This window comes from Sinohyriopsis cumingii, chromosome 9, assembly GCF_028554795.1.
Source record: "Sinohyriopsis cumingii isolate HCF-2022 chromosome 9, ASM2855479v2, whole genome shotgun sequence".
In the NCBI taxonomy this organism is placed as follows: Eukaryota; Metazoa; Mollusca; class Bivalvia; order Unionida; family Unionidae; genus Sinohyriopsis; species Sinohyriopsis cumingii.
The window spans coordinates 35,974,187-36,118,365 of record NC_142969.1 but is presented as its reverse complement, the minus strand read 5'-3'; the positions used below and the strand labels follow the sequence as shown (position 1 = coordinate 36,118,365).

The following is a 144,179-nucleotide window of genomic DNA, read 5'->3' as shown; positions in this document are numbered from 1 at the left end:
GTACCTGCTGATGATGAGTGGTCAATGAACTATCAAATTGTAGTTCCATAACCTTACAGACAGGAAATACTTAGTCTGGTCCTGGAAACTCCTTTGGCTGGTCATTTAGGGATCAATAAAACTTGTCACAAGATCTTGACTCACTTCTATTGGCCAAAAATCAAAATCGATGATGGTAAATATTGTATATCTTGTCATACCTGTAAAATGGTAGGAAAACTCAATGAGAAGATACTTAGGGCTCATTTACAACCTATTCCTGCCTTTGACGAACCATTTAGTAGAATTATGGTAGATTGTGTTGGTCCCTTACCTTAGACCAAGACAGTTAACCAATACCTGCTGACCATTATGTGCGGGTCAACAAGGTTTCCAGAGGCAATTACGTTGAGGAATATTAAAACTTCGATAAAGTCTTTTACTGTTTGGCCTTCCCAAATCTATGCAATAGGGGTAAGGGTCAAATTTTAGGTCTGGAACTTTCCATCATACTATGCGTGAATTTGGCATTCAGCAATTAAAGTCAAAAGTGAAAATACTATTTGACAGAACTATATTGGAGAGAACGTCTGAGTTTGGTAATAATGGCGTTCTGTTTCTCTTGCTTATTCACCAAAATTTTCTTCATATTAGATATTACGGCTCTTATAAAGTTAAGAAGAAAATGAATGAGTTTAATTATAACATTAGTACTCTCATGAACGAAATAAGTTACAGGAGTACCAGTATAATGAAACAGATAGCCAGGTTATACATACAATTGATTTAGTTGTACCTGTGAAGATTTAACTGAAGGAATATCATCGACTTATACTGATATTGCATTGGCAAATCTTCACAATTCAGAAATTATGAAAGATCTGGACCAGAAACTTTCACATTTGCAAGAGCAAGAAACAAATTAACTTAAACAGTTATTATGTGAATATGAGCACTTATTACTAGATATCCTACAAGAACGAACGACATTTTTCATGACGTTGAAATTGTAACTTCCAACCTTGTGAGACAACACGGGTACATGATGAACCCTCTCAAACAGGAATGCTTGAAAATAAGAAATGCAATACTTACTGGATAATGATTTTATAGAGCACAATAAAAGTAACTGGAGTTTACCATGCATACTTCGTTCTAAAACCAGACAAAATATTTTGTATGTGTACTGATTATAGGAAGGTGAATAGTGTGACAAAAACAGATTCATTCCCATTGCCAAGAATCGATAACTGTATTGATAAGATATGGAATGACAAGTATGTCACCAAATATGACCTTCTGAAAGGATTTTTGCAAATTCCACTAACGGAAAGAGCAACGAAAATTTAGGCATTCGTGACTCCAGATGGACTTTACCAATATAAAGTAATGCCCTTTGGGATGAGAGGGTGGGCAAGTACATTTCAACGTCATAAAATTATGATTACCTCTGGTCTATACAATTGTAGTGCCTACTTCGGTGAGATTATCATCTACAACGACTCCTGGAAAGAACAATAAGCAACAATTCTGAAATTCTTCGACAGACTCACAGATGCATGTTTGACAATATATCAGAAAGTGAGTTCTGCAGTGCCAATGTAACGTTTCTAGGACATATCGTCCAGTGTGGTATTTCTCTAAGAAATTAAATAAACACCAAACAAATTATTCAATAACCGAAAAGGAATGTTTGGCTTCGATATTGGCATTACAACATTTAGAAGTTTACCTTAATTCAGCTCCTTCTTCGATTATTGTGTTTAGTTACCACAAACTTCTTACTTTCATCGGCAAGATGAAAAATAAGTATCAGAGACTACAAAGATAGAGTTTGCTGTTACAGGAATATAATCTTAATAAGAGACATATCAAGTGAAAAGATTATTTAATAGCAGAGGCTATTCCCGTGTATAACAATGCATGATTTCACCGTGTGTAATTTATGAGTTCTTTTTAACCTCATGTATAATTAGTCTGTGGTTTAAAAAAATGTTTTATCATATAAATCTTTCTTTTCTTTATGGATGGATTGTTACGTATATTTGATTTAATTTGTATTTGACTTAATTTGCGTTTGATTTGATTGTTTTGGAGTTTTGGAATCTTTTAATTTTCTTTTTACTAGGAATTTGATATTTTCCAGAAATTTCAGTTTGACCTGAATCTTTCCATAAATACCTAATAATTGAAAAATTGTTTATATTTTTGAATTACTTCCTGGCCTTGATTCAGGGTCAAGTAAACAATTTTGTATCGGAGTGAAATGACTGGTTCTTTTCAAGGACATACAGGGGCTACGTGATTTTTATAAACATGTAAACATGATCACGTGATCCTCCATTTCGCAATTAGGTATTTTCAAAATTGCGAAATACTTAGTATTAGTAGTGATGTTTTGAGAGACAGACAGACAAACAAACAGACAGACAGAGACAGAGACAGAGAGACAGAGAGACAGAGATCAGAGTTTGGGGGCTTTTAAACACTTGATTTCAAGTTGTTTTCTTCTGTTGTGACCAGTATTGAATTATCGAGTTTTTTAGTTTTATTTAAATTTTTCGGATTCCAAAAGATTAACTTTATTTCTTGGAAAATACGTGTGCTAATACGAAATTCTTGAAAGAAGACAGTTTCTTGCAAATTTCATTTGGATTTCATTTGGATTTCCAAACTGGAGGAATAATTATTGTGTTTCTACAAGGAACTGTAGACTTCAACACAGTACAGGTTGCAGAATACGTCATCGCCTTCTATCTTGGATTCTTCGTCGGGACTCGAACTTGAATTCATTGAACATCTTATTATAAGGACTTCTAAAATATTATTCGTGGATTATTCTTGGATTATTTTTGGCTTGATTCTTGAAACCATAAGTAATTTTTCATTTCTGCTGCATTTTTCCAGGCAAGTAAATTATCATATTTTTCAAGGCTTGTTGTTTTCACTCTTACTTGTGTTACTGTTTATTCGAGCCTAAACACGTAACATAAGAAACTCGTATTATGGGATTATTCATGACCTTGGCTAGAGAAATGGTACTGGTTTGGTCATTGTGAGGAGGGACCATTCATCAGCCATTCGTCGGCAACTGTGTATCAGTTATATCGCCGGGAGGTCATGAGATCTACAATTTGTTGATCAACAATTCCTTGGTCATTTTTTGACAGCATATTACATAGATGAACATTTAAAAAGTTATTAAAAATATTCTATAAAATTGAGATATCCGAACATTACTAAACCTTACTGGAATAAGTACTAGACGCAATGAAAGCAAAGAGAATACAGTTATGATCACAAATCAGGTTTGATAAATTTTATAAAGGAATATTTTTTGAACATATATTGCATTATGACCTTTTCAATATATCAAAGGATTGTTTTATTTGCTATAGTTGAGATAATAAAAGAGGAATATATTTTTAGTAGCTTCGGATAGGGTAGTCATTACTATATGTTGAGGTTATGCTCTGGTTTCTTAACGCCACAAACAATGGTTACTAGTTACGAGGTTTGTTATGCTTTGACACGTTTCACTGAATGCACATTACACACAACGGATAAGAGAAGTATGCCAGTAAGCTAACAAATCAAGATTATATTGAACTTTTTAAGCTTGAAAATAGCATTTTTATTGCGTTTTAAGATTTACGCCATCACAATGCAGGATAGCAAACAAACTAAAACAAGTATTATGTTATTAAACAGTTAGAGAGGTAAGATATGGGCCTCCAACGCATTGAATACTAGTACAGAAGCTGTTTATTGAACAAAGAAAGAAATCTAGGATACCACTTGATTATTGACCACTGAACCCTTTTGCTCTCCCTCATGAGTTTAGATCTACAACTGCACTGGAAAAAAAGGATATGAAAAGACAAAACGATATAGCTAGGATTTAGATATTTTGCCCATTGTTCGGTAAATAAATTCCTGATACAAAGGCTAATTATGTGAATCTGAAAGTTTTCTTTTCCGACTATGTGTTAAGAGAATGAATTGTTGTCATGGCAGCGACTTAAAACAAGTGCGACATTTGATTGACCAAAAATGAGTTGAACTTGAGTCTTGAAACACTGTTAAATGAACAGAGAATCTGTCCCTGAAAATCATTTCATTTCACCAACAGAAATAAAACGATTTGTCTGGAAAATTTAATATATGATTTCATTCCCAGAGATATAAACTAAAGCGACAATTTACAAAAGCTGCTAAATATGTTTATTACGAGCAAAACAAACAACAACCAGCATTATGATTTACTAATACTTCATATGCAGATTCCCTTTCTTTTTGGCTCACGTGGTAATAGGTAGCATGGAACATGGGATACATTGGTTAATGTTTAACACTGAATAATAATGCAAACAAATAGACAAGAAAACATAGATGTGTACAAAAGACATATTTGTTGTTCGCGTAGTCATTCAGAACAAAGAGATACAATACACAATGTTGCATCTACATTTGTAAAATTTTGAAACATAACAGTTAAGATAAAAGACTTTTAACTTGGTGCAAGAGATACTAAACAAGTTGGAGCGAAGAAAAAAAAAACAGTTCAGTCTGGTTAGGGATGCATTTAAGTTACTTGCTAATTTAAATATAGTCAAGCAATTATTAACTTCCCATTCATGTTTGAGAAGATATTTCCGATGTATGAATTAGATTTATCCATAAAACCATTCAACATAACCAATCATCAATCATCGTAAAATGAACAAATTGATTCGAAATGGATTTCTTAGTTACATTAAAAATCACAGATTAAAATCGTAAAGATTGATATCACCTTCACGCCAGTTTGAGACAACATTTTTTCTTACTCCATAGAACACGTATATGTTATGTATGCACTACCTGAAACTGTATCTAAAAGAACACCATGACATGATTATACTTTTTATGATACTAAAAACAGTTTTGCCTGAACCTGAAAGCTATAACAAAAACTCTTAACTTTATCATCATCATCTTTCAGTATTTTATTTTGTACAGTAAGACCTGCAACATAAAATGACATTCTAGCGACGATATTTTTTACTGTAATAGATCCTGATTATTAATTGCAGGTAAATAATCAAAATTATTTATTGGCGCATACTAAGATACCAATGCTTTGCTACTGACAGACGATTATCCAAACTTGGAAAATTCAAAAGAGAAGGTAACCAACTAAAGCAAGCTAGCATTCAGTGGTTGACATTAGGGCCCGCCCATTTAATACGTACCCATGGAAGGGGAGAGGCATTAACCCAAATGCATACGCTTGAGTGGGGGTGGGGGGTCTGATAATAATAATGAGGACTTTGTATAGCGCCTAATCTTTAGAAGCTCCAAGCGCTTTACAACGTTAGACAACACCTATAAGATAAAAAAAACATATAATGATATGATTACAAAAACAAACACCATGAAATTAGAAAACATTAAAAAACATGATGAGAATATTTAAGGTAGGAAACATTATTAGGTTTTTAAGCTTGTTCTTGCAGTTGAAATAAGTGAGTTTTGAGAGCCCTCTTGAATGTGATCACTGTGTCTTTAAGTACAGTGAGCAATTAACTCCACGTTGCTGGGCCCTGGTATGCAAAATAACGCTGTCCATATGACTTTGCTTTCATAGTGGGAATAATGAGTATACAATTGTCAGAAGAGGAGCGTAAGTATCTTGCTGTTATATACACATGGGTGAGGTCGGATAGGTATGTTGGACTAGAGTCCTTCAGTGAAACGTAGCACAAAGAAAAAAATTGTGTTTGATTCTGGATCGAATGGATAGCCAGTGTAGGGTACAGAGCGGCGGGAGGTGTGCTCTGATCGTGGTACACTAAGTATGATCCGAGCAGCTGTGTTTTGAACTTTTGGAAGTTTTTGGAGTAGATATTGAGATGAACCAGACAGAATTAAGTTACAATAGTCCAGTCTTGAAAGTACTAATGAACACACTAGTGTATTGGTGGCATCAACTGCAAGATATTTGTGAATGGAGCTGATGCGTCTCAGCTCAAGATATGCAGCCTTCCATATGTTCATGACATGTTGGTGCAATGTGAGAGTACTGTCCAGAGTAACACCTAGGTTTCGTACTGATTGTGTGAATTTAATGTTGGTGTTGCTGATATTTATTGTTTGAAGTAAAGGATGTGAATGAGAAAGTCTTTGTGTTGTAATCAGAATTGCCTCAGTTTTATCATCATTCATCTGCAGCTTGTTACATGTCATCCATGATTTCACATCAGAAATGCATCTCCCTACACCTTGGATGGTGGCATCAACTTCAGTTGGGTGGCTAGATTTGTATATTTGGGTGTCATCAGCTTACAATTGGTGAGACACTGGATGATGATCTATGACACTTGAGAGCGGCTGAGTGTATAGAATGAAGAGAACAGGTTCAAGAACAGACCCCTGAGGAACACCACAACATAGATCAACTGGGCTGGAGTGTATTCCCATTTGCAGACACAATTTGTGTCCTGTTGACCAAGTAGGACTTGAACCACAGTAAGGCTGTATCATGAATGTCAAATACATGCTGGAGACGGTGAAGTAATATATCATGGTCTATTGTGTCAAATGCTGCAGACAAATCAAGGAGGGTGAGGACTGTAATAATTCCGCAATCCAAAGCAGAGAGAATGTCATTAACTAATTTTATTAGAGTAGTTTCAGTGCTGTGGCAAGGGCGATATGCAGACTGTACATTGCTTAAAAGACTGTTTGAATTTAGATGAGATACAAGCTGGGATAGAACAACCTTTTCTAAGATTTTTGATATGAATGGGAGATTAGAAACTGGGCGGTAGTGCTTTAAATCGTTATGGTCTAGTGTTGGTTTCTTCAGCAGAGGCTTTAAAATGGCAGTTTTTAAAACTTATGGGAATTCCCCTGATGAGAGAGAGGTATTAATAACATCAGTTAGTAAAGGCAATACTGGATCTAAGCACTCAAGCAGCAGTGATGTTGGAATTGGATCACGTTCACATGACTTTGATGCACTCTTCATCAGGATTGTACGTACGAAATCCATAGAGACAGGTTCAAATGCTGCTAATGGTTGCTGCTCAAATTCTGTATCCCAACTGTATGGTGACGACGAGTCAATTGAAATTGTGGTGTCAAGCTTATCTCTAACGGTTTGTACTTTGTCACGGAAGAAATTTGCAAACATGTCTGGAAGGTCGACTGGAGAGAAGATAGTTGGAAGTGGTGTACATTTGTTCCTTGACATTAGCTTGGTAGTAATCTCGAAGAGCTCTTTGCAGCTGGAACTTTCCATGATCTTAGTAGTGTAGTGGGCTGATTTCGCTGCATGGACTATATTTGTGACATTCTTCTTAGCGGCTTCATAGATTTGCTTATGAATAGTGAGTCTGGTGGAAAGCCAAAGCCTTTCAGCTTTACGGCGGTCTCTTTTAGCAGTGTGAAGCTGGTCCCTAATACTGCTATACCATGGAGAACACTTTTGAATTGATACTTTGCACTTGGTAGCTGGGGCATGTTTGTCGAGCAATGAACGCACGCAGTTATAGAGTTGTTCTGCTGTATGAGGTAAGCAAGTTGTTAGGTTTGCTTGGATGTCATGCATTAGTTGGTTCTGTTTATCATATGGAGGTTTCTCTTAGAAGCAGATGTGGGTGCAGGGTTAGGGACTGATACGTCAAGATGGCATATAATGCAGAGGTGATCTGATGCAAGTTCATGGGATACCAGGGAGGACCGTAGAATGTTATCATCAGGTCTATGAAGAATCCAGTCTAAAATGTGACCATGTTTATGGGTGGGTTAGTTAACTGACTTTTTGAGGTTGAAAACATTAATGGAATCTAGGAGTTTTCATGTGTTTGAGTTTCCGGGACAGTCAAAGTGAACGTTGAAATCTCCAAAATTAATCAGGTTGCCACCTATCGAATTTCCATACTCCAGGAGATTCGGAAACTGCTCCAAAAAGAAAGATTCAGCCAACTTGTTTTTTCTACTAGGAGGAGGGCGGTATAGGCAGAAAAAATGGACTGACCTTTGCTCCATTGTGAGTGTGGTTTAGGACTAGTTCAAACGATGTGTGGTCGAAAGTGAATTGAATGTTGTGGTGTGGTTAAGACATTTGATCATGGAGTTCTTTGTGACATCAATTCCACCTCCACGAGAGTTACGGGGGAACGACTTGATTGAGTAACCAGTGGGTGTTAGATCCGCACACTTGGGCTCATCGCCTGATGTTTTTAGCCATGTTTCTGTCAGGAAAAAGTCGTCAATATTCTGGTCATTGATAAAATTAACTATTTATGTGATCACATGAAGAAATGTATTGTGTACTCTGTGCCTGACCCTTCTTGATTGAAACATGTACACTCATGGGCTGCAAGCAAATCCAGCATGCTCAGCACTGTACCACACATGGAATGTGAATCCGGTATGACAAGCACTGTACCACACATGAAATGCAAATCCAGCATGACAAGCACTGTACCACACATGGAATGCGAATCCGGCATGTCAAACACTGTACCACACATGGAATGTGAATCCAGTATGCCAAGCACTGTACCACACATAGAATGTGAATCCGGCATGCCAAAAACTGTACCACAAGATCCATGATAAGATATTATAATTAGAATATTTTTAAAATCACAAATGACTAAGGTGTATGGATTTTATCAGATTATAAATTGACACTGAGGAAAATTGTAGACTCTTGCCTGTAGGTAAGGTACTTACGTTTACAGCTAGCTTTCAGTACACTGCTGTTGGTGTGAATCTACTATTACAAATGCAGTTTCCAGTTTGCATTTATAAATACATCCAAAACAGGCAGGTACTATATGCATGAATAATTTAAAATTTTTAAGTTGAAAAAATATTGTTAACAAGGTGTACTAAGACTAATATCCAACCAGCCAACTGTAATACAGGTTTGTTATGTAACTGATTAGATACCACACATCAAGCAATCTAAAGAGGCTGACAATAATGTCGGCAGGTTTACGGTTTTAAGATATGAAACTTTCAAAGGCAGTTACAATTTTATGACACGAGTTGGTGACCTTCACACATTTTACTGACTGATCACAAGTTTGTATCGAATGTTTGAACTGAGGCAATGATGCTACTGAAGAATGATGTCAAAATAAAAAAATTTGACCTAAACAATACAAACATTTTCTTCTATTTATAGTCTGACAACCATTACTGGACAAAATAAAAGACAGCCTGATTAATTAATATATAATTTATTCCAGATCACACTCAGGAGAATCATGGTATGGATTAATCCTACTGGGCCTGATCGGCCCACAAGTTGTATTCCATCATGAGATTACATACAAGAACAATGCTGCAAACGAATCATCTTTCTCTGGTAATGACAAGGAACTACCTACAGCTGGTGCAAAATAATCAGTGGAGACGGGTTCTATTGCTGTACAATACAATGTGAAGCATATCAGTGGAGACTGGTTCTATTGCTGTACAATATAATGTGAAGCATATCAGTGGAGACTGGTTCTATTGCTGTACAATATAATGTGAAGCATATCTGACGCCTCACAAGGTTTTATTGCAGCAACATGTGTGGAAGTGGAGACCGTGCTCTGTATTGTGGTAGTGTGTCTGTAACCATCAAAGGAACACAATGCCTTTCTTCACATTCATGTGGTCATCACTCAGTTACAGATTATGAACAGTACTATTGGTGCTATACAGAAGAGAAACAAAACTGGGAATATTGTTGTAACCCTTTAGACTTTTGCGGTAAAAGGATATAGTAATAATTAGTACTAAACCATTATGCCAATTCATTCAACAACGAGCTGGAATTACTGTACACCCCATGGTAGTAATACATGGCCAAGCATTACTGTTATTAATAGGGTACAAAATAAATAAGTTAAATACATATTTATACCTAAACTCTTTAAGTTACATTCAATACAAGTAATCAAGCATTAACCCGTATTTGATTACACACACAAACACACACACACACACACATATCTATATATATATATATATATATATATATATATATATATATATATATATATATATATATATATATATATATATGTATTTATATATACAACGATATATGTATGTGTGTATATATATTATATATATGTATGTATCTGTGTGTATATATATATATATATATATATATATATATATATATATATATATATATATATATATATATATATGCAACTGTTTCTTATATTATATCTTACTGTAAATTACTCCTAGTGATTCTAATATGTAGAAATCCAAAAGTTTTTCACAGATTTTGTGTTAACCCATTACTGCGCATCTGACTGGAGGTTTAACTTCCTGATTTACACAGGATTTATCCATTAATTCAGTAATTTAGCATCCATTTTGAGTTTACTTCTTGTGCAATGATAAACACCAGGTGTTAATCTAGATCCTGACCTTGATTCAAAATTAGTAGCAACCAAGCAAATAAGTTCTATTTTAATTTTAAAATGAATGGTTGTTGTCGAGGTCACGATGGGACTACATATTTAAGATGTAAACAATTTTTTTATTTCTTTGACTGGTTTTAGTCAGGACCACACTGGGTGGACGTGGTCTTTAACAAGTACCTAATTTCTACTGGCTTCAAAAACATGATCACATGACCCCCTTTTTACGTTTTAGAAGATGATATAACCTCTGTTTTGGAGAATTTTTCTCAGTTGCAGCTGGGCTTTCTCTTACACTGGAAGTTGTATGTTGTGATATTTGTAGTTATTTTAAATTGCTTGGATTCAAACGGATTAATACTTTTTCCTCGGAAATATGTGTGCTCATGTGAAATTGCTGAACAAGGACAGTTTTTTATCAAAATTTATTCACATTTCCAAAACCTGGGTTATCATTCTTATTTCTACAAGGAACTGTAGACTTCAACACTACAGGTTACAGCACACGTCATCGTCTTCCATCTTGGATTCTTCATCAGCATCCGAACTTGAAATCATTTTGTTATTAGGACTTCTAAAATTTTATTCTTGAATTTGCTTCTTAAAACCGTATGTTCATATTTTTTTCATTTTTACAAAATTTTCCAGGGAAATAAATTATTGTATTTTTCAAAGCTTGTTGTTTTCACTCTTTTTTGTGTTACTGTTTATTCGAACCTAAACAAGTAACATAAAAATATGAATTCAAAGATTGGAATCAAAATTATATTTTGGGTATAAACTAACTTGGCAATATTACAGTACTTTTTGCCAATGAGAATTAACTTTGAATTAGGTATTAGTATTATTCTACCAGGTGCAAAGAATATATTAGTAAATCTAATCTGGAGTTTATTTGGCAGCACGTGGTTTTTATATTCGTGTTTTGGAGAACATAATCAAATAAGTGTACTCTTTTGACTTTGGGATAATAGTAAGCCTTCAAAACAGACAGTTGTCCAAATAAAGAAAAATGAAATTGACTTGCTAAAACAAATATTTGCATTTCAAGAGCGGATATGTGTTTCAATATACCTGTGTGTGTGTGTGTGCCTATATATATATATATATATATATATATATATATATATATATATATATATATATATATACACACATACATACATTGGCAATGTAATGAGTCTTCATATAGCACACTAAAGTCATATAAATAAAGAAAATATGATCATAAAATCTCAGAAAGGTATGCGTAAGAGGCTGCTATTAAAAAACGTAGCACATTTTTGGACAAGGGTAATTTTTCAAACATCACAAAATGGGCATACTGGTACAAATATTTTTAAGTCAAGCAAATGGGAATACTGGTATAAGCATTTTTTTCGTTTTAAAAAAATCCACTTTTAGTCACATGCTATAATTCATTTAAGTAGTCTATATTGAATAAAACAGTAATACATGAAGATTAATGGAATATAGAAAGTTTTATGTATGTTTTTCATGATCTCGACAATGTGTTGGGAATGCAAGATTAAGGATTATTAACAATATAAACCGATCAGCTATATACAAGATTAAATTTAGATAATGTCGTCACAAACCATGAAATGTTTGAATCATACTACCCAAATGTAATGAAACGATGAAGATGGTACATTCATCATTGATTTGACAGCGTCATTTGCTGGAAAAGGAAGAAAATTAACACATGTAGTTATCCTATGATTAATCTGGCATACAAGATGTTTCACTTTTTGGGAATTGATGACCATTTTATTATGACAAAGCAAATTTTTTTGTTAATTATGTTTCTCCGAGAATACTTACCCGATCACATTAACGTTAGGGATATAAGCCTGCTACCTCTCGAATCCAGCCTTACTAAAATTCGAAAATTCATCTTTTCTGTCTATCTCATATAGACCAAAGGGCAATAACTCTTGCCCCTTACCTCCCCTTGCCACCGCCAGGTGTCACTAGTTTTTTAAGCTGAGCGATATATGTTATACGAGGATGCTCGCATAGCGGGGTGGTTGGGAGGGTTTTTAAGTAATGTGATTGGGTAAGTATTCTCGGAGAAACATAATTTCCTAAAAAATTTGCTTTCTCCTTCAAATAAGTTCCCCGATCACATTAACGTTAGGAGAATAGGTAATAGGAGGAGGGATTGCTGAGCATCCTACCTCCACCCTGGGTATCTTCTAGGGAATGATGGCTGGATTCCCCATTTGAACGATAACCCGTTCTCCTAATTTCATCAGCAACACAACCTAGGGTCCCGTGACATGTGACCCCTACATACGGTTAAGAAGATAGTTATTGAAATCTTACCTACGAAATTTCACTGGCGAATCCAGCGAAACTGATAGGCTGTGCTGATTGTTTTAAATGGGTCTGGTGGTCATCTGGGCTGCCTACACCGGACCTACCAGATTCAAGGCTTGCCTCTGCGAAACCAAATCTCTGAGATAAAAACTGGAGAAGGTTGACTCTGGATGCCAGCCGACAGCTTCTATTATATCTCAGATCGAAACAATGCGTTCGAGTGCAAGGCTCGCCGAGATTGCTCTAATCTCATAAGCTGTAATCTTCATGAGGCGACTCTGATCTTGTGAGACCTCAGAGTACGCTGAGCGTATAACCCACTCCAGCCATGAAGCAAGAGCTTGAGGGGTGATATCCCGTTTACCAGCTTTGACCGGAAGAAAGAGGTGCTTACGTGTGTCCCGACACGCCTCTGTGCGTTTTAAATAGTGCTTGAGTGCACGAACAGGATCTTGCATGGCTGTTGCTCTTGACTTATCTGTGGAAGAGAGCGAGCGAATGACGATTCTTTGATTGCCAATGGATGGTAACCTATTTTTGGCTACAAAGCCTGGTTGCGTCAGGAGGACCACCGAACCATCTGATCTGAACTGAAGAAAGTTCGGGTCACTGGAAAGGGCATGTAACTCGCTCACCCTGCATGCTGAAGCTAAGGCTATCAAGAAACATGTTTTGTATGATAGTAGCTTTAACGAAGTGTGGGCTAAAGGTTCAAATTTGTCTGAATTCAGCCGTGTTAAAACCCAGGACAGATTCCATTTTGGAAACAGGGTCAGGGATTTTGGTCGATTGAAATCAAAATTGGCTAAAAGATCTGATAGATCTTTGTTATACCCAATATCACATCTACCATGATGGCGGAATGTGTCTGATATAATGGAGCGGTAGCCTTTGATAGTAATTGGGGCCAACTATTTCTCCTCGAAAAGCCAGAGAAAAAAGTCGGCCAGTTGAGGGATTGAGACACTCAAAGGGACAATGTTTTTGATATGGCACCAGTCCCTGAAAACACACAACTTTCCCTCGTAAGCCTTCAGAGTGGAGGGCCTTCTTGCTCTTGAGATTCACTCCACAATCGAAGGTTTAAATTGTTTGTCTCGCAAGGCTGCCCGGACAAGAGCCAAGCGTGAAGAAGAAGACGGTCCTGGCAGGGGTGGAACACCCGTGACCGCGGTTGTTTGAGAAGATTTGGGCTGGTTGGAATCCTCCTGGGTACATCTATCGCTAGATCGAGTAGATCGGTAACCCAGGACTTGTTCCATTTGAGAGGGGCAATCAGAATCATCCGACAGTTCTGACCCCTTAACCTCTGGATTATTTTCGGTACCAAAACCGTGGGAGGGTAGGCGAATGCCCACAACTCTCCCAGCTGATTGACAGAGCGTCCACGGTCCAAGCCTCTGGGTCTGGAACCGGAGAGACGAAGATGGGCAACTTGCAATTCCACCTTGTCGCAAAAAGATCGATCATCGGACGCCCCCAAAGTGTGCAAATCCGAAGAAAGACTGATTGATGGCGTGACCATTCCGTGTGAATGACTTGACCTTTCCTGGACAGAGTGTCGGCCAAGACATTGAGTCTGCCGGGAATGTGTCTGATTTGTACGTTGATGTGGAGGTTGTCGCACCAACGTAGAAACTGCCAGATCAGAATGCACAGGTCTGGTGATTAGGTGCCCCCTTGTTTGAGAAGTTAAGTCACCACCACAGAGTTGTCTGACATAATGAGGACAGTTTTTCCTGAGAGTTGATCCTTCCAGAAATGAAAGGCATTGATGACAGTCCTCATTTCTAAAAGGTTGATGTGGACAGGCCTCTCCCCTGGCTCCCACGTGCCGCTGACTGTAGCGAAGTCCGGCAACAGGTGGGCACCCCAACCGTAGCTACTTGCGTCGGTACATACCGTTATCTCCACTTGCGGAATCTCCAGAGGAATCCCCGTGGACAGCCAACCGGGGTTGTGCCACTGACGCAGGAATGATCGTATCTCGGGCGTGATCATTATTGTTTGAATGAGGCGACTTGAAAAGGGGCGCCATTGTGCCAGTAACGTCATTTGTAAGGGACGCATATAAAGACGGCCAAGCGCGATCAAGTCCGCCGCCACATTGAATAATCTGAGGAGTTGCAAGAATTCTCTCGTTGAAATCCACGTCCTGTTGGAAACGGACTCGACGAGTTCGACGATCCGGATTACGCGAGCGCGAGGAAGCCGTACCAGATTCAGATCGGTGAGAAACTCCATACCCAGATGGACAAAACGCTGAGATGGACAGAGATCGGACTTTTTCCAGTTCACGAGAAAGCCTAGATGATCTAAAAGTGCTAAAAGATTGTTTCTGCCTTTGAGCAGAATAGAACTTACCATATGTTTCTGGAGGATGTCGTCCAAGTACACTGCCGTCCCTGTAGATGAAGTCGAGCGGGACAGGGTGACGACGCAATCCATAACCTTGGTAAAAGCCCAAGGGCTGATGTTGAGGCCAAAGGGTAGGACCTGGAACTGATAAACCGCGTCGCGGTAAGCAAATCGGAGAAATTTCCGTGAAGCGGGAAGGATAGGGACGTGAAAATATGCGTCGGTCATATCTAGACTGACGGCATACTCGTCCCGCCGTATGGAAAGACGGATTGATCTCGCCGTTTCCATCTTGAATTTCGGTGGTAAAATGTATTGGTTGAGGCGACTCAGGTCAATGATCGGCCTCACCTTGCCGTTTGCCTTCTGGATAAGAAACAGCATGGAATAAAACCCCGGCGATTGCGGTTTTTTCACAATCTCCACCGCCCGTTTTTCTATGAGCGACCGTATCTCCTGTTCTAGAAAGGTATCCTTCTCCCGATCGGACGGTACGTCCGTGAAGATGAGAGAGGAGGACAGGGGAGGGGGTTGAATAAATGAAATCCGAAGCCCCTCCGAAATGACCTGGATCACCCAATCGTTCTGAGGAAAAAAGGTGGTCCAGTGGTCCTGAAATTGCAGGAGGCGGCCGCCCATAGGTAGGCAGGCCGCGGGTGGTGGGGAGGCCCCGAGGGTATGTCAACTTTTAGAGTTAGAAGGCTTGAAGACGGAGAAACTTTGATTCTTACCGCCTCTGTATGGTTGCCTCCTAGCTTGATTAGACTGTTGTCTCCTGGCATTGGGTTGAGATCTATACTGCACATTTGATTGTAAGGATCCCTTGTCCCTGGTCCGCCAATCATCCCTCCGCTGTGGCAGGGGCTGATTTTTTCTAAACACCTGCGAGGGTTGGGCGGAGAGTTGAAGGGGCAGTTCCTGAGCTGCCTGCTTCCGAACTTCTTCAATTTTTCCTCCAAAGAGTAAAGACGACCCAAACTGAGTCATCCGTAAAGCCAGAGTATGATGGGGCTTGAGCGACCTGGACCGCAGACATGCGTCACGTCGTATCAGGTCTAAGTTGGCAGAAGCAGTCAACGCATTAGCCATGCAATGGTGAGCTGCCATGTTAAAAACTCTAGCAATCCGGGCCGTCGCTTCCCAAGCGTGGTCATTGTCGGATTTTTCTGCGAGTCGGAAAATGGCTAATGAAGTCAAGTCTAACATTGAAGACGTAGCGACTACGTTCCGGACTAGCTTTGATGTGGCATGGAACACATTTTTGTCCACTTTGTAAAACAGTGGAGCGGACATGTGAACTGCTGCCATATTTTTGTCCAGGGCCGGAAGATCCGTACTGAAGGCGTCTGAATGAGTTTTGTACCAGCGACACGAGAACGTCGCCGGTACTTGGCTTTCTGAAAGGAACGCCTTAGCATTCCCCGGATCACCTATTCGTCCGATAGACGATCACTGATCTCCTTAATTTTTGCCGACTAAGGAAGGAGCCGGAAGGACGGCGTCTCTTCCTCCTCGTCAAGATCTACAGACACCTTAACTTTGTAGTCTTGAGTGGCAGTAGGAGGTGTAGGGCATTCTGAAGTTGCCAACACCCTATAAATTTCTTCCACTGCCGCCTTGAAGCCAAACTCAGTCCGTTCCATGGTTGGATCTGTGTATGGATGATCTGCAGGCGTTTCGTCTCCCTCACTGTGTGCCGAGTCATGTTCTGGAATAGCTTGCATTTCTGTATAGAATATACCAGGTGGCATAGATGACACGATTCTATCATCCTTGACACTGTCACTAACTCTCCCATGTGGATAAGCCCTATCACTAAGATCCCCGTAAATCATATTTGGTCAGACCGTTTTAGCAATAGAGTCCCCATGCTGGAACAGCTGGACGGCCGGTGACGTAGAGGTTGTATAATGAAATGGATCCGATGGATCCGGTAAAAACCCCATGCGTCCTGACTTACAGGCCCGAAGGCCATGCTCGGACATGCGGGGGGACTTACGCCCACTGGACAGCCTAAAATTGGGGGAACATTCCCCCAAAGAGTCAGAAAAAGCTGTAGAAGCGAGCAAGGGAAATAAGAGTAATATCTGGCCTGATGTCAATAGCTGCGTCGTTGTTTCCTGGACCAAAGGACGCATCTGTTCAAAGGTGGACTGTTGTATCCTGTCAACATTATTTTCCTCCATTGCCGCTGATGTTACTGTGGCTGACGGTTGCAAACGATGAACTTTAGGTGGAGGGGGGGACCCCAACGTCCCCCACAAGACTTGCAATGGAGGCTGTCTTCGGATGTATACTGAGGACATCAATGCTATCTTTCTTCAACTTATTCCGTCTATCCCTCCCTTTTGCTGCCTTCTGGACTACATCAGCCCACATTTGCTCTGTCCAAGTATTACACACGTTGCATGGTATAGATGATGTACACTTGGTACATACAATACAAGAGTCATGGTTGTCTTCTTTTGCTTTGAACTTTTTGCATTTCCTGCATTTGGTTGACATTTCTACTGAAACAACACAAGAAAAGAAAACAAAGCACAAATTAGCAATTCAGCATGTTATTAATTCGCTAATACCACAACTGTTACTAACAGAGTATGCGAAGTTAGTCATTGTCGCGTTAACTCTTAATTGACAACACGAGTTCAGCGATAGCGTGTGTAACATGGTCTTCAGTAGACGAAATCCGTAAGGGTGACAAAGTCACTCAATTTTGAAAAAATTGTTAAAATAATGTATACAACCTGTAGAAGAATGATTGTCCAACGCAATAAATCCAAATCTAACTTCGGATGGTCCAATTTAATGCTAAGATGGCTTGGATTGTTTGGAGGTATAATGTACGTGCTATCAGTACAAGCGAAGCTTAAAAGCTAGTGACACCTGGCGGTGGCAAGGGGAGATAAGGGGCAAGAGTTATTGCCCTTTGGTCTATATGAGATAAACAGAAAAGACGAATGTTCGTCTTTTAGTAGGGCTGGATTCGAGAGGTAAGCAGGCTTATATCCCTAACGTTAATGTGATCGGGGAACGTATTTGAAGGAGAAACTATTAAACAGGATGAAGATCATAAATACTAAAACGTGGATGAACATCAGCAAACAATTTTCAGTCAAGATGAACATTAACTAAGATGAACAATATCGCAACTGGGGACAGTCAGTGGTAGTGGGATTATGACTCTGAGATCGTGACAAGGAGAACATACGTTACTAATATAAAAGCTACATCAAATGCATTCAGTTTGTAACTGTACCACTAACTTTGTGAACCTGTCCCATCATTGAAAAGGATGATGTTGAGATCATAACTGGACGTCTTTAAACAAGTATTTCATAAAATCTACAATACTGTCCCCAACAATTATACTTCACAGAAAACCGGCTTTTTTATGGTAAAAAGTAATGTAAATTCTGTCAAATTAAAGCTTGAATAAATAGGACATAATGATACCTGTATTTTAATATAACCACAATCATTAACCTTCTAAAATGAAGCCAAATAATGGGCAGGTAAATTTATGCTGTATTTGTCTAAAACTATTTAAATGATTATCAGGTATTAAGTGTCTCTTAGCATCTGTGACATATAAAAACATTACTTGAATCTCTTACCTTTCACTAAAATTTAAATTTCCTGACCATATTGTGTTATGCTTGCTGCCAAAATGATGTCTCTTCATTGCATAAACAATTCCAGTGTCTATTTCAATTCTCAAGCTTTCCAAATTGGATTGTTTAAAATGTTTTTTATTCTGTATTATGTACATTATTAAATTATATGTACTGTATTTTCTAAATCTAAAACCAGGCACGTCTGTTAAAATCATGAAACTGAAACCTAAGTGATGTGTCGTATATACCTCACTATATTTTTATATCCATTTGGTCATTGTTATTCTTCAGTTATTTAAAAACCAATATGAAATTAATTTATCCCTTCTCTGTATCCCTTATCAATGAAACATTTTATGATGATAACTTAGCTGTAAACTTCTATGAATGTTCTATGACGAAATTTTCAACATCGTAAAACCCACCACTCTACATTCTCCATCACAGAAGCAACTTGAAATGTGTTCTTAGGGGCAGTAATCATATTACTACTCATTAAAAAAGGTTTTTTGTCAACCCCTGGTGGGTATAGTGATTGGTGGCAATCGAGTATACAATCAACAATGATGTGCAAATTTAATGTAAGTAACGATTTTAATGGTTTTCGAAATACAAAGTGCAACATTCAATCATGACTGAGGAACATGCTAATGTATATCACGTTTCTTGTGAAATTCAAAAACATATTAACTATAATGACTTAAATTTGATATGTGACATTAAATAAAGATTAAAAGTAGTGAAATGGATTTCTTTAAGAGCAAATCCTAAATTTTAACGCCATAAATAAGCAATTAGTGGAGTTTATCAGAATTGGCCATGCCATGTGACTAATGGTTTCTCCTCCTTTCTAAAAATAGACAAGTAGTAGAGGACTTCATTTTATATTTTTTGTGCAGATTAGTACTGCAACTGGCAAGTAAATGCTATTTAAATATAGAAGATCCACATTTTTGATAAACCGGGGAGTTTGGTCATATCTCTGCTGAAATGACAGATATGAGCTTAACAAGTGAAAACCAAGCAGCAAGTTATTTTTAGCACTGAGCCTCATTCCAGTGTTTGAAGTTTGTTTTAATATTCCTCTTCTTTGGTGCAACCTTGATAACAATAATCTTGACCAGTTAAAAGAATGGCATATTCCCATGTATATTATTAAAAATCGTTGAAGTGTACAATTCAAAATTTCAAACACTTTCACACTGCAGCCGCGGGATGTAGAGCACATATACAAATGGCGGACAATCTGTAACGTACAACTGTCGAGTGAAGCTTTAACTGAGCAGCTGCTTTAATCATGCAAATAAATTTGATTTGGTTCATAATTATTTTCTAGATTCATCCTTGCAGCCGTATAAGTGATATTTATATGTACACAGACTTCGTTTTGGTAGTACTGGGTATCTTAATAGAGTCCGTCATGAAAGGCGTTATCATGCAGTAAAGGGTTAAGTATTTGTTTTGTATATGTTGTTTTTTTCATTCCCTGATGAAGAGCTTGTTTGGCCTGAAATGTTTGCAAACCTTTTTGACTTTGTGCTGTTATAAATTTTGTTGTAAATATACATTTGTTACTGTGCTCTTAAACGAAGACTGTGAATCCTGCGCAGTCCAAGATTTAGGTCATTGGTTGTTTGTGTGACTGTGTGATATGAATTTTTACTGTAGTTTAAAAAAAAAATTCATCCATATCACTACGATGTCTGCAGTGTGGTAGTTTATAGTGATGTCTAGCGCTGGGGCATCATCCTGCAGACATGAAGCATGATGTCCCACCCAGACACATTATCCTGACAACAGGCCGACCAGTCCTAACACTACCTCTTAACGCTGAGTGCCTAGCGAGGCAGCTGTTAGTAAAATAAATGTGTAACTCTTTAGTATGACTCGGCCAGGTTTCAAACCTGCAACCTCCCGCATCCAAGGCTGATGCTCTAACCACCAGGCCACCAAAATGGCATTGTATGTACTGGTGTCAATTCATAAAACTATTTTTATGTCACAACCTACATTGTCTGAAAGAATGTTTGGTGATAATCCAATTACGTATTTATAATAATGTCTGTCTACTCTTCCCTCTCTCATACTGTTGTTCTCATTTGTAAAATCTAAATATTTTCTTCTTTGTGTTCACCTTCTTCTCTCAGTAAAACAAAAGTAAGGGCTGAACATCATTTGGCCAATTAGGTTTAAAAAGTCACATTTCACACCCACATGTTGTGTGGGGGTAGATTTCTGCCTCTTTATATCAAACCAGGAAACTGGAGGCAGGTACTCTTGCGAGATACATCTTATATAACTTAGAGGCAGGAACCAAGAATGGAGATCACTCCAGTGGCCTAGTGGTTAGAGCGTCCACCTCGGATGTGGGTTCGAACATTTGCCGAGTCATACCAAAGACTTTTTTAAAAAATGGTACAAACAGCTGCCTTGCTAGGTGCTCAGCATTAAGAGGTTAGTGTTGGGACTGGTCGGCCTGGTGTCAGGATAATGTGACTGGGTGGGACATCCTGCTACATGTCTGCAGCATGATGCCCTAGTGCTATACATCACCAAAAACTGTTACACTGCAGACAATGTAGCGATATGACTGAAAAATTGTTCAAGCTACCTTAAAAATTTAAATCAGACACACATACTCACTCTCTCTCTCTCTCTCTCTCTCTCTTGCAACTGATGTTCCATTTAAAAATCTAAATATTTTCTTCTACATGTTCACCTTTTTCTCCATGGATGTTCATTCTCTTTTCTCCAATCTGAGATCTCTCAGTAAAACAACAGTACGGGATTTACATCACTTGGCCAATTCTACTTGGAAAACAAATTGTTCCATTAGATTTAAAAATTCACATTTCACCCCCATACGTTGGAGGGGTGGGGATTTCCCCCTCTTTATTCAACAGATGGAACCTCTCTAAAGTTTTTGGAAATCTTAGAAGTTAAAATCTTTACATCAAACCAGGGAACTGGAGGCAAGTACTCAATTTCATAGGTAACTTTTCCAAAGACACTGCAATGAAAATACATTTCATAACTATATGGACAAATAGAACACCTTTTTCTCACAAGCCTAAAAAGAGTCGATTTATATTCCTTGTCAAGTGGGGCTGACGTGTGTGAGTGAGTCAAACCCACTGTACGACCAGTGTGCCTCATTGGAAGCAAGGAAAATCAAGGTAGGTCTTCAATGTGTACCAAGATAATTCTGGCCCCAAAGGTTAAACAAATTTACATAAAAAAACAACAGATGGTGATGTGGATCATCAATTGTTAAGTCAATATAAAATATTTTTCAGCATCAGCATCAAGTTGAGGCCAACAAGCTTTTATTCCTGCAGAAATAGTCATGTAAAATTTTGTAACCTCGACACTTTATTTCCGGTTGTTTGTCTTGTCTCTATTTTGTATTTGCCTTTGACAAAGACTCACTTAGTGTTGAAAATATTTAGGCTAGTCAGAAACTCTGTGTGTGTGTGATTAGGATTTTTAACGTACTTTAACGACTTTTCTGTCATATCACTATGATCTCTGCAGTGTGGCAGTTTATAGTGATGTCTAGCACTGGGGCATCATGCCACAGACATGTAGCATGATGTTCCACCCAGTAGCAGTTTGATGTCCCACCAAGTCACATTGTCCCGACACCAGGCCGACCAGTCCTAATACTAACCTCTTAATGCTGAGCACCTAGCAAGGCAGCTTAAGTACCATTTTTAAAAGTCTTTGGTATGACTCAGCCAGGGTTCAAACCCACGACCTTCCACTTCCAAGGCGGACGCTCTAACCACTAAACCACCAGTGCGGTCGAGTCAGAAATTAGTTTTGCACCGTTCGTTGTCAGTTTATTACATTTATCTTAATCAATCCCCGACACACGATCCCTTCTAGATCCAGTGCACTTGAAAGGACTGTTATTTGCCATGTCTAACACATGAACACATACTGTATTCCTGGGACATATTAATTAATGAAAAGAAAACAATAACTGAGCCATAACTATTAACAACAATCAATTCTACAGAATTTTTCCAAACTCTTGTTCTGCGATCTTTCAGAGTCTCCCTTCAAATAACTGATCCAAATGAAAGAGTTTGTATTTATGAAATACTATAAAACAGAAACTTTTATTTCCAGAAAAAAACAGAAGATTGAAGCAGATATCATCTGCTGAAAGTTATTTTTTCTTCATGTGGTTATACAGTAGTCCCCCTCTTAAACGGCCCCCCTGATCAGCAGCCACATGCTTCTTATGGCCAGAATCCCTTACACCAACAAGTTTGTATTGAAAAGTACCCCTCAAGAACAGCCACCCCTCTAACGCGACCAGCAGTCAGGATATTAGTACAAAAATGCAAACTGTTCCTCTCACGAGTGGCCACTTTATTTCTCAAATGTATACAGAACCCATAATTAATTCATATCATGACGTAAGGTAAGTAATCAGATTATCTCTACCGTCAATACATGTCTCCCAACGTCAAGTTTCAGTTACTGAAAGAAGTGTTGACTATACTACATGTAACAGTAAGATTAATATTGTATCATTGTCTATAAAATCCGACATTTACAGGAAATCCGCTTAATGATGATATGATAGAGTTTTGGGCTTCACACATGTTGAGTTCTTCTCTTTGATGATTACAACCAGACGTAATTGTCATCATAACAGGGTCAGCACAGGCTAAAAATAGATGTTGTGCATTAACACACACATACACTCAAATTAAGCTTAAACAAAAGAGTACCAGACAAAGACCAAAAAATCATGTGACAACACATTTATGACTGCCTTTACAAAGAATGCATTTCGTCCAATTAACAAAAATATCATCAGGATAATTAAATCGCATACAGTTAGCAACATCCAAATAAATCATTACCAAACATTAACATGTCATCTAGTAATCGGCAACTATTATTTTAAAAATAAGTCGGTTATTCTACTCAATGACATCAGTGGAGGTGGGGAGGGGGGACTTGCCAAACAACTGTATGTAGAAAAGACTCGAATAAAACAATTTTATATTGAAAAGACTCAAATAATCAACTTCGTAACCAATAAGGAGGTTATTCAGCAGCAGTGGGAAAATGGAGCAAATGAAAAGAAAAGTATGTATGTACCAAGGTTTAAATGATGTTTCTGAATGGTTTTGCAATGTGCATGACAACAATACCTGCTCGCATATCATGTTAACGTCGAGAATAAGAACTATTAATGTATATTCAGTTGAAATAAGTCTATTATTATAACATGAAGAACCCTTTAATAATTAATGCTACTTTTAAATGAAGATATTAAATGAAGATATTAAATGCTTTGAAGTATGTAGCTTTCTTACTATAGTGTGACCCCGCTATAGCGCGCTCCATTATAAAGCGAATTCGGATAAAACGCAGTCGTGGCATGGCTTTGTTGTTGTTGAGTTTAATTATAGTGGCGTGACACAATTGTGCATGTGCCACTTTTTTCTGACTGGACCGCAGCCTGCTAGTTGTTTCTGGGGAAGGGGATGGTGCCACCTCCCCCAGGCTTTTATGGATTCAAGGAACCCTGATAGTGTGGCCTCAATCTGTGGGTCCATAAAGGCCCCTACAGTTGAATGGTTGGCTGTCATTAGTGGGAAGGAGAGCTCGGGAACGGTCCTGCTTGCTTTACATCGCTGGTTTCTTGTTGCATTTGCCTGGTGTTTCTTGCAATTTTTTTTTGTTATTTTTTTTTTCTTTTTTTTCTTCAAAATGTTCTAAAAGGAGGGGGGATGTTCTATGCTGTTTATAGAGGTTCTTAGTAGAAATCATGTATGAAGAGAGACTTTCAAGGTTATTATGGTATTACTACTCGAGGTGTTTAGGGTGTGTTTCCTACGTTATTTATAAGTTTTTAGATATTACCTCTTTAAGTTATTTATTAATTAATGTTTTTAGAGACTGAATGTTATTAATACTTTATTGAGCAAGAGACCGGAGTCCTAGCCGATTACACGGTTCGTTAAGGACATCTAGGACTGGAATCTTAGCTGATTACTCGGTTTGCTAAGGACATCTAGGACATCCGATTTTGCGGTTTCCTTAGTTTTTTATAGGTGCTTCGTAAGTGAATTATTTATTAATACTTTTATAAAATTGAATGATATGTTATTGGTTTTTATGTGATGGCTTCTAAATTTATTTAGCTAGTTACTGGGTCTTTTGGTTTTGTGGGGATAGTAATTATATTTTGTTCCTAAGTCCTGCTGAGTCTATGAATTGATTTATATTTTTATATGCTGATTGTTTATTTTTATTAAAGTCCACAAGTAACTCTGGGTATGTGTGTGGTGATCCAATCTCTTTTTGGTTTTTGATAAATATTTTCCGAGCGGGTTGATATTTTGGGCATATATTGAATACGTGGTGTAGATCTTCGGTGGTGTGGCAGTTAAAACAGTTAATGGTTGCTGGTTTGGGTCCTATAAACCTTCCAAAACTGCTTGCTAGTTTAGTTTTTCCAGTTATTATCCTGTCTATGGTTTTCTGTTCTAAATAGGTACCCTTAGGTAGCTGTATGTTCCTATCTACGTTGTTTTGGGTTTCATGGTGCTCTTTACCTTTTGTGGAGGAGTTCCAAAAATCTTGCCATGTTTGGTCTATATATGTTTGTACGAAGCTTATTGCTTCTGTAGAGCTATAGTTAAGCTTGATAGAGTTTTGATCTCCTAGTTTGGTTTTTGCAATTTTGTCTGCTGTTTCGTTGCCAGAGATTCCAATGTGCGACGGTATCCACATGAGCTTGACTAATTGATGTGCTGTGGTGATACGTGGCGTGGCTCCCGAAATTTCATATACATGTATTTTTCCTGTGCACAAAAAAAATCTTATAAAGTATGAAAAAAATGTAAAAAGTTGCTCATCATTTTGGGGAAGAGATCGCGTATGAATAATACAAGACGATCATGGCTTGGTTCCTGAAATTTTAAATGCATTTTTCTCGTACATGAAAAAGTATTTTCTTCTTAAAAGTGAGAAGAAAAAAAACGCATAAAAAGTTTATTCTGGGATCGCGTAGGTCTTCGCCAATGTCGCAAACTTGGATTGTTTTTCCTTACTGGCTGCAAAACATACCATGTGGATTTTTATTTATTGGCGACATTGTTGGCTGTTTAAACTTTTATATACGACCATTGGTTAGGAGTGCAGAAATTCAGAGGCCCCATGAAAGGAAGCCGCAAACTGGATATAAAATGCACTGAAATTTATCTATTGTTACATAAACAAATTCTTTGTCCATACTGACAAACCATCTAAACAGTGCATTGTTATAATCCGCTTATCTTGACATCTAGCACGAGTTCTGTATGTTGTGAAATATCCACTTTTTTGTTGTTGACATTTCTGGACACAGATCAACCGGACGAGGCATTATCTCGTAATCTATCATTCATCAGATTTTCGGCCACTCGCTAGTAATTGATATATTTACAAAGACTGACATCTGTATGTGGATGGTAAGTAAAATTCCTCTTCTTTTCACTCAGAATTAAATCCTTCAGAACACTCACGTTTTCTGTAATAATCCCTGTCATCATAACACCTGTGTCTCTATCGTACATTGACCCTTTGTTAATTTTCAGACGCATGCGTGGAGGGCAGCATCACGCTGCTACCACAAATGTAAAAAAAAATATATAAAAAAATACATCTTATTTATTGGTTTTGTTCAGTAGGCATGGTGGGGCAGTAACTATAATAGTCTAAATGACAGCCAATTACTTTTTAAAAATGTACCCAGATAAAATAGTTTGGTGAAATTTCAAAGGAAACAGATTACCATTGAAGCACCGACTGCTATGAAAACTTAACCAGCAAATGGAAAAAATACCAGTCTCAATCATGCAATACAATTATTTGATGTTGCCGCCACAATAAGAAATGGGCATTCATTTGGTTCTCCAAAGCTGTCCTTTAGCGGTGGCTTCAATAGTGCATGCACCCTTCATCAAAGAAAGCAGACTACAATCTTTCAATAACAGTAACGAACTTTTCTTCAAATAAAGTCAGTACCAAACTTAAATAAAAGTGATGGAATCTGATGGATTTTTGCATTTTCCAACATGACTGGAACACGCTAACTGTGCTGTGAAAGTTTCCTTTTTGTAGGGAGAAACTCTATGCTTATGAACGCTACCAATGGCGGCTTAAAACGCAAACTAACTTTTACCGACTTGGAATGTACTTTAAAGTAAATATGTTTCGTTATTCGTTACGTGATTGTGCTATGTTTTTCCACTGAATTCAGAGCAATATGACCTGTTACAAAATCATTGAATATTTTAAAGCTGTGTGTGTGCATATTTTCGATGGAATCACTTGTATTGTGGATTCAATGTATATGATGAGGTTCGCAGGTGAGTACATGGTGTTGGTACTCTATTCATGCTATACATTAGACATTTATATATAAAAAGGATTCACGTATATGTACCAATTCATGATTCTCTAAAGTAAACTATTAAGTCTTCTCTGTTTTCACTAAAGGTGTATTTCTCATTTAATATGCATCAATTTAAGATGGTAACTTTGCAGACGAAGCACATATTTTACCGCACACATTTATTACCCACCCCCCACACCCATTTTTGGGGAGTACATTTTCTTCAGCTAACTGATTTGGTTGCATATAACACGGTTCGGTATATAACGTGGTCAGGTTTTATGGCTCCCAACTACCGTGTTATAGCGGGGTCACACTGTACGTACATTACATATACTTCTCACAAAAAAAGTACTCCCCCGCTAAAGGCCACCCATCTTAAAAAGCCACTTTCCCAGTGCAGAAGGGGTAGCCATATAAGAGGAGGACCACTGTACTTTGTGCGTTTCTATCATCCATTCCATGCAACATTAATTACTTATTCAAGAGCCACTTTGTATGTATACTGTCTTGAAAGTTTATTGTTTCTACCTCTTGTAGAGCTCATGGCATTCTATAAATAGGTTCCATTTCCTGACAGATTTGTCTCCCCTATATAAAAGTCGTCTTGGGGTCAACATTCTTTCATATAAATAATGATAGAAATAGTGTCCCTCAATTAATTAATTAATTAATATATCTATTTAGAGATGATTTTTCTCAGTTATTTACATTTTTTTTCAAGACATGCATATTACTTGCAATCATCCAGATATACACCAGATAGAGTGAAAAGTACTTTGCATTGAGCAAATAGGAGGATGTCTGATAATGTGAAATTACAGAGCATTTTAAGACAATTTATGTCATAACCACCATATTAAGGTTCGAAGCTCAGTGTGTGTGTGTGTGTGTAAATATATGTGCACTAATATAGTCGACACGGGAAAGGTAGCTAAATTCCGTAAACAGCGTGATTTCAACCTCTACAGCAAAACAGCACCCATGATATGCATCTCATTTTCTCATTATCAGCACATTAATCAACCTTTCCAGGGTATAATTTTGGAAGCATACACCCAGAAATAAATAATGACTTCTTTGTTTGGTCTAAAGGTATTATTTACAATCATAATTACATGTATGCATACTGGGTTTCTAAACTGAAACCTAGTGGATTTGTGCACATATGTAAAATTCAGCTTGCCTAGCAAGTTAGTTTTCATGTTCCCTTTGTCCAAGCTGCAATGCTGCCATTTTCGTAGAATTTTAATATCCAAGCCTTGAAATGCCAGTTGGTCCTCTAGGTCTTCCTTTAAAATGACAATATGTTTAATTAAAACATGCAAAACAGCTGTATTTTCTAGATAAATGCAAAACATCCAACAGCTGTATTTTCTAGATTAATGCAAATTATCAAACAGCTGTATTTTCATGATGAATGCAAAACATACAACACCTGTATTTTCAGGATTAACGAAAAACATTCAACAGCTACATTTTTGGGAAAATTGAAAAACATCATAAAGCTATATTTTGGGATTAATGCAAAACATGAAACTGCTGTATTTTCAGGATTAATGTGTGTGTGTGTTAATTGGATTTTAATGTAGCTTTAACAATTTTTCAGTCATATCGCTACAATGTCTGCAGTGTGGCAGTTTATAGCGATTTCTAGCACTGGGGCATCACTCCGCAGACATGTAGTATGATGTCCCCACCCCCAGTCACATTATCCTGACACCAGGCCGACCAGTCCTAACACTAACCTCTTAACGCTGAGCGCCAGGCGAGGCAGCTGTCAGTACCATTTTTGTAAGTCTTTGCTATGACTAGGCCTGGGACCGAACCCAGGACCTCCCATATCTGAGGCGCAGCATTAATGGAAAACATGCAACAGCTAAATTTTCAGGATTAATACAAAACATTCAACAGCTGTATTTTCTGGATTAATGCAAAACATCCAACAGCTATATTTTGGGATTAATGCAAAACATCTAAAGCTACATTTCTAAGGTTAACACAAAACATCCAACAGCTGTATTTTCTGGTTTAATGCAAAACATCCAACAACTGTATTTTCTGTATCTAAGCCAAACATCCAACAGTTGTATTTTCTAGATTAATGTAAAACATCCAACAACTGTATTTTCTGTATCTAAGCAAAACATCCTACAGCTGTATTTTCTGAATAAATGCAAAACATCCAACAGCTGCATTTTCTGGATTATAATAATGCAAAACATCCAACAGCTGAATTTTCTGGATTAATGCGGAACATCGAACAGCTGTATTTCCAGATTAATGTAAAGCATCTAACTGCTATATTTTTGGGATTAATACAATACATGCGGCAGCTATATTTTGGGATAAATGAAAAACAGCTAAAGCTACATTTTTAGATTAATGCAAAACATCTAATGGCTGTATTTTCTACAGCTATAGGTTGCATATTATGAAAAACTTGACGACTTCGGTGGCAGAGTGGTCAGAGCGTACGCCTCAGATGCAGTAGGTTGCGAGGTTGAACCCTAGCCAGGACATACCAAGGACTTTATAAAGATGGTACTAACAGCTGCCTCGCTAGGTGCTTAGCATTAACAGGTTAGTTTTAGGACTGGTTGCCCTGGTGTCAGGATGTGACTGGGTGGGACATCATGCTACATGTCTACAGCATGATGTCTCAGTTCTAGACATCTATAGACAGTACTATACTGCAGACATTGTAGCAATATGATTGAAAACTTGTTCAAGCTATTTTAAAAGTCCAAATCACACACACACACAAAACTCAACCTATTCCTCCGCCAACTTCACAAAGTGACACATACAAACATTGTGACCAGAAATGACCTGAAACTGACACATGTACAAACACTGTGACCAGAAATGGCCAGAAACCGGCACATGTACAAACAGTGTAACCACAAATGACCTGAAACTGACACATGTACAAACAGTCTAACCACAAATGACCTGAAACTGACACATGTACAAACAGTGTAACCACAAATGACCTGAAACTGACACATGTACAAACAATGGCCAAAAATGACCTGAAACTGACCCATGCACAAACATTATGGGTAAAAATGACCTGACCTTAACATATGTACAAACACTGTGGCCAAAAATGAGCTGAAATTGATATAGAACAAACACTTTTCCACTTTTTAGTGAACATTCTAGTGTATTTGTCAAAACTTTACGTCACAAATATGTTGAGTCAAGTGTATTAGAAAAAAATGAATACTATACTATTATTATACTTGTACCATCCATTAATTAATGTGAAAGACTGACAAATTACATGTTGACTGCTTGCGATATTAAACTGACATGACTGTCTAGTTTCTAACGGATGTTACAGATATTTCAGCACATCTAATGTGTGTCTGTCCAGTATCATCCATGACTGTCCTTTTCGAATTGTTCATATGTTATATGCAGCCATCATGGAACAAATATCTTAACTCTGCCTGCTACATAAAACTTTGAAAGCTACCCTTGATGCTATGAAATGGACAAAGTGGCCCAATTTCTAACATCTGTTGGACACTGTGGATATTTTTGCAGGGCATCCATGATCTGTGTATTGTGTATCAAAAGAGACATTAGGCGATACTCCTTTTGAATCTTGGTACTTCCTCCTTCAAGTGGTTTTACAAGTTCGAGAGCCACCAGGTGCTCAAAAGCCTGAAATATACAAAAGTTCAGAAGGAACACAGTGCAAATACAAATATTCTCTGAAACGTATTGTCTCAAGTGAGGACAGTATAATAATAATAATAATAATAATAATAATAATAATTATAATTATAATAATTATAATATTAATAATAATAATAATAATAATAATAATAATAACAACATTTCAATCAGTAATTTAGAACACATGCCCAAATTACAAAATACAAGAAAATATGCTGCGCATCTTAGTGTAAAGAGTTACACTACATGTGAGTCATCAAAAATTGTCTAAGCTGAAAAGCCAAAAAGGCGAACTGATATAGTAAGAAAGAGTTCTTACAATTAATATATTACTATGACTTGTGCGGGATAAAAATTCTCCTACAGACAGATAGAGATAATAAACTTCATTAAAGTATTTCTTTCTCAAATGTTCGTAAGCTGGAAAAATACAAACAAAATTGAATTCATCTTCTACTAAATCAACTTTATTTTTCTGGCATAACTGACATTACCTATTATTTCTGTCAATCCTGTTATGACTACCTATTTCTATTTTCAGCATATGCCCCTAGTTACTTCCATAAATGAAATATGATAATCCATGTCAGATTTTCCAGTTTTAATTTGGATTTACACATGTTATACACACCTTTATGTAAATTGTTACTTTCACTTTGTCCATTCTGGAATATCGAATCCTTAATTCTTTGCAAAAATAGTGAGAAAAATTGTTTTTCATCTCCAACATCTGATTTAACCAGACATACTAACAACCGAAGCAAAATAACGTCTTTAACTTTGGTAACCCTGTATTATGCATAAACATGTAAGACAAATCCTTATATATGTCAAGTCAATTTCAACATCGTCTCATAGGTATACCATTTCAGTTTTGTGAAAAGATGCTTGACCAAGTACTGTGAATGTCACAATTTACAAAGCCCTGTAGCCACTAAAAGGTCATTCTTTCAATCAATGACCTTCATCTTTTAGAATGGCATTGTTTCAATCAATGACCTTGAACTTTGGTAAAGGTATGTGGCCTTGAACTAAACTTGTTGTGCAGAAACTATTTTCTCATTAAACTTGCCATGACCTTTGACTGTTTCATTATCCAAAGTGCAAGCTGTGAACAAAGTTTGGTCAAGGAACTTGCTCTAAAAAGAAAGTTACTGTGCAAGGCAAATTTTACTATAGGTGACTATGACCTCTGATATGACCCCCAAAAAAGACTTTCAAGAAGGCCATTGACAGACACATTGGATGTCTGAGCAGCACCAATTCATTTAGGAATAACTAGACAATACGATGAATGTGTGTGTGTGTAGTTTCAAGGAAATTCTCCGAGTAGTTAAGGAGGAGAATCAATAACCAACAGGCAGACATTGGAATGCAGACAACAGACCATCCAATAAGCTCTTCCAGCCTATGACCAGCAGAGCTAAAGAAAACTATGTACTGGACAAATAAAAAAACAAAATGGACAGATGGACAGACATTGTGACTACTTTCTTGCTTGCAAGACCTTCACTGTTCACTAGACTATATGATGTTAAGTATGAATAGCAAAATTGAATAGTAGTTTAAAACTGTCATCAACTTTCATTTACCTTTAGGACAACTGCCTTGTCAAATACTTGCATGGATGAACGTCGCTGTGCAAATTTCTGATATTCTGCAAAGAGGACAGATAAAAAAAATTTGTTGTTGTTGTTGCAGCTTTTAAGGGTACTTTTAACAAATTACTGCCTATATTATGTGAAGAAATAGTTGATCAGTGTCTATCCCAAGGAAATAGAGGCAGCTGACCCGAGCTTACCTGGGTAAGTATCAAGCATGGGACTGATGAATTACAAATCTGATGCTCTACCTAATGAGCTCCTTTGGCTATTAGTGTGTGTGTGTGTGTGTGTGTGTGTGTGTGCATGTGTGTGTGTGTTTGTGCATACAAGCCTGTTTATTTTCATTCTTTTATTTGCATTATTCCATCGGTCTCCATTATTATTATTTGCATTTTACACTGGTTTTAAGCCATACTTTATTTTCAAGTAGAAAATTTTCAGAGTTGTATGTACATTATAAACACATTTGGTACATGCTTAAAAATTATCATATTCAAATGCCGTCTTTTGGAAATTATACATTGTAATTAATTTTAACCAGACAATATTATTGTAAATGCAAGTTAGTAGAAATGCTTAATCAACTACCCTTATTCAAGAATTATTTTGTTTAACTTTTTGTAAATTAAATATAAAATGGCACTTGAAAAGATTTCTAAACTTGTTTAAAATAACCAAAGTACTATGCACATGAGAGCAAATGCACGTGTCTTCAGATCAAACGGCTTGTCTTAATTTCTTTGTTGCCAATAAAACATTACTGTAACTGTTCACAGGCAATGTAATGGAGCATTAAAATTGGCAAATGAATGAACTTAATCCTGCTTTCCAATCAAATCATCCCAGCCAAAACGCAAGTGAAACTTTTTTTAGAGAGATTTTCTTAATGTAAGCACTCACATTCTAGCTTCGCTACACTCCTCCATTGATAAGTCTGCAGATGTAATATTTTATTATTTTCGTCATACCTGTAATAATATTAGACATTGCTTAAATAGTATTTGCTTCACTGCTTTTTTTATTTTCACAAAAATGAGGGAAGTCAGAAAATAACTTTGACCCTAACAGTTACAGCGCTTCTTGAATTCCACAACATAGTATTGTCCCAAATGTTTCCGACCTGCATAATTGTATCTTAAATCTAAATTTTCAATAGCATGATACTTTGATTTTGCTATGAATTATATAGTTTCCTGAATATATTTGCCCAAACGGTTTGTGAAAACAGACAATCTAATAAAGTGGTACTTCCCAAAGAGATGTCCGCCTTTATTTCCCCATTACAGATTCACTTATGGTTTCAAATGAATTTTTGGAAGAAAATCATGTACATGCGGCAGTAGAAATATTCATTTCACCAATTCTGTTCTTAAAATACAAACTGCTTTTTACATAATTTTGTTTATGTTTTGCAACACATGTTTGTATGCTTTTATCATCATACAATAACTTGAAGAAACTGAGCAATAATAGCTGATAACTTACTCAGGAAAGTGATAATAGTCAATCAGCTATCAAAACACGTGCCTATGAATGTTCAAGGGATAATGTTCAATCAGCTATCAAAACACATGCACGTGAATGTTCAAGAATTGGTATCAATACCAGCTATCAAAACACATGCCTGTACTGTCATCAAAACACATGTCTGTGAATGTTCAAGAATTGGCATCAATACCAGCTATCAAAACACATGCCTGTACTGTCATCAAAACACATGCCTGTACTGTCATCAAAACACATGCCTGTACTGTCAAAAAAACACATGCCTGTACTGTCATCAAAACACATGCCTGTGAATGTTCAAGAATTAGTATCAATAGCAGCTATCAAAACACATGACCTTTCTTTAGCTACAACATATTCCACAACGACGGCCATATCACCGCGAGGTACAATCTTCCTGGAGTCCAGGCGAGCCTCATGGTTTGACGGGTATGCAGTTTTGACGCTGCAAAATACGGCGGTTATGTTAGATGAAACTAATCACTCCTTGATGGACTCAGTAGCAGCTATCAAAACACATGACCTTTCTTTAGCTACAACATATTCCACAACGACAGCCATATCACCATGAGGTACAATCTTCCTGGAGTCCAGGAGAGCCTCATGGTTTGACGGGTATGCGGTTTTGACGCTGCAAAATACGGCGGTTACGTTAGATGAAACTAATCACTCCTTGATGGACTCTTAAGAATATTGGCATGATGGAAGCATGGATCCATTGGACACAATATTATTTGGGCATGCAGAATCACTGCTGCTGGATGGCCCTGTCTTTGACATCAATGCAGCACTAGAGGAAGACAACTTCCATCCCTTCTGTGACAGTCGCAACATAAGCTCAGACTTGTTTGGCATTTGAGCTAACTGCAGCCAATTTCATTAAAACAATCAATGGATAACTGCGGAGTCCTTGCCGATCATGGAGATAGTGCATCCAAATCATTGCTAACAAATTCAAGAAGGTTCACAGATTCTTCCAGGATGATGCCACTGGCTTAGTGGCCTACTTTTTGCCATATTGTGGGCCTTCGTTACAGTTGCACTGTTCCATAGTCACAGAGCTTCCTTCACTTCGTTTGGGCCATTGCCAAGTTTTATGCATTTCACAACTTTGCTTTTGACCACCTATTTGTGTCAGTACTTAAATGTACTCAACCATTATGCCCATATACTTCATACCCGCTTCCTATGGTGCATGTATGGAGTACTGGCAGATGTTTGTTATTATAGCAATCCTCAAGATCTGGCTTATCGAGTTTCGGTTATTACTGTCCCTATATACCTTGCATCAGCCCATTGCGGCTCCACATACAGGTGTCAGACACTCTTCACAACCGTACAAACTCCCTCAAGACAACCTTACAAACTCCCTCAAGTCTCTCTTCCTGAGATATTCCTATAGAAACAATTCAGAGGCCATTGCCAAGTTTCATACATTCACAACTTTGCTTTTGACCCCCAATTTGTGTCAGTACTTAAATGTACTCAACTATTATGCCCATATACTTCATACCCGCTTCCTATGGTGCACATATGGAGTATCGGCTGATGTTTGTTATCATAGCAATCCTCAGGATCAGACTTGTCAAGTTTCAGTTATCAGTGTCCCTATATACCTCGTATCAGCCCCTTGCGGATCAACATACAGGTGTCAGACACTCTTCACAAGCCTACAAACTCCCCAAAGTCTCTCTTCCTGAGGTATTCCTATAGAAACAATTCTGAGCTTGGCTGGTGCAGTGTGCTGTGACAGGATTTGCCCCCATTATGTAAAAGATTATTTATATTTACAATAAAGTTTATACTGAACCTATGTATTGTGTGCTATTCCTGGTTAAATATGTTTCTTAAATGCTTAAATAATACTTACCCAATCATAATACCTTAGGAGAACTACTACTACCTTGCAAATCCAGCCATCCTAGATATTATTATTAGCTAAAGGGTGCTAAAATTTGTCTACTGACCTATGTGGTGGTCAGGTAGAATGATCTCCCCTTAGGCAGAAGACTAAATGGCAAAGCCTTAAAAAAAACTCAGTTACTACGGAAGCAGAAGGCATGCTCTCTATGAATGTAAATGCGGAAAGGCTGGGAGTGTCTATGTGTATTATTGGATAAGTAACCTCATAGAAACATTTTAGTAGGAAAAATTGGTTTCTTCTTCAAAAACGTCACCCAATCATAATACATTCGGAGAATAGGTAAGAGGGGGAGGGAGGTACATCCCCATAACCTGGAGATATCATCACCATTCCCCTAAGGTATGTGAGACAGCTTCTAAGTAACCCTGCTGGAGGGGATTCCATCTGTCGCATGCATGACAACCCCTGGCGCAGAAAAAGTGCAATCCAAGTAGATGAAAAGAGCAATCAGAGCAGAAAAAGAATAATCCACATATAACATGCTAAAAATTCAATGAACATAAGTATAAAAATGATTTATTTTGTCTTGTTTTTTGACATCATTTATTGCTTCAAGTTTTCATATGTAGTACATTTAGCTTTAGAAACAACAAACTGTCATGTTGCAGTACAAAACACTTTGTGTCAGCCGAGGCCATGAACATTTGCACAGAAGAGCATTAATTACTGGGTTACTGAGCCTGGATCTGAATTCAGTTTTATTTTTGTTAACAATACTGAACAATCTCTCTGTCAGCATTAGAATGGTAAAGAACCAATATTTCTTTCATAACCTGACAACGAAGAGGAAATTTATATCTTCCAGTGTATGGGTCTTTTAGCTTAGAAATAAGGTGCCATTGCACATCAACTCTGACTGCAGTAAGTATATTGTCAGGTAGAATGCCAAGCTGATACTTCATAAATTCTCCTTCCTGATGATCCAAGGTTGACAAGGTGGCAATAGAAAGGGATATCTCTTAAATCTTACACTTTTAAAGCTTTTTGACTGTCTGTAATTTACATCAACAACTGAAGCATTTAAAAGCACTTCATCTCTGGAGCATGTTATCACAGGCTGTAGCATAATCATTTCTAACAAGGTGCATCAAATGACAGGGACAACCTGTTATGTACTCGAATGGAAACATTTTCAAAATACAGAATGCAACTCCTTAATGAATTCCATTCATCACTTTGTATTAACAGCTGAAAAGCCCATACAGTTCTGCCAACTTATGTCATGTTTCTTCAAAGCATTATGAAGCAAATCAAAATTCTTTTCCACAGTAGAATCTACTGTTAATTCTGGTAACCAAAGAAGAACACTCACTACTTTGCCCTTTTCGCTGTCAAAGTATCTGGGACTGACTGGTTACAAGTTTTTGTCATCATAATCAGTATTTCCATCTGTGGCAATACTAAACAGCCCAATTTTAATTGCTTCGCTATTTTAAGTGAAATATCCTCAGTTAAAATAAGAACAATATAAGATTATTTGTTCTTGCACATGCATATTTTTCTGCAATTCTGGAATCAGGAAACATCTGTTTGAACAAAGAAACAACGTGGTCTGCTACTGCTAAGGATAGTCCGTGTTCTATTAAGAACTTGGTAAATAACACCTCTGCATTTATAACATTCATGTATGCACTCGAGTTCTGCTGTAAAAAAGAAGTTGTCTTAGTATTGGGAGTTAGATGAGCATCTTCATTTTCAAGTGTTTTTCAACATCAACTTTACCACCATAACCAATATTAAAATTCTTTCCACACAGCCTGCCTTGGGCATAGTACTGCCCTAGAATGCTGTTTTATGTAATTCATGTATTCATCTCTGAATCTTTGGAGGATTAGGTTTTTCGTCTTTTTCTGATCCATCTGTGAAATTATCTGAAAAACATTTTTGCTCTAACAAACACATCAACTAGAATCCATTTGACAACTTTTAGCACCAAATATTAAAATCCTTTCCACACAGCCTGCAATGGCCATGATGCTACCCTAGAATGGAATGAGGTATTAAGTAAATCATGTATTCATCTTTGGAGGATTCTGTTTGTTGTCTTTTTCTAATCCATCTGTAAAATTATTTGAAAACATTTGTGCTCTAACACACACATTGACTGGAATAAATTTGACTTGACTTTTAGCGCCAAATACCTACAGACAGGTTCTGTACCAAATATGAATTAGAACAAAGAATCTGAGTCCAAAGATTCAAAATCTGAAAACCAGTCTGTTTTCTCCAAACTAAGCCATACAGCGACTATAAATAGAACATAATGATAGTGTGAGGAAAGTAAATGCAGGTCTATTGTACTCCTGTACAAAAACCATTCGAAATTACATGGGTCCAGGACAGTAGAGCCAAAGGATGGGAGTTTTGGCATTCCACCTTGTCTCAAACAGGCCCATCAACAGTCAATCCTATCGGGTACAGATCTGAATGAGAACTGAGGCACCCAGCCATCTGAACTTGAACAGGTACTGAATGCAGTATGAAGTGGTTGGACAAATTCCGCAGATGGTGCCTCAAATGGGTGCAGATGGTGAGAGGATGGTCCAACAGGCAAAACTGAGGACTCCATTCATGCAGAGGAAACAATGGATGCATAAAAGATGACCTAGGACCATGTGGTCCAGTGCTGCACTGAGCAAGCCTAGCAGGCGAAGGGATTCCCATGCGGACAGAACTTCCTCGAACGTAAGGTGCTATCATGGGTTATATTTCAATGCCTGATCCTGAGGGAGACAAAATATGCTGCCTATCTATTGAACACAATTCCTAGGTTAACAAATGTTGATGAGAAGTCCAGTCTGACTCACTGATGTTGCTTCAGGATATCGTCCAGGTAACTTGATGTTGCTGCCACAGAAATGGTCTGGACATGCACCATTACATGATTCATCTGATGAGCGAGGACCAAGGGGCTGATGTTGAACCCCAATGGGAGTGCCCTGAATTGGTATACGATGTTGTAGGCAAATCACAGGAACATCCTGGAAGCCTTGTGAATACAGACATGAAGGCATGTGCCATCTAAGTCCACAGTGATGGCAAAGTCTCCCTCATGGACAAAATGCGCTGTGGTGTTTTCAGTGGGAAACACAGGGCATGGATGAATGGATTGAGGGTGCTTGGGCTGATGACCAGACATATCGTGCCATTTGCCACTGGGACAAAGAAATGGTGTGAAACGAATGACAGAACCCTCTCGATGCTATATTTCCTTGGTATGAACACAAAAAACCTGACTTTTAATGCATGGAACTTCGATAGGACAGTTTTCAGAGGTTCGTGTCCTTTTGTTGATTTCCCATACTAACCAAGAATCAGCACTGCAGTTGTGGGAGAGAGGGAAATATGTGTCCTTGATAGCTTGTGTGCAGAGTTCAAACACTGGGATGTTAAACAGAAGGTTAAAGGATGAAGGCAGTGCTTTTAGCTTGGCCGTATAGTGGTCCTTCAGGAAAGTGCAGGCAGATGGCACTGAGTTGTGTTCCTTCCCACTGGACTGTCAGCTGTGGTTACGGCAATGGCCAAAGTGTGCTGAGCGGCTCTGCTCATTACTCTGGCCATTCTGAGACTGACTTACATGCATGCCTGAAGTATTCAGACTCGGAGAAGATAAGCTATGTTCCGTTAGTTGGAAGAGAGCCAGAGAAAACTCAAGTCCAACAACAAAGTCAACAATATTGCTCACTAACTGCCAAGTGTCAACAAAGGCCATCTGTGTCATCCCCACTGTAGCAATATAACTGTCCAATACTGGGGGGTTCTGAATGAAAGACTCGTATGGGACAAAGGTACAACCGCCAACGACATCATGATGAAGGGGAGTCAGAACATCTGTAACTCTCCCAGACTATGAAAAGTAAGTGAAGTAAGAATCCTCTGTTCAGTCGTAAGACCAACAGATGCTGTTGTTGATGAAGTGGGAGGAGGAGAACAAAGCTTCTGGGGTGGAAAATGTCCTCAAAAGAGGCTTGGAAGGCTGAATCCTCTCATGCCATCGGATAGTGTAGAATAGATGATGGTACTGGAGAACAAGCAACTTCTTGGTAGAGTGAGATGAGGCTAAGTTCGCCTGTAATGCTTGAGACTTAGCTGGCAAATAGTGATGAGGTCTGTCGCTCACTAAACCTGTGGAACACCCTGAATTAGAAACGATGACTTCAAGACAGTCGCTGTGTATAAGAGGCTCTTGCCATGGCAGAGTGTAGAGAAATCGCAAAGCGACATAGCATTGTAACAAATGAGTGTCTCAAGAATTAGACTGTTCCCTGCATATTTCTGCAAAATTGGGTTGGACGTACTGGAAGCCAGGTTGTTATTGACTGAGCCTGTAATATTGTTGTTTGGCCCTTTGTGATCCCTAGTATATGGTCTAGGCCGGTCGCAACAGAAATAGGCCATCTGTATGGAGACAATGTCATTAGATCATTCATTAGGATGGGTTATGGTATATCTGATCCATGTAACCTGTCTGTATGTCTGTTGAATGAGAGGGAACTTGGCTGTTTGTTAGCTCTTTCTCTCACTATTCCGCAACAGAATAGAGTAGGCCCACAAGGAGGCAAGGTAGAGGGAATTACAAAAATGTTGAGTCCTGTCATGGTGACTTGGGTGCCAGAGCTGTTTCCAAGCGTGACAATGTCTGGCGCTTCATGACTTAAAGGTTAAGCTGAATTATCTTCCTTGTCTTATAAAGATTCACAACGAGGAAAAAGTCATCATGCCAACTGATGTCTTTGTTCTGAGCTGTGTTGTTTGCACTTTGTCCATGGTTCTAATCTGTAAGACAAAACACAGCAAAACTTACAGAACTGTAGCCCAGCACCTGTCTTTAGAACATGATGTCCGTGCAGAGCTAAATCACAAAAAGGTTGACCCAGAAAATAATAAAAGACAGTCTAATAAAGCAATGAAGCATACAGGTAAGATATAATGACAATAATACCTGCATCCAGGAGGAGTTATAACCTTGTGGGTCTGCACATGATGTTTGAATACCATGTGGGCGCAGAGCTATACCAAATAAAGGCTGCCTGGAGAAGAAAAAAATGTGATAGCAGAAGACCTCAATATAATGCTACTGTTTGGAAGGTCAAGGATGGCCTGTACAGGTAGAATTATTGAAGCAAGGCATGCCAAATTAAACTGACCTGCATGTCCCAGAAAAGAAAGAATGATATATATATACATATACGCATAAAGACATGCATACATATAAATAATGTAGTCGGAGCCTAACTTGTGAAGTAGGAAAGGCTACCCATGTGAACAACTAAGTATTCATTAAATATGATGGAATATTTATGCAGATAAACATGATTGAAATGTCACCTATAGAAACATGCATGCGCAGGATGCGACTGAATTAACCATGTATAGAGTGCTGGCCTGCACTTGTCTGACAATAGTGGAAGAAATACAGATACGTAAACGAGTACTATATTACACACATAAAACCATGTATAGAGTGCTGACCTGCATTTGTCTGACAACATATATACTGTACTAAGTATGCATATACTGTAGTAGGTATGAATATACTGTACTAATATATATATTGTACTAAGTATCCATATACTGTACTTAGTATGCATATACTCTACTTTGTATGCTTTTATTTATATATATATATATATATATATATATATATATATATACTATACTGTACTAAGTATACATATACTGTGCTAAATATACATATACTGTACCAAGTATACATATACTGTGATATATATATATATATATATATATATATATATATATATATATATATATATATATATATATATATACACACACACATATGTAAAGAACTGTACTAAGTATACTACATTATTTGAACTGGCTTATTGTACAAGTGCTGAACACACACACACACACACACACACACACACACACACACACACAAAGGATCCACAGGCCTGCAGTTGGATCCCTCTAATTTACACCAATATTTACCACACCTAGAGTGACATGTAACACAACAGTAGTCTGCCACATTAGCCATGGGCAACATTATTATTTACATCAGACTGCATACAAAAAGGCTTGGAATACTGTCGAAGCATTCTGAATAAGTATGGCCCAAATTTCAGAATTATAAGATGATATAGGCTTTACAATAATATCAAATATTTTAAAGATATCTACCTTAAAGGACCCAAATTTTCCTTGGTAATAAAACAACAGCTACAACAGATTTGCTACTCTGAGCTACTGTTTCTTTAGCCTTCATCCAGGATAATTTGGGTGTAAACACCAGACCCTGTACCAAGTTATGCCCCTTTAAAAACAAAACCTGATTCATTAAAGAAGCTCCACTTCAAAATTATTTTTGTTTTATCCTTGTTAACAACCATTCCGGTAGTATATCAAAACCATTCTAGTACGTGTTATCTGTTGATGCAATGCTACTGCTGTGTCCGTGCAATTAGCTACATCAACGGCTAATAAGAGTGCTAAAAGATCAAGGTCACTATCTGAAATAAAAATACTTCTAACACAATTTCACACATTAACTAAATCAAATCGTTATTAAAGAAAATAGTAGTGGACTCAAAACACAACCCTGTCAAGTCCTCAGCACGGAGTCACAATATCTAGATATCTGATGGGTAGACAGAAAATAAGAAATAGAAAATCTGCATACATGTGTTAGACTGGAGTGAATCAGACATACTTACCATTATAGACCATTTCAAAATTGAATGGCTCTCCTTCATAAATGTCTGTAAGATGCTTCATGGCTATGATCAAGCACAACTCCAGAATTGAAACACCTGGGGAAAAAAAACATCTTAATTTGTCTTCAGCAAGAACTCATTTTACCAAGGTAACTGTTCGTTTCTTTCTTATCTTTCTACCTGTAAATCCAACTGATCGAAAATAAATCATACATCCAAAGATTGGTGACCAGGTATTCAACTTAAAACTTAAGTTTCCCATGCTTGACTCTACCATAACTAAAGGTTTGCTGAGTATTAACAATGAAGATATTCTTTTGCTGTTTAAGCAAAACTCAAATCAAGTGGGAACTAGAGTTCTAAATGAAGTTACCCTAAATTAAATGCTTTTACAGGCAAGTGACAATTAAAACACCTGAAGAAAGTGGGAAATCCAATCTATCACATATCAAAGTTACTAACATCACAAAATCTCATTTTGCACAGAATGTGGTCATTGAAACATGTTTTTGGCTGGGAAATGTACCATCTGCATACCTTCATTACATGTGCGAAGCACTCATTCTTAGCTCTAGTGACCCAGCATTCATGTTTGAATGAACACAAACTTTTAATGTTCAAATATATGTTGAATGTATTTGGGCAAGATACAAATATTCTTTATGTTAATAAAGGATTCAAATCTATATTGGTATTTATCGACATCTGCACTAACCACCAAGCCACGCTTAAAACATTGGAGGATATTGATAGTTCCATATTTGTGTCAAGGATTCAAAATTTGAACAAAAGACCAAATGTGACTAGGGAGTGGAGGAAAAGGTTTATAATGATATGCAGAAATGACAGTAAGTGTTCCTGATGGAACAGAATGTCCAACAGTTCAAAATATGTTTATACGTAAAGTTATTTTAAAATTTGATATGACCCATATTAAATACAATGTTCTTCAACAACTTGCCATGTCACACATTATCTTTTTAAGAGTTCCTGAATCTCAGTGAATAGAAATGGCAATGTTGTGAACGATAAGACTAGTCAGAACATTGGCAATATGTTTACTTTGTTGAGTCAGAGTGTAAATTTTGGGTGATTAAGCTTGTTTGAAGTCACTCATTTGTAATCTAATTTAACATTGTTTAGTTTATTTTCTGACCGATTTCTTTTATAAAATGCAAAACTGCTAGGTAAACAAATGAATTTTCTAATATCAATTTTTACATTCATTAAAAAGTATTTAGTAGTAAGAAATCTTGTTGTGAAAACCCCTGGTTAATATGACTTTCCATTTATAAGTTGAAACAACAAGATTGTCACGATATTTGCCATGGAGGCAATGCTTGGCACTAATCTTTTTTGTTTGAAAAAACTAGACCCAGTAAGAATTCTTCTCATAAAAAACCCTCGCTCACTGGACCTTAAATTCAGGATGAGATGCAATAATCTGATTTTCAAGGTAACTGTCACGGGCAAATTGAATGTCATCTACCGTGGCTCTGTGTTGACTCAGGTCCAACTAGACATAGAAAGTGTTATAGTGAAAAATGCACATTTATATACAACAATTCTTTCAGGAGATCAGCTATAACAAGATTTTTAATACTGCAACTGTGGTGGCCATATTGGATTTCAAAGCAGCACTATTTTAATTTCAGTTAATTAGGCTTTGGGAGTAATGTGTAAATGTTTATGGCAATCCTACCAATATTTTAGAAAAAGTAGTAAAAACAAGCTTGTACTAATGGGCACCAGTGAACAGATTAACAAAAGGTCATCAGTAGAGCTAAATACAAAGGATGTGCATCCAGTGACCGTGACATTTGAAAAATAAAGTATATATAACACATCAAATATAAGACACTGTGGCTTACTTACAACTTAAGTATCATGTTAAAACCAGATAAATTAAATTGTGTCGTACTAAAAATATACAGTTTTTGGAACAACAAAATGAAGTATATCTGGTATTAAAGTTGGAAAAGAACATTTTCTTAACATTATATACCAAACTTGCTCGAGAATCAAAGTTTAGAAGATTAAACTCACTCTGTGGCACAACATGCTCACCTACATCCATTTTTAAAAATTCACCTCACTATCATAGCCTGATCATATAAATAAACACAACTTAAGACTGAGTTGACCTGATCTTTCACAGTAAATTATATTTGTCATTTTGTAAACTATCTGACCCTATCTAAAAACAATGCAAGCCTGATTGGGCAATGCATCACAGTGGAGTTTTGTCGTTTTTGTCAAGGAAGTAAGAGAAAATAACTTTAGAGAGATGCAAATGGTATCTGGTCAAATTAATTTCTTTATCAAAGAATAATTTCCATGTCTGAAATGAAAGGCAGTTTTTATTTATTTCTTCTAGCTCCATAAGTACTTTTTTTGTTGTTGCAAGTACAACTTTGTTAGGTACATACAATCAAGCATCACATGGAATGATTGGAAACCTTACATTCTTACCTAAGAAAATATAAGGATATATTTTTCACATGTGAAAATATCAGAATGGAAAAAAAATGAAAATTGTTGTGCCAATAAGTCTCCATATTTCAAACGTAACTATATAATAATTACTGGGTATTACTTAAACAGGTTTATACACAGATACAGGCTATTGTAAAAGGAACAACAATGTATCATGTCTGTATATTGGATTATAACACAAAAATTAACTGAAGATGAATCTGAAAAACAGATCATATTAGTAGCTCATCAAATTACAGAAGCATCATCTAAACAATTCAGGTTTTTGACATTGACAGTAATGGAGTTGCACAAACCGAAGCAAGATGCATGTCCTCCGTGTCCATGCAAGCACACATCTGCAGGTATTTTGCATGTATGCAATGTTCCTAAAACTCCAATGATGTACCCTTGCCTGCCTTGTAAGGGCAATGTGGAACTGGTTTGGCAAGGGAATAATCATAGCTTACATCCACAGAGGAATATTGTCTACTCACCATGTAACATGGCTGACTTTGAATCGCTGGTAGAAATCTTCATGGAATCTACAAACATAGCAGGTGTAAGTCTGGGGGTATCCATCTCATTCAAGCTGCACACAGGTAAAAACTAAAACCAGCACCCAAAAAAAAGAGACAAAATAGAAATTAAGATAGTTTCTCACTGCTTATATAATAAAAATCTGGGACACTAGATAGCAAGCTTGCTTAAAACACAAATGCTTAAGAATGGTGGACCCAAGCACGGCAGGCGGGGCGGGTAGGTAGGTAGGTTGCAATATATAGGGTTTAACAGCACATCAACAGTGACAAGTATAATCAGGTATCCCAAAAAGTCATACAAAACAAAGACGTGGCAAAATCAAACTACTCACAATACTGATGACTTGGAGGGCTTTAGTGATACAAACTTGCATAATACATAATGGACATGTTACTATTCATGGTCCTTTTCACAATCATACAGAATACAATAAATAATGGAAGGGACCCCAAGTAGCCTAGTGGTCTAAAGTGCTCACCATTATGGATCAGTGCCATCTCATCTCTGTCTGCGTGGGTTCTAGTCTTTTGTTTGGCCAATTTTGGGTATGTGAGAAAGCTTGCCAGTACCTTTTTGTGGGTAGGTGGTTCTTTCTGGGGTGTTCCAAGGTTCTTCCGCCACCATTTTATACTGGCCACCATGTATAGCCTATCCTGTGCTGAAAAATGGTATTAAACCCTACCACAACAACAACAACAATAAATAATGGACATGTTACAGTGGAACCCCGCTATAACGCGCCCCGCCATAACGCGAATTCGGATATAACGCGGTCGTAGCATGGCTCCCGAAATTTCGTATATTCATTCACACATGGAGAAAAAAAATTTGGAGAAAAGTAAAAAAAACAAAACAAGAAATTAACTTCATTTTGGGCATGAGATTAGTTGTGACTTTTAAAATAATATGATCGTGGCATGGTTCCTGAAATTTGAAATTCATTTACGTGTATTTTTATCGGACCGTGAAAATATTTGTTTAACGTACGAGAAATAGTGTGTAAAACGTTTATTATAATTTGGTGGAAGAATTCGCGTATGACTTTTAATAATAAACGATCGGAACTTAACAATTTATCCAGGTTCTTTAAGTGATTTTGGAGAAGTGATCGTGTATGAATTCTAAAATAATACGATATATATAACGTACGAGAAATAGTGTGTACAACGCTTGGCTTCTGAAATTTATCAATTTGAACAGGTTGTGGTGAAGCTCCGTATTCTACTCTAGAAGAGAAAACTGGTTTCATTAGGTTTTTGAATTGTTAAGCCGAAGTAAACATTATCGGAAATGTTACTTATTACGGATCCATGAGTAAAGCCAGTAAATCGCCTTTGTGATTGTCTTCCATGAAATCTGTATACAGTCGTTGCTCAAACAATAGCCGACATGGGCTTCTTATTTAACTGCAATCACAGCCAAGCAGCAGACAAAGCTGTGGTTGATACAAGAGTCGCACAATTTAATAAACATCAAAGGACGAAAGCCGCCAACATGTATGCTGTGCTTGGCGGTGTGATCAAACAACAAACAGTTGAAAGTAAATAATATCCACTTTATTATCTGTAAATTAAAAGGGTATGAAATTGTACATCCGTTCAGCTTAATTTTGTTTTATATAAAAAGTGATTCGTAACCATTGCAGGCCTTCATTACTTAGTTATCGAGCTTTATCTGTGTACGTTGTTTGCTTATATAAAAAAATATTTTACTGTTATGGAAAAGCAAGTTCAAAAACGCAAGTCGTTTTCTGCTAAAGAGAAACTGTATGCCCTAGATCAACTAAAGAAGGGCAAACAACAAACTCAGCTTGCCAGAGATCTAGGAATCAGCGAGTCCACTTTGCGAGGGTGGAAAACAGATGAAGGAAAGCTCCGTAGTCTACCCAACATTCTTGAAGAGGAAACTGGTTTACAGCGTAAAAGGGTTAAGTTAGCTAATGACAATGTCCTAGATTCAGCTTTGTACCAATGGTTTGTACAAGCTCGCTCAGAAGGTGTTCCAATTTCTGGCCCAATTCTGAAAGCCCAAGCAGAGAAATTTGATCGCCATATCAATGGAGATGATTCCAAATTTAAGGCGAGTAATGGCTGGCTAGACAGATTCAAGAAAAGGCACGCTATCAGCCAAGTTCTTGTGTCTGGGGAAATCCGCTCCGCTGACAAAGAGGCTGCCAATTCCTACCCGATTGGGCTTAAAAAGTTGCTGGAGGACGGTTGCTACACAGCCGACCAAGTTTACAACTGCGATGAGACTGGTTTATGTTATAAAATGTTACCCGATCGCACCCTTGCAACCAAGACTGACAGTCACAAACGAGAAGGTTTCAAGAAGAGGAAGGACAGAGTGACTCTCTTATTTTGTGTTAACAAGTCTGGCAGCCACAAAGTCAGACCTCTGATGATTGGAAAATCGAAAGCTCCCAGATGTTTTCATCATGTAAATATGAAGGCACTTCCATTTCAGTACACTAACAGCAAGAATGCTTGGATGAATAGCTCCATATTTGACGACTGGTTTCACAAAACAGATGTTCGGGCTCATTTACGAAAACTCAAGCTGGAGGAAAAAGCTCTCCTCCTGCTGGATAATTGCCCTGCCCACCCCCCAGTGGAAAATCTTGTCAGCAGTGATGGCAAGATCAAAGTTTCGTACCTCCCGAAAAACACTACATCAGAAATCCAGCCACTTGACCAAGGCATAATTTCCGTATTTAAACAAAATTATCGCCGTGAAATGATAAAGGTAATGGTAGCAGATAATAACGCATCCGTCAACACATCATTGGCATTACTCAACTTTAAAAGAAGTATGTCACCTTGGAGGTAAAGCCTGGGATGCTATCACTGCACGCTGCATTGAACGATGCTGGATAAAGGGTCTTGGGCCAGCTTTTACGCCCTCGACACAAAATGATAGTGACGATGAGCTTGAATTTACAGGATTCACTGAAGACGACGTACGTTTAGCAGAAGAAGCACTCAAAAAATACGAGCACAGTCATCATGATATCCTTAACTGGTATTCAGTAGATGACATCTGCCCTATATACGAACACATATCAGATGACGAAATTGTTACAAATGTCAGCAGGAAGAATGAAGCTGCACAATCAGAACCTGAAACCAGTGACGATAATGATAACGATGACGATGGCACCCCAACTCCCCCACCAAAAGTGTCTGAAGCAGTAGTACATTTAGAAGCAAGTTTAAGGTGGCTGGAAACACAAGATGTTGACAGTGTCAAAGTCCTTCAATTAAGAAACATTCTTGACTTTGCTAGAACCCAACAGTTCGCGGCAAAGAAGCAAACAACATTGGATATATTTTTCAAGAAATGATGAAATTTAAATTTGGAACCACACTGACTTTGCACTTTGCGCAACGATTAATTTAGCAGTTTTCACATGTTTCTTTTGATGTTCACAAAATCTGAAATAAAAGTTATCTGCACGCTGAAATCATGCATTGATTGTTAATTATTCTTGCAGTTGTTGCATATGATAAAATTTTAGCGGTATGAAATTTATACAGACACCGTATGTAGACCCGGGAATAGCTGCATGCAATGACCGTACGATATCAGACGGCAAGTAAATGGTTTCAATATTTTGTTCATCCTATATTTTACACGACGAATTCAGACTATTACAAAATTATTGGATATTTTAAATCTGTACGATTTTCAATGAAATTACATCCATTATGGATGAACTGCATGCCACGACGGCACGGTAGCATACGGTGTTGATACACTTTTCATGATATAGCGATAGTCTGGTATTATCGGTCAATCTGTATTATCGTTCAAACAAATAAAAATTAGTAAATGTTTTTAATGCACAGTAATAACCTATAAATATATTAGCCATCAATTATTTTGAATATATCTTAATTAATGCATTCCAGTTAATATTCATCTGATGATAAGCCGACTTTTGATCATTGTACATGTATACACGTATATGTTCTCGGAAAAAAAGTTAAATATTGTAAAACCCCGCATTAACGCAACCCGCTTTTAATGCGATCCGATTTTATGGACCCCGATCATCGCGTTATAGCGGGGTTCCACTGTACTTACTATTCATGGTCCAATTTACTATAATATAGACTAACATACCTGAAATTGTCTTCTCTTAATAAGTCACATGAAAATTTATGTTAACATTGGAAACATTATCTGAAAACCTATCATAATTTCCTTTTAAAATGAATTTATACTACTCTGTCAGGTATTTCAATCAATGGAACAAAATCCAGGGAAGATGTGTATTATTAGTGTTTATCATTTACCTAAATATGTGTTGCCTCCCTTGACATAAAAACTGATCTGAAACGCCTGAAAATCGTACATTTTTTAAACTTATTTATTACAGTTATTAGTAGCATAAAATGTGAACAAACACTATGCCATAAGCAAGGAGAAATTACTCCAAGGCAATAAGGGTAAAATCCTTGAAATGCAATGTCAAGCTTCAGATTTAGATCATCCCATCTTAAAAAGTCCAAGATTCTCTCAGCTGGAACATCCCCATCATGTCACATTCACAAACAAAAATGTTTTCACCATTAGTCACCTCTTAAGACACATAGAGTGTGCATTGACCTTTTGACCCAAATTTGAATAATATCAGTGAGATATCAATATACATGGTCCATTTTACTATCATAAACATATTGCAATAAATTATCTTTCTAATCTCTACATTTTCTGTTCTTTACACATCTCTAGAGAATTTATATTAACATTTAAATCTTTGCGAAATTTCTATGATTTCCTTTGCCTCTCAAAAGCAATTTATGCTACTGTTTTGGTTATTAACATTAAAGGAACAAAATACACAAAATATCTAATACCAGGGTTAATCATGTACCTAAATTTATGTTCCCCTTCTTAAACGAAACTTGCATGACAAGCCACAGCATCTATAATTTGTTACTAATTTCAATAAGAACTTTCAACACAAACTATATTTGGTAAACGACAATGAACACTGTGCTATAAGCACGGAGAAATCCCATCAAACAAAACCGTGGGTACAAATCCTTAAAATACAAAAACCAACTTCTGACATAATAAACCACACTCTTTTCAAAAGTCCAAGACCATTACTGCTGGAACATCATCACAGGACACACCCAAAGGCAAAACTGTTGGCTCCATTAAGCTGCCACTTATTACCATCAGTGCCAGTCATCCACAAAGTTTGGTCAAAGCACTAACTCAATAACAAAATTTATTTTGCAAAACTTAATTTAATGAGTCACAATGACCCTGACCTCTGACATTTTGACCACAGTAGGCCTCTTCCATATCTTAAGTACAATCCCTCCATAGATATTGCTTAAGTTACTTAAGCTATCATGCAAAAAACATTTTTCTTCTTTAAAAGTTAACCTGACCACTTAATTCCACATCAACAGGCTTCTTTCTTTACCAAACATAAAAGTTTGCTCAAAATACATCATCAAGTGAAATTACAGCATGAAAACCATTTTTCTTTCTGTCTGTGATCTTGACCTCTGACCTTTACATATCAAAGTCAATGGGGTTCTTCCCACCACAAGTGAAATGTTCAGTCTAGATCTATGATGTACAACTTATGACATTGTGCTCAAACAAACCTTTGACCTTTTGAATCCAAACTAAACTGGTTTTTTTCCTTACCCAAAAATGCAAGCTATACACAAAGGTAAGTCCACGTGATGCAGAACTAAAGTTATTGTGCAGAAACCATTTGCCTTCTTTCAGCTAGTGATCTTGACCTTTCGCCTTTTGACCCAAATTTGGCCAAGTACAAGATAATAAGTTTGGTAAATGGTATATGTTATAGAATTAATATTATTGTGTCAAAACCATTTGTTTTCTTCAGTCAGTGACCTTATCTTTTGAACTTTTCACCCCAAAATTTATGGGCTTTTTCCTCACACCACATGCAAGGAATCCACATAGACTGGTAATCATTGACATGAAACACTCAAGATTTTGTGCAGAAATAATTTTTCTTCTTGCAATCAAAGTGAACTCAACCTTTGTGTTCTTGAATCCAAAATAAACAGAGTTCTTCCTTAACCTAAGTACAGGGACCCCAGATTGCCAAGTAGTCTAAGGTACTTGCCTTTACATGTCACTGCCATTTCACCTCTGTCTGCATCAGTTTGAGTCTCTGGCTCGTGAAGCATGGGTATATCACACTATCATGTTATGTAAAGTGTTAAGCTGTTGTACATGTAAGCAATTTAAACTGGTTGTACATTTTATGTAAATCAACGAATAAAAATATCTTACCATTATTTGTTTGAGAGCACAAATATCTTGATTGAAGGAAAACTGCCTCTTCAGCATGTCGACAACACTTTGGGCCTCTGAAAGTTCCTGAAATGGTTATCTATATTTAATTTGCATTGTTTAATAGTAAAAAAAATTAAATTTTTTTATATTTCATTATATGCTTTTGATAATTTAATATTGTATGTTGGGCCAACCTTGTCCAAAATCAGTGAAAATTCTGTAAACAACTTTTTTTTTCTGAATGCAGATCATTATCTTAAAAGTAGTCAAGGACATTGTATTTTTTTTCTATAACTAGTCTATGTGATGATTGCCTCATGTTTTATTGTGATTTTGGTGATGGAATTCTAATCATAATCAAGATCGTTCTAAAACAATGTACTTTTTACCCTAATCTGGGGTCTCTGTTTACATTTAAAATTTAAGTTTAAAATAAAAATCTTGTTTATTTCAAAATTAGTCATTTGTGCTTTAAGATCTTAGCAGAATCAATTGCATTATTGTTTTGTCCTGAAATTCATTTTACCTGCAATTTTTTTTATTCAAATTATTTAATTCAAGTGATTCTTGTCTGGAAATACAAAGTGCTCTACAAAAATAAAATTCTTGACGAATTACTTGAATTTAAAGTGAAATTTCAAAAAAGGGTTTCATTCTCGGATTGCACTATTGTGATCCAACAAAAGACTTAGCACATCAGCATTATATATGCCACCACTATAAGCATTCGATTTCGATTTCCACTAAAGTTTATTCAGAACTTTATTAGGACTTTTGTTTGTATGTATAGGATTGTTGGGATTTAATTTGCAATACTGTACGTTCCTTTTTTTTTTTTACATTTTCAATTTGTATTCTAGAGAAAAATATTATACGTTGAATTTTACAAAGCTTGTTGCTTCTCACTCTTTTCTAGTACTTATTTAAAGACCCCAGAGTCCTAATATGGTTAAAACTTAATTGCAATCAAAGGTGCTTTAAAGGTAACCTCAATGAAGATAGCACCTGTATTCCACAGCTACCTGTTCCCACCACCATATATAAATCGAAAGAAAACAAATATCTATTCAGTTATTTTCCCAGGAATTTGATTCCAAATGGTATATATTGTCAGTCTATCACTGGAAATAAAGTATGTTTGTGAGGTAGGATGACAAAGCTGGAGGGGACATTTATATACGAGACACCATACAGTATGTTTGTTGCAACACAAGTTTGTGGTAACTTTCAATGACAAAAGTAAAACTTACTGTACAGCTGAAATGATAATATATTATCAGACTGATATAAAGCCAGATCCATTAGAGCTGCATGTGTATCAGAGACATTATTATCAAATACTGAAAGTACATGATAACCATCATACAAAGTGCAGTAGGCTGAATGCTTGATCCCAATAAAATCATGCAACTCAGTGTTCAATTGCAATGTCACTAAGTAAGTGCTTGATTTTGTGTTTTGATGTAGAAATCAAGCACTGACATAACCAGACTGAGTTATTAGTATTAATGAAGGACACATGGTACTAATAATATGGAAAAATGGGAACCAGTCTGGAAATGGATGAACCTAAAATAGAGTATACATGGGTTTGGCAGACATAGATTGATTGATTTTGAAGGAAAGAATTTAGTTAAAAGAATCTTTTGAGAGCTTATCCTCGCTGTAACTGAAAAAAATACAGACATTGTTTCAGTGATGGAATTTCAGTCCTTTAACAGCTTCGAGCTTGGAACACTCATTACTGAAATTAGCACCTGACTCTTTGGTGCAAAATTGAAACCACACGTTTCAAACACATGTAGGTCCAGAAAATGACAGCTCATATCCTTTTCTCTGCACAGAAGTTGTCATCCAGGTTTCATCTATACTGATAAATATAGGTTTGATGATGAGCACTCAAAAATAAGTTATTGAATTTTTAATATCATGGTGCTTGCATAGGTTTACTATGGGAACTTAATTAGTACTGTGAGCCCTGAAGGCAACAGTTTCTTTTGATTCATGGCAATGTACGCAATTTTCATGTACTTGTTCCTTTTAAGGGGGAAATTCATTAAGTTCATCAAGGACTAGACCTGGAGAAAATACTGTAAACTGTAGGCATGTGCAACTTCCTCCAGCCTGTGAGCCAGGTAGCAAATTTTAAATGCATCTATATGATGTAAAAGCAATCAGATAAAAACCACTTTGTGACCTAGATGCAGCCAAAGGTCATACATACCTTTGACACATCATAGCTATCCATCTATCCCTCAACTTGCTATCCTTCTAACCTGAACTCCCTCTATATTTGACTGAGGGAGAGTGATATATTTGACTGTGGGAGAGTGATCATATCTTATATGAAGTTTGTGAAGAGTGGATGACAATGAAGGTTCTGGACCTTGGATGCAGCCACCAGGAAAGGGGGGGGGGGTTGGGTGGTTGAGAAAAGGCAATGATATTTAGGTGAGAAAAGGCAATGATATTTAATAAGGATAAGCAAATGGCACAAGAATTGAATCCTGAATGCATTTGGGGGAAGGGAGATTTAATTCGAAGAGAAGGGAATACGCAAAAAAGATGCATATATTTGTGATAGCTTTCAACTAAATTATTTCTACCTTCCTTGTGGTGGCTACTTTAGATGTGTTGGTCATCTGGACTTTTAAAACAGTTATTTTTCAAATCACCAGATAAAGAGATAGGGAAATAGATACAAACTTGTAAAAATAAATTGTTTCAACCGATGCAATGAATCATCATGAAACAGTAATTTATTAAATCTCTATAAAATTTAAGTTTTCTTTTCAATTCGAATCTTCAGATTTTAGCTCTTGAACAAAGCAGACACATATGCCCTAGGTTACAATCAAAGATTTCTCTTCACGATGTATTCTCGTAAAATAGGTTCTGACTTGATTATAAGAAAAGAAGGTTATAAGAAACATAAAGGAAGATAAAAAAAAACTATTTCAGTTCTAAAAACAGGTGAAAATAGTTCAAATATTCATTGCACACAAGTAGAAGTTTCAGAATACATATGTTGTACGGCTGGAAAAAATATAATGTACAGATATTCTCAAAGAATGATAATAACTGCAGAAAAAATTGGTCTAAGTTAAACAATGAGTTGTATGTACAATACTGACTCAAACATCCAGGTGAAGCAAAGAGAGGTTACTCTCCAACGCAAATATTTAATATGCAGGTATTCTATACCTACCTCTATGGATTTATTCCAGTCTGACTGAAATCTTCTGTCAGGAAAATCATCCTCCAGCTTTAGAAGCTGTTTGAAGAACATAATATAATCCTCAAATGTCATGTCACTGAATAGGTAGATCTGCCGATGAGAGAATCGTGACTTAACACGCTTCTCCAACAACTCAAGCACATCCTGAAAATAGCATATCAGTCAGATTAAAATCATCAAACAAAATATCTTACATATTATTGTTGCTTAATAAAAATCAGACCTCAGTGGCTTGTGGTTCTTACCTCCATCTCCTCATAGACTGTCCACTCCACATCCTCCACTCCCTCAATCATTAACCTAAAATGTACTGACATGCTGAACAAGATATATTGTGTACAGTAAAAACTGACTTGAATGATCACAACTTTGGATGGAATTTCAAGATATCCTATGCAAGGAATATTGTGTTCATTAAAACTGCCTTACAAGATCAGTTTTGGGAGGTCTTTCAAGTCATCTTATGCAAGGAATATTGCGTACAGTAAAAACTGTCTTGAACAGGGTTCATTCAGAATTCTGAATGATAAATTCAGAGACTTTTCCCAAACTTTCAAAGAGCACATAGATTTACAAGACCTATTTTTGCAAACATTTTGTGTATAAGTTATGTTATATGAAAAAACAATGAATGCAAAATACTACAATACTGTTTAACAATGAAATGAAATTGAAAGGGTCATCAAAAGAAAGAAACTAGGAAAACTCACATTCGAATCTAACAAGCTTTGACAATTTTATTTGTGATTATGGAAAGAAATTAAAAAGTTTGGGTTTATTTAAATTTTCAAAGACTTTCAAAGTCCTCAGGGTAATCTGCTCGATTTTCCCAAACTGAAAATGCTATCTCATATTTCCCAAACTGTCAAAGACCTAAAAAGACCGTATGAACCCTGTTGAAAGATCACATGTTTGGGTGGTCTTTCAAGACAAAATTTATTGTATATTCTGTCACTTAAGAATAACTGATTCTGAAATGTTGCAGTAATAAACTTTTCAAAGTAGTATGTTTATACAGCTAAGGGTCCAAACGCACTTAAAATATTTAATGTTGGTGTGCATTTTCATGATCCAATATGAGCTGAATATATGTCAAGTAAAAGTTATTTCAAATAAAAGTACAAAAAATTTAGTCACCACTTGCCTATAAAATAATAGCTGAATGTATATTAAAAGCTAATCCAATGTGAATCAATGAACTCATTGTCCTCTGAGTCAAGCAGATAGGTGAACTCCTACAGTATATGGGCAGAGGATGACTGAGGGAATGAAAACCTAATCTGTGCATATATCCATGAGTATCACTGACATATGAACTCATTAGCCAGTAAGCCAGACAGACAGGTAGTCTCCAATAGAATATACGAAGAGAGATCACCATGGACACTGGTAACCGAATCAGTGCCTACATCACCAATTTTCATCAACAATCTCTGATATTTAACATGTGTTAAATGAAAGAATTTGCAAATTTCTCCTGTATATTTCATTAAGTGAAATTTAGTAAAGTTATTCTCAATAAAAGTATCTACATAACAGCGTACATTTCTGCAACATGCAGAAATAAAAAGCTCCTGCAGAAAGGTAAAACTGTTTCATATCGACTTTCACAGTTTCTAACATTGGTTCTCATCATAAATAACCCAATAATCCATATTAACCTCCATGAAATTTATTGCGAATTAACACAGAATAAAATTTCAACACAAAAAATCATATATACTGGGGGAAAAAACACTTACTTCATTTTCATTTGGGTCTAAATTTGTTGTCAGTCTCATGCCGACAGTTCCTGCCATTTTATGATCCATCAATCTCCCCTTACATTTTTGTTTACTTCTTTTTCTTCACTCTCATTCCCATCACTCCCACTTTCTCTTCCATAAATGCTTCAAGATATATCAATATAAATTCCAAGAATTCTCCAATCTGAATGTTGGAGTCAATTTCTCTTCCTGCCAGCTAATTTCATTGTTTAGGATAATTTTTATTTTCTAAAAACTCTCCATTATGGTACGACAGAAATCAGAGTTTCTTTTCTTTGTTGTCCAAAACTTCCTTTGTATGTGTAAGCTAAAATTGTATTGGCTGAATTGCATGCATAAAGAGCATATAGTGGAAATTAAACCAATGGTGTGTGCTGTATAAACTCTTTGTTTGGCATAAAGGTCTATACTAATAAAACTGCTCACATACATGGTCAACCACATATAAGTAAAGAACAATGAGTTACCGTGGCAGTTGGGAATAACTAAAGATCAAAAAATCCTCTTACAAATTATACACATTAAGTTTATGTTGGTAAGTGAATTTTTTCTGGATGGCATGATTACTGACAACACATTTTCCATGACCAATAGAAGACATGGCTGCATTATGGTATGTGTGTTGTTTGGATTTTTAATGTAGCTTTAACAATTTTAGTCATATTAATATGATGTCTGCAGTGTGGCAGTTTAAAGAGATGTCTAGCAATGGGGCATCATGCCGCATAAATGTTGCATCATGTCCCACCCAGTCACATTATCACCAGTATAACCAGTCCTAATACTAACCTCTAAATGCTGATCAATCACCAGCCATAAATTACCCAAGACTTCTAAATATATCAAAAACTTTTATTGAGTTTATCATTTTCTAAAAATATTATTAATGATTTTATCATTTATTATGTATGACTGCTATTACAACCATTAAAACCGTGTCAGCATTTTTCTTTGTTTGTTTTAACTAAGACAACATTGCAACCATATCAGTCGTGTCCTGTATCCCAAAGAGTACAAAGCAGTTTAATATGCTGAAATAAAAAGTCGCATATATTTACAACATCCTAATTGAATAATCACATCATTTTTCAGTTAGCAGCAAGTTTACAAATCTGGTTTGTAAAAATGCCATCATTTTGCAATGAGAAGCAAGTTTACAAATCCCTTATGTAATAGTCACATTGTAACAAGATAACCGGGTGGGATTTTCGGATTCACAACAGAACACTAGATGGTGATACAAATACAATGTTTAATGATGAATGATTTGAAGGCTGAACAAAAACCATATCTAACTCATGCGTAAACAGGATCCAAATATTGGACATTTAACATAATGATGCGCACAGAGTTAAATATCCCCTATAATTAAAATAGTTCCTAACAGGAACGAATTATCATATAAATGAAAAAATGAACTGATATCAAACAAAAATATTAATGCAAAAAAAGAAACCAAGATAAATTACAATACAATTCCACTCAATGATAAGATGATTAATGTAAACAATAAGTTATCATCCAAATAATGATAAATGATTCATGCAGCCAATCACAAGCTTTCACTCAAACATCGATAATGACGTTAACAATAACAAAGAAAGAACGTTCGCTCAAATAGCGATAATGACATTATCTCAAATAGTATAATGATAGTATTTCTGGTTTTATAGCAATGATGGTGGTTTTTTTATGCTCAAGTAGTACTCTTGATATGTAACCCAAACGGTGGGAGATAACCCAATGTCCAAAATGACACATGGTACCTTCAGTCCCATCATTTTGGATTGAGAAATCAGTTTATAAATCCCTTATGTAATAATCCCATCATCTTACAGTAAGCAGTGAGATTACAAGTCCCATATGTAATAATCCCATCATTTTGCGGTGAGAAGTCAGTTTATAAATCCCTTACGTAATAATCCCATCATGTTGCAGTGAGCAGTGAGTTTACAAATCCCTTATGTAATAATCTCATCATTTTCCAGTGAAAAGTCAGTTTACAAATCCCTTATGTAATAATCTCATCATTTTCCAGTGAAAAGTCAGTTTACAAATCCATTATGTCACAACCACACTATCTTGCAGTGAGCAGCAAGTTTACAACTCCCTTATGTAATAATCCCATCATTTTGCAGTGAGCAGTGAGTTTACAAATTCTATATCTTATAATCATTTTGCCGTAAGCAGCAAGTTTACAAATCCCTTATGTAATAATTACACCATCCTGCACTGAAATAACAGATCCCATATGTAATAATCCCATCTTTTTGCATTAAGCAGAGCATATAAATCCCTTCTGTAATATTCCCACCATTTTGCAGTAAGAAGTCAGTTTATAAATCCCTTATGTAATAATCAAATCATTTTGTGCAGTGAGAAGTCGGTTTATAAAACATCAATGTAATAATCCCATCATTTTGCAATGAGAAGTCAGTTTACAAATCCCTTATGTAACAATTATCATTTTGCAGTGATCAGTGAGTATACAAATCCCGTATGTAATAATCCCATCATTTTGCATTAAGCGGTGAGTTTACAAATCCCTTATGTAATAATCCCATCATTTTGCATTAAGCAGTGAGTTTACAAATCCCTTATGTCACAACCACACTATCTTGCAATGTGCAGAGTTTACAAATTCCTTATGTAGTAATCCCATCATATTCCAGTAAGCAGCGAGTTTACAAATCCCTTATGTAACAATCCCATCATATTGCAGTGAGCAGTGAGTTTACAAATCCTGAATATAATAATCCCATCATTTTACAGTAAGCAAGCAGTAAGTTTATAAATCCCATATGTAATAATCATACCAATGTGCAGTAAGCAGTGAGTTTACAATTCCCATATGTAATAATCATCATTTTGCAGTCAGTTTACAAATCCCATACATAATAATCCTAATATTTTGCAGTGAGTTTACAAATTCCTAAAGTAATAATCATAATTTTGCAATAGGCAGTGAGATAACAGATCCCATATGTAATAATCACACCATTTTGATGACATTCTAACATAATAATCACATCATTTTCAGCTGCAGTGAGCACTGATTTTACAAGTCCCTAATGTATTAATCACTATGTTTTGATAATATTTTTAGCTGCACAGTGAGGATGATTTTACCTATCATTAATGTTACAGAGACAAAAGAAGCACTGGTCCCTAACCTGCCAACCTGTTTGAATGTGTGTTACATTTGGAGGTGTGTTAGGATAAAAACTTACTCGAACTTATTAAGTGACATATTATTCCCACAACACAAACTGTGTCTCATCTAAGAGTGTGTTACATTTGGAGATGTGTTAAGATAAAACTTTATTCTAACCTATCAAGCAACAGGTTATTAACACAACACAAATTGTGACCACAATTGAAAGCGTGTTACATCTGTAAATGGGTCAAGATAAATACTCTTACTTACCAAGCGACAGGTTATTCCCACAACACAGACTGGTGCCTGAGCTGACTGGGTAATATCAAACAGGTTGTACAACAAGGTCTGATTCCTATGCTGGGCAAAGAGGTCAAACTCATCGAGTATAAACAGAATAGGCTTGCTGGACTGATTACCTAAGAAAATAAATAACTGATTTATACTAAATCTTCATCTTTATTTTTAAAAATCATTCTTATAGCGCAAAATTCAGCAAAATTATATGTCAAGATATATTCTGCATACACAGTAGGGAAGATGATGTGTGATGAACAATCATGTCTCATATCTACATACAACAGTATCAAAGACACTGAGTGAAATTTAGAAACTTAACACCAGTACCTATGCCAACAACATCAAAAACACTGTTGGAAAAATGATACCCATGTTGCACATTGCTTTGCAGACATACTGCCAAACCAAGTACTTTCCATGTTTTCCTTTATTACTGTAACAATTCTGATCGATGCCAGAAAAAACAATATGACTGCTAATAGGTCTATTTTACTAATTAGTCCCCAAGAACATTTGTCAGTATTTAAGTTCTTAAATAATACTTAGTTCAAATGAGACATTCTAATACTTCTAATTCTATGGTCAATGCAGTTGATAAGCACTATACCATATATACTCACGTAGGAACCCGTTCACGTATAAGCTGACCCCCCCCCAACTGAATAGATATAAACACCAAAAAGTGCATGACCCACATGTAAGCTGACCTGGTAAGTTTTAAATGCACAAACTTTACTGCATTTATTTAGGCAAGTTTTAGCAATAATTACAAGTATACCTCTCTCATGGTTATCATGTATGATTTTTACATAGAAATGGTATATATACATTTTTAAAGTCAATAAGGGCTGTTCCAGTAAAACATATATCCCCCCGGGGACGGCGCTTCAAAAAAACTTCTGTAGGAGGTTGTGTTTCAAACTATTTTGATTCTGACAGTGGAAGGTTGGTTAGGAAAATCACTTCTGTTGTGGGTTGTGCTAACAAAATGAGAAATCGCTGGTGGGGTTGTCAGAAAGAAGAAAAAAAATGAATATATATTTAAAATCACATCTACCCCCCTCCTAGCGGTCTAACGTGAATAAAACATTGGGTCAGAAAATGATGCCAGCACATGCAAGTGCATGTAATTTGTACGAATTCGCGTACTTTTAAAGCAGTGATACACGTTCGGCAAATTACATCAACGCCGCAGATATAAAAAATGTGTTTTGCGCAGTATGCCATTTTTATTAAACTTTTAACTTTAACTTTAAAGTGCATTTTGCGACGTAATTCGCACTGCCGCAGCTGTCTCACAGCGCTTGATGCGACATCCAGATATCTGGATACTTCGGTTCTACATGAATGGCTGTTAACTAAATTTGATTCGTTCATTGGCCCTGGAACAGGCAGTTAGTGGAGTTTTAGGCTTACTTTCATCGTGGAAGTTTTACAAATGCGTGTTTCCAATAAGGGCCACACAGGAAACCAAAATGGTTGAATCACAACACTGTTTGTCTTGACTGACGTTTTCAGTCGGCAAATACTGGTTGGTGATAGCTATGATGACAATGAATTTCATGTATATCGGTCTGCTGAACATTGGAAAAATGTCACTGGAAATACCAGTGTGTGATTTTGAGCCCAAAATTGATGTTGAGTGCGAGTCCAATGTACGTGTTGGATGGAAAATATGCCGGTTATATTTATTAAATATACCCATGTCTAAACAAGCAGACTATGGGAATGTTGGACTTTAAACCCTAATACAGCATTATGGAAGAGAAAAATCTGGCATAAGAGGCAGCAAAACACTGATTCAAGGAAGTGAATCTTTGGCAGGGTTCGTGTTAGTGAAAACTGACAGAGGTCTCGGAAACACTTATTTGGACACCAATTTTTTTTTATTTAGGTGGGCAGTAAAATTCAAAGACTTGCCAGTCCTGCTTCAGTCACCTGCATAGTGGGAAAATGTGTTGATCAGTTAGCTGTGATGATATTTACAATGACAGAATTTAGTGGTTGAAAGCCCCCAACCCGTCGTCACCATTATAAGAGTACATAAGAGTACATCAAAAGAACATGCTGCAATAGCTAAGCGGCGAGATCAAAGGCTTTGACTGGCAGGTGGGTGGGAAACTGATATTTACAGTGCTTGAATTCAGAGGCAGAAATACCCGGAGATGTACATGTGGTCATTTATAACAGTACATCAAATAAACAACTTTAGCTTTCATTCTTGTGTTCATTTCTGAGTGTAACGGAATAAGCAGTGCACGTGACCTCGGAATCATGACATGTTGAGACATAGACTTGAATGAGTATTTTGGGGTTTTAAAATCCTAACAAGACCTCTGGTTCAAAACTTTTCTTTTTGGGACAGAGATATCCAAGAGAGAATACCCATGGGGCCATACATGTGAGATGTTGAAAATTGCACAACCATAAAGAACAGTAACTTGTTCAAGCTAGTTATGCATATGCGTTTCAGACAGCAGGCAATGAAAGGATTTCACAGCACAGAATAATATTTGTACACCGAGGAGGAGGATCATATTAAATTCAGAAACAATTAACAGATTAATGCTCATAGGGAACATCAGAGAATCCCCATACAACATAATTAAGTGTGTGTAGATCTCAAGTTGGCAGAACCACTGAGCAACAAAAGAATAGAAAGACAAACTTTTGTATCATGCAGACGTATGACCAAATGATGTACATGCTCTCTATGTGCAAAAATTAAATGACATTAAACATAAGATACTGACTGATCTGTGTAAACTCAAAGCAAGATGGATAAAATTTGTCCTGTTTGTGTTCGGTTCTTCCTATGCATATTTTCATCATGGTGGTATTTTCTGCAGACCTTTTGGCACTTAGTTCCAAGCCATCATTTGGTATTTGTATTGCAAAATGGATAACTAAAAATGTCTATTATCTAGTACAATACATTTTTAAGCAGTATCATTAACTGATGATGAAATTGATGAAAAAATACTTGATGTCATTCTGATATATGGATTCTCTACTACACTACTAATCTGTTCATCCTGATTCTTTTTTTTTTACCATCTCCTTTAGTCTTACTGGTACCAGTGCTTTTAATAAAATTGTAACTTCTATTTTCTTGCAATCTAAATATTTGTAATGATGTGTTATTGTCAAAAGGTAAAATGTGCTTAGTGTTGTAAAATCTAAAACTATTAATTAGCAAGGGACTAAAATAAGAAGTGGACAGAAAGACCACTAACTTAAATTGGTTGATCTGTGACACAAACTCACTCTGAGATGTTTAAGTGATGTAAAAGCAAGCACCTTAGTACACTTGGGGACATGGAGCCTCTGTTGATTTGACATTTATCTCCAACAGCTGAAGTCATTTTGACATGAGATCTTGGGGTTTTGGTAGATCATTATGGCCTTTACACATTTTCAGATGAAGAGAATCTATATATGGCAGCCAGTTTTACTGATGAAGAAAATCCAAGTCCTTCTGAGATACCAAACACCACTTATGTAGAACCACTGACCTTCTACAAGTAACTGGCAACATTCTCATTAGCATTGTGCTAATCACAGGCAAGTAATCACAGGACAAGCATCTTGTACCACTGCCATGGAAGCCCCTCAGATCTGTATCACAAGACAAGCATCTTATACCACTCTGCCATGAAAGCCCCTCAGGCCATAGGTATAAGTCTCATATGAAAGACTAGAAGTGGGAGATAGAACCTGTGACAACTGGACTGAAAGTGCAGAATGTTACTGCTAGGCCATCAGTGATGATCATGATGCTGTTGACAATACAGTTAACTGCAACGACATTGATTTTAAGTGCTCTGGGAAAAATGATTCTTTGACTTTCATCCATTTTTTTAAATCTATGATATAAAAATGTTTGACTTAATATATTTTTTAAAACTTTATATTAGTCTTGCAACAAGGCGTAAAAATAAGACATCGGTAACTGAAAAAGATGTTCTTACAAGAAATGATATAGAATAAAAGTAGACAAATGATGCAACATCACTTCCACAGGCCTCATTGGTTTTTTTCCTGACAAATCATATAAGTTTACCAAAACAATGAATCATAGAATCTGACCACACATTTAAAGCAATACAAGATTTAACTATTATTCTAATCAAAAGCAGCATGCCTGAGAACAAAGAAAAATAGCAAGACATATTGATCACTTTAGGAAACACAGAGTTTAGTAAGGATACAAATTCATCATTTCTGTATTAGAATAGAAATATCTATTATAAAATCTGTATTCATGGATGTTAAATTAGTAGGTATTAAGGGACTGATCAATGACATTTACAAATAATAAGCCACCATGAAAATCTGTGATTTCACAGTATCAGAGACATACATGGCTGACATACAAACAAACAAATGGACAAAAGATTGATTACAATGAATGAATACAAATAAAAATATGCAGTAGATTATATGATGTATATGAATTCAGTAGATTACCTCCAGCCAGCTGTCATTTAAATCGCTTCTGTCCCCAACCCAATATTAAAATCGCTTCTACCGCCCACTAACCCATAGCCAGAAATTGTTAAAAAATATACTTCTGTAGGGGGCAGTGTTTCTCGACTAAAACACATCTGACAGTGGATCATAACTTTTTTAAATTGCTTCTGTTGTGGGTTGGTTGAATTTGAGAGTGCCTTCCCCCAGGGGGTATATGTTTTACTGGAATAGCCCTAAATCTATTTTATTTTCTGTTTTCTTATTGTTCCTACCTAATTCATATGTAGAACCTGATCTGATGATGACAAGAATTCAGCATTCATGGGTTGCTTAATACTACCTCTCCCTTTTGACTCAATTAGTGTTTGTTCACGAGTTATTGCATTAGACTTTTTATATCTGTGCACCAGAAATTAAATCTTTATTTTGCTTTGAAATTGTACCCAACTCATTTAAATGTGATCCCTGTAATGACAACAGCGAACAATAACATTTGATTCAATGCTTGCAATTAGGCCAGTGAACGTATTTACATAATGACATCACTACATGTACACTAGTTTTGAACACGCACTAAATGAAGTACATTCCGCTGAATGAAGTACCTCCATTGGATTAGAATCATGGGCATGACTTCATTAAACTTTAATGATATTTCCAAAATACAATAATGAAGTTTCAGAAATAATGCTTCAAAAATTTATGTTAATACCGTAAAAACTTAGTTGGAGTTTGCTCTGATGCAAGCGACCTTACATCCCATTTCACAAAACCATAGTAATTGTGCTAATAGTAATTGTGCTAATAGTTTGGAGTGAAAGGCAATTACACATCAAAGTACCGGTATAGTTGCCAGTCAAAATTCCCTCCCAATTCAAACCAGTTTCAGTGTTTCAATGATTAACCGGCCTGTTTTGCTGTCGGGTCAGGAAACAAAAGACAAATCTGCCAATTATAAACAAAGGAGATGCCAAGACCTCCAGCTTGCCATTATGTGAAAAATTACGCTTCTGTTCAGTCAAAACACAAAAGTAATATAGATTCATGATGATCTTAGTTTATCTAAATTCAGAATTTTAGACTTTATTATTATTACCATTCTTTCATGAACATGCAAGTTATGCTGGTTACGTGTCTCACACAACCGAATGTATGTACCTCTTCATAAAGATTATCTCAATTTGTAGCATTGTTTATATCATTAAAAAAGAGTAACGTGTGAGCGCATGGATCAACACAAATGAAACAGCTATTACCGACTAGCTGAAATGTTATTTGAAAGAATGTGATTTGTTTGAAACAATGAATAAAGCAAAACATATAATATGTATGGGAATAAACAAGGATTAAAGTGACATCAAGCACGATCTGCACTGTGTAAGTACTGTACATTATAGTACGAGCTGATTTCCCGGGTAAACTCAAACCGGCCTGTGAAGTATGAAGTCTTTATTTACCTTTACATGATTTCGTGTTTGAAAAAATCACAATATATGCACATGCAACACAATAACAAAAGCAGTCTTAGTAGTTTTTAACAGTTTACTAAGTGTTCACCAAGAATGGATTTCTTGTATTTGTTTACATGCACATTCGTCTTAGGACACAGAAAAATTATTTTTCGTGTCCCAAGGTTTACAGCCATTATGGTAGTCAACAAAAAAATCTTAAAAATTTTGGACCTTGGCCCATGGATAAGTTGACCTCATTTCTTCCAGGCCTTTATTTTTTCCAAAATCATTCAGCTTATATGTGAGTATATATGGTAATCATAACAAACACAATATGGTTGTGTGCAAGGCTGATTGCTTACATTATTTGTTCCAAGTGATTGGTTCATTTCAAGATCAGGCAGGTTTGTGGGATCAATACTCATAATGCTGTGACTGTAGTGTCAGAGGAATGCCCAATGAAATGTTATTCCCAATGCCATGTTTCAAGTGCAATACAGTAAACGCTAACTAAAACTCTCTTAAAAAGGGTGAAGAACATGCAGACTTGTCAAGTGTTTGCTATTTCATTAATTCATAACTTACAAAATTGAAGTGTTTTAACAGTCCTATGAATATGATCATCAAAGAAATCTATCTTCAAAATTAAAATGGTAAATAAGCATCAAGACAAGTTGTCTGAAACAAAAACAGTACAGACATGAAATGACAACATATATACATATTAGGGTAAAAAAGACAAAAATGACAACCCGTGTAATAGAAACACGTACAGTAGTCCCCCTGTTATAAGGCCACCCCTAATGCAGCAGGGAAGTGGCCTTATAATGCGGGTGGCCTTTCTAGAGGGGGATGACAAATGCGAATAGTAAATACATATGAAAAAAGTCACAAGTACATTTAATTTTAAATATTTAATATTTTAATTAAAAAATTACATGCATTATGTGAAATAAACGTAAAACAAACTTTCTCATCATTTGCAAAAGAATGCTATGAATAACCATTGATACAGTTTTAACACTGTCTTTATAATTATGTTACAGTTCACATCACGTCACTTTGTTGGTAACAATCTAAAAAACAAACCAGTCTCATCACATTAAAAATATCCTTGCTGTCATATCCCTTGCATATATCGTTTAGTCGTTTGTTCCAGTCTTCGACAACTTCATTATTAACATCAGCTGATTCACCGCTAATGACAGAACACTTGATACTGTGTCGCACTTGAAATCTGTGCAACCATCCGTTACTTGCGGTAAAGTCGTCATATCCCAGTTCAACTGACAAAATTTTTGCTTTTTCTTGTCTTTCAAATCAGGATTCAAACGTCTCCTGGCTCAAACAATCTTCCTTTCTCCATCCATTTCACCTTTCCACTTCTGCAGAATTGTTTCATTATCTTTCACGATATTGTTTATCTGAGTCTTCCCAACGTCAGTTTTCTGCAAGGATCCTTGACACACCCACCCCCGTCAGTTGAATTACTTTCACGTTCTCCTCTAAACTGAGAATTTTTATTTTCCTCGATGACATGTTGATCTTTTTGCAGTAAGTTATTCATGTTACCAACTACAATACTGATAAAACAATTTTGTATGCATCTAAACAAATTGCCGTGTGTTTTTAAAGGAAGTGATCTTGTCACGTGATTCGTTAGTCGCAGTCTGGTACCCTATTGTTTTTATACATTTCTTGAAACTAGATGAGAGAAGCCAAAACGGCTTTGATATGTACCATAAACATCACGCAGATTTGACCTCGCGGCCGCTAAGATTCGTAATTTTGACAATTATTGTCAGTAGTAATAGCCACTGATTACCAAAGTGAACAAGCTCAACATCTTACTAAGGGAAGCCATAAAGGCTATTAAACCATTTTCCTGCTGACTTGGGTATTGTACATCGATACCGCCACTTCTCAGCTGTTTCTACTGTTCGATAATTGTATTCTTAACAATTATCAGAGTGACTAAACCGGACATCTTATGATAACACAGCAGTCAGGCTAATTGGATTACATGTACGTACCCTTTTGTATCGGTTAAAATTTGAGTCTTTCTCGGTTTTTATGGAATAAAATTGGCTTCTCGTGAGGCGTAAATGATATAATATTAACCTTAGTGGTAAATGTACTTGACTCAACACTTCTTTCAGTAACGAAAACCTGACATCGGGAAACAGAAATCGGATTACTTAACACACGTTATGAATACAATACTGGTTCTAGATACATATTCAAATAAAATGCGGCCGCTTGTGAGGGGTAAATTTTATGATTTTGCACTAATATGCTGGCCGCTGGTCGCGTTAGCCGGGTGGCCTTTCGCGAGGGGTACTTTTGAACACAAACTCGTCGGTGCCAACGGATTCTGGCCGTAAGGAGCGGGTGGCCGCTGGTCAGGGGGGCCGTTCAAGAGGGGGACTACTGTACACCATAAATCTAGGATCAGGTACGTGAATTAAATCTACATCCCACCTGAACCCACAAAAGAGAACTTGAAGGAACTGATGTTCTGAATGAACAGAATATCCATAGATTCAAGATAAGACAATTTCTTCTTTTTAAATTGCCGAGTTTTAAAACTATCTCCGATATTCTTCAATGTTAACAACATTTTTAAATATGCTGCAATGCTGGATATATTGGATGTCAGTTTGGCACCTTATGTTGGATGTCAGATTGGCACCTTATATTGGACGTCAGATTGGCACCTTATATTGGACGTCAAATTGGCACCTTATATTGGACATTAGATTGGCACCTTATATTGGACGTCAGATTGGCACCTTATATTGGACATTAGATTGGCACCTTATATTGGACATCACATTGGCACCTTATATTGGACGTCAGATTGGCACCTTATATTGGATGTCAGATTGGCACCTTATATTGGACATCAGATTGGCACCTTATACTGGACGTCAGATTGGCACCTTATATTGGATGTCAGGTTGGCACCTTATATTGGACGTCAGATTGGCACCTTATATTGGACGTCAAATTGGCACCTTATATTGGACATTAGATTGGCACCTTTTCATTTATGTCCAAGTAGACATCATTACAGGTCTCTGGGTGAATACCCAATGTCAATATAACCATCCATTCAGATGATGTAGTGACAGCAAGATTTTTAAGACTGCCATGATTGGCACAAATTTCATTTTGGACCAACTATTTATCATAAGCAGTATATTGGCAAAAAACCAAGTTTATATAGCCATCCATTTGGGAGGAGTAGAGATAATATTTCAAAATTGCCACATTGAGGGTCAGTTTGCATCATTTTCACTTAGAACCAACCAGACACCATAAAAGCTCCTGACGAACACACCATGTCAAAATGACCTTTTAAAAAAGCAGCAATAATAAAATTTCCAAGATGGTAACCATAGTCACTATGTAAGATATCACATCAGCACCATCATAATACCAGTACAACATTAAAAGATGTCTTCTTTTGAAACGCCATGTTGATGCAACATTTTGTGCTGGATCACTAACATGATTTTCAAGATAGCTGCCATGGTGGCCATACTGGATATCAAATGTACACCATTTCCTTTTAGGACCAATCAGACACCACAAGTCACCTGGTGAAAACATATCAATATGACCAAGCAACTAGAAGCAACAGCAATAAGATTTTTCCAGACGGCCAATGTGATAGCACCATTTTCATTTGCAACGAACTAGACAGCATGAGAAATCTTTCATTAAAATCCAATTTGGATATGATCATTCATTCAAGAATAAAGATTTTTAAGAGGGCCAGACTCAACGTCGGAGTTGAACCATTTTCTTTTTGGATCAACAAGACATCATAAGAAATCTTTAAATAAAAACCCTGTATTTATACAACTATTCACTCAGGAGGAGTAGCTTCCAGCTTCTCAAGATGGCAGCAGTGGATGTGTGAGTGGCCAATTTATTTAAATATTAACCAGACCATTGGATGAATGTGTCAAATTTCATGGCACAAATTCATGTAGTTTAGGAGCAGCAATAACAAACATGTGCTAACACACTGATGATAGGTGGATGACCATCCCATTAGCTCTTCTGGTCTATTAACAAGTAAAGCTAAAACTGCTTTCTACTTATTTGACAAGGGTGGATGCAGCTCTCATCAATGTATAATGACGGAACCAGTCAGCTTGTTTAGTCTTTGCAAAACTTCACTATTGTGGGCTAATAATAGTTCTGATCATGCTATTATGCCGTAGCAGTTTTGAAACTATGACTTACTTTACTTCAGTTGGGTCTAATATGCATTTTTGAGATAGAATAGGTTGCAAGTCAGACACTGATCACATGGTAATGACCTTGGGATAAACAATGCAGGTGCTCTCAACTTAGTTTCAGAACTATATCCTGAGTTGGATGTGAACAGTTGCATTTTTCACTATAATGTACATTTTTGCAACATGATTCTCATTATTAACAGTTCCCACGTGTTACTGGAATAAAAAATCCCTGACATTTCCTGAGAAAAGACAAAATTAAACTAAACAAAATTTCATATCAAACACAGGCACACATAATTGCCATTGTTAAATGAATAAAAGAAAAAGAACTGACCATATTTCTCCAATGCTAAGATGCAAAGGTAACCAAAAGTGTGCTTGGATTAGAAATAAATGCACCATTAATTCAGAGATTATTCCAAAAACTTTGAACTGAAGAAAGTTTTAAATCAAGGATAAGAAAACAGCCCATGCCAATTAAATCAAGGATAAGAAAACAGCCCTAGCCAATTAAATCAAGGATAAGAAAACAGCCCTAGCCAATTAAATCAACGATAAGAAAACAGCCCTAGCCAATTAAATCAACGATAAGAAAACAGCCATGCCATTATACAACACATTTTGCCACCTTCACATCAATATTAAAATTCTGCTGATGGAGGATAAAAAATTCTGACGCTATTTTTTTACAAAAATTTTCAAAAACTAACAATTCCCTGAATTCTCCTCACTTTTTGAAAGTGAGAATTCCAGAAATTTCTCTAGACTCATGGGTGCCCTATTATTCATCAAGAAGACAGTGACTGAATCATGTCTTAGACTTGATCTCATTTTACCAACTTTTGCAAGGAAATCTTGCTGTCAGTAGAAGCAACTTAAAAATGACAATAGTCTTGCTCAAACAGACCTCTCACATCGTTCCATGAGATCTCTGGTCAAGTTTTCCTAAGGACATTAGAATAAGGCTTTCTCAATATTTGTAAAAGTCATCTTTTTATCTGATTAGATGAAATGATGTAATATCTCACTGTGCTGCCTTGTGTATCAGCATCTGAATACAACGTTTAGTCCTATTCCTTTAAACCTGTAACTGGCTTGAAAGATTGCGGAAAATATGACAAAGTAACTTTAAAGTTTTGCTTGTACAAAGTTTGATCCAAGTGTCAGTAACAAAGACAGCAGACCTTTGTATACTGGACATCTCAGAGAACTACACAACAACCTGGCTGAAAAAGACTACAATGAAAATCACATTTATTAACCTGCCAACTAGTAATATCAAATGTTTTCAAAGACATTTATGAATTCTGAATTCCCTGTGACCAGAATGGCTCTTTGAAAGGCTGATGCTCTGTTATATTAATATGTCTCTTAAATGCTATTCGATGCTAAATGACGTGTCACATTATAATACAGAAGAAGAAAAATAGAAGAAAAAAAGGAAAATCCTTTGAAAACCCTTCCTCTCCAAACAAAATAACACACAAGAACCACAAAATGTAGTTATGATGACATCTAGTTCTTTTGTTTTGTATTTCACTTGTTTAAGAAAAAGTAAAAATGTGAATCACACAATCCCTTTTTAATCTGAGCATAAATTTTTGCATAAAAACAACAAAAGATGATGAACATAGCGTAAGCTATATTACCAATCTGATAGTGGAATTAAATGGTAAAGGAAAGTAAAATCCTGAGCACTGAAATTAACCTAGGGTGTGAAGAGATGTACATATCAATCTATAGAGGCACAACCATGTGATCAGCATTTCAAATTTCTACCAAGGAAGGCTTGTCAATGAAATGCCCTATATGATCAAAAACATTGTACCAATACATTCTAATTTACAGCAAACATACTTCTTTGAAGGACTTACCGCTCTTTAATGCTTCAAGAAGAAACTGTAATGTTTCTGCAAAAGACCCCTGCAAGGGAAACAAGAGTGAAAACATACAACTATTAGCTCTCCTCAATGGCATAACAAGAATGGAAAGTAAGAAATTTGTGCATAAAACTGGATCTTTGCCAATTCTGCATGTCAACAACAAGGGTTCAACAGAATGGAATGTCTTGTCATTGAACACTGTATTATGATCTAGCTTACTACATATTTTTTGGGGGAGGGGACCCCAAGTGGCAGAGTGGTCTAAATCACTGACCATTACAGATCACTGCCATCTCACCTATCTCTGCATGGGTTCAAGTTTCGGGCTCGGCCAGTGTGGGTATATAAGAAAGCATGCCGGTAGCTTCTCATGGGTCAGTGGTTCTTTCCGGGGTTTTCCAGGGGTTCTTCCTCCAACATTTATACTGGCCGACATGTATAGCCTATCCTATGCTGAAAAATGGCGCTAAGCCCTACAACAACATGTTTGGGTGGCCTAACTATTAAAACATACAACTGTTTGTCGAAGACAAATATTCCCACCCCATTGCTTTGTCCAATCACCCCTCAACATCTGCTCACATTATCAAGTCTCAGAGGGCTAAGAACTGACTCAGGTGTTCAATTTTAGTTTATCTGAATGTATCTTTTCAAACTAAGCATATACTGCTACTACGTGAGGATCTCAGAAGTTTCCAAAGCTATGACTGACCTACACACTAAAATCCCAGAGGGTTCATACAGAAACTATTGCCAATGTCAGCTGCATAGACAAGTTTGCCTTTTCACGATCTCTGAATGTATATATGGTAAAATAATGGGAATCTCAACAATTTCCATATCTGCCATGGTTCATACAAAAAATATCATTTTTCACTCACAAAAATGCCCAACACGGTTGTTTATACACACACATTCCAATAAATCTTGTTTAAAAAAGAGAGACCTTTCTCAGCCTCATATTTTACTACAAACATAAAATGTAAAATGTGATTATTCTGCAAGTTCAAATGACAAAGTTAAGAGTCGTGTGGGATTGTGATTTATCTTTTAAGGCAAAATGTCGAAATGCAGCTGTGATTCACTACAGATGAGTCATTTGTAAAACAAGGAAAGAACAGCAAATTTCCTAACTCCTGTTTGACAGAGTTTGACTTTGTTTAATACAGGAAGAGAAGGAGACATTATATTTACGGCAAACACCATAATGATATATCAGTTATTCTGGAGCATATGACATGTCAATTGACACATAGTATTATCACCCTCACTCACCAAAGTTTAAACCACCACTGACAGATCAAGTCATAAGAACTGATGTGCTATTCTGCTATTTCACTGTAGTGCACAAGCTGTTGTTTGTAGATGCATACCATTTACAGACATATGTAAGGAATTGTTCCCAAAAGAGGATATCACAAATAAAATTATTTATGAAAAAATTCTGATCCTCCCCAACAGCAATGCAGAAAGGCCATTTCAGTTTAAGATCTCCTTTGTAGCTAGATCTACTCTAGTTGACATCTTCTGGGTTAAACACTTCTCAATGCAAGAATGGCAATATATGGCAGCCAGTATAACTTGTTGAGGAAGCACCCAGGAAAAACTCTGTAAGAACCACTGACCCATGGGAAGCTTCTGGCAAGCTTTCTTATATACCCACATTGGGCAAGTCTCAAACCCCCCACAGACAGAGGTGAAATGGCACTGATTGGTAAAGGCAAGTGCTTTAGACAACCTGGTCACCTGGGGCCCCAATATCACATGTGTATAATTATCATGGAAAAACACCGGTATTAGCTAATCCAGAGTGCACTACAGGATGAGATCAAACACTGGTATTTGGTAATCTAGAATGCACTACAGGATGAGACCAAACACTGGCATTAGCCAATCCACAGTGCACTACTGGATGAGACTAAACACTGGTATTAGGTAATCAAGAGTGTACTACAGGATGAGACCAAACACTTGTATTAGATAATCTAGAGTGCACTAGAGGATGAGACCAAACCCTGGTATCAGGTAATCTAGAGTGCATTACAGGATGTGACCAAACACCGTTATTAGGTAATCCACAGTGCACTATAGGATGAGACCAAGCACTGTTATTAGGTAATCTACAGTGCACTACAGGATGAGACCAAACACTGGTATTAGCTAATCTAGAGTGCACTACAGGATGAGACCAAGCACTGGTATAAGCTAATCTACAGTGCACTACAGGATAAGACCATGCGCTGGTATTAGGTAACCTAGAATGCACTACAGGACCAGACCAAACACTGTTATTAGGTAATCTACAGTGCACTACAGGATGAGACCAATCACTGGTATTAGCTAATCTAGAGTGCACTATAGGATGAGACCAAGCACTGGTATAAGCTAATCTACAGTGCACTACAGGATAAGACCATGCGCTGGTATTAGGTAACCTAGAATGCACTACAGGACCAGACCAAACACTGTTATTAGGTAATCTACAGTGCACTACAGGATGAGACCAAGTACTGGTATTAGCTAATATACAGTGCGCTACAGGATCAGATGTCAGCATATGCAGCCAGCAAATATCATCCTACCACCAATGGATTTCACCTTCACATTTCATTCTTGACAAATGGTAAGGTCTTTTAATTTTATGTTATTCTTGGAACATTTTCATTTAAAAATGCTTCAGATGAGTGACTTGGCCTTTTTATTTAGCAGCAGTGCATACAGGACTCCAGACTCCATGTTTGCCAGGCAGGATATAATGTGTAGTTAACCCATTTTTCCAAAGGACAGCTTTTTTTTGGTAAAACAGACAAATGAAGAAGACAAAGCTTAAATAACAAAAATTAAGGCTTAAATAAAAAATTTATTTGTACAGTATTTATAGAAATACCATAAAAAAGTTCATTAATAATGTACTGTACATGTACTAACACCTCAAGGCGCATATATTGAATTGTTTCTTGCGAATTGAACAAAAGTCAAGGATTAGCTGTTTCACCTGCTACTTACAAATACTTGATCCCCCACTGTGTTCTCCAGGTGTAGCTGTCGAGTAATTTCCTTCAATGCGATCTTGTCATCTGTTTGCAATAGGCCTAAATTTTGATAAAAGTACAAAGTAATCATCTTTTATATAATCTAAGGTTTAAGCAAAAAATGTCCAAACAGTTAACAATGTGTAGAATTAAACTAGAGTACCACAAATGGCACATGATACTCACCCCATGTTTAATAATCTCCTACATAGATAACTAACAATAAAGAAATAATTTTGTCTTATGTTCTAGTGAACCTGACCTTTGACCATTTGACTCAAAAATCAATAGGTTTCTTCCCTTACTCCAATGTAAAATTCACACAAAGTCTGGTCTGGGCATGTGATATAAATCCAATGTTATTATGTGGAAACCATTTTTGGTCTTTCAGTCAGTTATCTTGCATGGTTGCCATGCTTTTCTAAAGATTGGTGTTGGTGTTGTGTGGTTTAACGCCACTTTTCAGCACATGATAGGCTATACATGGTGGCCAGTATTAATGGTGGAGGAAAAACCCGGGAAAACCCCGGAAAGAACCACCGACCCATGAGAAGCTACTGGCAAGCTTTCTCACATACCCACATTAGCCGAATCTGAGACTCAAACCCACGCAGACAGAGGTGAGATGGCAATGATCCGTAAAGGGGAGTGCTTTAGACCACTCGGGGCCCCTTTTCTAAAGATAAATTTCCAAGATGAAATTCATTTTTCAAGGTTCACATATGACCATTTCTGATTGGAATTAAAGTATATTTTTAGATTACAAAACATGCATTTTCTAAATATAAAGAAGTTTCTTTTTCAAGACTCTCCCAAAAAACTAGGTCAGAAAAGATGTTCATGTACAAAACCACAAAATGTATCACACGAAACAAGTTTGATTATATTCCTATAAATTGCATGTAAAACCATTTCAATGTACAGAATAAAAATTCTAACTTTATTTTGTTGACCTGCATTATGTTGCTAAGTAGGAACAATATAACGAACATAAATTAGTTTTGTTTCTTTTCAAACCTTTAATTCTAAATAATTCTATAGCAATATATATATATATATATATATATATCAATTCTACCTGTATTGTCAAAACTATTTGAAAAGCATGTAGCCATTCAGGTCTATAAATTTTTCGAAACATACTCTCTATTTCATAAAGCTCAATCAGGATTTAGAAAGTACCACTCGTGCCAAACAGAACTTACCAAATTAACTGATCTTTGGCTGAAGGAAATGGATAATGGACATATGACTGGGATTGTTTTCCTTGACTTCAAGAAAGCCTTTGATCTTGTTGATCATGAAATTCTGCTGCAAAAGTTGAACTGTTACAGGTTCGACAATCCTTCTTTAAACTGGTTTAGATCATACCTAAACCAAAGGTCTCAACAAGTAAGCATTGGCAATATTAGCTCTCAAACTCGCACTATTCATTCAGGAGTCCCTCAAGGCTCAGTTTTGTGCCCTCTCCTCCTTCTTATCTATATCAATGATCTACCATTAAATAATGAATCCACAAATACAGATTTGTTTGCAGATGATGCAACTTTGTATACATCTAGTTCTGATACTGAAGTTATCCAAATGAAATTAAACTCAGACCTTATCAGAGTCCAAAACTGGGCACAACAAAATAGGATGGTAATTAATGAAGGTAAAACAAAATGTATGATTTTGGGGACATCACAAAAGCTACACAAGTCAGGGAACCCAAAACTGTCTCTTGCAATAAATAATCATCCATTAGAAAATGTCAAACATGAAAGGCTTGTAGGTGTGTCTGTAGATAATAATTTGTTATGGAATGACCATATTGATAAGCTTTGTAAAACACTGTCATCCAAAATTGCCCTTCTCAGCAGAATCAAGAAATATTTACCTATGGAAACTCGCAATCTATACTACAAGTCATATATTCTTCCAACAATGGATTATTGTTCTAATGTATGGGGAAACTGTGCCAAATCTGAGCTTGACAGGATTTATAAACTTCAGAAACGAGCAGCACGTGTAATTTTAGATGCATCTGTTGATCATCCCTCAAAAGCATTATTTACAGAACTCAAATGGTTCACAATATATGACAGGATAGTTTTTCACAAGGCAGTTCTTTTATATAAATGTCTACATGGAACTGCACCAGAGTATCTTCAAGACTTATTCAGGCCTTTTTCAGCACAATACCAGTTGAGATCAATATCACATGGAAACATTCTAATACCAAAACCAAGAACAGAGCAATTTAAAAAGAGTTTTCAATACTCTGGCACAGTTCTGTGGAATAAGCTTCCACTACATGTAAAATCTGCTGAAAATATTAGAATATTTAAGAAAAGATATCATGAGCATGTATGTGTTTCTAACAGATAATGGAATTTAGTATTTTAATACTAAACATGTTAAAATAAACAGTAATTATTGCCATCTTCATATAATGTGCATTGTTATACTCTCCTTAAGAGGGCCTCAAGGGAGAATAGTCCTTGACTAATGAGTCACCCTCTATAAATAAAGCATTATTATTATTATTATTATATATATATATATGCATGTTGTAGAAAGTAAACATTTCCTATTACAGTATAAAAAAACAATAAACACAAATAATTATAATCTTGTTTTGTAATGAAGAGTTTACCCTGAACTTATCTGTGCCAATAAAATCCCAAACAAGTTTTTTTTCAAACAACAAAATCTTCTAAAATTATCTGCTTAAAAATCCATCATTTAAAAAAATTTCAGAAGGGTTGATTTCAATTTTGACAAAAAAAAACTTCAAAATAATATACTGTTGTATAAACAAGGACTGAATATTCCATAAAATCAACTCATCTTCTTGTAATTCATTAAACCAGTCCCCAAACCTGTATTGATACAAAGGCTCATATCATTTTTAATATATAATGTAAGGGACAACAATTTCTCATTTCAGCTCTGAGATTCAACAATTTAGACTACAAATTTGGCATAAAACGAATAGCAGTCCGTTTTCTGATCCGGGTTTCCACCGAATATTCCCACCCCATTTTTCATGTTTGGACATTTGGGCGTAGGGTATTTGCAATTGCATGTCGCAAATTTGGAATCTGCTGTCCCCGTGCGGTAGCAACATATGGTAGTCACTTACCAACAGGCCTAGAAAATTTAAATTTATGTTATAATGACTAATACCTGTATGAAATCGATAGGAAAATAATTTATTTTCTCAGAAATGGCAAGTGTTATAATTGTTAGGTCTTTAATCCGCGGACAGACTAGACGAAACTACGACATAGATGAAACCTGACCATGTACTCACCATTTGCATTACTAGTCACATGACTTCACAAATCACAAATGACGACATCAGAAGTCCAAAAGTCACGTGATATCAACAACAAACTCCTTTTTAATGTTGTTTTACAGAAATTCAATTATATTAAAAGAAAGTCTGATACTTTTTGTAAAAACTAGCCATCTGGTCAGTCTGATTTATCAAACAGACAGCACATGTCAACGTGGTAGTCACACAATACAACAAAACTCAAGAAGTTGTTCTCGGAATATATAAATATGGAAAATTTGTGTTCTGTCCTGTTTTGTATTTTTATTACAACCAGTATACGACATTCATTTAATTTAATTTTTTTCTTCTTCTCAACAACATTTCAAAATGTGGGTTAGATTTTTTTCACTAGGTCACATTTCATCAACGCCGTAGTTTTATCTTGTCCTCCAGCAGATTAAAGACATATTGATTAAAATAGTCACAATTTCTGAGGAAAAAGGTAATCTTCTTATCGATTTCATGCATGTATCACTTGATCTAACAATGTTTAAAGTTTGCTAGGGCATCCGGTAAGCGGCTATGCTTTGCCTCCATCATGTTGGCCTTTTATGATGCTCGACAGGTTTTCATGCCTTCCATGTAAGGAAAGATACGGATACCGAGCTGACTTTGCAAATAAGTCTACTGGACAAATCTAATCCACTGCGCGTTTGGATTTACTCAGCATATATGTTTATTGCAAGTACCCAAATCATCCATACTGCACCCTCCAAATATTCTGGTTAGAACTCGATAAATTTAACTCACAATCAGTTTAGTTACGACTCAAGTAGTGATTGCTTCGAGGGTCAGGTGCTGGCGGAAAATTCTTGGCTTTTTCCAGACTTTCGTCAGAATTTGTAAAATGCAAGGACTTTTCACAGTCAGGATTTTTTTATATTTCTCCTGACTTTTTTTTCCGATTTCCAGGTAGCGTGGGAACCCTGACCCTTTGAATCAGAAATCAATAGGGGTTTTCCCTGTCACAAATGCAAGAAATCCACACAAAAAAATTTCAAATGTAGAGAGTGGAGAATGAAGTCCATGAGTGTAAACTATTTTTCTTCTTTCACCGTTGACCCCAATATCAAAAGGCTTCTTCATTATGCTAAGCGCAAGTCATAATTACAGCTTGGTAACTGCAGAACGTGAAAAAGTCAAGTTATTCTCCTGAAACTAATTTCTTCTTTCAGTCACAGTGACCTTAATTGTTTTAGCTTTTGACCCCAAAATCGATAGGGTTCCTTCTTAAGTATAAGCTATCCACAACATTTGCTAACTGAAGATAGTGAAAGTGCAAGTTATTGTGCAGGGACAAAATTGGAAACAGATAAATTATTGTAAAACATCATAATGTATTCTGCTTTATTGTGTGCATATAAGTGCTGATACAACCTGAACATCTAATCAGGTCATTTAAATGCACATAAAAATAAGCAAACATTTTGGGAGATGGACAGATGGAACCAAATCAAGATGCCCCCATTTAAAAAACGGGGCATAAAACGAACAGTTCCCAGGAATTTCAAACATGTCCATTCATACAAATTTTCCTTGTTAGTAATGAATTCTAATGTAAAGGGTTTTTTGTAGGTGTTCTGTGTACACAGGTAGTTAGTGCATACAAACAGCAGCAAAAGGATTACATCCAACCAACCATTCAAATGAACTTGCAACAGGTTTTTATGTATCTCCTCCTGTTCTCCAAGCTCTACGAGTACCCTCTGGACAATCTAAAACCAAAAGAAGACAAAATATATAATTAAATTTTTTAAAACATAATTATACATTGATCAATTTTTTTTATTAACACTGCCAATGAAACAGACCTCTAGATGCCCAGTTTATTTTATATGTTTTACACAAACTGAAAATGCAAATGTAAAAAAATTTAATGTTAAAATTACGCAAAACAAATGTAAGATTTAGTCCAAAGCTGTTAATAAGCTGCTCATGTTATTAAGCACTACCTGTTTATTATAGCACATTTTTTATCAATATAATTTATGATCTGTGGATATTTCATACATATTTGAAAATACAGTACTTAATGGCTATCAAACAGAACCATAATATTAAATGCATCCTGAAACAATCTTGGTCACAAGGACACTTCAGGCATTCTAAAGGATATCATTAACATCTTAAAAATTAAGATCCACTTTTGTGTCTTACATTTGTGTTTTGTGGTTTTTGCAAAATCATTTCCAACCAAGGCATAAAATACTCAATTCAGCACACTTATCTAGAACTCTGAGTAAAATAAACGTCTAATAAGGAAGTTTTATTTTGGAATTTTAAATACAGAAGCTACAGAACAAAAAATATTTAAAATGAAGGAAGGTAAAACACTTGATTTACAAAGCCAATTTTATATATATAAATAATTTCCTAAATCCCTAATGACCTGTGAAATCCCAAATGACCTGTATCCCATTACCCTAATCTGTCAATGATTCTCCCATCCATAATGACCTTTGCCCCATCACAATAATTATTGTGATGGGGCACAATAATTATCCCATCCATACTGAAATTTGCTACCTTACACTGAACTGTCAATGACTCTCCCATCCATACTGACCTTTACACTATTACCTTGACCTGTGAATGACTCTCATCCACACTTACGTTTGCCCTATTTCCCTTACCCTGTGATTGATTCTCTCATCCCTACTGACTTTCACCCTATTTCCCTGATTTGTCTATCGTCTCCGTCATCATTTAAACCAGTTATGTCTTCTGGTGGATGGATAATATAACTTTAATATTAACATTTCACTAATTTTCCAGGGCAAGTAACATTTTGTCACTTTTACTCAGCATCTTGCAAACAAATATCAGAAAAATACAGATTTTGGTGCAATTTTAAGACAGTCTTTATTCTAGGCAACTACAACATTTTTAGATTCTCCACACCTGATGAAGCTATCCGAGTTCAAAGCTCAAAAGGGCAAATTGCAAAATGGGCACATAACATTATTTGAGGTATTTAATATCAGATAAAACCAAGTTCTGAGAACTTGTACATTCTTGTTTTCAACATGCCCCATATAACAACACACTGATCAGATGACAAATTACCTCAAAATCATACTTTTATTTACCTTTTCTTAATAGGTCATGTATGATTATTTAATTAAAAAATACTACCGCAGATTTTCCACTTCCTCGAGGTCCAATAATCAGTACAGAGTTACTTTCCCCAAACACTCCAGTTCGTCGGATTAGGTCTTTCAGCTGCCTGTTTCAAGGAGAGAATACATACTAAAGTCTGCCTTGGGAGTTCATGATAACTGAAATGTCAAACAAATGAAAAATAACCAACCCTTTTTGGGCCCTACAAGTAGCCAGAGATATTTTTTAAACTGTCAGTAATTCTATGTGAATAAGTTTAAAGTAATACAGTGTGACCCCACTATAACATGGTAGTTGGGAGCCATAGAACCATGTTATAAGCAACCAGGTCAGTTACCTGAAGAAAATGATGCACGTACCCTAAAAAATTTGCAAGGTGGTGGACATAATAAATGCAGGCGGTAAATATGTGCTTCATTGGTACAGTTACCATCTTAAATCGATGCATATTAAATGGGAAATACACCTGTTGTGAAAACAGAGAAGGCATATATATTTTACTTTATTTAGAGAAGCACGGATTGGTACATATATGTGTATATTGTTTATAAATACATGTCTAATGTGTAGCATGAATAGAGTATCAACACCGTGTACTCATCCATGAATCTCATCACATACATTGAATCCACAAGTAATTCCATCGAAAATATGCACACAGATTTAAATATTCAATAATTTTGTCACAGGTCATATAGGTCTGAATTCAGTGGAAAAACATAGCACAATCACGTAACAAATGATGAAGCACATTTACTGTTCAGTACATCCCAGGTTGGTACAAGTTAGTTTGCGTTTTCAACCACCATTGGTAGCATTCATAAGCATAGGCTTTATTCTCTGCAAAAAGGAAACTTTCACGGCACAGTAAACATGTTCCAGTCACGTTGGAAAATGAAAATATTCATCAAATTCCATTGCTTTTATGTAAGTTTGGTACTGACTTCCTTTGAAGAAAACTTCTTTGTTTTTAATGAAGATTGTAGTCGGCTTTCTCTGATGAAGGGTGCATGGGTTACTGAAGTCACTGCTAAAGGACAGCTTTGGAGAACCAAACAAATGCCCATTTCTTATTGTGGCGGCAACATCAAATAAGTGTACTGCATGATCGAGACTGATTTTTTCCTTGTGCTTAGTACGTTTTCATAACAATCAATGCTTCAAAGGCAATGTTTTCTTTGAATTTCAGCAAATTATTTTATCTGGGTACATTTTTAAAAAGGCATTGGATGTTATTTGGTCGATTGTAGTTACTGTTCCTCCCTGTCTACTGAATAGACCAACAAGATGTTGGTTTTTTTTTTACATTTGTGGTAACGGAGTGATGCTGCCTTCCATGCATGTGTCAGAAATTTAACAAAGGGTCAACGGATCATAGAGACACGGGTGTTCTGGTCTGATGACAAGGATCAGCACAGAAAATGAGAGTGTTCTGAAGGATTTAAATCTAAGTGAAAAGAGGAATTTTACTTACCATCCACATACAAATGTCTATGTAAATACAGTGGAACCCCGCTATAATGTGATAAGTGGGGTCCACAAAATTGGATCGCGTTAATATCGGGATCACGTTAATGCGGGGTTTTACAGTATTTTGCTTTTTTCAGAGAACAACTCACTGTATTCATGTCTAATGTATATGATGAATAGGGTATCAACACCGTTTAATATCGTGCCATCGTGGCATTCAGTTCATCTATAATGCATGTAATTCCACTGAAAAATGGCACACAGACTTACAATATTCAATATTTTTTCCCAGATCATTTTGTCTGAATTCAACGTCTAATATATAGCATGAACAGAGTATCAACACCATTTACTTGCAGTCTGATATCGTATAGTCGGGGCTTGAAATTAATCCATAAAATATGTAATTCCACTGCAAAAACTGTATATGTATGTAAACTATTCAATGATTTTTTCACACATCATTATGTGTCTGAATTGAAAGGGAAATATTAAAAGCAAAATTAGGTTACATTTCAGGGTCTATGAACGGTGTCAGTACAAATTTCATACTGCTAAAGTTTTCTCATATGCGTTTCCATGTACATTTATCCATTGCCAATTTCCAATAATTAATGCTTGTACACCTATTCGTTTGAACGACAACAAGAATAATTACCAATCAACACATGCTTTCAGCATGCATGTAACTTTTACTTCAGATTTTGTGAATATAGAAATAAAAGTGTGAAAACTTACACTAATCATTGCGCAAAGTGCAGAGAACAACTTGTGTTTGTGACTAGCATTTCCATAATGGTAAAATATTTTTCTAAAATAATAGGAAATTAATAACGAGTTCAAAAACAAACACCATACTCATGTAAAAACTGAGAACGAGTCACTTTTATAAAAAAAAAATTTAAAGCTGAACGCATGTACAATTTCATACCTTTTCGTTTTCCAGCTAATAAGGCAGACATTATTTACTAGTCAACTGATTGCATCTAATAACACCGCCAAGCCCAGCAAACATGTTGGCGGCTTTCGTTTTTTGATGTTTATTAAATTGTCAGAATCTTCTATCAACCAACATGTGTCGGCTATTGTTTGAGCAACGATTGTATACAGAATTAATTGAAGACAATCACAAAGACGACTTACTGGCTTTACTCATGGATCAGTAACAAGTAACATTTCCGATAATGTTTACTTTGGCATAACACTTCAAGAACCTGGTGAAATTGTTAAATTTCAGAAGCCAAGCCACAATCGTATTATATTCGAATTCATACTCGAAGTCTTCCCAAAATGATAATAAACGTTTTACACACTATTTCTCGTACATGTATTTAAAATTTCAGGAACCACGCTATGATCATATTCTATATCGTATTATACTCGAATCCATACATGTTCTCTTCCACAAAATGATAATAATTTGTTTGCTGCGCAAAGTGCACAGAACGAATTGCGTTTGTGAACTTGCATTTCCATAATGGTAAAATATTTTTATAAAAAAATAGGAAATTAATAACGAGTTCAAAAGTAAACCCCATACACATGTAAAACCCAATAACTAAGTGCAGTAGGCCTGCAATGGCCACGAGTCACTTTTTTAAAAAAAATTTTAAAGCTGAACTAATGTACAATTTCATACCCTTTCAATTTCCAGCCAATAAAGCGGACATTATTTACTTGTCAACTGATTGCGTCTAATAACACCACCAAGCCCAGCAAACATGTTGGCGGCTTTCGTTTTTTGATGTTTATTAAATTGTGAGAATCTTTAATCAACCACCGCATTGTCTGATGCTTGGTTGTGTATGAAGTTAAAGAAGAAATACATGTTGGCTATTGTTTGAGCAACGATTGTATACAGAATTAACTGAAGACAATCACAAGGACAATTTACTGACTTTACTCATGGACCAATAAGTAACATTTTCGATTACGTTTATCTTGGCATAATACTTCAAGAACCTGGTCATATTGTTAAATTTCAGAAGCTACGCCACGATCGTATTATATAAAAATTCATACGCAAACTCTTCCCCAGAATAATAATAAACGTTTTACACACTATTTCTCGTACTCAAAAAAAATCCCGGTACAATAAATATACACATACATGTATTTAAAATTTCAGGAACCATGCCACGATCATATTAAATTCGAATTCATACGCGATCTCATCCCCATAATATTAATATTTTATACTGTTTCATGTACTTTGAAGAAAAAAATGTTTTTCATATGCGAATGAATATACGAAATTTCGGTAGCCACGCCACAACCACGTTATATCCGAATTTGCAGTATAGCGGGACGCGTTATAGCAGGGTCACACTGTATATTAATTACTAGCCAGCGGGCGAAAATCTGACAAAAAATAAATTAAAAGATAATACCTTGTCCAGTTGATCTTTGCTACCAGAAATGTCAGCAACAAAAAAAAAAGCGGATCTCTCACAACATACAGTACTCATGCTTGAGATAAATTTCAGTGTATTTTATATCAAGTTTGCAGCTTCCTTTCATGGGGCCTGTGAATTTCTCCACTCTAAACCAATCGTTGTATATACAAGTTTAAACAGCCAACAATGTTGCCAATAAAAAAATCACCAGATGGTGTATTTTGCCACCAATAAGGGAGAAAAAAATCACAGTTTGCGACACTGGCAAAGCCGTACGCGATCCCAGAATAAACTTTTTTACACAATATTTTTCGTACTTTTAAGAAAAAACTATTTTTGTGCATGAGAACAAAAAAAAAAACGTAAAATTTCAGGAGCCACACAATGATCATCTTGTATTATTCATGTATATAAAATTTTGGGATCCATGCCACGACCATGTTATATCCGAATTCATGCATATAAAATTTTGGGATCCATGCCACAACCATGTTATATCCAAATTCATGTTATAACAGAGCATGCTATAGCGCGGTCACATTGTATAAGTAAAACAAAATACCCAAGTGGACAGAGATTGCTCATCTAACAATTGCCTAACAGCAATATCCAAAAGCAGTGGGCCAAAACATGGGTCAGCAAGATATTTCAGTAGTAATTTCTTTCAAGGCTGTTGACTGCATATGTGACAAAAACACTTGATTCAAGGTTTCTCTATAGTTTGTATGGCACATCAGCACGATTAATCTATGGCACATCAGCACGATTAATCTAACAATGAAACGCCTTCAAGACAGAATGCATTCTAGAGGGGTGTGAGATTACTAGTATATTGGTTTGCCACTGTACCTTTTCTGGTGGTATGTATCACCATACTTTTTCATTGTACTGGTACATCAGTAGTTACTGTACAGAAATTCCTGAGTAGACTTTAATTCATGACATCAACAATACTTTTCATTTTCCATGATAAAATAATTTTGAACAAAATTATTGCTGTTTTGAAAAGTTTTATTACATTGATTTTTGAACATTACAAAATATAATTATATGTTTTATCCTTTGATCACGTTTGACAAGTCACCAATGCCAACATGGAATGTTGTGAAAGATAACCAGGCCAAATGCAACTTTGGAGAAATATCAGATTTTAAAATATGTTATTTCTTTAGTTATTTAAAAATGTGTGAACTAAATGCAATTCTTGTTAGACTCATTTTTAAGAGTCTGAAGAAAGCAACTGCTGTCTGAATTTTATGTAATTCCTGAATCCACTAAATTTATTTCTTGAGTTTTATGTTTACTGGCTCTCCCTGAAAAAAATCTTCCCCAGATGTTGACATCCCAAAGTTTTCAGGCCTTTTATAGCAATAGTAAAGCTAGTAATTGTAGGCTTCAGTGTTTACATTTTCTTTTTTTATCTACACACTCTCTAATGTCAGCTCAATGCCATCCTAACCTTAGTTCATCTATCATAAGGTAACGCCCCTTTAATTGGGGGGGGTGTATTTTTATTTTCTTTTATCTCAAGATAATTCTTTTTCTTTCAAATAATATGATGGATATAAAATGGTGTTAATTTGCTATAAAACACAGCAAGAGATTTCTGGTAGCAACTGACAGGCAGAAATGTTTTTAAAAAACAGTCAAGTGCCTGCGTTAAATCATTGTTGATCTATAACAAATTTACAGTGTGCCTTGATATGAATCAAGGTATGTCCATAAACCCAGCTCTAATGCTTTCTGTCAAAAGTAGTAGAATTTCATTCAGCATTTCTTTCTAGATAAAGTTGCTGAAATGTTTTTGTTTTTGTAGCTAAACAAATGAAGGATGGGCACCATTTGTACAAATCTGAAGTGACTTCCAGGTATGATGCTTAGAGTCAATTTCATTAAAACTCTGTACATCAATTTCAGAGAGTAAACAATGCTTCTTGCCATAAGGCAGACACACGACCACATTAAAGATACTTGGCCAAATGGCAGACACTGGGCCACCTGACTAACACAGCCACATGGTAGACACAGGGCCAAATGGCAGACACAAGGCAACATGATAATCACACTACAACTGTAATTCATAATAAACAGGTTCACTGGCAATAATTTCATAAACATATGGTCCTATATTTAAGAAAATTTCTATGGACATTTTATATATGGACTCAGTGGAACTTGAGGAACTTGAATGGCTCACCATCGCAGAGCTACAATGCCTATTCCAATCCACCCAAACACCTACCTGAACTTCTCCCCCCACCTCCAGACAGTTACCCAAGGTCACAACCCAAATTATCATATAAATCTACCTTGTACGACAGCAAATATAATTTTATCAGAAACTATTTGTAATTTTGCATATCTGATCTCTGACCTTTTACCAGGAACACCAATGATGACTCCTACCCTCGTTGAAAAATAAAATTTTGTGAATTTCCGCTCTGCAGTTTGGGAGATATGGCAATCAATGTACCAGATAAATGTGCAATTGATGAAGAGATTAATAAATGGACAAACAAATACAAATTGGCAATCAACAAACAGATAGACAGATGAAGGATATCACAATTTCTTTTATGCTAGTCCATGAAAATTACTGGATTTTCCAATAAAATAAAAGTAATAACTGAACGGAGTAAATTACAAGAAATAATTTCACTGGAGAGTAAATTACAAGAAATAATTTCAATGCTGCATTAATAACAAGATTTGTGTGAAATTCAAAGTGATTCTTAGATGCTTATGTGGCCAGTGGTAAAATGCCTATGTCATATTAAAATCAACTCCAATACAAATGCAACAATTTTTTTCTTAAGGTACTATTTTATTTGAATTGAGAAGAATTATGTAACCTGTTACATTTTATGTACGATTAATCATGAAACACAGCAGAATATCAATGATCCATTCCAGTGGGCTAGTACTTGGAACGTCCGCCTTGGATGTTGGAGGTCACAGATCTGAACCCCAGCCAAGGCATACCGAAGACTTATAAAATTAGTACAACAGCTGCCTTGCTTGGTACTCAGCATTAAGAGGTTAGTGTTAGGACTTGTCAGCCTGGTGTCAGTATAATGCGACTGGGTGGGACATGATGCTACATGTCTGTGACGTGAATTCCCAGTGCTAGATAACACTATAAACTGCCACACTGCAGACATTGTAGTGATATGACTGAAAATTGTTAAAGCCACATTAAGAATTCAAATCACACACACAGAACATAAATGATAAACCGCAGACAACTAGCCAGCCAATATGTTTAAGCATAAAATATATATGTCTTTTGCTCCCGCAAGCAGATATCCTCAATTTATAACAATATACGGAAATGCATCCATGGCATAAAATGATTTCACCACAGTGGCAGTATAAACTTAAACTTTATCAACATAGTCGAAATATTACTCATGGTTCCCACACTTTTCTAAAGATAAATTTCCAGGGTTTTCTGGCCACTTTATGTGCATTATACTGTAGAAATAAACCTCAACTTGGCAACCACTATTTTAAGAAACCATTTAATACCACGGTTCTCACACTTTTTTAAAGATAAATTTCCAGGATGAAATTAATTTTTTTCAAGGTTCACATATAACCATTACTGAATGGAATTAAAGAAGAGTTTAGATCATAAAACATGTATTTTCTAAACCTAAAGATGTTTCTCTTTCAATACTCTCCAAAAAACATCAGAAAAGATGATCATGTACAAAACAACAAAATGTATCACATGAAACAAGTTTGATAATATTCCTATAAATTGGCATGTAAAGTCATGTCAATGTACAGAATAAAAATTCTTTCTTTTGCTGCATTGTGTTGCTAAGCGGGAACAATATAATGAACATAAATTATGTTTTGTTTCCTTTCAAATGTTTAATTCTAAAGAATTCTATAGCAATAAATATATACATGCATCTCAGAAAGTAACATTCCCTATTACAGCATAAAAAAACAAAACATTAAACACAAATAATTAGAATCTTGTCTTGTAATGAATCCAACACAAGATTTTTTAAACAACCTAATCTCCTAATTTTTCAAACAACCTAATCTCCTTAATACAATCTTGATAAAAAGGGTTGATTAAATTTTGACAATAGACCTTCAAAATGATATACTGGACTGAATTTTCTGTAAAATCAACTTGTCTTCTTGCAATTCATTAAACCAGTCCCCAAACCTGTATTAATACAGAGGCTATCATTTTCTAATATACAATACAAGGGACAACAATTTCTCATTTCAGCTTTGAGATTCAACAATTTGGACTACAAATTTGGCTAAAACGAACAGCAGTTCATTTTCTAATCCAAGTTTCCTTCAAATATTACCACCCCATTTTCCATATTTGGACATTTAGGTCAGGGTATGGGGTCATTGCAACTGCATATAGAAAATTTGGAATTTGCCGCCACCGTGCGGTAGCAGCATATGGTTGTCGCATACCAGCGGGCCTAGAAAATTTAAACTTATGTTATATCAACTCATGCTTGCATGAAATCAATAGGAAAATAATTTGTTTTCTCTGAAATGGCAAGTATTATAATAATTATGTCATAATCCACTGACAGACAAGACAAAACTACAGCGTAGATGAAACCTGACCCAGTACTCTCCATTTGCATTATTAGTCACATGACTTTACAAATCTCAAATGACGACATCAGAAGTCCAATAGTCATGTGATATCAACAACAAACTCCTTTATAATGTTGCCGTACAGAAATTCAATATCATTTAATATCAAAAGTTAATATCATTTGTTTTATTGATCTGACAATGATAGAAACTGAACATTCACAGTTTGTTGTAACAGTACATCTCCCTTGCGACTCTAGTTAATTATTGTTTATGCATTATTGCATTATATAATTTTGTATCAACGCACCATTTATTACATTCTCATTTTGCCTTGAAATTATAAATACCAATTTTATTAGAATGTGATCCCAGCATGACAACTCTGAACAACAATAATGTTTGGTTCAATGCACACTGGATGTATGCTGAGGGTTGAACATGCGATAAATGAAATAAATCTCACTAAAAGAAGTACATCCCTTGGATATGAATCATAGGCACCACTGCACTAAACTTAATATGTCCAAAACACAATAATGAAGTTTCAAATAATGCTTAAAAACTTACTGAAATACCATAAAAACTGAGTTGTAATTTACTTGGATGTAAGCAACCTTACACCCCATTTTATGCAGCAACAGTAATCTTGTTAATATAATGGAGTAAATGCCAAGTACACATCAAAAGTACTTGTAATAGCCGCTGGTCAAAATTCTCTCTAAACCCAACCCAGTTCCAGGGTTTTAATGATTAACTGGCCTGGATTGCTGTTGGAAAACAAAACAAAAATCCTCCAATTTATAAACAAAGGAGATGCCAAACCAACCAGCTTTCCAGTATGTGGAAAATTATGATTTTGCTCAGCCAAAACACAAAACTAAAATAGACTGATTATGATCTTCGTGGCACTAAATATAGAATTGTACCCTTTATTATTACCATTCTTTAAATAAAGATGTAGCAGTTACGTGTTGCTGCTGTTGTTGTTGTAGGGTTTAACGCCATTTTTCAGCACACGATAGGCTATATATGGCGGCCAGTATTAACGTTGGAGGAAGAACCCAGGAAAACCCCGGAAAGAACCATTGACCCACAAGAAGCTACTGGCAAGCTTTCTCACATACCCACATTGGCTGAATCCGAGACTCGAACCCATGCAGACAGAGGTGAGATGGCAGTGATCTGTAACGGACAGCGCTTTAGACCACTTGGCCACTCGGGGCCCCAGCAGTTACGTGAATAGATGCTGGTTATGTGCTTCGCACAATTAAACAAGTGTACCTTCTCATAAAGATTCCTCAATTTTTAGGATCACTTATTTCACAAAAATTTCTTTTAGCTCATGAGTATGTGGATCAACATAAATGAAACAGCTATGAACTCCCTGCTGAAATGTGATCTGCAAGAGTAGGATTCTGTAAAAACAAAATGAATAAAACAAATTCTGCATCTAATATTTTTGGGAATAAACAAGGATTTAAGTGACGCTAAGCATTATTTGCACTGTGTAAGTACTAGTCATTATTATACAACCTCGTCTCCTGGGTAAACTCAAACCAACCTGCCAATTATGAAGTCTTTATTTTCCTTTACTTAATATCATGTTGGTGTATGTGTGTGTGATTTGGATATTTTACGTCGCTTTAATACTCTTTCAGTCATATCGCTAAGATGTCTGCAGTGCGGCAGATTAAAATGATGTCTAGCACTGGGGCATCATGCCACAGACATGTAGCACATTGTCACATTATCGCAACTCCAGGAAGACCAATCCTAACACTAGCTTCTTAATGCTGTGTCAAGCGAGGCAGCTGTTAGTACCATTTTATAAGTCTCTGGTATGACTTGGCCAGGGTTTGAACCCAGAACCTACTGCATCTGAGGCAGATGCTCTAACCAAAATGCAATATTATGTTGGAGATATCAGACAATGTGCACATGCAAAGTGTTGGGACGCAGAAAAATATTATTATTTTCTCCTGTCACAAGATTGACAGCCATTATGATAGTCAACAAACAAACTTAAAATTTTTAAAGTTTAGACCTTAGCAATTATTCGGCTTATACATGCATATATACGGTACCACCACTGTGACATGGCTATTAATTCTGATCATATCATTTATGATAAAAGACGGATACCTTTTGTCTCACATAATATAACACTTTCTGTATCAACACTGAAGCTAATCCTAATGGAACAAAAAACAGTGGGATCCTTTAATATTCATGATTTTCCAATCCTGATGAGACAATAAATGTTGCAATATCATTCCCTTCATCACTAGCTAAACCTGGTGCGATAATATTGATACCTTTCATCTCAACATTAGTTGATCCTGACAAGACAATAAACATTTTATCCCAAAATCAGTGAAACAACAAATATTATAAACCTCTGTTCCTTTTGAAGGCCAAATATTTCTGATGGGATATGTTTCTGACTGAGTCGTAACTTCAAGATTTCCTGCGTCTTACTGACTGGACTAATACAATCATCTATCTTCTCCTCCACCTCCACCAATCTCCCTCCTGAAGACCTGGACTTTCTACCCTTCATACTGTTATCTTGTCATAGTTGTATCCGCTGTAACGAGATGCATTCAAACTTTAGGTTTTGTCTTAAAGACTTTAAATTAAAAGCAAATATAGGTGCAAAATGTCTCTAGTAGATTTTTGTGTGGTACTACCCCCCACCTGACACTAATAGTCGAATTTCACAATGTTCTGAAGTTTAATAAGCATATTGTTCAATCACTGATACAAATTTTCATGGACCCAGTGAACAATAAGTTTTCCATAGAAACAATAGGACACTGATGCTAACTTGTGAATTTATGTACCTATCATAATGTAATTTTCTGAAACATCACAAAAGCTGATACATAAAATAAATCAATTTACAGTAATTATTAAAATACAGAAGTAGAAAAAAAAAAACATTTGTTACCTAGGGTCTGAAACTAAACATATTGTTGTTGCTGTTAACCCAGGGTTTGAAAAATAAAAAACAAAATCATTATTGAGTACATTAACATTAGATGGATGGGAAGAATTCATTGTTGAATAAATTAACATTAGATGGATGGGAACTAACATTAGATGGATGGGAACAATTCATTGTTGAGAATGACATTCCAAGCTGGGATTTGTGCATTTTCATTACACAAGGGACATGGATCCACTTTGTTCTACATTGATCCTAAGGCTACGTATCTATCCAAAACAGTGTTTGAACTGAAGTGGATTAAAGAGTTACTTCTCAAGGCAAGTGAAATCAACTATCCAATGAGCAAACTGCATTGGTTAAGTATTCCATGACATCTTCCTTTATATGCCACAACTTGAATTTTTTTAAATTTAAATTGTAGAAACTGACAAAATGATTTAAAATGGAGAAACTGACAAATGTTATTATCGACAGAAGAGCAATGATTATTGCCAATTCTCTTCCTAAGTTTAACTGGTCTAAATGATCTTTGCCTGATTGGACTTGCAAGGTCTTTTGTACAAAACTTTCAGAAAATTTTGAAAACTTGAAAAGTTGCAATATCAAATGAATATGACATGCTGGTTTTATTCATTTCTTTCTAGTCATCTGCATGATATCACATTTTTTAGGCTGGAATCACATGCCCCATTTTTGTGCACACTGTCCAAACTTATAATATCCTTTTGTAATATTTTATAATCAGAATATACCTCCCCGTTTGTTTGTACCCCCCTACCTATTTAAAAAAACAACAAGCACAAATGAGATAAAAAGATTCACACAACTTAGTTTATTTATTGATTTATAACTTCAAACCTAATTATGCCCATGGGGGCCCTAACACTGTTATTATCTGCACGTTTCACTCCAAATGCAAGTTTTCATTGGAAAATACAACCATACTTTCCAGTCATTTCCAGTTCCTGGACAAGTTCATTGTCTGCAAAGGGGTATATACAATACTATACATATATGTACATAGTGTGTGTGCATGTGTGATTTGAATTTTTAACATAGCTTTAACAATTTTTTAGTCATATCGCTAAGATGTCTGCAGTGTGGCAGTTAAGTGATGTTTAGTACTGGGGTTTCAAGCCACAGACATGTGGCATCACTGTTAGTACCACTTTTACACATCTTTGGTATGACTCTGCCGGGGTTCGAACCCACAACCTCCCATATTTCAGGTGGATGCTCTAAGTAGTAGGTCACCAGAGCGGTCTGTGTGCACAAAGAAAAAGAAAAAATACTATGTCATATGCTTCCAGTATGTTGAATCGAGAAAAGGAAAAGAATGACAAAAATAAATTTGCTTTTCACATGGATTTAATAAGGGATGTTATTTCTATGTTCAAGTGTGCAAAGAGATATAACTCTAAACTCTCAACATTATGATCATTTTCGTAATTATCCAAAAGTTACCAAATAGGATGAATTACATCACAAGGAAAATACTCGCCCTTAGTGTACGCAATATGGCACTGTGTTACTATGGAAAGACTGTTAACCCATTACCTCATGCAAGCGCCTCTGGACGCCTCTACTCCATTCGCATGGAAGCGCCTTTTGACACATCTACTCCATTTGCATGGAAGCGCCTTTTGACGCCTGCTGTAAACATCAGACATTTTAAGTGGGTTTTAGTGATAGCAACATAACTAGAGGGAACTTCAGTCGGGTTGTGTCACCATCTTAATATTTTTGTACAGAGATGGTATCCCTCTTTATGGGGCTCCCATTCTTTTAACTTTGATTGGAAAATTTCATGAATGGTGGGAACATTTTACGTGATAACCTGTGCAAAGGAAACCGTTTGGCTTTTCTTTTAAACTATATGATATTATTAAGAATTTGATACAGCTCAGAGAACATTTTCATGAAAAATCCACAAAATGTGTGGATCATGGAGGGTTTCATGCAGAAGAGGTTTTATTTACGTATCTAAACATAGAATGTACCAAGAATATTGTGGTACTTATCTTCGTTTAATGGGAATACGTTTGCATTATAACATACCCTCCATCTCATCTTTAACCGGAAATGTGTCAGTTCTCTCCGTCGAGTACCTGGTAGAGGTAGCAATCACAGAGTTTGACGTTTTATCAATAAAGTACAATGAAATCTGTGACAATACGGAATCACCTTATCAGTATAATAAATATACATATATTAATAGTACATTAAGATGATTTATTGTAAGGTACTTTACTGACAGAGCATCAGACTCAATCGGTAGCAACTGTATACTCAATAAATATAAGTGTCGTTGCAACTGCTACCTGTAACCAACAGTTTGTTTTTATTATTACTGCTACAAAACGGTATGGGGCCCCGAGTGTCCGAGTGGTCTAAAGCACTCTTAGGGATCACTGCCATCTCACCTCTGTCTGCATGGGTTCGAGTCTCGGATTCGGCCAATGTGGGTATGTGAGAAAGCTTGCAAGTTGCTTCTCGAGGGTCGGTGGGTCATTTCCGGGGATTTCCCGGGTTTTTCCTCCACTATTAATACTGGCCGCCATGTAAAGCCTATCGTGTGCTGAAAAATGGCGTTAAACCCTACAACAACAACAACAAAATAGTATAAAACTTGCTTGATATGAAATTAATGTAGTAGTAAAAAAAGATTAATACAAATTTATACTTGTATCTTCACAGATGAGATGCAATTGTTTTCTGTTTAAAAAATAAGACCCCCACCCTGTAATAATTTCAAAGAAACATTTCAAGTTTTTAAGGTTATTCACAACTCAGGCTGTTGTAGCATCCATACCCCCTGCATAAAACTATTAAACATCTTCATTTGTCTCTATTGTTATTTTACAGTTTAAAAAATAAGTTAATATTGTTATGACAAAAAATGCCAGCACAATCCAACTATTAAATAAAGCAGTGACTGCTTCATTAATTAACCCAAAAAACATTCCATTGCTGGATTTGTTTTCAATATAAATATATACACTATAATAAACCATGCTCGCTTTTTGGAGAATTCTTTTTTTTTGCAGACAATAAAATCAATTGTTTGCACTTGCTGCGAGTAAAAACCATGAAAAGGAGTATACTTTATTGGCTAACTTGTTATTTCTGATGCTTTGACCATCTCAAAAATACCATATTTACCGGACAAGAAATTTTAAATTTGGCCTGTTATTCCTACGAGATGCTGTGCGGAACGAACTATATGAATGTTTCATCAATATGTTCTGCATCGGAACATGCTATACAAGGCCGTTATTTGGATAGTAAAACACAAACAAAATCAATGTGATATGTCTTAACATGTAGGACTACGCGTAGTCCTACATATAAGACCTGACGCTGATATTTGTTTTGGGTGTCAACGTCTAACAGCCTAACTAACGGCGCTGTGTAGTGTCTTTTGATGTCAACTAACATCGTTACGAAAGTAAAATTTTCAGGAATATTTCACACATCTGACAACTAAAATAACGACGCTTTTCTACAAAGTAAAGTTATAATGTTTTAGTCAGACTTTACTTACTCTGAGGCCTTTTCTCTAATAAATTCAAATTCTCACAAACGAAATGGACCCGTTCTCAAGTTTCTTTGGCCTACATTTCAGTTGGCTGGAAAGCAATGAAAGCCAAGAATGCCAAAATCGGGTTAAGCTGAAATATTATTTTTTTACGAAATGATTAAAAAATATATTATGCCTATTGGAACTGTCAGCAACGGTTCGTTTTGTTCAAGAAACATATCCCCAACATGAACCTACTTCGGCATACCTCGACTACCGTCGCATTGCAACAAATTCAAATGTATGTCAACAGAACGTGAAAATGCATCCATTTGCTAGTGTCATATTTTCATTCCACCAGGATAAAGACAGCACAGTAAGTATATTAATTATACATAAATTAAGTATATTAATTATACATAAAAATGTCAATATAGGCTGCCAAGTGTGTGAGATGTTCCTGAAACTTTGATTACTCATTCTGATGTCAACAACATCGGAACACACTATACATGGCCGTTATTTGAATAGTAAGACATAGCACCTAAACAAAATCAACATGTACTATGTTTTACATGTAGGACTAGAACTACGCGACGCTGTGCGGAACGAACTATAAGAATTTTTCATTACGTTCCGCAAGGTCCTAATATGGTTATTTTGAAAATATTACATTCAGGTAATGTAATATTTTGATAATAAATGTATATACATCGAACAATAACCGGCGTTAGATACGAATCAAATTGTCAACAACGGCAAAACCTCAGTGAACAGCATGCAAACGAAATTACGTGACATGTTTCATAATATGAACCAGCAACAAAACCGTTAAGTCATGGAGGCAAATACAACTATTTTGGTATTGAATTAGATACAGGATATCATGTTAAGTCAAGTCTAGAGGATGCGCCCCCATCTTCCTAACTTAATCACCTCTCAATAATAAGCCACCTAAGAAATACTCTTCCCGCCTTTTATTACATCTTTGTATCTTCAAGGTGAAGAGTAGGTCGGCTTTATTTATACAAGTTTTTGCTTTCCAAAAAGCAAGGGCGAAACTATTTATGCAGTTCATTGTTTGCCTTGGGGGAAAAAAGAAACTTTTTTCCATAGAAAATATTGTGACAAGGAGCAAAAAGAGTAGGTCAACTTTTTATTTTCATCCTGAGTTAGTGTCAGATAACTTTAAGGTGGGATTTTCGTCTATGTTGTCATTGTTCAATGTTATTTAATTGCTAGAAGTATGGAAATCCCAATATCGCAAAATAATAACTGTGGATTTGCCAATTCTCTTTTGTTTGACGCAGGTAATGTATTGTGGTTTCCTGGAAACATAAAATATGGATGAAAGAAACAGTCTGATATTCAGGGTTTTGAAAACAATGCTAGTTTAACGACCTGGATACTGGAGCCCATGGTTAAAGGATTTACAGTCAAAATGTATCCAAGTCAAAATGAAGCTTTGACCGAAACGTACTCAAGTAAATGCATATTCAAGCCAAAACGTACCAAAGTTAAAACGTACATCTGGATGGCGACACGCACCCAAGTAAAACATAGTCATGAAATTAAAATGTTACCATACCAAAAGCGTAGGCGACTTCTACTATTTATTAAAATATAAAGAACATAACATTTTGAAGTTCATCCACCAAATTAAAAAAGCAGTGTATATTAATCACAGACAAAAGTAAACAATGCTAATTTAATCCAATTCTGCATTGGCCCAATCGTATATGCAGTTGATCAGTTTTAATCATCAGTGATAATTTCCTACTGCGTTCATTTTTGTTAAATACTAATAATATAAAATAGTTAGCTTAATTAAATTAACAAAAATGATTTTTTTTGCATTAATCAGCTCAACGCATAGCGACAATTAAACTATAAAGAAACACCATAAATCCAAATTACATTGTAGCGCTTTCTCTGCTCTCAGCCAATTCGACAACGTTTGACCATGAGCAATAAATTATTGCAGTAAAAGAACAGCGATTACACGATGTGGTAAATATCATAACTTCACTTTCATTGCTGTGATCTCTGTGGCAAGTGGCAAATATAATTATCATTTTTAAAAAATGCATTTGCTGACCATTGTCTTGCGATTGCAGTTCTTGCAACTCTTTCCACTGTAGCTCTACAAAATGAAAGTTTTACATTAATCATTAATCAGATTTATCGCTTAGCGACAAGTGAGTTGGAGAAATATAAGTAGATATCTACAAACATTCTCCTTAATACAATTGAACATCTAGCCATTTTTGTGTTTTTAATCATTTTTTGCGTATACATGATGTTATCAGTATCATAGCTTCTCCTCGTGTATCTTTGGAGAACGTTAATTGTCATAATAAAGTGATCTGGTCAATATTCGTCCTACGATCGGAGCTCTTGAGAGTGTTTGCACGGTAGCCTGGTAGACGGTACGTAAATTGCAATTCTTGCATACTGAACACTGTTCTTGCCATTTCACAAACTTTTGACCACTTGTATTTAAAATCAGGGGCATAGTCAAGAAGATTAACATTGTAATCTACATTTGAAAGAAGTTTCTATTGTAACAACTTCAATGGTCCACGAACATTATCCCCAAAAATTATTGAAAAGGACCCAAACAAACTGATTCTTGAACTGATTCACTAACAGCAAATAACAGCAAATGAACACCCTCATCCCAATATTTATATGTATCAAAGCAGTAAGTCCGAATCATATTCTTCAAAAGTTGATTAAACCTTTTCAAAGCCCCTTGACTTTCGGAGTGCAAGATAGTTCGTCAAATGTAGGAATATGTTGCATATGAGCCTTATGTATCTTCCGATTGTGTTTTACCATTTGACAAGTGTGACCAAAGCTGTAGGATTCAGAAGCATCACTTAAAATATTCGGCCAATACAAAAGATTCAATATCTTTTGATTAGCCTTATTGACTCCTAAATGACCAGCCACGAAGTTTCAAGGGCTAGACACAGAATGTCCTGTCTTCATGACCTTGTATCAACAACTATATGCTCAATAACCCTCGTCACCTGTGGGTATCTCAGGTGGTCTTCAATTTCTCAAAAGGACACCATTTGGGAATTGTGTGGCTTCAAGTTTGCTAATAACCGTGTGAATTCAACAGATCTCATGATATTACTCCTGTTCGACGACTAGTGTTTAACTTTTATGATCCTGTTTAGAATAGGGAAAATGAGAAGTAAAAAATACTAGGCTCAAAACTTATATAATTTAAAGACTGACCAGTAAATGTGTCAGCTAAGGGAATAATTTCCTGATCAACGCCATTTTCAAGAGTTTTTTTACAGCTAAAGCTCTGCTAACTGCACAAGAGGATATAAAATTATAAATTTCATTCTCAACAAAATCAAGATTTTGATTCAAACAAGACTTGTCAGCTACAAGTAGATTAACCACAACCTTGTCTCCAGCTAGCTCATTGCCTACTAATAAGTGAATACCCTCAATAGGTAAAATAATTACTGCTGCGACAGTCGCAGGTTCTGAGACAAGTCTGAAGCCACATTAACACAATGCAGAGGAAAGTGAATAAGGCCGCACTTTACTCCCACGAAAAACAAAGTAGTTGATCATAAAAGACACCGAGAAGCTCGTGTGTTCTGTAATAGTTTGATTATGGATAGGTTGGCAGAATTGCTAATAACCGAAAGAAAACTTTTCGACATGAATGATTCAAAATTCTCCATAATAAATCCAGACTGGGGTTTGTTTGACCTAACAAATGTGTTGTTTTCAATAAAAGAACGTGACCTTGACTTGTTTGAGTTAAGAGCATTTGGAATAGCTCCGTCTTTATTCTGTTGCTTATTTTTAAACCTGTAGCAATCGCAAATGAGTTGTCCTTTTTTCTTGCAATAAGTGTAAGTAGGAAGAGATGCAGTCTTCTATTCATTCTTCTTGAATGTTTCATTTGTAAACTTTGTGCGAGAGTGAGATTTGGAAGCAGTCGTATAAAACAGAGATGAAGTTTTAAAAAAAAATGGCTGAGAAGAAGATTTATTGACATTGCCACTTTGTGTGTCAATGAATATTCATAAGCTGTACAAACAACTTTTTCCAAAGTTTATTTAAGTGATAAAAGTCAGGTATGCCATAACTACTCTACCCTCAGTCACTGAAAAAAGTCAACCACACAAAATAAATTAAACATAAATAGCAACATCCTTAAATTACTTTTGCTGCCAACGAAAAAGCAATGTTTGTATATAGAAACGATGATATTGCTCATTATGATGCTGTACATCTCGTAGTTGTTTGGCCGATTTACGATAAATATTCCTTGTAATAGCATTTCGAATTTCAAATTCGTTTTATTAAATACTGTCTTGATTCCTTTACAAGCACGTATTTGTTTCGTCTTTATTGGTCTAGAATGAGTAAAGTTTAAATTAACAAACTCTCTCATTGTTTATGCCGTTCATGAAATCTTTTAAAAAGCTCATGAACTTTCTTATTCATTGGTGGTAAACCATATATGTAGTCTTTCTGGACACTACTGGTATCATAGAATTTAAACGCATCATTCATGTATCTGTCCTAATTTTCTGTCACAGCATCGTTGCACAATGTCATGATACGTTTAATTCTATCACTCTACTGATTTTTCAGCTTGCTGTAATAGAATCCATTCATCAACCACTTGCATAATTTTGAGTCAATTCACCGTAAATTCACCATGTCAAGAGTTTTTCTCGTGGCATATGATAGATTTTTCTGATATTTGAAAGAAAAAAGCTGTTTTTGTTGGGACATATATTAGCTGCCATTCTTCTCTTCAAATTAACCATCTGTTTACCGAATGTTGCATTGTTCTTTTTTCTGAACCTCTCTCTCTCTCTCAATTTCGTTTGTTGCTTTATTTTTTCACAGATTTATATCAGTTCAATGTAAGATTTTAACCATTGTTGTTGAGCAAACGAAACATTTCTGTGTATCGTTTCTGTTTCGATGCCGATTGTATGTAAAATTTTAAGTGTCTGTATTAAAGTATAAATTTTCCCTTTTTTGATGTATTAATAGATTTGTTACAGTTGGTTGTGTACATTTGAAATCATTTATCAGTCTCTTCAGAAATGGAAGTAAATCATAATTCATCTGTAATGAATTTCTCAGGAGCAAATAGGTCGACCTTGAGATAGTCACGCAGGTGTAACAGAATCTCCAAATCTACTTCTAAGATGCAAACATTATCACAGTCATCTAGTTCTTCGAAAATTTTGTATTCTACTTTGATCTTCAATTCGTCAGATGGCCATATTTCTTTATTTACCGGCATGTAATGGCTCATGGCCAACAGTTAGTGGTTGTTTTGAACTAGTACATAAAGAATTGCCTTGACATTGACTTTCTAACTCACTATCATTTGCCTAATATCCATTTGTTTGATTACTTAATATCGTGACTTGTTTCGATACTGTGTCGTGCTATTTCCACTGCTTATTCCACTCCAAAATCGCCAAAAAGATAAATAGTTAAAGTTCTATGCCAGAGAGAAGCATGCTTGCATCAATATCAAATTATGGCACACTATAAAGGTGAGTAAGCTTTATTTAATTGTTTTTCGCACAGACATTCACAAATTATTAAACAAATTGTAATATACCATTACGGTTTTCTTCATGACGTACTAGCAATGTAGACCTTCAAGTGTCTGCAGATTAAAAATCAACAAGATATCGATTAGATACTAGTAATCGACATGGCTATATATGTATATTGATTCATTAAGCCGTTCAAATCTAACCATTTATGCACATGTATAAGCGTCTTTATCTCGAATATTTAAACCTCATACTTGTAAATGTGTTTCGGATTTCTACAAATCTATCATCATTAGTCTCTCTGCTATCAGCTCTATAAATTGTACCATGAAGCTAAAGAACGGAAATGAAAATTTAAATTGCGTTTGTTATCTACTGGATTTATATACTTACATGTTAAACAGTCATGGTCACGCATAGTTTGGCCTTTTCTTAATTTCTCCAGCAAATGTAACATATTACGTTAAAATTTATTTCATCTTCCTCCGTGAAAACCTCAGGGTTTTGCATTTTGGGGTCTTATTTCTATAAAAACGATTTAATGAAACAGCCATGCCAACACACACACACACACACACACACACACACACACACGCACAACATACATACATACATACATACATACATACATACATACATACAATATGTTCGTCTGTAAACTACTGGCCTTGACTTGAGATATAAAAAAGAAACAATCAAAAACAAAACAAACCATGGAATGAGTTTAACTGTTGTTCAGGATGTGGCAGCTTGTTGAATACAACTTTGTGCCATAACTCTGCTTCCATGCTTCGCACCTCTGGTACAATTAAACTTTAGAAATAACAATAACTGACATAAGGAAATTTTACATGAATTAAACTTAAGAAATAACAATAACTGACATAAGGAAATTTTACATGAAGCTCATAGCTCTTAACTTTTATGGAATAACTTTGTTCAGGCTTCATATTTATTAGATTTACATACATTGTAACACCTTATTTTGTGTTGTGACATTTTTCAGGTGTAGAGATACATAACCAAGTATTTTACGTGTGTATTTCTGTCCATGATCCCTGTGTGTCTATGATAACACCAAAGCTGGAGAACCTTCTATTCCAACAGTATGATACCTTCTATGCTTGTAATCATGAGGGATACGATAGTGAAATAAAATCAGCATCTAAGCATCTATTTTCCTCATTATTTCAGGTCCCCCAATTCCAATATTTCATACATATTTCGAGTTATAACTAAGTGATGTTCAATTTTCCCGATATCTTCTATTTTTTGCCTGACAATTATTTAACCAATGATTATATTTTACGTAAATTGTATTTTTAGGTTTTATCTACGTGATTACTTTGTGTATTTAGAAGATTTTAAAAAAAAAATAAAAAAAAAATTACCGTCTTCATTTTTAACATTAATGCAAGTTCTTTTGTCGCTATACCCATTAAGCAAATCTGTTTATGAGCTTTTTTTCTGAGAGGCTATTAGCTATATGTGACGTTAAATATTCTACATTATCAAACATCCGTCTCCTAATTTCGCTTAGTTCCGGTCATGTGGACCCAGTAATTAATTCTCATTTAACTACTCTCTCTCTCTCTCTCTCTCTCTCTCTCTCTATATATATATATATATATATATATATATATATATATATATATATATATATAGAGAGAGAGAGAGAGAGAGAGAGAGAGAGAGAGCTGTTGTTGTTGTTCTAGGGTTTAACGCCATTTTTCAGCACATGATAAGCTATACATGGCGGCCAGTATAACTGGTGGAGGAAGAACCCTGGAAAACCCAGGGAAGAACCACCGACCCACGAGAAGCTACTGGCAGGCTTTCCCACGTACCCACGCTAGCCGAGCCTTGGACTCGAACCCACGCAGACAGAGGTGAGATGGCAGTGATCCGGAACGGTCAGCGCGTTAGACCACTCGGCCACTCGGGGCCCCGAGAGAGAGAGAGAGAGAGAGAGAGAGTAAATATATATATATATATATATATATATAGAGAGAGAGAGAGAGAGAGAGAGAGAGAGAGAGAGAGAGATTTGCCCTTAGTCTTGATGGTTCGTGTAGGCAATATTTGGTGATATTTGTAATCATATATATTTATTTCATGATAGCTTGTCTTCTGTCTTAGGAATCCAGAATGACTGTGTACAGATGAAAAATAATTACTAGATCGATATTGGGGTCTGTCTGCTACGCACGGATGCTTATTCTACCGATTCTGTAACATCATTTTTGGTCATGTGTGCTTAGTTGAGACGGTATAGGGGTACTGGCAAAGCTCTACGTGCCGTTTACCCGCGGCCCGTGTTCGAATCTCCGTAGAGTAATAATTAATTTATCTAACCTGAATAATATTACTATTTATTTGGCTATATAGGTATAGCCCCGCTTACCTGCACGAGGGTTGTACAATCTTTCATAAAACGCTAAATGACAAGTTCATTTTTTTAATTATGCACTTAAAATTTTTAAATGAATTTATGAATAAAAGGAGGATATATAGTATATACAAAGCAATGTAAGTTTTTTGTTCCGAGCTTGGAGAAAGAACTCGTTTGATAAGACGCAGAAACATAATATTAGCCTAATGACCTGTACAGTCCTACGCCATATCAAACTCGTTCTTTCCGCCCACTCACATTTGTAGTTTTGTCTATATCTATAATAACTAGAACATATCTAGTATTACTCTACTTCCTCGCTATCATTTATTTACACGACAACGACGTTTTTGTTGTCACTGTCCACGAAAGTTGATGATATGACTAAAGGTATGGTACTATCTACAAGCAACCTACTTCTTCATACAAGTAGAACATTATTTGAAATAATCCAGTTCGGTGAATGTATACTAGAAGGTTAGGGATAACAATCATGTGCATGTATGCATAACCTTTTCATTAAATTGTCAATATTGAACAGGACAAGTATAGATAGGTAAGTACCAGATAAAAGTTTTAGTATGGTCAATTTTTAATGCGAAATTATCATATAAATACTCACAAGAAAGGGGGGGGGGGTCATACCTCATCAGGAGTTCAGCAGTAAATTCGAAAATCTTATTTTTCTTCCTTATTTTCTTCTCTTTCTCTCCTTTTCATGGAACGTACGCAAATTAACATGGGCGACTGCGACAAATCTATGATCAAAGTTTAATGTAACCATTTGAATTGGGCAATTCAAAGTGATGTATGCAGATGATATTACGCGCGATAATTCTGTTGTTGACTAGTCCACTCGTATCATGTAATATTTATGTCTGGCGTATATCGAGTTCCAGCATTAACACCATTTATACATATGTTATATTTGAATATGGTAAATATGTTGAAATACAGCAAATGAAAGTAGAGACAAATTTAGGAGTGTATTTTATAATGAATTAAGATTTAGTGAACATCCAATGAGACACGAAAAAGCCAAACAAATGTTACGGCCGGTTAACGGACATTTCACCTGCCAGAATCAAAGACAAGTTTTTACACTACACACGACATTAATACGTAACCACGTTGTGGTATAAGCAACTTTAACTGGCTCACAATGCCCCCCCCCCCCCCGTGTGGAATATACAACTGTAATTTTGTAATGTGTGGAATATAACTGTAATTTGGTTACAGTGCCCTCATTGTAGAATATACAACTAAAATTTGGTTACATTGCCCTCATTGCGGAATACACAACTATAATCTGTCCACAATGTCCTCATTGTCAAATACTAGTATACGACATTAATTTGGGTACAGTGCCTTCGTGATGGAGTATACAACTATAATTTGATCACAATACCCTCGATGTAAAAAATAAAATCCCTTTGCCATCCTGTGGATGAGCTCATGCTTTCCTTACATATATACTGTATTTATATTTTAGCGCAACTCGGATGTATCATCTGCTCTATGTAGATTTATCGATTGATCAACATTCCATTTGGAATCTGTGTTGCATATATGTTGACTGCCATTCGTGGAACTATTTTAGAATAAAATATGATTTATTATGATATGGATACAGTGGGAAGTTCAGAGCTATTTGTAGAGACTATATAAGAAAAATAATCGTGACTCAAGTCCTACTTCAATTAGACGCCATTCGAACCATCTCGGTTATTTACGAAACAAGAATTGGTCGAGAAGCTGCAAATTCATCGAGCTATTTTCTTTTTACCGTCAACGTGCAAATTTCATCAGCTTTGGTGTTTTTCAAAATTGGTCACTTCTTTTTAGGCATTATGGAATTGCAGACTTCATGCAAAAATGTACAGACCTCCAAAATTGAAGAGCGTGTGTGCTTAACTGCGTGCGTATGCATAAATGTGTGCTAAAGATGCTTTATTTGAATGAAAGTTTGAACGAATGTGTACTACCGTTATTTTACACCAGGTTTCAACATTTTATAATAAAAAACATTCATATCAATGAGCATAATTTGTATTTTAGAATGCATTAATGGAACAATTAATACATCCAAACCCTGTTTAGTTTGAAATCCACAATTCGTATTTTCTATATGACATAAGTCGAAGAGAACAACTCATTAAAATAATTCAAAAAACCTTACACATACACACAGTGGCGTCGCTAGGGGGGTGCGGGGGGTGCGGACCGCACCGGGTGACACCATCTCAGAGGGGTGACACCAAAATGAAAAATTGCAAATTTTACAGAGCACACACTGCTCAGTCTAGCCGGATTCATAAGCGGATAACCGATCATAGTTAAATACATGACTAGCAGCACAGCAGTGGCGTCGCTAGGGCGATGTGGGGAGTGCGGACTGCACCGGGTGACACCATCAGAGGGGGTGACACCAAAATGACATTACTAAGGATTCCGTATGGTCTGTTACGGAAGGAGGACCATTGGGGTGACACCATGAGCTACCGCACTGGGTGACACCAACCCGAGTGACGCCACTGCATACACATGGTAGTAACGCTGCTTATCTGAATTATATTTTGGTAATAAATGTGTATATTTGTTTATATTTTGCATGATATCTGTGTTTGTACAAATAAATTGGGGCACCTTCAAAACTGTGCCAATGATTGATATAATTTGAGTTTGATAACCTTGAACTTTAACGTTTTGGTTAAAGATCTTTTAGCAGTACAGCTAAGTTAAAATTGAAAGCTCGTAACCAACTACTATGACTGTACCTACATTTTAGTTTTCCTTAACATTTGATGACAGCTTTTGTTACTTTTCTTTTTTCTTTTTTTTGTTTTGTTTAGTCTCTCAGTTAAATTAATTAGCCTCAATTAGCCCCTCAACGTTTAGCCCTTCAGCACCTCAGTTAAAAGCAACGAATTTAAGGTACAAAACTAGTTCACGAATCTTTCCAAAAGTTGAGAATTATATATGCTTATTTGTTATTTTTAATTTTGCTTTTAATTTATGAATGAGTTATTCACTAATTCAAGTTATTAGAGTGACGGGTGACTATGAAAAACCCCACAAAAGCATGCGAGCGAGTAGAACATAACATAAAGTGATTAGAATATAAAAAGAACATAACATAAAGTGATTATTTTCTATTTTGATTATTGATAGACTAAGCATAGCTGATTATTTTGTGACAACAAAAGACAATGCGCTACATTTTGCTGTCACATGTGGCTGTCACTCTGCACCAAAGCGTCTCTGCTACCTGACAATTTTCTATTCGTTTTTGGATACTATCCCTAAGCCGACTTGCCTGACGGACGCGCATGTATTTTAAAATAAAATACAATTATTTAAAATAATTAAAAATGATTAAATGAAAGAAAGAAGTCACATCTTTCGACCAGTCAAATCCATCGTATACAAAATGTATGTTACACAATACGTACATGGCCGTTGTGTGTGTGTGTGTGTGTGTGTGTGTGTGTGTGCATATATAAGGATATGACTACGGCAACACTATAACCAATTATCTAAGATAAAATGTTAGCATTGAAAAATTGCATGTTCTTTCTCTCTCCCTCCTTTCAAACTTCCATCCTTTACAATACATACATATAGATGCTTAAATTAAACATTAAATTTTAAAACATTTAAAAGTAGCAAAACTTATTTTTATAATAGACGAAATTCTCTCTGAAAGTTGCTAGCAAGTTTACTGATTATTTGATCTTTTTTCAACACCTACTTACTTCCCCATATGAAACATTGCCTTTTTACAGAAATTTCATAATTCATATTTAAACGTGTCTTATCATACTCAAATATGCTTAATAAATATAATCTTTTTATCTATGTCATTATGAATGTCACATCCAATAAATATCTGTTTTTGATTCTGTGCATTTTTTATGTTTGCTTGGGTGCCGGCCGATTCGGACTAGGCTTACTCAGACCAGATTACTTTCTGATTCAAACAAAAGTCCGACTCATTCGGACTAGATTACGAGCTGAATCGGATCAAGTGATGTAGTACTAAGTTTCACCTAAGATTTAAATGTGACAGTTACATTTCTTTCAGTTACGAATTCAATACCTTACTCAAACCACGATTACTGTCATTGTGCCTGCCCCCTCCTCTCTCTCTCTCTCTCTCTGTCTCTCTCTGTCTCTGTCTGTCTGTCTGTCTGTCTCTCTCTCTCTCCAATAAGTTTTTATTAGTATGCTGTTGTCATGTTGAATATGTTATAATAATTTTATCATGTAGGGCGAGGGCTAATTGAAGTTGTTAGAAATGTATTCAATCCCATAGCATACTATTGTGACAATAAATGTTCTAAAGAAAACTAATCAAATGGAATAATGTATGACTATTTATTTCGCATTAACAGTTCAATAGTTAAATATTTTAAATGGAGCTCATTTATATTTGTGCAAAATTTAAATAGATTATGTTATTTTATTGAGAAATGATGCTATTAATAACACTGAACAAATCGTGAAACAGTGACCGTCATTTATTGTTGTATATATGGTCTAAATATGTTACTGCGTTTTGGATTGATTGATGTAGAAATTATCTTTATCCTATATTAGTCACTGTGCTAAATAACACATATATTAAAATATACTTAAAATATAAACTAGGTTACTGTGATGTATGATTTAAAATAAAGAATATGATAGCATAAAGAGAATTGTAATGTTAAATATGTTGAAATATATTCAGAATGATGACGAGTGTGTCCTCAAAATGTTGAAAGGAATGTTGATCAATGTTGTTGTAACTATTGCATCATAGTATCACCTTCTTTGGAATTATTGCAGACAATAATAATAAGACCATCTGACCATCAATTCGCAACACGCGTTTGATTAATGCCTTAATCTAAACAAACATTATTGTCATTTACCATTTTACTGAATTTACCATTATAGAACAAAAAATATAATACTGATTTTAAAAAACTTTGTGATCTTTGCTTACATGGAGTTGTTATTATACTGTGTTAATATAACTAAATATCTACTCAGAAATCAATGACTATAGTATGTACTTTAAATGAAATATTCACGTTCATTAATATTTGAAAAAGTTCTCAAAGGTTTGAATCAAATAAAATAAGTCTGTTTACTGGTTAGAGATTTTACTCTTAAGATAAGCATTCAACAATGAGAGTGAAGTAAGTGGTAAAGTTGTGTTACTCGTGAATAACTCTTTACACAGTATTTATTTGGTAAATTTAGTGCAAAGAAAACACGATTTACATGAGAAATCAATACAAGCAATGGGTCTGTTTGTATACATCATTGTATGATTGTGGTCATAGCCAATAATACTGGCATGATTTATGAAAAGTTTCATAATGTTTTTCAAAGATATTAATTCAAAGATTAACTTTATGTTTTTTGGTTTTTTTATTATTTAAACTTTGTAAAGTTATTTGATTAAGAATAATATAAATGAGGTAGCTCTGATATTTTGTTCTGATTTTGTCTACAAATTTATGAAAAACAATCATAAATAAATTATAAATGATACTATTTAAAAAAAAAAAACAGTAATAATTACTGAAATAAATCATGCACGCGTCCCATTCTTTTTCTTATAATATTTCGCATGGTCTGAAACAGCTTAGCTTTTGGTGCGAATCAGCCCGTAATTTGGTCCGAATCATCCCGTAATTTCTATCTATAATCTATCTATAAATACGTTGACGCAGTCACACTTGACTATTAAGCAACGGGTTAATATATAAATTATATATATAATTTGGTCCGAATAAGCCCGTAATTTGGTCCGAATAAGCCATGGCCCTCCAAATCTACCAGCATTCGATTCCTTCCATTCGTTTCCTTGACAGAGACTAAGATGGCCGCTCCCACGGGTGGTAGAACCTGCAAAATCGGTCCATCGATTTTGAATGCGGATTTATCTATGTTGGCTTCAGAATGTCAGCGGATGATGGACAGTGGGTCAGATTATCTACATTTAGATGTGATGGATGGCCAGTTCGTTCCCAACCTTACGTTTGGTCATCCAGTAGTCAAATGTTTGCGGCCCAAGCTTCCCAGGGTGTTCTTCGACATGCACATGATGGTTGCCGCACCGGAACAGGTGAAAGGAATAAAGTATAGATTAGATGTTTGTACCAGAGTATATTGATAATTTCGACATACGCGGGAGAACAGGCTTGATGTCCGGTTCTGGTAGGAGAAAACGTGGTTTACTCCGGTCTTATCCTCAGTACTATAGTCCTATAAAAGTATAACGTAAGACACATCACCCGATATTTATTGTTCTGAGGGGTGATGGGTCTTACTGTCTATCAGCGCTGTGTAGCGTATTTTGATGTCGACTAACTGTAACGGAAGTCAAATTTTCAGGAATATCACACACAATTGGCAATCAATAACGACTCTTTCCTACTAAGTAATGTTTTTGTCAGACTTTACTTACCCTGATGTCTTTTCTGTAATAAATTCAAATTCTCACAAAAGAAATGGACCTGTTTTCAAGTTTGTTGGCCTACATTTCAGTTGGGTGGAAAGCGATGAAAGTCGTGAATGCCAATGTCGGGTTAAGTTGAAATATTATTCTTTGAGGAAACGAATAAAAATATATTATGCCTATTGGAACTGTAAGCAGAGTTTCATTTCATTAAAGAAACACACATGAACCTGCATAAACATACTTAGGTATACCTCAACTGTCATCACATTACCACAAATTAAAATGCATGTAAACAGAACATGAAAATGTGTCCATTTGTTAGTGTCATAGTTTCATTCTGCCAGGATAAGGACAGCACAGTAAGTATATTAATTACACATAAATTAGTGGAAGAGTGTCGATATAGGCTGCCAAGTTTGTGAGATATTCCTGAAACTTTGACTACTCATTCCAATGTCAAGCAACATTGGAACACGCTTAATACAAGGCCGTTATTTGCTGTTTTATATTGTAGGACTACTAGTACTAATATTAGTACCCTAGTCCAAGTTTCCTCTGACCCTTTACACCATATTTTTGAAACATTTACAATTTATGTTGGGGTGAAGTTTCCGAGTCCATTGCCTTTAACTGCTCTAGCAAACTTGAACAACCCTTGCGAGATTTGTGTAGTCATGTGCTCAGGAATGCATATGATGAGATCCAGGTCAAATTTCATCAATACTGTAGTTTTGTATCATCTGTCAGCGAATTAAATATATAACAAATGCTATGCTCACAATTTATGAGAAAATAAACCATATTCCTATTGATTTCATGCAGGTATATCTCAATGAAAGGTCATTCAAGTTTGCTAGGCTGGCTGATAAGCAGCTACCCTATGCTGACACCAAATGGTATTTGCAAATTCCAAATTTTTGATGGACATTTGTCTCTTACCCTACAATTTTTTCTGTCTAAATAAAAACAAATAAAAATTGTTTAGCCATTGTTTGATGGGTTATAGCCATTCCTGTTCCTGCCTTGAAAGGTTGGTCGATTGTAGTTGGTCTGTTAACTTGATTATTTGAGTGTATCACAGCATAATGTACTCAGGCAAGATAAGCGGATTATGCCACAACAATGCACTGTTAAGATGGTTTGTCAATATAAACAAAGGATTTGTTTATGAAACGATAGATTCCAGTGCATTATTTTATATCCAAGTTTGCAGCTTCCTTGCATGTTGCCTTTGAATTTCTCTACTCCAAACCCAAGATTTGATGTACAAGTTTACCCAGTAATCCCTGAATAAACATTTTATATTTTTTTTTTATACTGTTAAGAAGCAATTTTTTTTGTTTACGAAAAAAGTACATGCAAATGAAATTTCAGAAGCCACGCCATAATCGTCTTATATTAGAATTTGTACATGATCTATTCCCTAAAATGATAATAAACATTTTACACATTTTTTTCTCTCATTCTTTTAAGAAGATAAAAAAATTTTTTTTTTTCATGTATGAGACAAATTCATATAAAACTTCAGGGAGCCACACCATGATCATGTTATATCCATATTTGTGTTATAACAGAGTGTGCTATAGTGGGGTCACACTAATTTTAAATGGTTTTATTTATTCTGAGTTGTTTTTAAAGTAAATATAAGTTTTATGTGAAATCAAGCAAATCAAAGCTAACATTGTGGAAGAAGAATGCAGGAAAACGCTGGGAAGAACCACCAACCCAAGAAGGCTACTGACTTGTTTAGTATAACCGAGATCCCACTAGGATTTTAAAACAAGGAGTACAGGACTCCCAGTTTGGTAAAAAGAGGAGTCCCACCATCAAATGTTGCAGTCCCTTCTTTCCTACAGAATCAATACAGACGCGAGTGCATCTATAGCTTCATTACAACAGTCCATTTACAGGATTGCAAATTTATGGTTTGTTTATTTATTTATCTATGTCCTTGTAGTAATTTTAGGCAATGGTTAAATAGTATCTGATTTGCTGTTTTTTCCCTGTATTTTCGCAACTACGTGTCAAGTCTGAGAACAGCTTAGACCTTAAAGCGCATCTCACGAATTTCACAACATAGCATTGTCCTCTATGTTTCTGACCTACATAATTTGCAGTTTAAAGTTAAATCTTTAATAAAAAAATACCTTGGCTTTGCTTTCAATGATATGTATATTTTTCTGAAAATATTTGCCTGATGATGTACGAAAACAGACAATCTAATAAACTGGTACATCTCAGACTTAGTGAAGTCTGCCATTGTTTCCCGTTAGGCCTACTGGTTCACTTACAGTTTCAAACTAATTTTATGACGAAACAGTGTACAAGAGGCAGTTAATATATATCCAGATCACCGATTCTGATCTTAAAAACATGTTTGTATGTTTTATCATCAAAGGATATCATGCAGGAAATTGATAGTTGCTACCTTATTCAAAAAAGGGTTAATGGTCAATCAGCTATCAAAACATATGCTTGTGAATGGGCCGGAGTTTGTCAACGTAATTGATATCAAAACATGGCCTAGCTACTGAATACATTTCGCTACAAACATTTGACCTAACCGGGCTAAGGCGAGGGGCATTTTAAAAAAAGTATGGTCAGTCAATGTACCTCTTAAATAGCTCTTGTTCGTCCATCAGAGTGATGCTGAAGTTTGTCAATCCAAGTAAGGATTTATTCCAAACACTAAGCTAGGCATCACACACTTTCTTACACTTGGCTACTGTCCTGTCTGAACTATCAATTCTAGCAGCTTTAGCACTCTTCTGAATCTCATTACAGTCTTCATAAGTTTGCCGTTTAACCACAAAATACTTATCCAAATTTACGAATGACATTTTGTCTAAGTCTCAACATGTCTTGATTCTCGTGCACTACTTATTCCGATACATTCGGAAATGAACACAATAACGAAAGCAAAAGTTGTTTATTTGATGTACTTTTATAGATGACCACATGTACATCTCTGGGTCTTTCTGCCTCTGAATTCAATCACTGTAAATATCAGTACATTTTCCCACCAGCTGCCAGTCAGAGCCTTTGAACTTGCTGCCCAGCTATTGCATCATGTTCTTTTTGATGTACTCTTATAATGGCAACATGTATGTACATCAAGGGGTCTTTCGGTCACTGAATTCTGTCATTGTAAATATAAGCACAGCTAATTGATCAACACATTTTCCCACAAAGCAGGTGGCTGAAGCAGGACTGGCAAGTCTTTGAATTTTGCCGCACACCTATTACATGCGTATGGAGGACTCCTGCCTCAGTGATTTTCTGTGTCCCATATCAAAAATTGGCATCCAAATACACATAATTAGGCGTTTCCGAGATCTCTGGTATAATATGTTTGAATGAGATATTGTGCCCTCAAAGTGATGAGCGAAGTCGCAAAATGGACTAAAGGACCTATCATGTATACTAGTTAATAGATGCAGTTTATTGGGGCTAATGAGTAGAAGAAGAAAAAAGATCCTGATCTGCTGACTCATTATGAAATGGCAGATCAGGGTTTATCTTGCCTGCAGTTGGGTCATCTTTTAAGTAAGTATATATGGTAACTCTTTTCATATGTACATACACATGATGGGATATTGTTTATGATATTGTTGGTGCTTGCATGTTATGGTGAGGTCAGACATCATAATATTGACACAGATAATAATTTTTTTGCATGTGTAGTGAATACATTATATTCTGTAGAATATGGAATATTCATCACTGAAATGAAATCTATGACCATACCAGTGTTGTATGAGAGACAGCGTAATGCCAAGCCATGTTTGTGCGAAGGACCATGTAATATATTCTCTTCTTTTTTCATTTTCAGGTTTAATTTTGTTGATTCAAGGTTTGAAACAGTAAGTTTTTGTTTTCACAGTGGATAGGAGAAATGGCTGATGCAGGTGCAGACCAGTACACATTCCACATTGAGGCAACAGATGATCCAGCCAGAACTATCAGGAAGATAAAGGAGGCAGGAATGAAAGTAAGTCATTAAATTTGTGTTAGTCATAGTATGAAATTGGGTGAAGGCTAGGAACCAATAATAAAGAGGTGATCAATGAAAAATTACAGAATACAGTATTTTTTTGGTACATAGATCATTAAATATGCCAACAACCTTGGGGGGTGAGGGCATTTGCAGACTACCCAAAAAATCCTGGTGGCAATCTTGAGAAAGTAATTCATTTAATATATAGTGCAGAACATAGCATTAGTGTTCAAATAAAATTATTAAAATGCATTGTCATAAACCACTTTTATGTTTTACATTCCATAAGAAATGATGTTATGACATTAAATATTGATATTTGCATAGCAATAAAGGTGTCATTAAAGAATAAAGTATAAAATTCCATTTGTATTTCATACCAGTTTTTTAACATTAAATTGTTATCCCTGGACTGTTTGAAAATGGGTTGGGATATCTTTTGTTCTAATTACATTTGTTAGTCCAGTCATTCCATCCTTTAGTAATGTTTTATTATGATTTGCAACTACTTAAGCATTGATTGAAATTTTGAATTGGAGTTTAAATGGTTTCTAAATGTGTACAATAGATTCAAAATTTTTATATGAGACCTTTGGTAGGATATTAATAGGGTTTTGTAAAAAATCTAACCAGTTTCTTTTGTAGTGTAGGTGTCAATCTGAAAGTTAGAGCATATTGTATTCAGGGTCAGGTGTGGAGCATTTGCAACATTGTTTTGGGATTACCAGCTTTGTAAGGCCATCAGAAACTGTTGAAGTCTCCACCATTCATAAACACACATACACAGGACATGGGAAGATGACATCAGACATACATTTAGTATAGACTCATGATCTTGCCTTTGGTTATGGGACTTACCCTTTAGTAATAATTTTGAAATTTAAAGAAAGTCACACGATATACATATCTGCCAACCTTCCAATCCCGCAGTTAGTGAAAATAGGGATAAAAAGTAGTGAATTTGGAAATAAATTAGTGAAAATTACCATCACAATAACTCCATCCACTCTGACCATCAATACTACATTATATCAAGATCACAATATAAAACTAAATCACTACATATATATCTGCATTTCTCCTTCAAATACGTTCCCCGATCACATTAACGTTAAGGATATAAGCCTGCTGCCTCTCGAATCCAGCCCTACTAAAAGACGAAAATTCATCTTTTCTGTCTATCTCATATAGACCAAAGGGCAATAACTCTTGCCCCTTACCTTCCTTTGCCACCACCAGGTGTCACTAGTTCTTAAGCTTTGCTTGTACTGATAACACGTACTTTATACCTCCAAACAATCCAAGCCATCTTAGCGTTAAAATTGGACCATCCGAAGTTAAATTTGGATTTATTGCGTTGGACAATCATTCTTCTACAGGTTGTATACATTATTTTAACAATTCTTTCAAAATTGAGTGACTTTGTCACCCTTACGGATTTCGTCTACTGAAGACCATGTTACACATGCTATCGCTGAACTCGTGTTGTCAATTATGAGTTAACGCGACACTGACTAATTTCGCTTACTCCGTTAGTAACGGTTGTGGTATTAGCGAATTAATAACATGCTGAATTGCTATTTTGTGTTTTGTTTTCTTTTCTTGTGTTGTTTCAGTAGAAATGTCAACCAAATGCATGAAATGCAAAAAGTTCAAAGCAAAAGAAGACAACCATGACTCTTGTATTGTATGTACCAAGTGTACATCATCTATACCATGCAGCATGTATAATACTTGGACAGAGCAAATGTGGGCTGATGTAGTCCAGAAGGCAGCAAAAGGGAGGGATAGACGGAATAAGTTGAAGAAAGATAGCATTGATGTCCTTAGTATACATCCGAAGACAGCCTCCATTGCGAGTCTTGTGGGGGATGTTGGGGTCCGCACTCCACCTAAAGTTCGTTGTTTGCAACCGTCAGCCACAGTAACATCAGCAGCAATGGAGAAAAATAATGTTGACAGGGTACAACAGTCCACCTTTGAACAGATGCGTTGTTTGGTCCAGGAAACAACGACGCAGCTATTGACATCAGGCCAGATATTACCCTTATTTCCCTCGCTCACTTCCACAGCTTTTTTCTGAGTCTTTGGGGGAATGTTCCCCCAATTTTAGGCTGCCCAGTGGGCGTAAGTCCCCCCGCATGTCTGAGCATGGCCTTTGGGCCTGTAAGTCAGGACGCATGGGGTTTTTACCGGATTCATCGGATCCATTTCATTATACAACCTCTACGTCACCGGCCGTCCAGCTGTCCTAGCATGGGGACTCTATTGCTAAAACGGTCCGACCAAATATGATTTACGGGGATCTTAGTGATAAATCTGTCCGTCAAGGTGTACCGCCGGCATCATACCAATACTATGGCAGAGATTTTAGTGAGAAATCTGTCCATCCAGCCAGGCCATTGGAGCAGCCGGTACCAATGATAGCAGGACCGTCGCCAACATTCAGGCCGACGACAAGCCAGACAAACCAGCCGGCAGGGCTGGCCGTCCATATGTTCACGGCTTATCCACAAGGGAGAGTTAGTGACAGTGTCAAGGATGACGGAATCACGTCATCTATGCCACCTGGTATGCTCTATCCAGAGATGCAAGCTATTCCAGAACACGACTCGGCACACAGTGAGGGTGACAAAACTCATGCAAATCAGCCGTACACAGATCCAGCCATGAAACAGACCGAGTTTGGCTTCAAGGCGGCAGTGGAAGAAATTTATAGGGTGTTGTCAACTTCAGAATGCCCTCCACCTCCTACCGCCACTCAAGACTACAAAGTTAAGGCATCTGTAGATCTTGACGGGGAGGAAGAGACGCCGTCCTTCTGGCTCCTTCCCCAGTCAGCAAAAATTAAGGAGATCAATGATCGTCTATCAGGATGAATAGGTGATCCAGGGAATGCTAAGGCATTCTTTTCAGAAAGCCAAGTACCAGTGACGTTCTCATGTCGCTGGTACAAAACTCATTCAGACGCCTTCAGTACGGATCTTCCAGCCCTGGACAAAAATATGGCAGCAGTTCACATGTCCGCTCCACTGTTTTATAAAGTGGACAAAAAAAAAAAAAAAAAGTATTCCATGCCACATCAAGGCTAGTCCGGAACGTAGTCGCTACGCCTTCAATGTTAGACTTGGCTTCATTAGCCATTTTCCGACTCGCAGAAGAATCTGACAATGACCACGCTTGGGAAGTGATGGCCCGGATTGCTAGAGTTATTAACAGGGCAGCTCACCATTCCATGGCTAATACGTTGACTGCTTCTGCCAACTTAGACCTGATACGACGTGATGCATGTCTGCGGTCCACGTTGCTCAAGCCCCATCATACTCTGGCTTTACGGATGACTCCGTTTGAGTCGCCTTTACTCTTTGGAGGAAAAATTGAAGAAGTTCGGAAGCAGGCAGCTCAGAAACTGCCCCTCCAACTCGCCGCCCAACCCTCGCAGGCGTTTAGAAAAAAATCAGCCCCTGCCACAGCGGAGGGATGATTGGCGGACCAGGGACAAGGGATCCTTACAATCAAATGTGCAGTATAGATCCCAACCCAATGCCAGGAGACAACAGTCTAATCAAGCTAGGAGGCAACCATACAGAGGCGGTAAGAAATAAAGTTTCTCCATCTTCAAGCCTCCTAACTGTAAAAGTTGACATACCCTCCCCACCACCCGCGGACAGCCTACCTGTGGGCGGCCGCTGCCTGCAATTTCAGGACCACTGGACCACCCTATTTTACTCAGAACGATTGGGTGATCCAGGTCATTTCGGAGGGGCTTTGGATTTCATTTATCCAACCCCCTCCCCTGTCCTCCTCTCCCCTCTTCACGGACGTACCGTCCGATCGGGAGAAGGATACCTTTCTACAACAGGAGATACGGTCGCTCATAGAAAAACAGGCGGTGGAGATTGTGGAAAAAAAAAAAAAAAACCCGCAGTCGCCGGGGTTTTATTCCAGGCTGTTTCTTATCCAGAAGGCAAACGGCAAGTTGAGGCCGATCATCGACCTGAGTCGCCTCAACCAATACATTTTACCACCGAAATTCAAGATGGAAACGGTGAGATAAATCCGTCTTTCCATCCGGCAGGACGAGTATGCCGTCAGTCTAGATATGACCAACACATATTTTCACGTCCCTATACACCCCGCGTCACGGAAATTTCTCCGATTTGCTTACCGCGACGCAGTTTATCAGTTCCAGGTCCTACCCTTTGGCCTCAACATCATCCCTTGGGGTTTTACCAAGGTTATGGATTGTGTCATCACCCTGTTCCGCTCGACTTCATCTACAGGGATGGCAGTGTACTTGGACGACATCCTCAGGAAACATATGGTAAGTTCTATTCTGCTCAAAGGCAGAAATGATCTTTTAGCACTTTTAGATCATCTAGGCTTTCTTGTGAACTGGAAAAAGTCTGATCTCCGTCCATCCCAGCGTTTTGTCCATCTGGGTATGGAGTTCCTCACCAATCTGAATCTGGTACGGCTTCCTCGTGCTCGCGTAATCTGGATCGTCGAACTTGTCGAGTCCGTTTCCAACAGGACATGGATTTCAGCGAAAGAATTCTTGCAACTCCTCAGATTATTCAATGCGGCGGCGGACTTGATCCCGCTTGGCCGTCTTTTTATGTGTCCCTTACAAATGACGTTACTGGCACAATGGCGCCCCTTTTCAAGTCCCCTTAATCAAACAGTAATGATCATGCCCGAGATACGATCATTCCTGCATCAGTGGCACAACCCCAGTTGGCTGTCCATGGGGATTCCTCTGGAGATGCCCCAAGTGGAGATAACGGTATGTACTGACGCCAGTACCTACGGTTGGGGTGCCTACCTGTTGCCGGACTTCGCTACAGTCAGCGGCACGTGGGAGCCAGGGGAGAGGCCTCTCCACATCAACCTTTTAGAAATGAGAGCTGTCATCAATGCATTTCATTTCTGGAAGGCTCAACTCAGGAAAAACTGTCCTCATTATGTCAGACAACTCTGTGGTGGTGACTTACCTCCTCAAACAAGGGGGTACCAAATCACCAGACCTGTGCAATCTGATCTGGCAGTTTCTACGTTGGTGCGACAACCTCCACATTAATGTACAAATCAGACACATTCCTGGCAGACTCAATGTCTTGGCTGACACTTAATCCAGGAAAGGTCAAGTTATTCACACGGAATGGTCACTCCATCAATCAGTCTTTCTTCGGATTTGCACACTTTGGGGCCGTCCGATGATCGATCCTTTTGCGACAAGGTGGAATCGCAAGTTGCCCACCTTCATCTCTCCGGTTCAGACCCAGAGCTCTGTCAATCAGCTGGGAGGGGTTGTGGGCATTTGCCTACCCTGCCACGGTTTTGGTTCTGAAAATAATCCAGAGGTTAAGGGGTCAGAACTGTCGGATGATTCTGATTGCCCCTCTCAGATGGAACAAGTCCTGGGTCACCGATCTACTCATCTAGCGATAGATCTACCCAGGAAGATTCCAACCAGCCCAAATCTTCTCAAACAACCGCGGTCACGAGGGTTCCACCCCTGCCCGGACCGTCTTCTTCTTCACACTTGGCTCTTGTCCGGACAGCCTTGCGAGACAAACAATTTAAACCTTTGATTGTGGAGAGAATCTCAAGAGCAAGAAGGCCCTCCACTCTGAAGGCTTACGAGGGAAAGTGGCATCTTTTCAGGGACTGGTGCCATATCAATAACATCGTCCCTTTGAGTGTCTCAATCCCTCAACTGGCCAACTTTTTTCTCTGGCTTTTCGAGGAGAAACAGTTGGCCCCAATTACTATCAAAGGCTACCGCTCCATGATATCAGACACATTCCGCCATCATGGTAGATGTGATATTGGGCATAACAAAGATCTATCAGACCTTTTAGCCAATTTTGATTTCAATCGACCAAAATCCCTCACCCTTTTTCCAAAATGGAATCTGTCCTGGGTTTTAACATGGCTCAATTCAGACAAATTTGAACCTTTAGCCCACACTTTGTTAAAGCTACTATCATACAAAACATGTTTCTTGATAGCCTTAGCTTCAGCATGCAGGGTGAGCGAGTTACATGCCCTTTCCAGTGACCCGACTTTCTTCAGTCTGGATCAGATGGTTCAGTGGTCCTCCTGACGCAACCAGGCTTTATAGCCAAAAATATGTTACCATCCATTGGCAATCAAAGAATCATCATTCACTCGCTCTCTTCCATAGATAAGTGAAGAGCAACAGCCATGCAAGATCCTGTTTGTGCACTCAAGCACGATTTAAAATGCACAGAGGTATGTCGGGACACATGTAAGCACCTCTTTCTTCCGGTCAAAGCTGGTAAACGGGATATCAACCCTCAAGCCCTTGCTTCATGGCTGAAGTAGGTTATACGCTCAGCGTACTCTGTGGTCTCACAAGATCAGAGTTGCCTCATGAAGATTACAGCTCTTGAGATTAGAGCAATCACGGCGAGCCTTGCATTCGAACGCAATGTTTAGATCCGAGATATAATAGAAGCTGTTGGCTGGCATGCAGAGTCAACCTTCTCCAGTTTTTATCTCAGAGATTTGGCTTCGTAAAGGCAAACATTGAATCTGGTATGTCCGGTGTCGGCAGCCCAGATGACCACCAGACCCATTTAAAACAATCAGCACAGCCTATCAGCTTCACTGGATTCGCCACTGAAATTTCGTAGGTAAGAAGATTTCAATAACTATCTTCTTAACCGTATATAGGGGTCACATATCACGGCATCCTAGGCTGTGTTGCTGATGAAATTAGGAGAACGGGTTATCGTTCAAATGGGGAATCCAGCCATCATTCCCTAGAAGGTACCCAGGGTGGAGGTAGGATGCTCAGCATTCCCTCCTGCAATTACCTATTCTCCTAACGTTAATGTGATTGGGGAACGTATTTGAAGGACAAAGCAAATTTTTAGTAAATTATGTTTCTCCAAGAATACTTACCCGATCACATTACTTAAAAACCCTTCCAACCACCCCGCTATGCGAGCATCCTCTATAATATATATTGCTCAGCTTAAAAAACTAATGACACCTGGCAGTGGCAAGGGGAGGTAAGGGGCAAGAGTTATTGCCCTTTGGTCTATATGAGATAGACAGAATAGACGAATTTTCATCTTTTAGTAGGGCTGGATTCGAGAGGTAGCAGGCTTATATCCCTAATGTTAATGTGATCGGGTAAGTATTCTCGGAGAAACATAATTTACTAAAAATTTGCTTTCTATTTATTATGGTATTCAAACTTCACTTGTTCTTGTGGTTATGTATCAAGACATGATACTGTGGCAGACTTGAACTTCCTCAACTGATTGAACGTAAATTTGTTTTCAAAACAGTTAAGACTTCTTGCCTGCTGATTGATCTTGGTGACTAAAATGCTGACAAATTTTCTGCAGCAAAGGAGGCCCTAAAGTCTGTCTTATTTTTCCTCACTAGAGAAAATACTCTTTTGGTGTCTCTATTGCTGTGAGGAATGCACAGGACTGCAGCACTTTTGGTTCTTCGACAGTGAAATTTGGAAGCGATCTTCGAAACAGGGAACATTTGTTGGAACAAATGTTTAGCATGGTCTCCTGCTGATAAAGGTAGATTGTGTTCAACAAGAAAACTCACAAGTAATGCTTCATTATTGGTAGCTTACAGGTCTTCCATTGATGGCTTAAAATATTCCAAAGCTGAAATCTGCGAATTCTTAATTTTCCCAATGTCTACATGTTTTTTCCAACCGACTTTGTCTCTGCCACCATGCCCAGTACTAAAATTTGTGGCACACTGTGTGAAACAAGCATGATATATACATATCAGTGTTTAATGTCAGAATGCACGGCCCATTTTTGGTATATTCCAAATTAAGCATCTCTTTTTGAGCAATACATTTTTTTTCCTAGGTGGTGAAGCCATTTTCAAGATCTTACCTGCAATGCCGAACAGTAATTCAAATCAGTGTTGGTGATGCATGTGCAGAGCAAAATTCCAGTTAGGTCCCATTTTCTCTCAAAAGCATTTGTAAAACTACTCATATATATAGATTAAAAATGCTTGCTACAAGGGCCAACTGTACCAATTGGCTGTGGTTCTACTAGAATCGCGACCACCAACACCGGACCGTTTCGGCAACTGCCATTATCACGACTAGCACTTAACGGGAAATCAGTTATTTTATTACAGATTTATAATAATTGAGAATTGGAGAATTCATGAATTCATGACATTTTTGTTTGCGGCGTGAATCCGTGAATAGCTGGAAAAGTCATGAAATTCATGCCAAAATCGTGAGGGTTGGCAGCTATGCATATACTTGGGAAGATAAACTCACATGTGCATCCAACATGGGCTCTATTCATGCAACCTTAGTAGGGGTCTTGCTTCTGGGTAATTACTTAAAAAGTGTTTAGAACCCTAACAAAAACATTAACCACATTCATTTAGTATGCATTGGAAGATAAATTTATGTGTGCATCGAACATAGGCCCTAAACTTGCCCTTCAAAAATGCACTCCAAATGAAATTTTATTTAAAAAAATATAAAACTGTGTACTTGAGATAAAACTCTTTAATCCACTGCAGCATCATCTCATCAACACAACCCTTCTCCTGCACATGTATGATCCATTATTTAGGTGCATGAATATTTATATTAGCTTTCTCATACTGTGAAAAATTATCATTAGAGGCAACACATCACCTAAAACAGAAACTGCAAGGACTAAAGTCAGATTTTTTCAAATCTGCACCAGTTGTGCTAATTCTCACACTTTTTACCCCCATCTTATTGTCAATCTCTCCAGGAATGAGATCAAAGTACAGTAGAATTTCATCCATTTTATAATCATATTGATTGTAAAATCATTTGCTTCTCTTCTGGTCTTCATGAATTCATCAAATGATTTTATTTTCTCCAAATCTTCTGGGTGATGCTGGATAATTGATGTATATGCACGAAACACTATATTGTGTCACTTAAAAATTGTTCCATTGTTTCAATTTATTTTCAAAATTCCCATGAATACTGGTGAAAAGGAATCAAAGTTAGCTTCCATATCTCAGCCATCTTTGTTTCAAATCAGCTCCCATAAAAGAATCCAGTGTCTGCTTCTGAGGTCAGCTTGCTTTGCAATAAACTAACCGTTGTATTGGTATCCTTAAAATAATAAAAACGGTTTGAAAGTATCCAAAGTCTGTTTCTGAGGTTGGCTTGCTTTGTAATGAATATAACCTTTGTCTGTGATGTCTTGTTTGTAATTTCAAATAATGTGTTTACTGCTCGCTTCCAGTTGTGTTTATTCACCACCCGGTCTTCGATGTGCTTGTCATCTGTAGTTATAATTAATACAAACAAGCAATGATATTTGCAGGTAAATTGTATACACAGCAATAACTTGCTTTAATGATACTTTTGTAACCCGTGCTTGTGAAAAGATTGTCACTTTCACTCAAGTGAATGTGTTTTCAGATAATGATTTTTATTTGCAAGATACTGTCCAATAGTTGACCTGGCTATGGCTGAGTTTTGATTATTGTGCACCTAACACCATGTCATGTGTGAATGGAAGTTGTCTTCAAGATATCGGTTGATTATTTCCCTCCTGTTTGTGATTTTGTTGGATCCAGTTTTCAGTCAGCTAACATATTCAAACCTTTGAGCACAACCAAACATGAGTTGTTTCTCAATGGTCATATCAATGAACAACATATCTTGTCTTATCGGACATAAGCGATACACGCTACAGTATGGAAGTCTGTGATACATACTGGTACACAGAGTTTATGGGTTTATTTTATTCTTTAATGCTCATGATGAATAATGATAGCAATACAATGTTAGTTTCTTTCTTTTTATTTTTAGATAAGTGTTTTGTTTATCTATTTTTTTGGAAGGTGCTGTGGGGAGGCACAAATTCTGTACAGTTTTTTTTTGTTTCTTATGTCTTGGGACATATGACTTAGTTGAAGAATGTTTACACAATAATTTCTTGGACAAAAAAAAAATAATTATTTTATCGTGTCCAAATATATACGGTGAATATGGTGACTTGGAAACCGTAAATATTCTCATTATAAACCACATATGCAGAGGCAAATACACTCTTGCATTGTTGCAAAAGTGTCCATAAATTCAGGCTTCACCCCTCACAGTTTAGCTTGAAATCACAGGGATATACAATGGTGTGCCAAAGACCTAATATGAAATGTTAAAAACATGGGGAAATTTTAATGTTAAGCTGACCAAGATTAGTAAATGTTAATTATTTAACTAGTTTCCAGATTTTTAAATGAAATATGCACTAGATGTAAGACTTACATCCAATCATAAGTTTTGTAAAGGCTGGAGTTTCAGATGATTCATAATTTGCTCTAGATATTGTGAGTGAAAGGGTGTTCTTTACACTTTTAGCAAAATCAGCACAAAAATGTTGTGTGGTGTAGATGAGGTGGGAAAATAAGTCCTACAGTTGTCAGTTTTTGCACCTACTTGATTAACCTCAGAATTGCTTTAGATGTCTTCTCAAATAAATGAAACGGTGCTAAAATTTGGCCATTTTTAAAGAAGGATGTGGAAGTGATCCTGCAAATTATATACCCATTTCCATACTTCCAGTTTTATCAAAGAGTTTGGAAAATCATGTAGCAAACAGGTTTATAACTACTTTAATACCTTTTCCCTTTTCAACAAGAAGACAGGCTTGTACAAAGAGCATTCATGTCAAACAGCTTCCAGAAAACTAACTGACCAACAGCTGTAAAAAATGAAAAATGTCAACCTAACTTGCAGAATATTTCTGGATATTAAGAAAGCATTTGAGCTCGTTTTTCTTCATATTCTCCTTCTTATTTGAATAAAATCATTGTTATTAATATAATTATTTTGATTGTTTTATATTTGTAAGATCCTCTGTGAATCTGATTCCAGGCTGGTATTGGAATCAAGCCCAAGACACCAGTAGATGTCTTAGTTCCATTCATTGACTCCGTTGACATGGTTCTTATCATGACTGTAGAACCAGGCTTTGGAGGACAGAAATTCATGGCTGACATGATGCCAAAGGTTTGAGAAACAAAATGCATAAACAGTGAGATAGACATGCATTTAGTATCTGTAATATTACTTGTTTCTTTACAGTCTATTTCTTTGTTTAGTGTCTGGTTTATTTTTTCTGGACAAACCTTGCTTGAAAAGTTTTGAAATATCAACTGTCACTAAATATGTAGAATTATAAAAAAAGTACCTGAATGGTGAATATTCATTTGGTAAAATCAATGAAATACCTTAAAGAGGAAGTATCTGTTAGTGTTGGTACTGCAGTAAAAAAGATTAAATTGCATCATTCAGTTACAGAAAAAGTACACAATTTTATTGTTTTTAGAAAAAAATATGAGTTGTTGTTTAAGATGAAAGAAGCTGATACAGATTCTCAGACACTTTATATGATAGTAAAAAGTATTTATTTGCCTGCTTCTTTTTTGTGGATGCCATTCCATGTCTGTATAGTAAACATTGGTCCTCATGACTTTTGAGCATTTGGTAGACCAGGTAATGTGCAGAGTTCAAAGGAAACTGAGGGAAACAGGAACAAAACAAAAGAATTAGGAAGGTACAGAACACACTTCAGTGATGAACTTGATCAATGAAATTCTCTAAAATAGAAGACTGATGGTGAACATAACTGTGAGGTAGCAGAGTATGATAATAATAATGATAATAACAGTGATGATAATAACAATGATGATAATAACAGTGATGATAATAATGATAATAACAATGATGATAATAACAATGAAGATTACAACCGTGATAAAATTGTTATTAGCTGGCTTTCATTTTTGAATCAGAGCTCAAATGATTACAGCTGGAACATATTTTTTTCAGGTGCAGTTTTTGAGGGAGCATTTCCCTGACATTGACATAGAGGTAGATGGAGGTGTAGGACCTTCTACTATACAGGAATGTGCCGAGGTAAGACCTCCCTGAAGAAGAATAAAATGTTGCAACAGTCTTAGACGGCATTCTAGGGTGCTGTCAAATGCTGCTCATAATTTTAATACTGTTGACATGCAAATTTACTTTAATTCAGAGTGTTCCAAGTTTTGTTTAATTTTATGGTTCCTGTAAACCACAAGTTTAAGAACTCAATGAAAAAAGATTCAGACATGAGAGATAAAGGATTCGTCCTCCCTCACCGGCATATCAAGGAATATATGGTCCCATGCAAATATTACATTATATAAAACAACAACAAATGATTCCCCAGAAGAAAAAAAATTAATTGACAATCAATCTTAATCATGTAGCTCTATCCACATTCATGTTGCAAGGCTTTGTGAGTGTGCAGATCATGCAAAAATTGTGCAAGTTCTCATACTTGGAAAGCAGTATTGCATGAGAACTTCCACAAATTAGTTCCGAGTTATGCATATAATAATGCACTCTCTGCAGTATAAATTTTCTTTTTAACCATCATGATAAACTTAATAAATAAGAATCAAAAATAAATAGTAAGGATACTTACTGGATCAAAATATCTCTGTCCGTTCCAAACAAAGACAGATATGCATTCACACAGGTATAATTACAGTGGTATTAGCAATAACTGTATTATCATTTTAAATTGAAATAAAAGTAATTAGGAGAGAGGGACTGGAAGAGTAAGCTTGTTCTTACAATTTGCTGTCACCAAGTGAAATTTATCGACAAAATGTAATCTGTTGTACAGAAATCCCAAGCTTTTTAAGCATGATTAAAGACTCGTAATGATCCACTCAAAGGCATTCTCTTTCCAAACCTACCTAATTAATTGTCAATCAATGATCAGTACTGTCCTAACATGTAATAAAACATAAATCACCTACTGGCAGAGGTGTGAATAGAATTCATGTCTGCCAAGTTTACCATGGGAATAAACCACTTGGACACTTATATATTATTATTTTTCTATTTCTGCATAATCTGATTTTAAACTTGTCAAATGTTCGTGGAACTTTACTATTTACTTAATTTTTGATACATAGACAATGAAATGCTATTATCAAACCCATTTGATTTAGGTTTTTCCATTCACATATTTTTAAAATCCAAGTTTAATCATCTGGACAACCGATTGATCAGACATAATCTTTGTTCCCTGACAGATCCAGATAATTGGCAATTTACTGTATATATGTGTGTTACTTATACACTTGTAACATTTTACTCTAGAAGGAGTCAGAATTTTGCCATTATTTCCTTGAAGTTGGAACCTGTTACTCTTATTTTCTGATTCCACATCACCATCCTCTAAAAGCTGGAACTGCTTTTTCCTTGGTTGGCCAAGTTGTCTAAGGCGCTTGCATTTACCAGTCTCTCTCATCTCAATTCTGTCTGCAAGTGTTTGATTCTTGCGCTTAGCCAGTGTTGGCATATGAGAAAACTTACCAGTAGCTTCCATGCATCAGTTGTTCTTACAGGTTTTATTTCTCCAGGTTCTTCCTCAACCTGTTAAAGTGGCTGCCATGTAGAGACTTGTCATGTGCCAAAAAAATACCATTAAACACACAAGTATTAATAATGTTGTTTTAGCCTAAACATTAAGGCTTAATCCCTGAATATACCTTTTGTGCATATTGCACCATCTGTGCTTTGATTTGATAACAAAATTAGGCCCAAACCACTGCATTGGTTGGGTTATTTGTGGTCCCAGCTCGGTGGCACATGCTTGAATACCATGTTTTGTAACTCCTCTCCAGCTATTTAAGATACATACATATGATATAATTTTAGGGAGGTTTGAAAATTTACACTGCTGACTTTGAATCCCTTGGTGGCATAAATAGAGTTAGGTGGGACAAAAGGTGTAATGAATAGGATATATAGAGTTAGGTGGGACAAAAGGTTTAACGAATAGCTTAGATTTAGGTAGGACAAGAGGTGTAATGAATAATATAAATCTGGTTACATGGGACCAAAGGTGTAATAAATTGCATAAAATTAGGTGAGACAAAAGGTGTAATGAATAGCTTAGAGTTAGGACAAAATTTGTAAGGAATGGCATAGAGTTAGGTGGGACAAGAGGTGTAATCAGACCTGATTTTTCTCCGTTTTAAAGTGGAATTCCTCTTTTCTCCTGACTTGAATCAGATTTTTCTTGCTATAGTTTGTTTTTTATAACATCAACAATCTGGTTTTTAAAAAATGGTCTTTCTGGTCTCATTCTGCAATGACCTTTGTAAATTATTTGTTCCATATATTAGTTAGCACATGACTCTCGTAAAGAGTATTCTGAGTAGTCAAAGGTTTGGATTCATCCAGTGAATCTTCATATAATGGTAACTGATGGCAATGGAAAGAAGAAGCAATGCTTGCAAAACATTGTGCCTAGAGTTGTTGAGAGACCATGACACAAAAGGTTTAGATAAAGGTTTAAAACACGTATGGAAATTTAGATGGTCAGTTTATAAGAAAACTGAACGCTAGAGGACTGGCATATTTAGACCTCTGCAAGAAAGATCTGAATTATGGTAATCGTGGTTGGAAGACTTTGGAACAGCACCCGCAAAAGAAGCTGCATATGGAAACATTGAAGCACAGAAGGCATCTGGAAAAATTGCAATTAATTACTATAAAGAAGAAAGATTTCTTGCATGAGAATAGATGTAGCCCTCTGTCAAAATATGTACACTGCATGTCACCAATGCAAGCACCAGCTTGAAAGGAAAAAGGCTCTCATTGAGAAGGAAAAGAAATTATTGCATATTGAGCCCAAAAAGTAATTGGTGAAAAAAAATGATAGCTAAAGAAATCTTTGCCAAAGCCACAAAAAGAGCTTGACTGGCATATCAACAGGTTGTGTCCATTGGAGAAAAAGACAAGTGAATGTATGGAATTATTTGTATATAGTTGATGTACTTGGGTGTTTATTTTACAGATTTGTTATGAAAAGAGAGAAGTAAAATATATTTGCTTCAAAAATTGAGAAATTACTGTTACTTAATTATGATGCAAACACTGACATGCACATGAAATAACTTCAGCATCAATGGTACTGGAGAAGAAATTCATGTGACAATAAATATTGTGAAAATATTGAAGTCAAGTTGAACATTTTTGGTAAGTTTATTAGTTTTTCAAATGATTATTTTGGTTTTATTTTATAATCTGATACATAAGTTGCACCAGGAACAGGTTTTTATGAGTGTAAAATGCATTATTTGGATCCTCCCACAGGGGTACTGCCCCTTGAGACCCCGTTGGGGGAAGACCCACAAAACCCCTTACAATTTTTCAGCTTTTTTTTTTATAGAAGACCCAAATCATGTCTGTATAATGCATAGTATAGAATTGGGTGGGACAAAAGGTGTAATGCATAGCATAACAAAGATGTAGTAAATAGCATAGAGTTAGGTGGGACAAGAGGTGTAATGAATAGCATAGAGTTAGGTGGGACAAGAGGTGTAATGAACAGCATAGAATTGAGTGGGACAAAACGTGTAATGAATAGCATAACATAGGTGTAGTAAATGGCAGAGTTAGGTGGGCCAAGATGTGTAATGAATAGTATAGAATTGGTTGGGGGGGACAAAAGGTGTAATGAATATCATAGAATTAGGCTTGACAAGAGGTGTAATGAATAGTGTAGAATTGGGTGGGACAAGAGGTGTAATGAATAGCATAGATAGAGTTAGGTGGGACAAGAGGTGTAATGAATAGCATTGATAGAGTTAGGTGGGACAAATGTTGTAATGAATAGCATAGAGTTAGGTTGGACAAAAGGTGTAATGACCAGAGATTTAATGAGTAGCATAAACTGAGTTAGGTGGGAAATGGGTCTAATGAATAAAAAAGAAAAGTAGGTGATTGAAGATCTTTGTGGCAACCACCTAAATTTGTGATGCTGTTTTCTTTCTATGACTAAACAGAAGCAATAAAAGAAAGTTACACTGAATGTAAAATTACCTGTTGACCATATTGGTTGTACAAAGTTAACTTATCAACAGGTAAGTCTCAAGTCAGATATTCATGAATAGTTAAACAACAGCAACACTGAAGCAAAATAGTTTTTCCTTTAACATCTCTTTTTGACATGAAGTTATTGTAGGGGTGACATTGATTTATTGGCCTCTAATATCGACCATTGTAAAGGAATTTGGGCTTTTTCTTTTGTGTTACAAGTCTCAAAACATTAATATCATTATTAATTTACTCAGATAACTATTATTCCACAATTTTACCTCCCTTTGCAGGCAGGTGCCAACATGTTCGTTTCTGGAAGTGCTCTTGTGAATAGTGACAATCCAATGGTGACAATTCAGGCTTTACGCAATATTGTGAATGAGGCAATTCAGAAATCCCAGCTGGAGAGATAACCAAGAAGTGACATCATAGTCCATTAGTTTGAGTACATATAGTAGTTTAATTGGACAAGCTAGAACATTTCTGAAATGATCAGGGATTAATCAACAGTGGGACTTGAACTTCCATGAAATCATAGTGGCAGATGGACTTCAGTTCTTTAATAGTAAATGTAACAGGTTCCAGATTGATTGAAATTAGTGATTTTTTGATGGCTATCATTTTAGATATCTACTTGTCATGTGCCAGGGTAACTCATTTTATCAAGAATATTTTTGTAGACAGTTCATAAATATTTGTACTTTTGTTATTGATATAAGAATAACGAGTGTCCATAATTTGTCAAATTGGGATGAATTTGAACTTTCTGGATTTACATGTAGGTTTAAAGATAGGAAGAAGAAAGAAAAAATTCCTTATGTTATTGTAAACATTTTAACAAAGCAGATCATCTAGCTATTGATGGATAACAGCTCAAAAAATAAATTCCTGTCTATCAGAGATGAGTATGCTTCAATAGGTTTTTAGCCACATACAAAGTTGGCTTGGAGCCATGGAAGCTCAATTTAAAGAGCATCCAACTTGTAATCCAATAGTCACAGGTTTGATTCTTGTTGTTGTTGTTGTTGTAGGGTTTAACGCCATTTTTCAGCACACGATAGGCTATACATGGCAGCCAGTATTAATAGTGGAGGAAGAACCCGGGAAATCCCCAGAAAGAACCACCGACCCTCAAGAAGCTACTGGCAAGCTTTCTCACATTCCCACATTGGCCGAATCTGAGACTCGAACCCATGGAGACAGAGGTGAGATGGCAGTGATCTGTAACGGAGAGCGCTTTAGACCACTCGGCCACTCTGGGCCCCTCACAGGTTTGATATCCTCCCAGGTCAGCATGGGTTGGCTGCCTCAGTGCATCCTTGGAAAAGGCACATGGCTCCATCTGCCTCAGCATGAAATAGCCAATGAAATATATTCATTGTGCTGTTAAAACCCACAAAAACAAAAAAAAACCATGCATACAAAGTTGGCACCAGCAGTGCAGCCTGCATGTGGTAGATACAGATTTGCAGATTTAAGAAGGAATTGTAATTGATCAGGAAATAAATTGCAGCTGAACTCATATTGCGATACATTGTGATATAAATAATTGTATTGTAAATGTGTCAATATGTATTGCTGCCTAGCTCACGATTTTTGAAAATCAATGTCATACCAACTGTCAGCATGATTTGCTGAGCCTGTAAATTTTATTATAATAAATAGCATAGTCTTCTAGATGCTTTTGTTTTAAAAAAATGAGTAAAAGCTTGTGTATGACCAGATGAGAGACGACGTTCTGCAGCTTCATAGTAGGTAATGAAGATGTAGACACACGTGTGCGTTTCAAGACTACTTGTAATCCCTCTAGAATAACTTGTGTTATTGAAGCATCTACCACATGCCACTACTGATTTATCAGTTTCACCATATTCCTTGCATTTAAAGCCAAAACAAGGCTCTTCATCTAATTAGTGAGTACAAGATCAGGAAGGGGCTTATTTCACAGTGGTTAACAGGGGCCCGAGTGGTCTAAAGCACTCTTAGTTATGGATCACTGCCATCTCACCTCTGTCTGCATGGGTTCAAGTCTAGGGTTCGGCAAATATGAGTATGTGAGAAAGCATGCCAGTAGCTTCTTGTGGGTCAGTGGTTCTTCCTGGGGTTTTCCCGGGTTCTTCCTCCACCATTAATACTGGCCGCCATGCATAGCCTATCATGTGCTGAAATATGGCATTAAACCCCACAACAACAACAACAACTCAGTGGTTAACATCATCCATTACTAAGCCATGTGATTCTTTGCAATGTTGCTTCATAATACCAATATTGCAATAAACAAAAATAGTTCTGCAACCAGTCGAACTAATGGATGGGTACGGTTAAAATACTGGTGTAGAAGAATTTGAATGAATATATCTACCAGTAATTACACCACTACTTTCCACACAAAATATTTTCTTGTACATATTCCGGTACAGCTTTATCAACATCTGCTTTGCATGTCCCACCCTGAATGACATTTTATGTTACCTTTATTCATTCATCTGTGTGAAGTTTTGCAACAGGTCAATCTTCAGGCACTGTGGCATAGCATCCTAAAGTGTCCAGTAAAAAAACAATCTTATTTTTCCACACACCACTTGGTTTACCTTGATTCTATTTCTTGCTTCTTTCCCTACATATTTAGGTTAATTTCAGAAACTGAGAATCCCAACTTGTCAATGAGAAGACAAATTTTCTGCTGGCAAAATTATTATGGAACTTTTCTTGAATGAACTCTGTAGTAAAGTATGCTTAGTTTAATAATTTTTTGCCTGCCATAAAGTGGAGCTCTTAAAATGATGTCTTTCACACCATCCATCTGCTACAAATTTTCCTTCTGCATTTATCCGAGCAGTCCACCATCTGCAGTTAACAAAATTTGAAGGTTGGTTTGCATTTGGGCGTAAAGGAACACCTTTAGGTTTTGGAGTCAAAATTATAGATAACTGAGTGAAAGAAAAAGGTTTCCATACAATAATGAAGAAAGAAAAAAAATTCACCATCTGCAAACCTGGTTAATGGCTTACACTTGGTGTAAGGAAGAATCATATCAGTTCTGGGGTTAAAAGGTCAAGATTACTGTGACTGAAAGAAGTACAATAACATAAATTACTTACTTGAACAAAACTTCATGGATTGATTCCACTTGAAGAAGGCTATTGATTTCAGGGTAAAAAAGTTAAAAGCTGGGGTTAACCCGAGTAAAAGAAGAAAGTGTTTTCCATATAGTTGCATTAATTCTACATCACAGACCTGGACTTGGTGGATTCATTGCACCTCGGATAAGCAAGAAGCCTACTGATTTTGAGGTCAAAGATCAAGGTCACATGAAAAGGAAGCAAACATGGTTTCTGCATAATAACATTGGCCCAACATCACAGATCTGAACCAAACTTTGTGGATGGCCTACATCGCAGAAGAAGCCTATTGATGTCAAGATAAAAAAAAGTTAAAGGTATTGTGACTGAAAGAAAAAACAACAATCATATCTATTTAAAAATTACAGTTCTTTACCATATACCATCACTAAACATTTATGGATAACTTGCACAAAGGGTAAGTCGAATGTCAAGTTTACTGAAAGAAGTAAAAGTTTATTTTCGCATATTAATTTGCTTAACATGTTGCTTAATTTTCTTTTATTTGATACATTTTTTCCAGAGTTTTAAAATATCAATCGTGTTTACATTCATTTGGAAGGGTTTATCTTCCGAGTATTTTAAAATATAAATTGCAATTCTTCAATTTTACATGATTAAAATTTTACATTAATCTGACACCATTTAGTAACCATTATGCTGAGATGTCACTAAATACTACTATGTATATATGTGATGGCTTGATTTTCACTAGTAGGACTTTTGTGGCGGCATACACATTCTACAAACACAAATCAAGTCCTAGTGCAGACATCGTAGCGATATGACTAAAATATTGTTAAAGCTGCATTAAAAATCCTAATCACACACACACACACTCATCGTTGTAAGGTTGAATGGGAAGTGTTGCTTTTTTAAATACCTATTATGTTATTGTTAGGTCATGATATTTTTGGAAGGGTATATTGTGTTAGCTATGTTCAGTGCACCCAGAAGTCACTACCTAAGTTTATATTGTGTTAGCTATTTTCAGTGCACCCAGAAGTCACTACTTAAGTTTATATTGTGTTAGCTATGTTCAGTGCACCCAGAAGTAACAACTTAAGTTTATATTATGTTAGCTATGTTCAGTGCACCCAGAAGTCACTACTTAAGTTTATATTCAACATCTGTATTCCACTTTTATGAGACTTGATGTAGCAAAGATCTTGGTTAATTTTTACTTCCCTTGTTTCCAATAACTGCTCAGATCTTTGACTTGAATAGATTGAAAGCAGATTAGGTATGGACCTCAATGTGAAATACACCAAGTTCAAGTTTTTGGAAATTGAGAAATATTTAACATCAGATCTAACTTTCATTTTCAGAAGAAAAAATCCCACTTGCATCTCTTTTTTGTTGTTGTTCCGAACATATTTAACGACTGAAAGGAAAGACATTAAAATTGATAAAATAAAATCAGAATTTACAGTAGTGGGTCGGATGTTCTGCAGTATGTGTAGTTTCATTCCATACATTTTTCCACATATAATGTACATGCTGATTTATACAGTATTTGAGTTCAGTGTTAGGAATCTTCCATTTGGAGAAGGGTGACTGACGGGTAGCATTGGCTGCTTTTTTGGTTGTTCTTTATCCTTGATACTAACGTGACTAGTAGCTGTAGGATGACCTATTTGACATATTTGAGATATATATACATTCCCTACAAAATCTGTGTACATACTACCTAGCCTCAAATTCACTATTAAAGGGGCTTAATCAGAATTTTCTTCTGCTATTAGTTTATATTGATAAAGCCTGATCCATATCTGTGTTTGTGGTAATTGAACAGTAATTGTACTGAAGACTAAAGGTTCCATATTTGTACTCATTTTACATGAGCAGTACCATTAGCTGAAGTTGACTGCAGAAGTCATGTATTAAATGGATGAATTTAAACTGGTTGTAAACCAGAGTAGACACATGTAAAGATGCCGCACACACGTATCATGATGTCCCACCCAGTCACTTTATCCTGATACCAGACTGCCTAGTCCTAACACTAACCTCTTAATGCTGAGCGCCAAGCGAGGCATCTGTTAGTACCACTTTTATGAGTCTTTGTTATGACTCAGCTGGGGATCGAACCCACGACCTTCTGCATCCGAGGTGGACACTCTAACCACTATACCACCTGTGCGTTCGCGAGACGCATGGTATTACAAAGTTTCACTTATATAAATTTGTACATATATGCCTATATATGTATATAAATGAATATATAAGCATATATGTATACCTATAAATGTACACACATCTATCTCTCTACCTACCTAGCTAGCTAGCTTGAGGAATGTAATGTGGATAATTTAATAATACATTAAATATGTACTTATTTTTTAGCATACTTACTTCAGACATTTAAAAATGTTCCTTACAAAGCGAGATAAGCAGTTTTCACATTTCAGTAGACATATTTGTATGGTTGAACATGAATACACGTTTCAGTCACCTCTTTTGACCAATGTAGTCCTCATTTATATCATAATATGTGCCGTTGTTTTTCTGGATCATTTATTATCCTGAATTTGATAAACCCCATGATATCTTTGTTTAAGAGAAGATAAACTCAGTTCAACATAGTTACATACAAACATGCACACATACATATATACATACATGCATGCATGCATGCACACACACACACACATACATATATACATACATCCATGCGTGCATGAACACACACACACACACACGTGATACATTCATACATACATGATACATACATACATTCATCCATACATACAGACATACATACATACATAAAGACATACATACGTACATACATACATATATACATACCTACATACCGACTAATTAACTGAACTGTTAGTCATGACCTTGAAATTCCTTTTAACCACGTAAGTTAATCTTTTACATTGACACACAAATATTACATCAGAAAGAAGCCACCACTTTAAAAAAGAACTATGAGTTTACCTTTCAAATGTGTATATAGGCTAAGTGAAAGTTGAACAGAATACAGTATGTTATTCAAATAGCCATGTAAGTAAACTTTGATATAAGAAGGGCAGTCCTTAATATTTGGCCTTATTTGTATTCTATTCTAGGTCCGAAGTATGACGACAATATCATTTGTTGAATTGCTGCTTTTCGGATACATGGTCTGCATTTACAACTTTTGGCAAACATGCTCCATAAAAATCAATGATACATATATAAGTGTGAGTAAATACTTATGCACCTATTAACTGTTTTCTTAATTAGGACTTTTCAATTCCCGTTGAGAGGATGAAGTTAATTTTTACTGACAAGCAAATATAAGGCAAAAAACAATATCCTGCCACACACGTAGACAGTGGAGATGAACATTAAACGTAATTAAATATGCAAATCATGGTTATAAGTAAGCTTTAATATATAAGTTTCGTATAAAAAAGATGAAGCCCTGACTAACTGACCTTATTTCTATTTTAGGACTTACCCTGAAACATGACGAGCAGGTCACCTCTAGTAATTATACTTGTACTTATTGTGATAGGTGCCATCCAAACCCAAGATGACATTAATAGGTCACAATATGGTCTGCATTTACCACTAGTTAAATCAGTCGACATAGATTTCACGGCTGGCAGAACCAAATGTCGGCCAGACAACATGTGCTGATATCATCAAAATGCCAGATATAGTTGGTGTTATACGGACTACAGCGGCGGTTGGGATTACTGTTGCACTGGTAATTGCATATATGGAGATAAAGATTTCCTTTCGTGCCAATCTGGAAATTCATGGCAATATTGCAGTGGGTTTCGAACGAAGGATGTCTCTGAAAGACCATGTCTTTCATGTGGCATGCACTATAATGAAGGAGAAAATGGCTTTCATTGGTGCTATGTAGATATGAATCGAAAGTGGCTTTTGTTGTAGACCGCTTTTGCCATGTGATTATGGTGGTGAGAGCTATACCTGGTGTTATATTAGTGGTGGTACAACTCTTAACGATTGGCAGCATTGTGTGAAAGATGAATGAAAGAACAGTTTAATAAACTGACAAATACCACTAAGACATACCAAATCAAAGTAACTACATCGACCTTGAAGTTCATTTCTATCTATCTATGTATATATGTATGTATCTATCTTCCTATCATTCTGTCTGTCTGTCTGTTAAATATTTATCTCTCTATTTCTCTCTCTCTCTCTCTCTCTCTCTCTCTCTCTCTATATATATATATATATACCTCCATAAAGATGCATTCAGAATTATCGGCATTTGTGTTATCTTGTATCCCAATTATATATATGATCCATTACGTCCATGATACATATGTAATCTTGCTTTTCTGTTAATTACTACCCCAATTTTGTAATTGAATCTCAATATTTAGCATAATGTGATTTTTGTTAATTGTGGCTACTGGTAAGAATTCTCGAAAAGTGCAAATTAAATTTGGTGTACCTTCGTGCCTTTTGTGCTTGATTACATTCACTTCTGGAGAAATACATTATAAAATACTGCAAGATAATTTTGATGATCCACAACAGTACATTCAGAAAAATTTGTGTTTTACAAGCCCACCTTGTCTACTGATATGTGGACTAAATTTAAATGTTTATGTGTTAGTTTAACAAATTCTTTTATTTTATTACATGATTTTTTTATGTAACATTGTATGGTGGACTTTGCCATGTCCAAAATTGATTCATTGCTGCTTGACCTGTTTGACTTTTTTATTTTATTAATTTAATTTTATGTCAGCAACTAATACATAGCTAAATTTTTCTTCATGTTTATTGGCCTAATATCAGGATATTTATTAATAGAACAAGTAAATTTGTTTACTTGATCAGGGTTTTGGACTTTCCTAAGTGAATTTTACAGGTTATGTTTTTGATTTTGTAAACATCAAAATTATCCTAGAAGGTTATTTTCCATTAGTTAATGATTTGTTTTAGAAAATGATAATTGTGACCTGAGGTCAAGTAGGCAACCTTGGTATATAATCGTATAATTGTGAAGACCTTGTCATTCACTCTTTAACATCAAGCACTTTCATATTGTATTTTGTGTTGTGACCATTATTTTTATTATTTCGGGCTTGAACCAATTTTTTGGTACAAATTGTTGAATTCAAATGATTATTTTATCTGGAAATACAAAAGTGTTCTGATAAAATTCTGGGATAGAGAAATTCACTGGAATTTATAATATATTTAAACCTGGAATTATATTTCTGTGATACAAAAGAAGACAGTTAACACATCAACACTTTAATAACTCTGAATGACACATCATGGACTTCCGTTTTTGGATTTTTCTGCACTTTTACTGAATTATTTTCAGAACTTTAAATTAATGTTTGTAATTTTTGGGGGCATTTTGGATTTAATTTGCAATACTGTAAGTTGTTTGTTTCCTAAATTTACTTTTTATTCTATTTTACAAAGTCTGTTTTTTACTTTTGTCTATTGTTTTAAGAGCGTAGATTTGTCCTTGGGATACGAATTTTGATAAATTATTTAAGAAAAATTTGTTTTTAAAATATATATTCCCCTATATTCAGAATTCTTTAAATCCCAGGTAATATTACACATTTTAACCAACTTTAATGAAATCAACAAGCTTTTTGTCATCAAAGTGGAGACCTTTATTTAAAAACCTGTCCAGGAACAATTATACTCCTTGAAATAAATGAGTTGCTTCAGCTTGCCAGAAAATATGATCTTTCTGAAAGAAAAGCTTTTTTTTATGAAGCAAGAAATAAAAATAATTTGGTCGAATATTTGGTGGAAAGAGTGTTTTGGATAAATGTGCTTTTATTTGATTAGTAAGTGTCAGTGTCTAACATAAAAGTAAATGAATTACAATTACAATAGCAGATGGGTTTAGAGATGAGAAACCTTTAGCTTCAGGAAGAGAACGAGGATAAACAGATGTGACTGGATAAAGAAGAGAGTTAAACCCAATCTGAGAAAAAGAAACACAGATGCTAATGCGATTAGATAAAGAGGAAAAAGAGAGGCATGTTAAATCAGAGAAAGAGGAGAGAGAGACAAATGCAGTTATCGAAAGAAAAATGAAACACAACTGCAGTTACATAAAGAGGAGAAATTAATGCAAATGCATATACAAAACAAGGAAGACATAATTACAGGGAGAAAGAGAAAAGCAAGAAAATAAATATCAATTTGAGTAAAAGAATTAGAGCTTACAAGTGAAAATCATGTCCCCACTTTACATACAGATTCAAGTTTTGATGTTATTAAGGCTATTAGATAAGAGCACTCGTTTAGAAAAAAGAAGTAGATAAATAGTTTCCTCATTTTTGAAAACATTGCTGATAATTCGAAATCGCCAAGAGAGACCTGGACTATATTTATTACAATGTGCACATATATGGTAAGGTTCGTGATATTGGTTTTTCATTGTCACTACAGCAGAGTGCTTATTATGATGTGGTCTGGCCCATGAAACTCAACTGGCTGGTCATTTAGAGATCTTCAATCACTTCTACTGGCCAAAAATTAAACGTGTTGTATGAAAATACTGCATATCATTCCACACATATCAAATGGTAGGAAAACCCAATACAAACTACCTAATGATAATCTGCATAGCATTTCCTCGATTATGTTTCCAATTTTCAGTTTATATTTCAAAGGCTTCTGAGGTTGAAAGAACTAATCTGCACTCTAGTCAGCCAAAAATGAAATTAAGGTAAGATAAAAATACAAAGGGTAGGAGTTTTCAGCCTGGTGACCTAGTTCTGGCTCTCTTGACCGTATTGCAAACTCCTCTTCTGGCCAAGTATTACAGTCTTACACACTTGAAAAGAAAGTAAAGAAACAAATAATATCATCAATACCCTTGGGAGGCGAAACCAGAAACAACTTTGCCATATAAGTATGTTAAAGGAGTATGTGGATAGAGATAGCCATGTTAATCATGCAATTAACTTAGATTTACCTGTCTAAGACACTGATGATTTAAGCGATGCAGTGCAATCGGACTGCGTTGACTTTGGAGTAACCAATCTTTCTGACTCCGAAAATATGAATAATATAATCCAAAATACTTAACATTTTCAACAACAAAAAAGAATCAGCTAAAGCAGTTATTAAATGAATATGAGCACTTATTTCTAGAGGTACTTATACGAACAAATAAAATCTACCATGACATTGAAATTGTAAATTCCACACCTGTGAATCAACACCCTACAAGATGAAAACACTCAAATAGGGATGTTTGAAAAAAAGAAAATCAGTATTTGCTATATAATGATTTTATATAACCGAGTAAATGTGACTGGAGTTCACCATGTATACTTGTTTCAAAACCAGGTAATACTTTCCGCTTGTACACTGGATATAGAAAGACAAGTTAAACCTATACTTGCTAAGGTTAAGGCTATCTCTGAATACCTGTGTCTATCAGTAAAAAGGAACTGGATGGATATTATTGGAAATTTTGTTCCAATATTTCCATAATTGCTTCGTCCCGAGCAACTTAATTGAGTAAGAAAACCAAGCTGCCTTGATCTGAAAAATGCCAGGAGGCTTTTGAGAAGTTAAAGGCCATATTTACGAGCAAATCAGTTCTTAGAGATCAAACGTTCAGTTGATCATTGAATCTGTCGGTGGATGCAAGTGATGTTGGGGTTGGAGCAGCATAGATTCAACAAAACTAAAATGGTGTAGATCATCCAGTGTGTTATTTATCTAAGAAAATAAATGTACACCAGAGAAGTTATTGCACAATATACAAATAATGTTTGGTTTTGATACTGCATAACAACAAGTCTAGATTAGTACAGAACCTTCTCCGGTTATTGTGTTTAGTGATCACCTCCCCCGTAATTTCATCGGCAAGATAAAACACAAACATCAGAAATTATTAAGGTTGATGTGCTGGAATCAGTTCTGGTATATATTTCCACGGTGACAATGCGCTTTCCAATTAATTACCGTGAATACATGTGCTATAAAGTAGTGTAATTGATTAGCACACTGGATATATTCATATATCAAAGAGTATGAACATAACCTTTACCGAAACATATAACTGAAATTATTTTCCTAAACAATGGAGAAGAGAGTTTGGAAATAATCAGATGTTATTCACAGTTACTATACAAATGAACAAGAAACACACTAGTTAAGGAAAAAGGAAAGATATTTAATGTTAAAATCAATGTTGAATGTGTTAGTTTTGTAAATAACTTGCCTATGAAACTTCATTCATGTTCCATATTATACAATAATACTTAGAATATCCACCTGATGGTGAATTCCTTCTATTAAACGTCTCTAATGAAACCATTAACAAAATTAAAGTATAACATCCACCGCGTGCCTTGTTTCCATTGCGCTAGTGTCTGTACTATGAACAATTCAACGATGAACATTATTTCTTGAGTGATTCATTACCATTTGCGTTCGGAATTTCGTGCATGTTCATAAGTGTACGTTTCATTTGATTATTCGCAAGAATTTTGAAAACTGATTATATTTTCTATCGTGCAATAACTACATTTATAATATGCTCATTTTTGTCTCCATTAACTTTACATTACCAGAATCGTTCAATATTTTATGATATTGCACACTTTCATATTTCACCATCGCGCATGACACATGTGCCCAATAGTGTATTAGAAACTACTTTGTAAACAAATCATGTACATTCGAATAGTAGGGGCAGTACGTTTTGGTTGATTAAATTTGTTTCTGAATGAACTAAAGCAGATGTTTCTTGGACTGCAACATACCGACTGCATTGCTACATTCCAGGTTAACTTTCTGATACATTGTTTCAGATTTTGCGATAGAAACCAGATTTCATAAAATTGTCTGGTACCTACAAATAACATGCAAGCTATAAAGGCATAAACTGTCTCCTTTAGCTGGTAATAAGAATAGCAAAAAAATAAACTTTCAGTTTCACATCCAGAATATCCTCAAAATGTACTTCCCTAGTTATGCAAATCCGAATTACATGAGCCATGCCATGAGTTCTCAAGCTTGATTGCACATTTCGAAATTGTACTGTAATTATTGGTTACTGCATTTGAACGAGATTTTTGGATGGAATACGAGACGACCTTAAAATGAAATAACATTAAATTCAATAGCGTCTTTTTGATAATTGCAATTTAAAAACTTCATATTTTTCCCACATTATGAATTCAAATAGTCAATGACAGAACAAAACACACATGCAGATGTAAACACGCTTCTCCCACCTTGCTTCAATCCGATGTATTTCATGTGCAATTTGCACAGATGAACCCAGTCCAAAATCACGAACTTTCATAGAATCGAAAATATATACCAAAATCTATTCATTCCAGAACAAATGGAAAAGCTGTTGCAATGCACATTCATTTACAATATGACTGCAAATTTCAATTTTAACTAGACTCGCCATTTTTTTCGAAAGTTATGCCGAGCGCGCGACTATGTTCAAATTTATCTGGGCGGAGTTCTGTGCATTTTAATAATGTTGTTGTTGTGTAGTGACGAATCTGCGCTTGTGTATTTAGTTTGGAATATGGCATACATTCATTTACGTTTTTTCTTGTAGTGTAGTTTGTTTATATAATTAAGCCTTAGGTAGAATAAGAAAATGAGTATATAATAAAAAGGTTACTGCATTTTATGGAAAAATATGAACTCGTTTTATCGGATATATATACTGAACTTCCAAGGTCGTGCAGAATTACATCCAAAAAACTCGTTGATATTTTTCCATACAAATGCAGTAACCTATAAATATATATGCATCTGGTTATTTAAAATTATTTTGATTTGGTAATGACAAATTGAAAAAATCCACAGGATTTAAGTTGCATATTTCATTTCCATTACGTGTCATTTTTCCTTTGCGTATTTAATTTCCCTTGAATTCCGTTCTTGCAATTGGTGCAATAAAGCTTCAACTCGTTTGTAACGGGATAAATAAAGTCTCTCTAATGGTTTTATATACTTCTTAACTTCAGTAGGAAATAG

At 36.1% G+C, this 144,179-nt stretch overlaps 2 protein-coding genes across 5 annotated transcripts; one reads left to right on the top strand and one right to left on the bottom strand.

The window, feature by feature from the left end:
• Positions 1-30,251: 30,251 nt before the first annotated feature.
• Positions 30,252-97,756, bottom strand: LOC149791553 (origin recognition complex subunit 4-like). Of its 3 annotated transcripts, none has more exons than XM_089970090.1 (13): positions 97,690-97,756; positions 92,680-92,870; positions 81,846-81,936; positions 80,350-80,425; positions 75,360-75,445; positions 72,345-72,393; positions 60,261-60,409; positions 55,038-55,211; positions 51,827-51,913; positions 45,487-45,598; positions 42,515-42,610; positions 32,393-32,457; positions 30,252-30,785 (listed from the first exon to the last, which is right to left on the bottom strand). In XM_089970090.1, the coding sequence occupies exons 2-13, from the start codon at positions 92,841-92,843 to the stop codon at positions 30,603-30,605; spliced, it is 1,332 nt and encodes a 443-aa protein (XP_089826216.1). In that variant the 5' UTR covers positions 92,844-92,870; positions 97,690-97,756; the 3' UTR covers positions 30,252-30,602. The 3 variants fall into 3 exon arrangements, with proteins under 3 accessions (XP_089826216.1, XP_089826217.1, XP_089826218.1); XM_089970091.1 differs by having other exon boundaries at positions 97,682-97,744; XM_089970092.1 differs by lacking the exon at positions 42,515-42,610.
• A 7,325-nt stretch (positions 97,757-105,081) lies between these two features.
• On the top strand, positions 105,082-131,975 carry LOC149791552 (ribulose-phosphate 3-epimerase-like). 2 transcript variants are annotated; one of them, XM_089970088.1, is made up of 6 exons: positions 105,082-105,102; positions 110,580-110,833; positions 115,053-115,160; positions 126,067-126,201; positions 127,024-127,110; positions 131,370-131,975. In XM_089970088.1, the coding sequence occupies exons 1-6, from the start codon at positions 105,093-105,095 to the stop codon at positions 131,490-131,492; spliced, it is 717 nt and encodes a 238-aa protein (XP_089826214.1). In that variant the 5' UTR covers positions 105,082-105,092; the 3' UTR covers positions 131,493-131,975. The 2 variants fall into 2 exon arrangements, with proteins under 2 accessions (XP_089826214.1, XP_089826215.1); XM_089970089.1 differs by lacking the exon at positions 105,082-105,102 and adding an exon at positions 105,129-105,268.
• Positions 131,976-144,179: the final 12,204 nt, after the last annotated feature.

Bases quoted from the DNA above. Each gene is read 5' to 3' on its own strand.
- LOC149791553 (XM_089970090.1), bottom strand. From the start codon at position 92,843: ATGAAGGGTAGAAAGTCCAGGTCTTCAGGAGGGAGATTGGTGGAGGTG. The intron at 55,212-60,260 runs GTAAGTAAGAGT...TGCTATTTTCAG, and splicing joins TGGGAATAACCTGTCGCTTG to GATGTGCTTGAGTTGTTGGA. The intron at 42,611-45,486 runs GTGAGTAGACAA...TTTTTTCCCCAG, and splicing joins AAAGTCAGCCATGTTACATG to GTGTTTCAATTCTGGAGTTG.
- LOC149791552 (XM_089970088.1), top strand. The intron at 126,202-127,023 runs GTTTGAGAAACA...TATTTTTTTCAG, and splicing joins TGGCTGACATGATGCCAAAG to GTGCAGTTTTTGAGGGAGCA. The intron at 127,111-131,369 runs GTAAGACCTCCC...CTCCCTTTGCAG, and splicing joins CTATACAGGAATGTGCCGAG to GCAGGTGCCAACATGTTCGT.